Source organism: Meles meles, chromosome 12, assembly GCF_922984935.1.
Source record: "Meles meles chromosome 12, mMelMel3.1 paternal haplotype, whole genome shotgun sequence".
Classification (NCBI taxonomy): Eukaryota; Metazoa; Chordata; class Mammalia; order Carnivora; family Mustelidae; genus Meles; species Meles meles.
Window position 1 is genome coordinate 54,820,458 of NC_060077.1, and position 121,387 is coordinate 54,941,844.

At 38.4% G+C, this 121,387-nt stretch overlaps 2 protein-coding genes across 5 annotated transcripts; both read right to left on the reverse strand.

The window, feature by feature from the left end:
* Positions 1–3,960: 3,960 nt before the first annotated feature.
* DSC3 (desmocollin 3) lies at positions 3,961–47,572 on the reverse strand. The gene is made up of 16 exons (XM_046025311.1): positions 47,507–47,572; positions 39,821–39,905; positions 37,732–37,931; positions 35,425–35,544; positions 32,317–32,472; positions 30,892–31,036; positions 26,190–26,356; positions 23,433–23,567; positions 22,862–23,047; positions 17,965–18,224; positions 17,712–17,854; positions 16,535–16,759; positions 13,370–13,594; positions 10,786–10,907; positions 6,123–6,380; positions 3,961–4,158 (listed from the first exon to the last, which is right to left on the reverse strand). Exons 1-16 carry the CDS (start codon positions 47,570–47,572, stop codon positions 3,961–3,963), a joined length of 2,691 nt encoding a protein of 896 aa, XP_045881267.1.
* A 16,033-nt stretch (positions 47,573–63,605) lies between these two features.
* On the reverse strand, positions 63,606–101,831 carry DSC2 (desmocollin 2). Of its 4 annotated transcripts, none has more exons than XM_046025530.1 (17): positions 101,307–101,831; positions 93,602–93,686; positions 92,093–92,292; positions 91,032–91,142; positions 89,634–89,789; positions 85,653–85,797; positions 84,458–84,624; positions 80,803–80,937; positions 80,375–80,560; positions 76,511–76,767; positions 76,247–76,389; positions 70,652–70,879; positions 68,425–68,661; positions 67,950–68,074; positions 66,453–66,710; positions 65,748–65,793; positions 65,597–65,661 (listed from the first exon to the last, which is right to left on the reverse strand). In XM_046025530.1, exons 1-16 carry the CDS (start codon positions 101,373–101,375, stop codon positions 65,758–65,760), a joined length of 2,538 nt encoding a protein of 845 aa, XP_045881486.1. In that variant the 5' UTR covers positions 101,376–101,831; the 3' UTR covers positions 65,597–65,661; positions 65,748–65,757. The 4 variants fall into 4 exon arrangements, with proteins under 4 accessions (XP_045881484.1, XP_045881483.1, XP_045881486.1 ...); XM_046025529.1 differs by having other exon boundaries at positions 91,032–91,151; positions 101,307–101,830; XM_046025528.1 differs by lacking the exon at positions 65,748–65,793 and having other exon boundaries at positions 63,606–65,661; positions 101,307–101,827.
* Positions 101,832–121,387: the final 19,556 nt, after the last annotated feature.

Here is a 121,387-nt window from a genome sequence, read left to right on the forward strand (position 1 = left end):
AAGACACAATAACAAGTTAACAGTTTTATTACAACCTGTATCTGCAACTATTACTTTACACATCCAATTTTTGCTTATTTTAACCTGCCTTGTTTCTTTAAAAGCGAAGTAACTTCTTTTAATAGCAGACTTAAAGTTTTGTTAAAAATGCTGCAACCCAACCTCACTGCATTTTAGACAGTTCACGGCTTCCTTATAAAAATATGAAAAAACAATCTGTACATTTACATTAAAAATTCAAGAATATTTACTGGAAAAAAATGAGAGCAATTTTCACATTGAAATAGCATAATTTCCCCCTTACACATATAAGGAAAGATGAATACCAGGTTATAAATGTTTACATTAAACATCAGAAGACTTTAAAAGGAAAAGTACCCTTTGAAAGGCCTAAGTCTCAAAATCTAAATTTCAGAGAAAAATGAGAAAATGGGAAATGTGGCACCAAGTAAATAATGCAGACACACACCTAACTGAAGACCTTCTATCTCAGTGCCCAGAGGGCTTTGTAAGGGAGCAGGCATTCCCCCATGAATGCCGTGTTTGTTCCGCACAGCCAGTTCGGGCCCATACTATAAATGCCTGCCGACACACCATGCAGTCAGCTCTTCCCCGGATTCCCCAGATTCCACACTCCACATAAGGTGAGGCATGGAGAAAGGGGAGGTGATAGTTCACCCAAATCAAATGGGAGCCGCCACTGGCCTGAGAAAAGAAGGAACAGGGAGGGCCTGGCCTAGGAAAATTTAAGTGGCAAACAATATTGTCTTTACTACCACTCCTGTCCCTTTGTTGGCTTCTCTCCTTGCCCTTGAAGGCCTGGATTTTCATGTTGCTAACTGTCCAAATACCCTATTTGGGCCTGCATTCTCCCTATGTCCCTCATGTTTCCAAATGACTTCTCGGTCTTTTTCCTTACTGTATTCAAAATTTCTATCTCTTCTGTTACATGAAAAAGCCCTGTAAGAAAGCAATCGCATAAAAACTAGTTCATACTAAAAGGTGATTGACAGCCTGGAGCATTTGCCACCTAAGTGTTATCGACAATATTGGGAGAGAGGTTAAAGGGGACTGATGAGAGAACTGGATTTCTTTGAATGACACCAATGCCAGTGGAAACCAGGCAGTGAGTAGGGAAGTGGTATTTTATCATTTCCGGGCTCAAATTAGAACACAGCACATGACGATGGGCCTTAGGATGGTCATGCCCCACTCAGTCCCTTCAGTAAGATTTGTACTCCCACCCTAGCTCCCTTTATCCCCTGAAATCTGACCAACAGAATATGGTTACCCAGCTCTAAATTTTTTACATGTCAGTAGATAGGAGAGAAAAAGAAAATGGTGATAGAATCCTTTTACCAGAACTAGGTTTTAAGAAGATTTCAGTTATTAGCTCCAAGAAAAGCAGTTCATCTCTGGAACCCTGCGACCGGGAGTCAGGCAGCCCTAGCTGTAACAGCCTTTTCAGTTTGCTCCTAATTTGTGCTTGCAGAGTGAATCTGCGAAGCAAAGCTTCTGTTCCACCTAGTTTCCTCTCTCCTTTCCACTGAAACCAGAGATGTTTAATTAGCTGTCTACAGTTTTAAAGAAGTTACACAAATGTACATGAACTATTTCCTGATGTGCTCAGCTCTGCAACACAGAAGACCTAAGTATGAGAGGCTCTCTCTTTCTAAAACTCTGGACTCCCATTTTGGACATACCCAACCTTACATTATCATCTTCCCCTTTAGTTTTCATTTTATTTTATACATGGCATTGACTAATAGTTTTATATAAGTATATATTTACATTGTGTGTGTGTGTGTGTGTGTGTGTGTGTTTACACTTATAGCATTCCTATGAAAATTTTTGGAAGCTGAAATGGCATAAAGCAAAGAAGCAATTACCATTCATTTACATGGAAAATTTTTGAGTGTTTCCAGACCCCCAAATTTACTTCTTTTTGGCTTTTCTGGTACCTTAAGACATATCTTACTGAGGGATACACAAAATAAATGGAGATAAAACATAAATGCTCAAAGGCAACAATTCAGAGTTCTGTCAGCTGGATGTGGAGAAGCAGAGGACAGTTGGGGGGGTAGGCTTGGTGGGGTCCCGCTGCCCTGGTTGGGGGGGGAAGGGTTGCCTCTGTAAGGCTCACTGCAGGACAACTGGTAAATGCTATTTTCGCTTTTCGTCTTTTTTCACATAAGCAAAAATTTTCTTCAGGCATCTTTAAGTTAGCAAAAAGAGGTATTAATGTAGGTCTTTAGTGAAACACAAAATTTTGAAAAGTGGGAGATACCACTGTCTGTCTCTTCTCCCTCTCTCTATATATATATAGAAAGAGAAAGAGAAAGTCAGTTAAGCCTATATTCATACTGAACTTTGCCACTACCTGGGCTAGGTCACAAATTCTGCCTCAAAGTCAAATAAAGAGTTTCGGGGGCTTGGTGGAGGGGTAAGTCCCAATTGTTTGGGTAAGTCCCAGAAAGCTGCAAAATTTTTAATTTTGTCTTGTCTTCCAAAATTTTCTTCAATTGGTGATACTTCATATTTCTTGTCTATTTTTAAGCTAACACTTGAAATGAGTATACAATAATGTGATATTAGATTTATCATAAATTAGGTATTAATTATTTTAAGTTTAAACACCATTGCTTTGGGATATTTTGCAAGTTCTTCCAAGGGCCGTATTACATGAACAAATTTGAGACCCATTATACTTTAAGCAACATTATGGAAGATATTAAATTGCACCAAGGGGTTCTTTTGATTCTTTATAGTATTTTAAAATATTTATCTACCTTAATAAGGAAGAATTTGTGTGAAAAATGGTAGTGAATAGAAATGCACACTCATCTCATAACTATGATGGGGTCTGCTTCTTCAGATTATGGGGCATGACACAATCCACCTAAGGATAACATATTATAATTGCAAATAACTGCTATTGAGAGAAAATAAAATTCCATATGTGCTAAACCTGCAAATAAAAATATGCAAGTACAATATTAAAAACAAGAAAAGTAACTCTTTCCTCAGCATAATTTTCATTACTGCAAGTTATCAATAGTAGTCCTGAATCTCAGGGAAAAAGATGTCAAGACCTGTGATTACAATCTCAATAGATCTTTGGCAACAATAATTCTCTGTATAGTGAATATAGTTATCTCTTGAAAATAAGGAAACTCAGATATATTCCTCATAATAATCCTTTTGCAAACCATAAAGCACACATTCAAAAGCATAAAAACAACACAATATTTTAGTCTACACTTGCCCTGGTGTAGTTTAACACCATAGCTATGTATTTTTGAGAGCTTATTAGGGCAATCAAGTGGATGGAACTGCTCTTCGTGATCTAAATGCTAACTAGAAGGAAAATGAAATTCTAGTAGTCTTTGGAGCTACCAGCTCAGTGGTACTGATTTTTTGAAGAACTAAAAAATGCAATATAATTTAACACAATGTTTCATATAATCCTATTCCACTTAAATTTAAATCTGGAACAAGAACAGAATTTCTAGCCCAAATAGCTATTCTATATCAAATCAAGTACAACTTAGCTATCATTGGACCAATATTAACTCAACATATTCACTGCAGGTCCTTTATAGACCTTAATTCCAATGATACCATATAAGATTTTCTAGCTGTCTACTTATTTGGCAGTAAAGAAGACAAAATGCATTTTAACATTTCTAACTCCTTGGAAAACAGAAGCAACAAATTGCTATAAAAATATAAATTGGTAAATAGTACAATTCAAAATTTAGAAAAATTATATCTTTTTTCTAATGTATAGATACATTAAAAATATCCATATATTTCTAGCTTTATATATATTAGAAATTAAAAGTCTAATATATATCCATATATGTATTAGAAATTGAAATTGAACATTACAATATCTCTTTCCTTTTGGAAACCTCCAGGATGTCTGGCAAATACATGTCTAATTGTAACACTTTAACATTATCTCTTCGTGCACGTCTCTGCTAATGTAGTAAATTTGGCTCCCAAATTATTTAAAAAGTCAAGGCCATCTTCTTCCTGTTTTTCACTGCAGCAACCTACAGAACCAGCTGGAGATCCTCTTCCTTCGTAGTTGTATGTAAGGACATAATCTTGAGATGGCACGTGATCTTCATTCTGGTTACACAGATGCAATTTCTGTAAAATTAAAAAAAAAGGATTCTATTATTGTTTTAAACACTCTTTAACATACAAACATAAAATTTATTTTTTATTTACCTTTTAGGTTTAATTTTTAACCAGTGTGTCCTCTAATGGAGTCCTACATACAAAAAATGCACATGATTGGTCGATAGCATAACCGTACCACAAAGTCAGTATATCTTACATTTCTAGTAATCATACAAAATAAAAAATTATATATATACCAATGTCATATTTAAGCACATTTAAATTATCATTAAATGCTTAACCCTAAAGTTTATATCTAGAGATCAGTCTAGTCCCCAAAATGGTGACAGTATGTATACAGGTTAAGAATTTGATACTGGATATTCAAATAGTCCTGATTTTGACTCAAAGCTCTGGCTTTACCAACTATATCTACGACTTTGGGCAGGTTACTAAGCATCTTCAAGTCTCACTTCTAACTCTCCTTATGTCCAAAATGGGAATATACACAGTGACTGTCTCACGATAATGACGAAAAAATAATACACCAAAAATTCTCTTATTTTGCCCAGCACGTAGTAAATATCCAATAAACATGAACTAAAACCACTATGATATACAGTTATAAAGTAAGCAAGAATCACCACGTTGGCTTCAGAATCAAGTTTCCAAGAGAGCCAAAATGTGACAAAATAGAGAGATGCACCAAGCATTTTAGCGAAATTAAAAATAATCAACATCACCCACATTGCAGAAACCGGGCTTTTGGAATGGAGCGCCCGAGCATTCAGCCACATCTGAGCATCCAGCCTCACCGTCTGTTACTGGCCTGGCTGCCAGCTTGTCGGAACTCCTGTGCCTCCCCCCTCCTCCCCTGGGGTCCCATTCCCTCTCCGACCCATGGCGTCCATCTTTGACTTATGTTACCAAGTGTCTTTCTTCCGGACCATTTCAGCCTCAGACTCCATCACCCGAGGCACACATTAGTGAAACCCCTAAGAACGCCTCTTAAGGTCCACTCCTTCCCAACCTGATCTTACATGCATGCTGACTGTCTAGAAACAGAACAAAGATGAATACTTTTATTTGATGTGGAAACAAAATACGCTATGGAGATGTGATCGGCTGCAGCCGTGTCACAGACCGGTGTCTATCTGCAGTCCCATTAAAATATTAGGGCTTCTGGTCCACTGTGGGGGTTACAATAGTACCCGTACACTCTGAAACACAGACAACTTAGTCCCAGACAGAATACTGAATCCAGTGTTTCTCTACCCAGGTGGCACATGTGAATCACCTGAGGGGATTTAAAAGTAATAATAAGAATAATAAGCCAAACCAGTTATATCCAAATCCTTCCAGGTAGAGCACAGGCATTAGCATCATTTCAAAGCTCCCCAGGGGATTCTGATATGCTGCCCGGACTGAAAATCCACGATTTAATCCCTCTTTTCTTTGATTATCCTTGCTTTGCCCTGAATAAAAACACTTTATATTTGAACGGTACTTCTTACATGAAACAGAGTTCCTGTAGCTCATATTACGGAATGTTCACTCTAGAATTGTGTACAGATGTTTTGTTTTCAGAGAGACATGCGGATGGGATTGGGGAGTTTTGTGACTGTAGGGAATGAGATGTTTTTTCACATTCTTCTACATTAAATTAGTTGATGAGGCAAACGATATCTAAAAATGGTATGTAACTTTAATAGGATTATGTTTTTAAAAACTTCCAGTTCTCACAAGATTTTAGAAACTAAAAGAAATAGGACAGATGGAATAAAATCTCTTCTATGTTAAATAATGTAACAAAATCAAAGGGCATGGGGTGGGGGTTGGGGGGAGTGCCGGGAATGACCAGAGAATGAAAAAGAAAGGATACATTGAAAAATATGGAAAAGCAGCTTCTGAAAGTCTATGTTAACTGCAATTTCCTATTGTTCTACACTTGGGCATGTAAATGCAGAGGCAAAACACTCAGGGAAACTCACTTCACCGAGACGGGGCTGAGTGTAACTGTGCCACTCGGAGTAGGTATATCGGCAGTTTTCCACCTCCACGGGTCCTCCCCGGCAGGAATCCAGGGTGTGATGGTGCCCGGTCCCCCGGCACGAATCCAGGGTCTGGTGTCCGCCTTTCACCATTTCAATGGTCTCCTGCCCTCCATTTTTCACTCCTGATCCCATGGTACCACAAAAGCCTTGGCCAGAGCTGTTGACTGTCTGGGTCATAAACCCATTGCCAGAACACTGAAATAAAATTTTAAAAAGATCATTTGTATTGAGAGGAAACAGATTCGAAGTAAAGTCATAAGAAGACAACGGAGAGAGAACGTTTATTTAACCTTTCATTGATTCATCCATTCATTCATTCATTCACGGACATTTATATTTTCAAATTCTCTGCCCAGAATGCAAAGAGGACATGATCGCTCAGTGGCTCCAAGAAGCTCTTATTCCAATGAGGCAGAAAAATAGATAATTATTTAAGAATGTATACATAGGTGAATATAGATGCTATAGGAAAAAGCATTAAAATCCAAGCACAGACTTGGATTACCACAGAGTAAGTGGAACAGACTAGAAAACACGGTACTGAGGGACTCCTACTTGAAAGATGTGAAGAAGAAAGCACTATCTGCAGGAAGGTTTACACACAAAAAGGGAACGGGGTCCTTTGGGGGTCCTCAACTTTCACCCTGCTAAGAATGGCTACCACTTAGAATTCAAAGTGAGAGAGGAAGTGGGGGGGTTACAAAAGGCCAGAGAACATGAAGATCCATACACCATGCTAAAAAATTTAGACAATCAAGAAGGTGATGGGGACTCCAAGAAGGGTTTTAATAACAGGAAAGAGATGTATTTTTTTAAAACCATTCTAGGCAATAATGTAAAAGACAAATGAGAAGACAAGTTGAGTGTCATGGATATTGGAGAAGTCACTTTGATGATTCAAAGTGGTTGGACTCCATACAAAGTTTACTGATGGTCAGATGGATGAAACAGCAAAGGGAAGAGTCAGGAATTATTCCTACATGCTCTGCTTGTGCAAGTAGATAAATGGTATAATTCACTTAAGCAGGGATGAAGGACACACTCGTGGGTGAGGGGAGGGTGAACAGTTTCATTTTGGACATGGTAAGTTTGAGAAATCTATGGATGCCCAAAATGAGTATATGAATATGGGGGCTAGAGTTCAGGTGTGGGAGCTGAGCTGGAGCCATAATTTCAGACGTCACCACCACACAGGAGATAGTTGAAACCACGGGAATCAACTCTAACACGTTTTACGGGGTGGTTAAGGGAATCAGAGGACAGAACTGATATGAAACAGCTTTTGGAGAATAGAGGAATCCAAGAGGCACAACTCTGAAGCCAGGCATGAAAGGATTATGGGAAGGAGAAAATATCAAAGTGATTTAAGAACCGGTTCGAATAAAATAATTCACCTATGAGATTCACGCCAAAAAAGTGGCCATTGGTGATCTTTGTCAAAAGAATTTCCAAGAAGTGCTGAATAAACAGAAAGTAGTATCATAGAGAAATTGAGTATAAACCTCTCAAGCTCAGTTTCAAAGAAAAAGAGATAAGCAGGGAACTAGAGGAGGACAGAGTCGAGGGAGTGTTTGAAGATAAAAAAAAAACACTTGACTAAGCATCGTCTTAATGCGGGAACCTCATATGGAACTCTGGGCTGCCAGTGAGACTTTAAGTTAGAGCAGTAAACTCAAGCTTGTCAGTTCTAATTATGAACTGCGACTGTCAGGCAAGACCTCCATTAGAATCAGGCTCCATTGTGCCATCTTGTTACCAACTTGTTTTTCTTCTATTTAATATGCAGAGCCTCTAACTAAACCGGAAGATTTTCAAGTTCAGATGATTTGGAGTTTTGGATATTTCAGAATCTGAAATGTATCTATAAATGTCATATATGGTATCTCACTGCCTGGGAAAATTATACCAGAAAAGAGAACTGAGAAGCAGCCATTTGGTGGCACTGCTACCCTGTATTTTGTGCTTAGCTCGCTGCTACAGTGAAATTTCATTAAAAAACAAAACAAAAAACTCTCACTATCAAATATCCTTGATGGTATAATTTTTGCAATTATAAACATGTTTTCAGAGGTCATGCAAGCTAATACCAAGAGAACTGAAGCTTAACCAAAACCAAGACTGAGCCCACAGGGCCGTTTCACATTCTTCTATTCTCTGTTCCTTCCTGACCATCTCCACGTGCGTTGCCCAAAGCTTATTCTCACAAGGTATCGACGACTCCTTTTCCGTGTCAATGATTTGCAGATTTAATATCTCTGGTCCTGACTTTTCAACCAGCTCCTAACCCCACCTGAATGCCTCTGACTTAAACTTAGCTCCAGAATCAGAGTCATCATCACCGGTATTCATTGCACTAAAATGAGCTTACACACCCACTAAGAAATTTTGTTACATTTTGTAAAAATATACCTAAAATTAAACTGATAATTCTGAGTCCATTTGAGAAGTGTTCCTAACAGAGAACAGATAACAATACAGGTGAGTACAATACAAGTGAGTACATTACGGTGGAGGGGCCCATTGATGCTACCAGCTCTGGCACCAAATAGCCAAGAACAAATATTACGAACATCTCAATCATTCCCTTCTCAGATATAAAATAAGAACTTACTATGAGTCTAGGACTGTTAAGTGACTAAATGTATTTTCTGAATGGAGAAGTAATTACAGGGTTCCATATGTAGGCCTGTGACACAGAGGTGGGCAATTATTTTCCATGATGGCAGGAAGTGGTTAAAGAGAGAAAGTCACTAAGAAAGATGCCTTCGATCACCAAACTGTGGAAAGAACCAAGATGCTCTTCAACGGACGAATGGATAAAGAAGATACGGTCCATATATACAATGGAGTATTATGCCTCCAACAAAAAGGATGAATACCCAACTTTTGTATCAACATGGATGGGACTGGAGGAGATTATGCTGAGTGAAATAAGTCAAGCAGAGAAAGTCAATTATCATACGGTCTCATTTACTTATGGAGCTTAAGGAATAACATGGAGGACATTAGGAGAAGGAAAGGAAAAGTGAATTGGGCTAAATCAGAGAGGGAAAAGAACCAAGAGACTGTGGACTCTGAGAAACAAACTGAAGGTTTTGGAGGGGCGGAGGGTGGGGGGTTGGGTGAGCCTGGTGGTGGGTATTAAGGAGGGCAGGTATTGCATGTAGCACTGGGTGTGGTGCATAAGCAATGAATCTTGGAACACTGAAAAAATTAAATTAAATTAAATTTAAAAAAATTCTTCCTAGATGCCTTCACACTGAGATACAGAAAAGGCTTGATATAGTCATTGTCCTTGGTTATGGCCTCTGTCCCTTTGACTTCATTTTTATTTTGTTACTCAAAGGCTAACAATTATATCATTTATGCATTTGAAATATTTATTATCCCAATTTCCAATGACTATTATCAGAGTTACCCACTGCTACAACTACTGAAAGATTCTAATCCTTTATCTTCCCTGTCCCTTACATCTTCCTCTTCTCATAGTTCACCCTACTCACTCAGCATCACGCTGCTCCCTTTATGCCCTTCTGTGCAGAAAAGCCTTCATTGGCTCTTCCGGACCAAGAGACTAAATCCCAAATCCTTAATATGGCATACGACAGTCTCATGTCCTACTCCTCTCTTACACCCTCTCCCCCCAAAAGCCTAACTTAATGTCAAGCTTCTATTGTGAAACATCATTTCTTCCATTTCAAATCAATTTCTTTACTATTTGTTGAATAATCTCCAAACTTTGCCATCTCCTTTTTTGTCCTTAAGGCTGTTTTCCACCTCATTAGCTATTCCCACCATCTCTCCACTTTCTCACCCTTCTTATTCTTTAAGTTCTCGAGGAATATGTACCTCTTTCACTAAGCCTTTCCGGTTCATCTAGACATCAGGAACGCACTTACATACCACAACTATCTCTGAACAACAGTGACTATCACATTGGTGCTGATGGTATACTGGCATGTTCCTAATTATTTTTCCCATAAAAGTAGATTCAAGTTCTCATAAATACTTTGAAATCTTTTTGAGGGAAGAACATACCTTGTAAGAACTTTTTAAATACACATTCCCCAAAACAAGAAGCCCAGTACTAAGCACCTCAGCCGTCTCAAGAAATACATAAGGAAAGAGAGTGGCAATACTCTTCTGACTAATCTTTCCTCCCCCACACTTTCTAAAAATATATGTATCTCTTTGATATTTTCTTAGTTTATCTTGAAAACTTTTAATAAGGTTTTTTTTTCCTATGATAAGTGGTCAAAGAGTCAGATAAACAAGTAATATCTGGAAATGTACACTGAAGAGAGCAGCTAAAACACTGTTATTATAATAATTTCACAACATCAAAGAGCAAGTTTCATATCATAACACTAGAGAGTGGAAGAATGATAATTAAAACAACACATCTGATTTAAGAAGTTCAATAAATGCCACCTATATAAATATTTGAATATTGACAGATAAAATTCTTCTGCCTACAAAAGCTGACCAAACTAAAAATACAAATATTAACTCCTAAATTACAAAATGACTTCATGAGAATCAGTAAAAGAAATTATGGGAGACACTCAGAGATAAATAGTCATTTTAAAAAATTACTTACCACCTTATCATCTCCAGGTGCTTCTGTGTTTGATATGATCAAGTTTTGTTGTGCTAAATCTTCAGGAAAACCTCTTTTTTTTTTGGCACCAACAACTCCACATACCAAAGTTAGCAATACAGCTGCATTAAAAAAGAAAAAAAAAAAAGTTTAACCTACATAGAATAAAATACTCATCCTTTGTTTTTTATTACCTCAGGTACACGGGAGGAAAACAAGATCACTAAGCATGGTTCCTTGACTTACCTTGGCTTTCCTAAATTAATAGGCCATGATTTAGCTTAGACTTTAAAATCAGAATTAATTATATGTATATTTTGATTACAGCTCCTTTTAAGAGTTTGAATTGTTTCTATGATGTTAAAGTATATACAGTTGTGAGTTAAGTAATAAATTTTCAAAAAATTCAATGATGTTTATTTAAGATGGAGACTTTAAGGAGATTTACTGATTCCCAAAAGAATGGTTTGCCTATATGAAAACATGATAGACTTTTCTCAACAGAACAGATTTATCTCCAAGTACCTTAAATAAAACTATTCTGTATTTTGTCTGTTCAGAATTTTCATTCTACATCATACCTGCAGGAGGTTGAAATATGTGATAATAAAATTAGCTGTAATAATGACAATTCTTACTATGTTCTACAAGACCCTCTAATCAAGGGTGACCAAACTGCAGCCCCAAATCCAGTCCACTGGATTTGTTTTTGTATGGCCCATGAGCTATGGTTTCTAAATCATTTTTAAAAATTAAAAGAAGTTTATTGCATGTGAAAATTATATGAAATTCAAATGTTAGCGTCCATAAATAAAGTTCTATCGGAACCCAGTCATGCTCATCACTGAAAAATGTTCTATGGTGGCTTTCCTACTAGGAGGGTAGATTTCATTGGTTCTAAGTGAAACCACATGGCCTGCAAAATGTAAAATATATAGTATCTAGTCCTTTATAGAAAAAAGGTGCCAACACCCACCCACTCTATGTGGCCCCTTATTATCTTTCTGCTTCCATGTCCAATCCCGCTCTCCCAATGCACTCCACTCCAGCCACACGAGTGTCCCTGCCATGTCTTGACTTCTCCAGGCACCCTCTTACCTAAGGGCCTTTAAGCTGACTTTCCCCTCGACTGAAAACTTTTCCCCCAGGTACTATACTTGGCTGACTCTCACCTTTCCCAAAAATCACCAAAGATAACCTTGTATGTTGGCTAACTGAGCATAATAAAAAATAAATAAACAAATAAAATTTTTTAAAACTAGAAAAAGGACATTTTCAGACCATAAAAAAAAAGGGGGGGTCTGGGTGGTGGCTCAGTGGGTTACGCCTCTGCCTTCAGCTCAGGTCATGATCTCAGGGCCCTGGGATCGAGCCCCACATCAGGCTCTCTGCTCAGTGGGGAACCTGCTTCCTCCTCTCTCTCTCTCTCTCTCTCTGCCTGCCTCTCTGCCTACTGTGATCTCTGTCTGTCAAATAAATAAATATATAAATAAAATCTTTTTAAAAATATTTTAAAAAAAAGAAAAAAAGAAGAAGAAAAGATAACCTTGTCAGCCTCAACCAAACCACCCATCAAAAGCTGCAGTCACTTGCTGTTATCACCCACATACACTCCACGGGACAACAGTTCCTAAATATTTTGCTCAATTTTTCCTCGACAGCATTTCATTTCTTTATTAGCTATAGCTAATAATAGCACAGTGTTTGTGTTTGGTTTTGTCTGCTTTGTTCACTGATGACCCCCAAGCACCTAGACAGTTTCTACCATATTGTAGGTCTTCAGTAGATATTTATTTTGTGGAGCTGCTGAAAATACTGAACACTGTACTATTCTAAGCTCTTCACAAACATTAACTCAATTACTGCTCAGTGCTGCCCCATAAAGCAGGCGATTCCAATTATCCCCCTTTTGCAGATGAGGAAACTGAAGCACAGTAAATAACTCGCCCCAGGTCACATGGCTTGCAAATGATACAGCTGGGTTACAGACCCAGATAGTTTGGTTCCAGAGTCTTGCTCTTAACTGCTAGTCCTATCACAGAACAAAGGAACAACCGCTAATCCAGGCTGGAGGAGTAGGTGGGAAAAAGGAGGGAAAAATATGATGCCATTGGGAACGAAACAACCAGCAAGGAGGAGGTTAAAAAAAAAATCAAAACTAGCAAGATACACCCCCAAAAAGAGATACTGCCATGATCCAAGTCATTCCCATAAGGCCATGGCTAAAGGATGAGAAGAGATCACAGTGGCTTGTCATGGACTTTTATATGGCAGAAGTTTTAGATTGTTTTATTTAGCCCTAAAAGGGGTAGTCCCGGGACCAAAAATGAAAACTATGTGTTGACAGATTTGGTACAGTCTCAGGAATTTTAAACAGCTCTGTGCAAGAATGAAATCGTATCTCAAAAAGGATCTTGCTCCCTCTCCCTGGAAATATTCCATCAGAACTCAGATAATAACACAAAAGCAATTCGTAAATTGCCCACCCCTGATGGATAGTTGGACAAGATTACTTTTTAGAGGCCTTTTCTTGCACTCAGGTATTTATGACACATTTTAACTTTAAGTCAGTAAAAGGACTTACAGAATAATAATGCTATACCCAGCAGGATCGCCAGGATCGCCCATTTTCCGAGTATGACTTCTGCACTCCTTCGAGCTGCCAGGCATTGACTTGGATGAGTACAATCACATAGATTAACTCTCACAGTTTTTGTTGTAGATTGACCTTCTCTGTCTTTTACAGTAATAGGAACACTATATTCCTGAAATTCAGCATTTTTCTGATACGAAAGACGGGCAGCTGTATCTGAAAGAAAATGAAAGAATTAGTTCTTTAATGGGCATTTATTTCTCCCTTAGCATTTGTTTTGCCGCACTTGTTTCTACACCTATTATTCCTAAGGGACCACCTGCCACATGAAAATGAACTAAAATGGAGAACTACCTTCAACCTTTCTCAGCACTAGTATTACCATGTATGCCCCCTGTAACTTCTTACAAGAGAGACTGAGAGATATAATTTGACCTTGGATTGATCCAGTAGCATTTCAGCAATATTTAATATTCCCTTGTCTTTCTCTTATTTACAAACCAGTGATGGTAGATGGGCCCCTGACAGACACCTCAATCATTTTTCTATGGTACCAGTTTATGGTACTCATAAAGAATTAACAGCAATGGTTATGCACAAAGTATGTCTTAAGTTGACATTCTCTTGTTCATTTTTCTGGTAACTGTCCATTATCTTTACACATAAGGTAACTTTTCAAAATACAATAAACACTGTTAAAATGCCTTCACTCCAGGGGTGGCTCAGTGGGTTATGCCTCTGTCTTCAGCTCAGATCATGATCTCAGGGTCCTGGGATCAAGCCCTGCATCAGGTTCTTTGCTCAGCAGGGAACCTGCTTCCCCTGCCTCTCTGCCTGCCTCTCTGCCTACTTGTGATCTCTTTCTGTGTCAAATAAATAAACAAACTCTTTAAAAAAAAAAAAATGCCTTCCCTCTAGAAGTGGTCTCAATACCAGAAAGCTAATTAATGTCACCCAGGCCAGAAATAAACTCTGCATAAAAACTGATGGATCTGTATCATAACAATACATTTTTATCAACTATGCTACTTCCCCAATAGCCTTAATAGCTATTTTAAGGACTTCATTATCAACTGACCAAAAGCTCTACACACTTTCAACTGCCAATTACAACCTTTTGCAGGTTTTTCAGTAAGTGAAATGACACAGGTGCACAACGCCCATTCCGGAAGCCATCTGTAACTTCTAAGCCTTTCTTAAATGCACTGTTACAGCTGATAAGAACTGCAAAAACTTCTGGCTGCGACTTAAATGTAAAGCTCCCCAGAGGAATGTGAATTACTACCAAGGTTTGGGTAGAACCCTCCCAGATCATGGTGTGGCTAAAATAAAATCCTTCAAATTCCCCTCCTCCCTCAAGACTGCAAGCTCAGCTGTAGTCACATCTCGTTTATTCATACAGTGCAGCAGCCTGTGACGTCCTTGCCACTCCACTCTGTCCTCTTCATACCGTCCTGCCACCAATGCCAACTTGTTAAGACATAAATCTGGGCACAGCATCCCTTCCTGGCAAACATCCCAGTGCACACCCGCTGTCACCGACTGTACAAAAGTCAGGCCCCCCACGACCAGATTCGGTCATCCTCCCACCCAGTCTCTTGGCATTCTTGCTAAAACCTAAAGACTAACAACACTGGTTTTCTTATTCCCCCAGGATTTTCCTTCTTTGTGCATATGTATTAACCTGTTATCAATTAGACAAACACTCCTTAAGCTGTTGGTATCTACTAAGCACTGGGTTACGTGCTGGAAATACACAGATGAATCCTAAACATCCCGAGAGACTCCTGTGTTGGAGTAGAAAGGTAAACAGATGATAATACAACACAAAAGGTGCTACCATAAAGGTAGAAAAGGTCATGATGCTACTTCTGCTTCAAGAAAGACTTCATAGCTCTGAGCATCTGAGCCGGAGTCATGTCTGTCTTGTAAATCTCTGCACATATTGCAGGGTCGGAACAGTGCATGGTGGATGGGAGGTGCTCCCCAGGTGTCATGAGTTACTACTGAACTATGACATGGGAAGGGGTAGTCTAGGCAGAAGGGACAGCATACACCAAAAGTCCACCTGCATGAAAGAGCATGACACAGTAACAAAACAGCAGTGAAGGGTGGCTGAAATATAGAATACTACCCCCCCCCCCCAGAAACCACCATCATGGGAGGCTGTTCTGAGGGCTCCAACGTCATGCCTCTGTCCATATCCTACCATGTTTCCTTCCAGAATACTATAGAGTGCTTGCCTCCTACACCCAGTATCCTCATTTTTAGAGTTCACTTACACTAAAATTTATTTTTTTAAAGGTTTTATTTATTTATTTATTTGACAGACAGAGATCACAAGTAGGCAGAGAGGCAGGCAGAGAGAGAGAGGAGGAAGCAGGCTCCTCGCTGAGCAGAGAGCCCAATGTGGGGCTCGATCCCAGGACTCTGAGATCATGACCTGAGCCGAAGGCAGAAGCTTTAACCCACTGAGCCACCCAGGTGCCCCCCAAAAATTTAAACTGCCCGTCTCTGTTCCACCTCACCTCACTGCTGTCACTTTAAAAATATACCAGGGCTATCTGTGTGGCTCAGTTGGCTAAGCATCTCACTTGATTTTGGCTTGGGTCATGATCTCAGGTTCATGAGATTGAGGTCTGCCTGATTCTCTCTCTCCCTCTATCCTTCCCCCACCCACCCTCTCTCAAAAAACAAACAAACAAAAAAACACAAAAACAAAAAAAACCCCACCAAAAAAAACTTTCTTAACTATAAGCTGCAATATTTTAATAAAGCTCTTTTATCTGTTGTAAACATAAATTTTGCCTTCATAAAAATTATTTCTTTCATTTTATATGCAAATATAACACAGACCCCCTATAATATTTGTAAATTTAGTCTCCTCAAATATATTAATGAGAATATTGCAGTAAACAAGGAAATCCACTTATTTTCGAGCATAAAAATCATTATTTTTTATTAAGTATTTTTGGGGCGCCTATGTGGCTCAGCCAGTTAAGTGTCTGACACTTGGTTTTGGCTCAGGTCATGATCTCATGGGTCTGCTTGAAGATTCTGTCCCTCTGCCCTCCACCCACTTGCTCACATGCCCACACACACTTCTCCTCCCTCTCTCTCAAAAAAATAATTAAAGATAAACAAGTAAATAAATACCATTAACTCTGGTGAGGGTCCATATTCTGTTCATTTCTGGAGAAGTGTTCGCCAAGCTGAAATAAAATGGAGCACCATGGATGGGTTCATCGAGATCGACAGCCGAAATGTCGGTGTACTTCATCTTTGGTTTGCAAACTGTTACGTAACTCTGAAGTATTTCTGGTGGATTATCATTCATATCTTCAATGTTAACCACGAGTGTTCCGGTACATGATCTACCATCTGGGAAGAAAGAGAAAAGGTTCGGTGTCGCTTTTTGCCTTCTCTTACAGTTTCCTAATAAAACGAATTAACGACATTCTATATATGATATATGTTTTCTTAAATAAGCTGATGATTACAGAAAATGGGAAATAAGAATGTAGAAGGATAAATGAAACTACAGATCATCTAAAATGAGAACCGCCATGGATAATGTCAGCCAATAACCCTTATGCCAGGATTATTACCAAACACTAAAAATTAATGTGTGAATTGCAAACTCTGTGTTTCGGGGCAGGTTCCTTCTGGTACAGATGTGAATGAACATTAAAAGGTTACAGAAAGTTATTCTAATCCTGATACACATTTAAGCTTTTTAAATATCTGCTGTTTGGGTTCCCTAACCCAGGATTCTGATTCAGTGTGTCTAAGTCATGTCTACAAAATGATTTTTTATGGGTCCAAAGTTAATTATTATTCTAACTGAATTAGAGTATTACTCTAATTATGAGCTATTCTAATATTCTAATATAAAGCTGGGGTTAAGAACCTCTGGGTTGTTTTAAGGAACAGAATTCAAGGAGAGGATCACTTTGACCTAATAATCAGTTGCGTTTCTCAAAGATTCTATTTAAAGTGGCATAAAGAGATACAGAAGAGTCTAGTGAGGTCATTTCACCTGAGCCTAGACTTGAGTGTCGTCCTTGCCCTCCAACATGGATCTATAAGCATGTGAGATCCCACCATGCTGAAGATATAAAGATAAGTAAGACCTGGCTTACCTTACAAGGTTCACCCTTGTTAGATAATTAAGAGAAATAAGAATAGCCTTCAAAGTAATTTCTAACAATTCCAAATATTTATCAAAAAAAGTCTGCAAAATAAGAACTCCAGTTTATTCTCCAGTTCCTTTCTAAAATACTACATTAAAACTTTAAAAAAAAAACAAACCACTTTTTTTTTTTTTTCTTACCTTGGTCTATTGCCAGAACGGTAATGTTATACACGTCATTTCTCGGAGTCATGGCCTCCCGGTCCAGGATTTTGGAGGTCATGATTGACCCTGAAATCTCATCAATGGTGATCCATCCTTTAGGATCATGCAATTTTTTGTACCTATTAATATAAAATAAAAAGTCTTCAGCAATATAAAATATATTAAAGTAAGTTACTATCTTAATTATTACAAATACATTATTCCTATGTGGCTACAGACTTCTTTGTACCTTAAGTGGTTGCCACTGTTAGTTTCAGGGTCATATGCCTTATAGCCATTGACCTTTGACCCCACTGCTGAGTTCTCTTTAATCCGGACATACTGGGCTGCAGGGCTGCATTCAGGCCCCTCATCCTGATCCCTCACGTGAACTGTGACCAAGGCTCGGTTCATGGTTGCCATTCTGAGTGCAACATCTCGAGTAAATGGAGCTTCATTGTTTACTCCAATTTCCAGGATCACTTGGTGGTTTTCTTCATAATTCAGTGGCTTTTTAAAAAAGCACAGGGATATCAGCATCAGTGTAAAATACATACAGTATTTCAAATAACAAGTGACCTTCTGTAAATACGAACAGTGCTGCATAAATTCTATTCAATCCCATTCAATCAACATTGACTTTTACCCTCTGCTAAAGAGAGAGGTGATTCTTCACAAAACCTTTAGCAAGAGTGGTCTGAAAGTTTCTGCGTGCGGTCTTATGGAGTTACGGAAAAATAATTGCTGAAATACTTTTATAGTTTATTCTTATGAAGGAAAATTATTCTGAAACTGAAGATAATGGGAAAACAAACCAAACCAAACCAAACCAAAACAAAAAAGTGTTTTTATGGCCCTGCTTTAGAGCACTAAAGGACCAGTATAAGGGGCATCTAACTCCAGGAGAATGCGATTTTGTTTGACTTACTGTTTCCTATTGCCTAAGTCCCTTTCCTTAACCACCACACTATAATCCCTCTGCTATACGATACTGCTTAACTGGTTCACCAGCCTCTAAAAATATTTAATGAATCCATTGATTAAAATTGAATTTTAGACAGCAAATCAAGCAAAACCCATAAAAACACTATTTCACATTGTTTTGCAAACGTAAAGCATTTTTTTTTTCTTTGATTCTCTTTCTACTTATTAAAACCATCATTGGCTAACCATTGAAAGATTAAAACGGAGGAGTCAAATTTTTATTTTAAAACTTTCCCCATAGCTAGCTATTATCAAGCTGAGATACTAATATTATAAGTCCACTAGGCAGTCAAGGAAATTTCTAAATCTTAGAATCCACGAAATGTATGTGAAACTCTTTTTTTATTTTTTATGAACATTCCAGGAAATGGAGAGTCAAGAGGGAAAAAGAATTAATATCTGTTTATCTATTACTAATGAACACTATCTCACAAATTACATGTGTCAGTATGATCACGCAGAGAATGAGAGCATATGCTGGCAATGAGACTTGGATGGAAATTCACAAAACGGCTGCTGCTCTGAGGAGATGTAGTTATTCCAGCCAGGGCCCCTTGCTAAAGCCTGAGCTGAAGGCAGATACTTAACCTACTGAGCCACCCAGATGCCCCCAGTGTTTGATTTTAAAATAGAAGATGCCTCATCAAAGTTAGAAAGTACTTAAAGATACAACTTGAGTACACAACACAGATCTTTAGCACAGAAAAGAATAAGACACCTTTAGAGACCACTGTGGCCACCAAAGTAACTGTGTGAGGAATTCAAGTTTTCTAAGGGTTTGCATAAAAGACAGAAGGGAAATATACCATGGAAAACGCAAATTTTATTGACCAAAATGTTAAGAGACTATTATGAATAGCTCAAAGAAAGAGAGAAGGTAAAATTATCAAGGATCTAATAATGACAGAGGAAGGAGATAATTTAAAAAAAGTAAACTCACAAAAGTAGAAATTAATTAAAGTTCAAAAAAAAGACCCCTTGTGTGACTAAAACCATTGTTTTATCAAGCCAAGTAACCCTAGTATGGAAAAGGAGAGAGACAAGGGGAACATGACCCAGGGGTCCTCAGCGGAAAGAGCAACACAGTGGTTCTAAGGAAGATTCTGTGTCAAGAACGTCTGAATTTACATCCTGGCTCCATCATCTCTGTAGGAAAGGGGGCAAGTCACTTCTTGTTACTCAGCCTCCTCATCCAGAAATGGGAAGAATGACAGGTACAACCACAGGGCCATTTCAAAGGTTAAAAATAAATCTTTTGAATCTAGTATTTTTGTTTTGTTTACAATTTCAGAATTTGGGAAAAGAAGCGAAATCAGTTATTTTTGTAAGCCAAGCCTAATATTGCCATAAAAACTTAACAGAAATTGTGCAAAAGAAAACTGTATCTTTCTTTAATGGTGAAAAAAGGATAATAATAATATCTTGTCTTAAAAGGGATATGACAACCAGCTATAACCTACATAAGTGCTTAGCCTCATTCCCTGTGACAGACATGAAAGGTGACCAGTACTTGATAACTGCTTTTAAACATCTAAAAGCATTTCCTAGATATAAGAACTAGGATGTAATTGTAGAATATAAATGTGACTACCTTAAAGATAATGGGAATAAATGCATAAATATTTCATGGGGGGGTTTCCTTATTCTTCATATATGAAATTAACTTAAACTGCATCAGAGACAAAAAAATAAAGTATGACCACCTAATTGCTCTCCCTCCTGGGTAATCTTGAGGTGGTACCCAAAAGTTGTCACCAGAAATAAAACAGATGTTTATTAGTCACACAGAGTGAGAAATATTCTAGGATACAGGCTATAATTTCTGAAAATATTTGGAAACATTTTTCTTAATGTCTCTGTGATCAACCCTCCTTGGGGGAAAAAATCCACTCTGAATATGAAAAAAAAATGGAATGTGTTAACATATTATGGTTTTTTTTTAGAATGCATTCTTTTGAGAAAGTGTACTAAAATTCATTTTGTATTGGTTAAAAAAAAACTCACAATAAAAATTTAATTCTAGTGTTACTTAAATTTTGCTTTCTGAAGCAAGATAAAATCCCTGAGAGTTAAAAAAATAACAAAAACAGGGCACCTGGGTGGCTCAGTGGGTTAAGCCTCTGCCTTTGGCTCAGGCTGTGATCTCAGGATCCTGAAACAGAGCCCCACATCGGACTCTCTGCTCAGCAGGGAGCCTGCCTACCCGCCCCCCCCCGCCCCGCCTCTCTGTCTACTTGTGATGTCTCTCTGTCAAATAAATAAAGTCTTTAAAACAAAAAATAACAAAAACGGGTCTTTAGTAATGGACTTAAATGAGATGGACTTGAACGAGAGAGAACAGAAGAGCAGCCTTCTAATCAAGCAGCAGATTTGGAGAACTCTAAAAGGTCTTTGCCTTGAGCTACTGCAGTTGGGATAATCTATCCATCTCAGATCTCAAACTATTTCTTTGACTTATTTCTAGAAAGAAGTTAAGATGGGAGTGAGGGGTGCATAGACGAGGTGTCCAGGAGAAATCTTTTACAGAACATCTGTTGCCAATCATCAATTTTGAGGCAAATGCCTGTACTGTGCAGGCATGTATAACTTTGGAAATTGATGCATGGAAGCTCTTTTTACAAGAATGATACACCGTAGACCCTTAGCCTACCTGACTTCAGCTGCAGCTGTGGTGGACATGCCCCCGTGTATGCTGATAGATTTACATCTCAAGCACACAAAGATTCAGCTCTTTCAATGTTTGCTCCAAATCCAGGGTGCTCTCCCTCTACGAGACACAGGGAAGCTCAGAAGTGCAGGAGAGCAGAGGTTCCCTGGAGGCAACCTTCAACCCGTGAGGGACATGGATATCAACAACAGGAGTTGATGGATAAATGCCCCAGGTACCACATTTTCAGGAGATAATTCTGAAGTACATTCTCATGGTTCATCGCAGGACTGAACACCCGAGGTGACTAAGTCAATAACGTAGACTTGATTGGCTTTTCATTCTTTCCTGTCTTTCTTTCCCATTTTTACTCTGGCTTCCTGGGATCCACTTTCTAAATATTTCCCCTCCATTGGGTTCCCTGTCTTGGGTTCTGCCTTCTGGAGAGTCCAAAGGAAGACTGGATGGAGGTGGACCAATAAAGAGGGAAAAAGACTCAGTACCATCTGCTTACTTTCTTTCCTACTACTATCAGTTGTAAAGTTTCATGTTTCTTAAGTAGTTGGTTTCAGTTTTCAACTTGAGCAGATCACATTAGAGAAAACTGAAATAGAGGTTTGATGTTGAGAGTAATTTGGAAGAAATATATTTGACTATTCACATCTGGGTAGAACTTGCTGAGGCTTATTCCATAATCTCTGGAAATTTTTACAAAGGAAATAATTATAAATAGATATTTATGTATCCAAGTCTCCACCATTACTGTTGTTGGCAGGAAAGCATCCTTTAATTAATGGATGACTCCTTTACCTGCCTATAGGGCAATTTTCTTTTTTGTTTTGGGTTAAGAATTTAAAACCAAGGGTCCTTCCCAAATCGGGCCTTTTCTGCCCTCATAACCTGGAGCCTAGAATAAAACAATGCAACCAAAACTACAATATATAAAATAAAGAGTAAACTCCTTCAGTGCTGTCTGATACAACATGATCTTTCACCTTCGGTACCACCTATAAAGGATCGGATACAACCAGGCATATGCCAGAGTGAGAGAGAATTAAAAGAATACGGGTTTCTAAATTGTATCATGCAAAGAATAAAGGAATCAGGAGCATTTACCATAGAGAAGGTAAGTTTCAAAAGAACATAGCAATCTTTTCAAAAGAATTCTATTTCTTCTGAGAGAGGGAACCCAGACCATTAGAGACAGAACCAGGGGATATAAGGAGAATAATTTGGGCACAGTAGAAGTTAGGACTTCTGAGAACCAAAGTTTTCCAAATATGGAATCAGCTGCCAATGGAGATTCTTAGAATCGAGAATGTTCAAGCATAAGCTTGGTGCCTAATGACTGGCAATAAAATTATAGAAGAAAGACAGCACTAGATGGGAACAGCTGGGCTAAACAGACTAAGCTCTATTCCACCTTCTGGAGTCTTTGATCTGAAACTCTTTAGTTGATTAAACCATTAGTTGAATGAATTAGATTGAAGTTGTCAATTATTCATTATTACTGTACCTTTACAACATACAAAACACCTTCATTAGTTTCTTTGTCTGTGCTGATTTTGAAATGTCCATTTTCATTGCCCTTCAAAATGGTAAAATTGGCTCTCCAATTGGCAGTGTTAATTAAGTCCTTATCTTCTATTGGTATTCGTAAGATCTCCACATTGTAAGCATTTTCCTCTACTGATGCTTCGTACTGAAACAGAAGAAAACTTACTTTATAAAAAGAACTCTACAAAGGAAGTAAAATACTTTTTCCACTCCAAAAATACTGGTTCTTGCAGTTTTTATCTAGTTTATTTAAAGCCATGAATTACAAGGACTGTTGTTTCATTAAGGATTATCCTCGAAATGAAAGAACTACATGATAAATGAAGATGAATGTTACCTGCTTTTATTAGAAAGAGGTAATATAAATACTGCTACAAATAAATAAAAGAGAATTATATGTCAGCTGTTTCAACTTTTATCTTATTCATAAAAAATAAACATACATCAAAGTACGATATGTATTTTGTTAATTCATATTAAATAACAAATGACAGTTGACAAGTGGAGGCATAGGCTGATTATATACTTACGGTATTTTGTTTGAAAGTCGGTGCATTGTCATTTGAATCTTTCACTGTGATCATACAAGTTGATGTACTCATCAGTCCAAAAAACTGACCATCCATGTCTTGTACTTTCATTATCAGTGAGTACTTTTCTACAGTCTGAAAACAAAGCAAACATTTAATTAGTTTTGAAAACATGTGCTTTGACTTACAGATGAAACCTCAATTGTACACTCTTCTACCTGTGCCTATCCATGCTTTTATTGGATTCCGTATTTGCACACACTTTAAGAAACTGGAAGACAGGGAGAAGCTGACAAGGTAAAGATGGGTTAAGTTACAAAAAGCCATACTAAGAATTTAGATTTATACTTTAAGTAGAAGATAACTAGGAAAAGTTTTGTGGATTCTAAGTAGAAGATAACTAGGAAAAGTTTTGTGGGAATCCTAGGGGGAGCACAAAATAAGATCATCTGAGTTTTAGAAAAAAGTTTCTTCAAGATTTAGCATCATGTGTGGTAAACTGAGGTGAAAACCAAAGAAATTATCTACAACGGGTGATCCAAATCTGAAGCAGTGGTCTTGAAGACAGAGAGAAAGCATGACAGGCAAGTTCCTTGGGAATTAGCATTTAGTAGGATGTAATGGTAGATGCCATATAAAACATAAGAGAAGAGAGAAAGTTGTGTATGATGTTCAGCCATCCTACTGAGACAGGCAGAGGGCATGTATCATCGACTGTCACGTAGCAGATGCTGGAGAGCCCATTCTTCACTGAAGTGAAACTAGCAAAGTTAGCAAGGAGGGCCAAAAGGAATGAGCTGTGTTTGGCATATACTGGATTTTATGTACCTACGGGAAATCTCAGGAGAAAGGTTCAGAAGGCACGGGGTTGTATGGCCCCATACTTAAGGGAGAGCTCACAGACAGAAATACCAATCGGGGGGTCAATAATATGTAGATGGTCATTGAAATTATAGCAGGAATCCGACTATCTAGGAGAGGGTAAGGGATGAGAAGAGCTGAGGATAGTAGGGACAGCAGCAGCATTTCAAGAATAGGGTAAGTAAGAACACTAAGCTATACATACTAAAATGGAAAGATCAGAGAAACCGGAAAAAGAACCAGGAAAGAGAAGAGTTTTATTAGGTGCCAACAATAGACAGGGGCTCCAGGCAACTGGTGGACTTAGCCTTTAGGAGGTCACCATGGCCTTCAGTGAAGAGAGTTTTTGCAAATGGTGTGGTGATGATGAAATGAACTCACACAATTACTTCTGTTGCCTTTCCCCTCTCTCTTACTATCCAGTAGCCAGTCCTTTTTTCTGTTTTATTTTCACTTTTTGACTTTACTTAATTTTCAATTTCCTGCTATCTCTTCCTCCGGTGTTCATTTTGCTTATCTCCCTTCCACATTGGAAACCGACATTCTCACCCTGAAATGCTTCTCCTTTAGGCCCCAATGTCTGATACCCTGCTTTTTCTTCCTCTAAATCTACTGGGTTTTTTGTTTGTTTTTATCTCCCTTGTTCATTTCTTTATTTTCTGTGTTGTTCTCACAACACACTTTGCGGTTGTTCCCCGAAAAATCCAGTTGGCCTTTTTTTGATCAGGAAAACAGACCTGGATTTAACCACAGATCTGTACCTTACAAGCTGTGTACCCTCAAATTATTTAATTTTTCTAAGCCTCATTTCTCCACCTGCAAAAAATGAGGAAAGATGCTTGTCTTCGCTTGATTACTACATAGACTACCCATCCCACATACACAAAAACACATTCATATTGACCATTCAAACTTGTCCATTTGTTATCACTACCCTCTGCTTTCTCACATATAATGTCCGGACCACAAACAAAAATAAAAATAATAACCAAGAGAACCTTTATTCTATTTTTTATTCCTTTTCATGGGTTCTCATCATCCCCTCCCTCTTTCTTTGGCATCAAATTCCACTGATTTCTTCTGTACATTATCTCTCCACTTCATACTGATCTCTCTATTTGTGTTAATCTGGTTACAGTGGGAACCACCCAGGTGTGGTAATCAAGCTCGTTAGCGTACATGAAATCAATTAATCTGCCTCAGTCAATAATTCAGGGCTTTGAGTTAAACCTAGGCTGACAATATAGACAGAGCAACAATAACAAAAATCAGAAGATTCAGAGCAGTAATTTAATTCAGGAGAATCACTCTGACTGTCACATTTGTCCTCTATAGATTGGATGGAACACCTATCTAGTCAGGCAAGGAAATTACAGACCATACAGAATTATGCATCAAGAATTTGAACTTAAAGTGCTCCCTACCTGACAACATGCTAGTACTATTATCCAAACAGTGTGACAGCTTTCTTAATAATCCATCCACTTAATATCAACTAATTCATTCCTCTAAAAAGCACTCTTAACAATAACTGGACAGGGTCAGTCTATGACCTTAACTCACGCAACAAGCAAAATTAATTGTCCTACATGAGAACTGAAGCCTTTACTGAGCTGGAACCAACTAGCCACATACAGGAATAGAGTAATAGTCAACAATAGCAACTTTCATAAGAAATATATTTTGTTCCTACTCCTACTAAGCACCAATTGATCTGCAGTAATCCTATGGCTTCTCTTACCTAAGAAAATAGAATATTAAAAAAAAAAGAACAGGTAACAAGACCAGGAATTCTTATGTCTAGAAACACCTAAGACCACGGAAGAGCGAACTGCAGTAAATGGGGTAGGAATCTCAGCCCCCAGGAAAATGATGTTCCACGGAGTGGAAAGCTACCTCTCGGTCCAGGTAATGAGAGGTTATGGTGATGACACCTGTGCTGGGATGCACAGCAAAGATCCCAGGGGACCTCGGGCTCTGCTCCAAAATGCTATACTTTAGGCGTGTATGCATCGTGTCCGGTTCATCTCTGTCTGTGGCACAAACCACTCCCACTGTAGTACCTACAGGTTAAAAAAGAAAAAAAAAAAGAGTCTTTAATTTCAAGAACTACAAAACATATTTAGGAGTATTTATATTTTTCAAATTTTAACAATGATAGTGGCAACCTAATTTTAAGTGCATTTCTTATCTGAGCTATTCGATCTTTAGAGAGCACCAATGAACATGACTTCAAATTTATTCTGTAAAACACTATGATACTGGGAATCAAGGTGTACTTTTACTCTGTTCACTGTTAAAAATGTTTGATAGTAAATTACTAAAAACTTATTTAAATGGCAATCAAAAATATTTTCAACATGGGGCACCTGGGTGGCTCAGTCGTTGGGCGTCTGCCTTCTGCTTAGGTCATGATCCCAGGGTCCTGGGATCGAGCCCTGCATCGGGCTCCCTGCTCAGTGGGGAGCTTGCTTCTCCCTCCCCCACTGCCCTCTGCCCCTGTTCCTCCTCCCTCTCTCTCAAATAAATAAAATCTTTTAAAAAAAGAAGAATTTCAACACATATTTCCACACACCAATAACAAATCTAGCTGGAGAGAGAAACCATGCCAAGACTGACTTGGCATATAATTGCATAAATGGCCAAGCTGACCTTTCGCAGTCCAATCTCCATTCTCTGATGTTTTTTACTAATCGCTGACGTGTCTCGTTTTCTCTCACCCGTTAAGCATCAACACCTCATTGCCCTCAGCCCCACTTAATCCTCAGGAAGGGATTTCATACTATTCACCCTTCAGGAGGAATTTAAGTCAACAGTTTCTTCAGTTGGAACTATTAATACTTGTCATCTGTATGGAATTTAAGAATATTGTTCTGGTAAAGGATTAGAGCCATCAAAGCACAAAGAGGTGGTTTGTATAGTGTTAAGGACAGTGCTCCAGTACCCATGAAAATATAATACATAGATCCACTTTGCCTATAGCCCTGTATGTAAGACTGACCTGGGGAAAAATACACAGACAGATACAGTGTCACATATATACATACTCACACACATATGCAGAATTGTTGAAATAAAAACCAATTAATGTAAGAAAATATTAGTTTTAAGTAATTTTTCACTGCATGTCCTTAAAATTTGTATATGTGTGTGTATAAATAAATGTATATATACACATACATATAAAAATAGTAGAGATTATCCAATTACCTATTTATAAATAATGACAAGATTTTTGCAGCAGATCCATACAAAGACATGAAGTAATCATCTTATCATAAGAAAACAAATGCTGTTTATCCATGTTTGCATAGAAAAAGAGTTTCTAATCTTTGTAAGGCAGAATATTTTCTTCTTGCATTTTTACTGACAGGACACAAACACTATTTTAATTCTCTGGATAAGAACAGCGTTACTTATCACAGAAAAATCTTCGTAAAATATTGACTTCAAAGGTCCTTTTCATGAGAGCTATACTTAAATATTAGTTGAGCACCCTTCGTCCAAACCTCTGTGTGAGAGTTAAGACCAAGTCAAGGAACACTTAATAGTTCAGAGTATCACAGCCCAAACTGGCTCAAATCTTCTCGTGTGAGATGCTTCAAGTGCCTTAGATTAATCAGGGCATCAAAAACTTTGTCCTTGATTCTTGTCTGTCACTATCATAGAGAACAGAATCCTCAAGAAAGACCTGGCAACCAATAATCTCTCTTTGGAAAAAAAAAAAGAAAATAGTACCAGAGTCATTGTCACTGTGAAGCTAAAAATATTATAGGTCATCTAATGTAATTAACTCCTTTTACAGCTCAGAGAACTCAAAGGGACTTCCACCATTTCCCACAGCGAATTAATAACAGACCCCAAATCAAAAGCTAGGTTTCTTAAACTCCAAACCAACAATTTTTTTAATTGTACCATATGAGTAATAAAGAGGTTAACATCTATGACATCAAATTATCAAAGTAAAATATAAACAGGAATAGCAGATATAAAAATCTAGTGGGGCGCCTGGGTGGCTCAGGGGGTTAAAGCCTCTGCCTTCGGCTCAGGTCATGATCTCAGGGTCCTGGGATCGAGCCCCATATCGGGCTCTCTACTCAGCGGGAAGCCTGCTTCTCTCTCTCTCTCTCTCTCTGCCTGCCTCTCTACCTACTTATGATCTCTGTCAAATAAATAAAAATAAAAAATCTTAAAAAAATAAAATTTTAAAAAAATCTAATGAAGATCTAAGTAACTATCTGAAACTTAATAGGCAAGTTAGCAAAGTCATCCTTTATGAATGAGTCCACATTCTTTCAACTTCATTGTGAATCTCAGGAGACATCATAATGCCACATTTGAAGGGCCAACTAACCTGAACACTTTGGTTTTCCATGTGTCTGAATAACTGTTTAAAACATGTGATGTAACTGTCTCTAAAGTTATCTCCATATTCTTTCTAAATTGGAAGTAGTAAAGTAGTAGTTTTAAGAAAGGAGATAATATAAATAAGAACTTTAAAAAAATTGTTTTCAGTAGGTGTCATTTAATACCTTCCTAAATAAAACCTAATAAAAATATTGATATTAACTTCAATTTTATTGTGATTTTATTCTGTATGTCTTCTCTTGGAGGTGAGAATAATGATAAACCCACAAAATGATAAAGTGAAATAAACTATATAAACTAAATATGATTCAAAGCTTAAAAAACTGTTATCTGTTTTTATAGTTAATTGGTATCGTATTGACAACACGAGATTCCTGTACTATCCTGTAGGTTACACTCCGTTTGGATATGATAGGATTAAATGTTTTCTGGGAAATAGATACTGGTTCAGTATCATCTCAAGACAATCTGGTCTTCGGTATAAAAAAACCCAATGTCTCAAAAAATGTAGACAAACATATTTAACAAAATACATTTTACTTTTAGAAGTTCCCTTATGAGAGAGAAACAAAGGCAAAAATGAAGTATTGGGACTTCATCAAGATAAAAAGCTTTTGTACAACAAAGGAAACAGTCAATAAAACCAAAAGACAAACGACAGAATGGGAGAAGATATTTGCAAATGTCTTATCAGATAAAAGGCTAGTATCCAAAATCTATAAAGAACTTATCAAACTCACAAACCAAAGAACAAATAATCCAATCAAGAAATGGGCAGAAGGCATGAACAGACATTTCTGCAAAGAAGACATCCAACTGGCCAACAGACTCATGAAAAAGTGCTTAACATTACTCAGCATCAGAGAAATACGAATCAAAACCACAATGAAGATACCACCTCACACTGGTTAGAATGGCTAACACTTACAAGTCAAGAAATGACATGTTGGCGAGGAAGCAGAGAAAGGGAAACCCTCTTACACTACTGGTAAGAATGCAAGCTGGTTAGCCACTCTGGAGAACATCATGGAGGTTCCTCAAAAAAAGTTGAAAATTAGGGGCTACTGGGTCGTTCAGTCGGTTAAGTATCTGTCCTCGGCTCTCAAGTCATGATCCCAGGGTCCTGGAATCAAGTCCCACACTGGGCTCCCTGCTCACTGGGGAGTCTCCTCCCCCCTCACCCCACTCATGCTCTCTCTCTCAAATAAATAAATAAAATCTTTTTTAAAAAGGTTGAAAATAGAGCTGCCCTCTAATCCAGCAATGACACTACTGCCATTTATTTATCCCAAAGATACAAATGTAGTGATCCAAAGGGGCACCTGCACTGCAATGTTTATAGCAGCAAAGTCCACAATCGCCAAACTATGGAAAGAGTCCAGATGGCCATCAATAGATGAATGGGTAAAGAAGATGTGAGATATATATATATATATACACACATACATATGCATACACTACTCGGCCACCAAAAAAATGGAATCTTGCCATTTTCAATGACGTGGATGGGACTAGAGGGTATTTTCCTAAGCAAAATGAGTCAACCCGAGAAAGAAAAAGAAAATTATCATATGATCTCACTAATATGTGGAACTTAAGAAAAGAAACAGAAGATCATAGTGCAAAAAAGAAAGAATAAAACAAGATGAAATCAGAGATAGAGAGAGAGAGAGAAACCATAAGAGACTCTTAATCTTAGGAAACAAACTGAGGGTTGCTGGAGGGGAGGAGTTGAGGAAATGGGGAAACTGGGTGATGGACAATCAGGAGGGCACGTGATATAATGAGCACCAGGTATTACATAAGACTGATGAATCACTGACCTCTACCTCTGAAACTAATAATACATTGTATGTTAATTTTAAATTAAAAACATAAGTAAAAAAATAAAACTTCCTTTACCATAAAGTATGAAAGAAATAGGCCTTTATGGGTCTAAGGAAGGATAGATTTAACTAAATGGAAGTCCTGAACTTCTTTACCTGAAAAAAGTAGCTTTAACAGAATTGAAAACCAACAACACACTGGGAAAATATTGGCAATGTGACAATAGGTTAGTATCCTTAATATGTAAAAAGCATTTTTTTAAACTAGATTTAAAAAACAGTTAAGAGCAAGATAAACACCAAGGAAAGAGCAAAGGAAATGAACATAGATTTCCCAGGAGAAAAAATATAAATGGCAAAAGAAAGCACATACAGAAACGTTCAATTGAAAAAAATTATCTTACCAACTCTGCTACTTTCTGGAACTTCAAAGTTATAAACAGCTTCTGTGAAAATAGGGTGGTTGTCATTTTCATCCTCCACTCTGATGGGCAGGGGAAGAGGTAAGTCTGCTGAATACCCATCTGCAGTCGAGGCATAGGCAATCAACTGGAAAACAGGAAAAAGCAAAACCAATAGTCCCTTAATGCTAGATTCTAGCAAGAGAGAACACTATCCTTTATCTGCTACCTTCTTCGCAAATCTTTTCAGTAAGTAATGACTTAAAAAATTCTATTCAATTCTTCTTTATCAAAGCATCAAATGGAAGAACACTTTTAAGTGCTGTAAGAGGAATTCAGTATTTGGTAAAAAAGGCACTTCAAATAAAACTTGAAAGTACAGTCAAGTCAGAGACAACTCTGTCCATTAGACTCAGAGTATTGTTCTTATTCTGTCCATAATCAGAATGTTACATTGGGAGAACAATGAAACTCACGCAATGGGAATGATCCCTATTATATCACCTAAAGAAAGCCATGATTCTCAATCTTGCAACTAACAAGACCTTTTATTGTTTTGCCTAATAGATCACATACTTGTAAGAGATTTTTTAACAAAACACATTTACCAGTTTCTGCATTGCCAATTAATCAAAGGACAATATAATGTCAAATAGAATGTATTTCTTTTTTTTTTTTAATTTAAATTCAACCAGCCAACATAGAGTATTGCTACTCAGAGCGCGATTACAACACCAAGTTGAAAATTTTCTAACCAAAAGCAATGTCATGTGGTAAACATCAGTTACGTCTGCTTACCAGCATCCCTTCCTTCTCTAGGAAAGAATCCCTCTTTCTCATGGAGAAACATCCCCTCCTTCACCACAGTGAGGACCACATGACCCCACAGAATTGAGCATATTACACTGAAAATTGTCTGAGTTATTCCCCATTGACTGTAAGCTCACTCATAACAGAAATCTGGCTTATTGACTTTGATTGGGTTTGGTCTCCCACTTTTGCTTTCTTATCTAGTTCTCAGACATGATCAGAGAATCACATATGTAGAAGGAAAAATGGAAAAAAAAAGTTTTAAATAAATAAATAAAACAGAACAGAAGAGGGATGAAGACCCTTCCGATTAATGGTGGCCATGTCCTGGAGAGAGGAAAATGTATGACTAGAGAGAGAAAGTATTTCATAAACAAAACCAACTCTTGGAAATGTACTGGAATTTATATCCAAATACAACTAAACCTCTTTGCTTCACTTTAGGCTTTCCGTTGCCCTCAGCTGATAATAAAGAGCAGAGCAAATATTCCAAAATATTCCAAACCTATTTTCTTTGACTCTAAGGAAAGAATGCAAGACGACAGGAAAGAGTACATGGAGTATCAGAAGAAACACAGTTTAGTCATTTAAAATCACGTATATCAACAAAACTCCTACATCAAAAATATCATATTCTTCACGATCCACAGGCCGGGTACAATACAGATTTCCAGTGTCTTTTTCTATGAAAAACAAATTTAAAGGCTCTTGGTCAACTCCACGCCCACTTAATGAGTAGAAGATGGTATAGTTCTGTGCTGCATCGGACTGAACCTAAGAGGAAAAAAACATATTTGTAAAAATTTTAAATCGAAATCTGTTAAAATGTTATTTTTTAAACGTAGCTTATGCATTTCTATCATTTTTATTTTAAAGAGACTTTAATAAAATCGTAATCATATTTATCACTTCATCAGCACACAAAACAGTAAGGAGCATTCGGCAAAAGATTTTTTTTAACCTCAGATCTAATGAGAATAATGCCCAACATAAAAAGTAACCAAAGAAAATGTAATTAAAAACAATAAAAAATAATTCCCCATTGAGAGATTTGGCAAATGGAAAAGAACAATAATGCCCATTGTTAGCAGGATCCAGACCATCTGATACTCATATACTGGTGAAAGGAACGTTAATTTGAATGTTTCTTAGGGAGGAGAACTGGCAAAAATTAAAAGAATGACATATGAGAATAAACAGGGACCACTCTTCCTGGCAGAGGAAATACAAAGTAAAAAGGGACCGGGTTAGCGCTGCGCCCAGAGTGTTCAAGGAGCAGTAAAGAGGCCACTGTGCTTGGAGCAGAGAAAGGTAGTGGGCAAGAAGTAGGACATGAGCCACATCATGTAAGTGATTCCAACAGTGTTGACTTTTCCTTGGAGTCAGGTGGGAAGCTATCGGAAAATTTAGACAAGAGTAATATATGTAATTTACACTTTAAAAAGGTAATACTTGGTGTTTTGTTAGGACTAAACATGGTGGCTAGGTAAGCAACAAAGCAGGAAGACCATTTAGTTACTACAAGAATTCATGATAGCAGCAGAGATGGTGAGAAATGCATAGATTCTGGGTCTAATTTGCAGGTATGGCTGATAGGATTTGCCTACGGGTTGGATGTGTTGTGTGAAGATGACACTATGTCAGAGGGTGCTGATATCCCCTAATATCTATTCTGCCCATGTTCCTTTGTGTTGGAATTTATAGCTGAGTGCAAGACTGCCCAAAAGAAATATATTTCTCGGGCCATCTTACAATTAGGTATGGCCACATGAAAAGATCGGGTCAATGGGATATGAGCAGAAAAAACATATGCGAACCCTAGACTGTACTCTAGAAAGTGAAGGGATGTGTTCCCCCATCTGGACGCAATAAGGAGCCATCGTGAACCTGCAGGGTTCAAGGCCAAGCTGAAAAAGAAAGAAGTCTAGGTCCTTGGTGATTTTTCAGACTAGAATCTCTTTACCAGATCACACTTTCACATAAAATAAATAAATCTCTGTCATGCTTATGCCACTTAGTGGCGTAAGTTCCTGAATTAGTGACTGTCCCATCGTGGAGAAAACAGCATGTGCCCTGGTTGTGGATTCAGCAAGGTAGCTTGGGGATTCATTCCTGAAAGTTCAATCTAAATTTCATTTCTTCAGTCCCCCCAACAACTCTGTCAACTGCTTATATGCTATAATAAATCCCTATCTGTTAACTGCTGAGAGAGAAGTATGTTCTCTACAACTAAAACCCAAGGGACTCTTAATACCCCAACAACTGAAAGAAAGGAGGTGCCATTAACTGAGATGGGGGGTGTTTTTAGGACAATACCCTAACTTTTTTCCCCTGCCTATGTTAAGTGTGAAATGCCCATTAAGCTTCCAAGTGGAAATATCAATTAGGAAGTCTGTCCCAGAAATATAAGGCCTTAAGTCTCCAATAGAGAGTAGTACTTAAAGCTATAAGACTGGATGAGATGAGCAAGAGAGTGAATACAAATAAACAAGAGACAAGGTTCACAGGCTGAGCCTAGAGCTCTCCAAAGTTTTGAAAGGGTGGGCATAGGAATGAGGAAGAACCAGCAGAACTCACTAAGAAAAGAATGGCCAGTGAACAAGTGGGAAGCTAGGTGAGTGGTGTCCTAGAAGCCCAGTGAAGAGAGTATTTGGAGGAAGAGGAAAGGGTAAGTAAGCTATGTCAAAGGGACACAGGTCAAGGAAAGGAGGACCAAGAGGTAGCGACTGGCTTAGCGATGCAGAGGTTAGTATTAGCTGTGATAGTATAACTGGTAATCAGAAACCTTTTCTTAATATGCCTCCTGAGTGTTTCAAGCACAAAATTTGAAAATAAGAAACAAGATCTACCATGGAAGTACGGAAGACCCTCGAAGCGAGGAGACAGGTCACACCGTCGGAATGAAATATCAAGCACAGTAATAGGAAAAGGCAATCACTGGGCCAGAGCCCGACTGCATCAACTTCTTTCACTGTGTATTTCCCATCTAGATCTTTATGAAAAGTAAAGCTGACCTGGTTTTTTGATGAGAAAGTTAAATTCCCTAATAGGATACACATAGTCCATTATGGTTTGACCTCTACCTGCTTCTTCTCCCTTATCTCCCTGCTCCAGCCCCATCATAACCAGGAGGACTGAGCTACCCTTGGAGCCACTAAGAAGCTCACCTTCACCTCTGTAACTCCCTCTTCTTCCAAAACTACTTACCTGTACAACGCTTTCATCCTTTAGGTCCTAGGTCCTAGGTCCTAAAGGATGTTTCCCTAAGTTTTTTCTTGATTTGCACATTTCAAACCAGAACTTGGTACTGATCAGATGAATTCTTAGATCTCCCAAACCATCTCCGCCACAGCACTCATCACCCAGTACCATAACTGTGTGCCCACCTCTGCCTTCCTTACTAGGCTCATAACCTACATGAGAACCAGGGTCTGCTAAATTTATTTCTAGGGTCATACTTAGAGCAGTGCCTACGTGGGACATAGCAGGTGCTCAATATCCAGTGGCTTTTGTACAAATAAGCTCATAAATATCATTTAATGGCTGTAGTCTTTTTCATATTATTAGTTTTTTAGTGATTTTTCTCACTTTACTTACTTTGATTATACTTCATGGATATTTTCAATCAAATCTGTTTCTTTTTAAATCTCTCAAGAGTTTTGAAACCTGAACAAAACGGACTCTGGGGATTAAAACACTCCCAATCAGAAAGAATGTAAAACCTACCTGTTGAAGAAACAAAGGGAACGGGCCCAGGGAATTCTCTTGCATTGAGCAGGGAATCGGGGCCCATCTCCTCTTGGAACGCCTGAGAACAGTTTCTTTAGCATCTCTTTTCCTCAGTACCTGAATTCAGAGAAAGAAAATTAAATAAATAAAAGTATCACAGCCGACTTTGTTGCAAAGGAGTGGACAGTCCATCAACCTCACTCCGCCCAAGAGGCTCAGTTCACGACTCTCCCAGCTGAAGCTAAATGCCAGGTAATAAGGTCTTTTTGGATTAGATGGGGAAGAAAGAACACATCCACAGTTTGACGTTTTCATAAACTGAAGAATTTCATTTTCTATACCTTTCTAACGCTGACCATACTTTCAGGTTAGGAAAATCATCACTGCACTCAGTTTTTCTTCTTTTTTCCCCACATAGAGAAAGCCAATGTGTCCTCTTTATACTACTGAAGACCGCGTGTTCTTTTCTGCTAAAACCTCACATGCTCATAAACCAGAACAAGAAAACCAGAGCAAGAAAAGGCACGTTCTCCGTTGCCCTAACACCCTCATCTGCCCTCTCCAATATGGTAGCTCTAACTATATGTGACTATTTAAATTTAAATTGATTGTGATTAAATAAAATAAAAAATGCCATCCTTCAGTCACACTAGCCACATGCCAAGTGCTCATTAGCCACTAATATTTGGATGCTATATCAGACCGTGCAGATTATAGAACATTTCCACCATCACAAAAATTCCACTGAACTTTTGAGTGATTTCCATCTCAATGTATGGTGGTGCAAGGAAGCTATTTTATTCCTAATAATTTATTAAGAAATAATTCTCTGTCCAGGAATGAGGTGCTAAGGCAGGAGGTACAGAGGGCTTTCCCCTTCCCAGTGTCCTTTGGGCAGGATGTGGATGCAGCTGTGGGGGCAGCGCTGGTCATGCTGCAGAGAAATCTTAACCAGAGGGAGTCTTAGTGCATTTTTTGGCCAAAAGACTGTTGCGGATTTTATCTAACTAACATTCCTGACATGACCTTGGGGTCATCCTTGAACTGGACAGTTTTGTGGGCAGCTTTTAAGCAAAGCTCATTTTCGGGGAACCATCTTGACCAAGTACCTATCTTCATACTCTAATAATGCAGGCAGGACTCATCAGCTGGATCTCAAATCAGCACTTCCCAAGAGACTCAGTCGGGAATTGGTTGCAAATGTACATGTGGAAAAAAGAGGGAAAAAGAAAGAAAAGGAACAGTAGCCCAGCATCATGGTCAGCAGACTCTTCTGTGATTCACATGTAGACAAAGAGAAAATAAATGTGGACTTCAGACACCAAAAAAAAAAAAAAAAAAAGAAATAATTTTATTGAACATGTATGAATGTGCTAAATAGTCATTTAAATTAACTTTCTCATTAATTCACTTAACACTGATTCGTTGTAACCCAGTCTAAACCTTTAATCATTTTTGTGACGACCTTCACAATGGCATTTCTCACGATGTAGAATCTAGAACTGCAGCGAATGACAGCCGGTACAACGCCACGTATCCCTTTATTCATACTTACACACACACCGCAGGATTCCCATCCTATTTTAACATCGGAATCACTGCGACACTTGAAATCAGCCTCTTATTCACTGGCAACCACTGTTTTCACATTAATTTAACATACACCTATCGACTCTGGGTTAGGTTATTATCAAGGCTATAAGCACAAAAGGGATCAATTCGTGCCCTCAAGCAACTACAGATAAGTTGTTTGCACAAATAAAAAAAATTCCAAATGCTTATAAAAGAGGGGTAGCCAAACTGACAGGGACACACAAAAGCAGTTAGTTGGACTTTAGAGGTGGAAGAAGCCTTCCTGGAGGGGGTGCCATTTAGGTTTAACAAAGCAAAACCCAAAGCCAATGGTTAGCCACTGTTGGTGGGGGAGAAGAGGAAGAGATGGAGGGAGGGAGGGAGGGAGAGCAAACTGAAAGGGAAGGAAGAGGAGAAGATAAAAACTAAATTTATCTTTTTGTCCTCTGCAATTTTTAAATTTTTTTTAATTTCTTTTTTAAGACTTTATGTATTTATTTGACAAAGAGAGAACACAAGCTGGGGAAGAGGAAGAGGGAGAAGCAGGCTCCCTGCTGAGCAAAGAGCCTTATGAGAGGCTTAATCCCAGGACCCTGGGATCATGACCTGAGCCTCAGAAGGCACACACTTGACTGACTGAGCCACCTGGGTGGCCCCCCTCTTTGCAATTTTTAATGAAAGATTTAAATGAAAAGAAAAGCATGCCTGAACATATCAATGCATTTTAAATACCTTCTTCTGATGTTCCAGGAGCACCTTAATCTCTTTCTGTGTCTGTGTCTTGGTGTCAGAAAGCCATATGGTGAATGATCTTTTCTCATCAGACAACACCACAGTGCTGGCTGTGTATAATGACCCGTCATCTAGAACTCTGAAATCAGGGTCACTGGACAGGATAAGGTCCGCAGACCTGAGGCACTCTTTCAGATTAACTACAAGCAAAAGTTTCCAAGTTGCAAAGTAGAAACACATGCAAAAAGAAAAGAGAAGTGTTAAAACAATGTATATATCTTCTTCAAAATCAAGAAGTAAAATCAAATAAACCAATCACTTTGCATTTACCAAATATTTTAGATTCATTATAAAAAATGTATAAAATGATTCATGTATAAAAAATGATAACTGTCTTTCAGTTAAAAAATAATTCTTGATTGTATACATGTATCAAGTAAGGTATTTTTAGACCTCTACATATTTCTAGAGGGTTATGAAAATGACCTTCCTATTGATGAGATGTGTGTGCTGCAATCATGACAAAGCCAGTATCCACGCCCCCACACACAGCTGAATAAACAAACAGGAAGGTTTTTCCCTGAACACTATAGTGTGAGTCTTTTAAGATTCAGCCAGAAGTTATACACCTGAGCCCAAAGAGCAACAGGGGGTATGAATCTGGCAAACAGTCAAGTAAGGAATGTCTCTCTTTGAAATCTTCCCACTGGCACTCCTGTTACCCACCTCCCACCTCCCACCAGCTCCCCTATGCCACAGTTTTCTCTGTGTTCCTAGTCTCAGCTTTCCAGGGTTCCTCATTGAAACTCTGCATGTGGGTCTTCTCTCCCTGGGAGTTTTCCTCCTGGGAGTAAGAAGTAATGAGATATCAATATCAACAGAACTGTTTTGAAACTTATATCAAAAGTATCAAATTCATCTCATTCTTCAACTGTCAGTTTCAACAACAACTGAACTGATATATTAATGTGCCCTTAAGTAATAACCTCTCGAAGGATTACTGCTACCCATATAAAGTCTTGTCACTTTAATCCAATCCGTCACAGATGGAAACACTGAATTAAAAAAGAAATGAACATCTTTAAGGAACAATGACATATTTCTCTCATCTTCACATTTTTAGCATAATGATAACTTCTTATCTATGCCCCAAAGGAACACACCCTCTCTTTTACATCCTCTTTTTTCCTCCTTCCCATAGGAATTAAAGTGATGTTTGTTTAATACAAATTAAATGAGGCACTTAACCACATATGAGACACTTCACTGAAAAAGTAAATTTGGCATGTCTGGGACAAGTTATATCTCTCTCAACAAAACAAAACACGATGCTTTCCTCTTATACTCCCTAGACCACATGAAAAGACCACCTGGGTAGAACTTCCCCGCTGCTGGGAAAGTTTATAAAGTCTCCTAGTTTCTCCATGTAAAAATGGCTCATTACGTTTGGATGGAATGGCTCATCTTGTGATGTTTCTCAATCCAGCTCTAGCACTGATTAAAAAAAAAAAAACCTGTTCTCATTTTCTCAGCCACTTATCTATACTTCTCTAATGCTTAGAATACTAGGGTAATGAAAGCGTTACATTCCACTTGTAACTTTTTTAAAAAAATATTTTATTTATTTAGAGAGAGAGAGAGAGAAAGAGCACGCACTGGAGAGTGGAGGGAGGGGTAGAGGGAGAGGGAAAGAGGGAATCCCAAGCAGACTCCATGCCCAGCCCAGAGACCAATGTGGGGCTGGATCTCAGGATTCTGAGATCATGACCTGAGCTGAAATCAAGAGTCAGACACGTAGCTGACTGAGCCACCCAGGTGTCCCCTACGTGTAACCCTTTATGTAATCCTTAAACTGTTAAAAAACGTGAATGACTACAAAAATGGGGATTTAGAACATCTGCATGGGAATTAACCACAGAATTCAATGGAGTTATAAAGAATAGAATATATATTTAAAACTATCTTGAATTATATCTATGTATAAATAGACTAAGGCTAATTCCAAAAGGCAATATTTGAATAATATGCTCTTTTCAGCATAAATCAACTAAATTTCTGTTTTAAAAACACTTGTTTTGAAATTTCTCACCTCTGCCCACTATTTTGTCTGCCTCTAGTTTGGAAGGTATATTAAATGTCACCTTTTCGCAGCCTTCACAAGCAAAACTGAAGACCTAGAAGTAAAAAAAAGTCACATTAATAAAGTATAAAGAAAAAGTTTCAGATAAGAAAAATAAATCCTAGAGATCTACTGTATAGTGCTTATAGTGAACAATACCTCCAACGGGGACCTCAAACTCATGACCCCAAGATCAAAAGTTTCATGCTCGTCCAGCTGAGCCAGCCAGTTGCCCACTGCTTCATTTTTTTAAGTTAAAATTTCACATATGGCTATGTTCTACTCCATTTCCATTTCTCTTCTTGAAGGAAGAGTTTTCTCTCTGTTGGCATTCAAAATTCCTCTGTAGGTTTTTGGACTTTTATTATATATGTATGCACCTATAAATTAGGAGCTGATCCTGTGTGCAGTTAAGTGTCTTTATGTATCCTTTTGCAACTTGCACTTTTCACTCAAGAATATATTTAAGATTTTTCTATAACTATGCCACAGTTTATTTTTGCTCATTCCCCTATGATAGACAGACCTTATTCTTGTTTTCCATTTTCTCTATTACAAATGACACTGTAATAAACAGCTTTTCAGTTGCAGAATATTAGGACAGAAATATATTACTTCAATTCCCAAGTTGCTGTCCAAAGTACAAACATCTATTTATATTAATGTCCCCAGAATATTAGATCCCTCTGTTTCTCATATCCTCTACTACAACTGATTATATTTGTCTTTTCTAATTTTTGCCAATTCTATAATTGTCACTTTAATGTGCATTTCCTTAATTTCTAGTGAGACTGAGTACCGTTTCCTGTGTTAATTTTCCATTTACCTTCCGTAAATCATCCATTCATTTCATTTAATCATTTCGTGTATTGTCTTTTTTTAAAATATACTTTACTTGTAAATTTATGTAGATTGTTTTTTTACTCTTTTAGAAGTATCCTTCTAGTAAACAGTGCTTCAGTTTTAAAGTAGTCAAATTTATTAAGCATTTCCTTTAGTTTTCTTTTTTTTAAGATTTTATCTATTTATTTATTTGAGAGAGCACAAGGGAGGTAGAAGGAGAGAATCTTGAACCACCCCCACTGAGTGTGGAGCCCAATTCAGGGCTTCATCTCACAGCCCACGAGATCATGATCTGAGCCAAAACCAAGAGTTGGACGGACACTCAACCAACTGAGCCACCCAGGCTCCCCTCCTTTAGTTTTTTTAAGTAGTCAATTTCATTAAACATTTCTTCTAGCTTATACTTTGGTTTATTAATATCTCCCCCTCTACCCTGTCATAAACGTATTATCTGGTATTTTCTTATAAAAGTTTTAAAGTTACTTTCAACGTTCTAATCTTTTACTCATCAGGAATGTATTTTGTGTGTGAGTCACTGCAGATATCTAATCTTACCCTTTCCTATATGGATAGACAACTATAGAGAACCAACACTGAGCAACTCTTCCCTTAACTCAAAATGATGAAGCTGCATACAACCTCTGTATGGACCCCAATTACAGAATCTATTTCTGGGCCCTCTGCATTATTACATCAGTATATGTGTTTATCTCTGCATCAAAACTATATAGTTTTAATTAATATAGCTTTATTACAGATTGTAGTATTTGTTATGGTGACCCCAATCCCTATTATCTTCCCTTAAATTATGTTTGCTTTGTAAGCTTCCTACTCTCAAAAATTATTATGATCAGCTGACCAATTCCATGAAAAATCTTTCCACATTTTTTATCTGGGAAACTTGTTTACTTTTACTAGTTCCAGTAGTTTGCGAAGATAGTTTAGGATCTCACATGTAGCTAATCCTATAGCTAGCAAAATGGCAGTCAGATTTCTTTCTTCAAATCCTTAACCTCTTTCATTATTGCTATTACATATTTTATCTCATGTATGTGCTTGTTAAGACCTCCAGTAGAATGCTGAATAGGACAAAGTAGTTATAATGACCACAATGGATTTGTTTCTAACTTTAAAGATAATACTTTTACCACTTCACCATTCATTAAGAGTTAGTTTTTTCCTCCCTCCTGCTTTCTGTCCCTCTCTCCCTTCCTTCCCTTTCTTCTCTTCTTTTCCATTCTTTCTTTCTTCCTGTCTTTCTTCATTCATTGATTTTTTAGGGTCAGTGTGTTAAAAAAAAAAAAGTTCATTCCTTTACATTCCTAGTCTACTAAGAATATTTTATAACAATAAATGTAATTTCCCACTTATTTTGAAACATATAGTTTTTCTCTCTAAATACATTACTATGTTAAAATACAATAATGGTTTTCTAGGGCACCCAGTAGCACAGTCAGTTAAGTGACCCACTCTTCATTTCTGCTCATGTCATGATCTCAGGGTTGTGCCATCAAGCTGTATTGGGCTCTGTGCTGGGTGTGAAGACTGCTTAGGATTCTCTCTGCCCGCCTTTGCCTTCTCCCCCACCCCAGCCCCAACTCATGCATGCACATGTACCCATGCTCGCGCGCACGTGCTCTCTCTCTCTCTAAAAACAAACAAACAAACAAAACAATAATAGATTTGGTAATAGAAAACCATCTTTCCATTCCTGAGATAAATATTACATGGACATGATAACTTTTAAATATATTATTGGCTTGGTTTGCTGCTATTTATTTTGGTACTTCAAATATATGTCCATAAGTGAAATCAGGTTACTACAACTCTTCAATATCATACAATCCTTATAAAATGAGTTAAAGACTATTCCACTCTTTTGGTTCTTTGAAACAATTTATATACAGGAGAGATTATATGTTCCATATAATCATGAAAGAATTTACCTATCACAGTCCTGGGCTTGATGGGTATGAAGGTATCTGTGGGTCGAGACATTTAACTTTTAACTCAATATTTTAATGGTTTTAAGTCTATTTAGGTTTTGTATACCTCCTTAAGCCAGTTGGTAATTTGTATTTTGTAGGAAATTGCTCATTCTGTTTTCAAATTAATTGAAGTAATACATTATTTATTTATCTAAAAGATCTGTCTTCTCTATGACTATGTCTCCTTTTAGTCCTAATATTGCTTTATCTGTGACTTCTCTATTTCTTACTTGCTCAACCATAGCAGGGTTTATGTATACTTTCAAAGAATAGCTTTGATTTTGTTGATCATCTCTATTGGTTTTTCTTTTAACATCCTTTGTAAGACATAAATACAAAAGGTCAAGTGTGTGTGTGTATATATATAGTACATATGTTTTAAAATACAGTAAAATGAACACTAGGGAGCTCACCTTCAAAGTTAAAGAAATAGAATGTTACTATTTTCAAAGTTCCTATATACCTCTTCTCAGGTGTATTTTCTTTGTTCCCACAACCCCTAAAAATAATGGATAATTTTTGTGTTAACCATTTACTTCTTTACCTCTGCTTAATTTTATCTCACGTATATGTGTCCTTAAAGAAGATACAGGTTTATTTTGCCAATTTTTGGCTTTTACATATATGCAGTCGTATGCTAATTGTCTGCTACTTGATTTCTTCACTGAAATGATGCTTGTGAAATTTATCCATGCTGAGCTTACAGTAGTAGCTCATTAGTAGTAGTAGCTCAGTAGTAGTATAGCACATGGAGACGCTATCTCCATGTGCTATATAGTACACTATTAGAAAGAATGTATAATTAATTCATTAATATAATTTTTGAAAAGGATCATATTCATATATAGATTTTCAGTTATGTCATGTTTCTTGACACTATAACTTGATACTCTATTTGTGGAGATTGGCTATATTATTGAAAATAAAATAAAAATGTAAAGCCACCATCTGATTAGTAACGACAAATTAATGACCTTTAAAGTTATTTTAAAAATAACTTTTGGGGGCGCCTGGGTGGCTCAGTGGTTTAAGCCTCTGCCTTTGGCTCAGGTCATGATCTCAGGGTCCTGGGATCGAGGCCCGCATAGGGCTCTCTGCTCAGTGGGGAGCCTGTTTCTCCCTCTCTCTCTGCTTGCCTCTCTGCCTATTTGTGACCTCTCTCTCTGTCAAATAAATAAATAAAATATTTAAAAAAATAACTTTTGTATAGAAGAATGCCCAATAAAAAAAGAAACATCCAAAAATAATTTTAAGATTAATGAATTATGGATTGACTATTTGAAGTATAAAAGATGGTCTTTTTTTTTTTTAAAGACTGTCTTTTAATGGAAAATACTCCAGGTCAGCTTTAAATATCTGATTTATAAAGCCTGGAGCTACAGAACTTTCAATGAAAATGTAACAAATTGAGTTTTAAAAAATGATGACATAAAGTATTGTCCATGTGGTCTGAGAAAAATTAATTGCCCTGTTTCATTTTATAGTATTATTCAAATTTTATTAATTGTGTGATAGAAAGCTTATCATACAAATAATTAAATCCTGATAAGAAAACCCAATGCCAAAAAGAGAGTGAAAATGAGAAGGGTTATCTGAAATTGTTTTACTTTTCTCCTGTGTACAGTTTTACTGTGAATACACCAGTAAGCTTTCTAAAATGAAACTCTTTTCAACAAGAGAGAAAAGAAGCTAAACAATGGAAATTCATGCAAAGTCTGAAAAATAAACAGGATCAACTTAGCTGAGCATAATAGTTTTGAAATTTTAAAACAGTCATTTTTCCTATAGACACTTGCCTTCCGCAAAATGAAAATATTACCTTTCAGATTCTTACCAGCTCATAGGTAAATCAAAATATTGACCTCTCTGTACTCTCACTCCGTAGATCATGCAAATAAATTTCTTTCTAACTAAACTCCTTGTCAGACAGGAATTCTAGTTAAATGGAAAGCATGATTAACCGCAGGTGACCACAGATTCCATACATGGAATGCTAACTACCAAGGGGATTACAACAGGACACAAAAATGTGCATAGGCTCACATATATTCAGTGATTCAGAAGGTGTTTCAGGATCTAGCTGTATCTCAAAATGAACATCAACAATCTCCTTTTAAAAAGCTAGCTGATAATGCAGCCATCAAATAGATATCAAAATTCTGACTTTCTCAGGATAGTGGTTTTAAAATAAACTAGTTACTTCTTTTGTTTGCCTTAGCCTTTTTGTCACTAATGCAAAAATTAATAGAAATTATTGTACTCTTATTTTTAAAAGATTCATATGTCAAATGTCATCAAGAACAACAACAACATAAAGTCTGCTAAAGGAGTCACATTATTCTTGTTAATTAATGCAATAAAATCTGAAAAGATAGAATGCGCATTTGTCAGCGTAGGTGCAGGTAGGATTCTGATACTCCAAAGGAAAACAGTATGTTAAGCTAGAAAGGAAAACACAATTTAAATTCCTTCTGAAGGTCTTTTTAGCAAAATTGAAGATTCACTGTTCTCAAGAACATATTATTTAAAATATACTGGATGACAATTCCCAAAGTGGATTGGGTATGCTGAACAATATTAAACATATCTTTGAAAGGTACTGTTCTTTGTAATGTGGTAGGACAGCTGAGCAAATGACCTAATGCAAATTCGTTCTCAATTTTATTTGCATTCAGAGGAGAAATGTTTTAAGAGACACTCAGTACTTTCAACAACAGTGGGATGGTCTGATGTGTTTACTTTCTAGTTCCCACCCGGCTTCTCAGCTCTTTTCTTTTTGTGTGTGTGTCGTACGGCGGGGGGTGGTCATTGGGAATTAATTTTGTGACAGTAGTTTAGAGTGTACTGGGAATCGAGAGCTCTGAAAGGGGGAAGCAGATGCAGGAGAAAGGTGCAAATGGGAAGATGCCTCTGCTTATGGGACAGCTGAGTGGGAAGGCTAACCTGTTAAAACTACCAGTTTTGTGTTAAAGACTTGCTTTGAAGAGCTCTCACTTCAAACAAGGAATTGTTTTTGAGAGATCCATTAAAGTATCTATAAAATGAAAACTGTCTCTAAAGTGTTACACCATTAATACTATACTGAGTCCTGTGAGTCAAAGGGAAATACAGTGGATGGTCAACAGAGGTCTTCCTTCACCCATCAGGGCAGAAACTGAAGGTACTTGTGCACTGGGGGTTTTGGATTAAAGAAATTATACTATGTACACTCTCCAGTATTCGAGTCTCCAGATAATCCCATTCAGTCTAAATTTAAGGGAATTCTTTTTTTAAAATAATCCTAAACGAGTATGTCTAATACTAGAGCTGACGCTATCTCCATTTGGACCGACACGCACTTTCTTGCCTTGCCACGCCCCAACACCTGCACCGCCATTCCTGTCACCATGACAGTTGCTTGAATTCCACACCCTCCCCTCCAGGGAATACAGGAAAGATCTCGCTAGCACAGTACCTCTGCAGTTTCTTCTCCCCATTCTCCAGTCCCTTTCCCAGAGAAAACACAAAACACTCAATTCATGCTTTTAAACATAAAAACTGGAAATTCTTCCAAATTTATCACGAAAGAGCACACTTTAAGGGCAGTTCCCATTTGTAAAGTCATTTCATCAGCTCCTTTTGTTGGAACAGCTGCCTTGCAAATCAACGCCCTCATTTGTACAAGTCATTGTCCATAAACATTTCTTAGATCATAAGTACCAACCCAATATTTGTAACTCTCTGATTCAAAGAGAAGACAAGGCTTTTTGATCCATCCACTCGCCCTGCTTCAGGGCAGAGGAATCCTTGTAGACAGAGCTGACCTACTCCCCAGTTAGGCGGGTCCTCCCCGTGCGGGACCCCACGACCATCCCCGAATGCGGGGAAGTGGGTCTGCTGCTCCTCTCCACGGCCCTTCCCGAGCGCAACCCTAGTCTAGTCTGAAGCGTAATCGAGCCTTTGGAGTTCCGGATTTTTCGCTGTATGTCTCCCATATTCTCGGAGAATTATCCCTAATTTCCTCTCCAGGTGAATCTCGTTCGGAGTTGCGGGTTTCCAGGGCACAGAAGACCCGAAGCTGGGCTCCGGGCTTGCGCAGTCCTTCCCGGAGAGACACAAAGTACCACTCAAACCCACGCCTATTCCACCCCTCCACCCACCCCGACTCTAACCTCTCCGCTCCACCCCAACAGCCCCTCTCCCACCGCCCAATCCGGATCCAGCCTTCTCACGCCCTCTTGCCTCAGGCACGCTTCGCCCCCGGCAAGGAGAATCGTGGGTGAGCTCTGAATAGCCTTTAGCAGAAGCAACATTCTGGAAGCTGGTGTTTAGAGTTAATTCCACGCGGGGACCGAGAGGCACCATTCCAGACCCTCCGTTCGCTAACGTCCCCATCCCAGGCGACCCTGGGGTGGTGCAGCCTCTTGAACTTCATCTCACGTCTTTTACTCACTCAGAGATCCTGAAATACCTGACCCAGCACTGTTCGTCCCTCTCCACCCAGACGTGCCCCGATCGTCATCCCTAGCCCGGGGAACTAGGGGAAGAGGGCGAGCCCTAGGCGCCCGCGAAGACCAGGAGAGCGCAGCCACGCCGGAGCGCCACTCGTAATTCAAACAGTCGGACGTAAAGTCCCAAACACAAAACCCAGCCCGAGTCGTCCCTCCAAGGCTCGTTTCCTGCTCTCAACCGTCCGGGCCCAAATTTGGCTCGTCCTGCCAGGCAGGACTGAGCGGAGCCGCGGCCGTCTGCTCTCTGTCCGCTTCGCCCCGGTTCCACTTTCCCCGCGGGACCAGGGTGGGTGCAGCCCTGCAGCGGCCCGGCTCCCGCCCGGGCTCCCACTCACCGCGAGGCTCAGCAGCAGCCTGCCGAGGGCTCCGCGCGGGGGGATCCGAGGCTGCGCGGTGGCCATCGCGGCGCAGGGCGGGAAGGGGGAACCCAGGCGCCGGGCAGGAGGCGGGAGGTGAGAGCCCACGGAGGTTCGGCGGCGCGCGGTGCGGGCGTGCCTCGCTGCCACTCCTCTTTAAGTCTCCTAGGCCTCCGTCAGGCTAGCCTGCCCGGGAGCGCGTTCTCTCCAGAGACGGGATTGGACCCAGGAGACGCCGGGCCGCCCCTCCTGGTTATTTCTCAAGTTTTATCACGCGGGAAGCTGGGGAGCTGCCCTAGCCTGCCCCTCCGCTCGCCAGGGGCCAACGCCGAGTGCTCGCTGGCGAGAAAGCGGTCCCAGCCCCACCCTCGGCCCGCTTTCCCACGCCCCTCGTCTGCCCCGCGGCGGTCCCGCCCCGCCCTGGTCCGCCCTGCCCGGGCCTCCCGGATTGTCCCGGGGCGGACCCCTTACCCGCGCGCCTTCCCGGTGCAGGAACCAACTCCGCCGGCAGGTATCCCTGTCCCAACACGGGAGCTCCGGAGTGCCAGGAACACCTTTGTGATTGGATCAGGGGATCCTCCCTTTAGCTTCTGATCAAATGCTGGGCAGCATCTCTTGATTAATACAACATGTATATATTCTTTCCAAATTTGACTAACATTGTAAGATAAAGGACGGGGGAAGAATTATCCCAAGTGGCATGAATAAGTATTTGGTATACCAGAAATTAAAACCAAGTAGAAGAAATTCTGGTATCTGGCCATTTTAAGTACCTAAAATATGAATGATTACATTTAGAGCTTTCTTTACTGTCAAATTGGTGACCTTATATGTGAAATGTTGATTTAGTAATTACACGGCAATTGTACTAAGGTGCCATTTTTCAGTTTGCCCTAAAAGGAAAAATCTATCACACAAAACCCCTTACTCTAAAAGGAGGCTTGCAATCCAATATGACTCAACAAACTTGTATCAAGGCTGTTTTGCGGGGCATTGAGTGAGGGGCTAGAGGAAAGAGAAGGTACAAAACCTAGTTCCTGCCCCAAGTAACACAAAGTCTAGAAGGGAATAAAGGCAAGCATTACGGTCCAACATGGTAAATGTTTTAATAGAGAAGTCACTTACACAACATGTAAGCACATTCTTTCATTTCTCTCTAGATGAAATTTTGTGTCCTCAAATCCCCCACTTGGAAGATTGAGAAGGAACTCCTTGGATGTGTTGCTGCTCCTCAAAGTTCACGTATAAGTTCCAAGGTCAGATTCCTCAGATACTCCAGATTAATCAGGAAAGGTGCCAGGGCCTTCATTCATCCTGCCCTGGTCAACCCAGTAGGCTGCTTGACTGAAGTCTGGGGCTTGCTTGAATTTTGGTTTTTGGACTTAAAATTTTGGACAGGAATCTCAGCATCCAGTCCCATCTCTGAGGCATTCAAGGCACCCATCAGAAATCCTGTCTTAGGGGTGCCTGGGTGGCTCAGAGGGTTAAGCCTCTGCCTTCAGCTCAGGTCATGATCCCAGGGTCCTGGGATCAAGCCCCACATGGGGCTCTCTGCTCAGCAGGGAACCTGCTTCTCCCTCTCTTTCTGCCTGCCTCTCTGCCTACTTGTGATCTCTCTCTCTGTCAAATAAATAAATAAAATCTTTAAAAAAAGAAAGAAAGAAAAGAAAATCCTGTCTTACCTCTAGAGACCTCTGTATGAAAGAGCTTTCCCAGTCTCAGAGAACGGTCTCCAAACTTCTCTCCACTCCAACCATTTTCACCCAACCCAAGACCTCAGGGAAAGTCTCTCAAGGATACTTCTGGCCCCAGCCTGCCTTTAGAAACACAAATGAATCATGGCTTTCATGTAACATAGATGACACCATGGATTGAACAGTGTGCTTTCAAAATTTGCTTGTTGGAGACCTAACCTCCATATGGCTGTATTTGGAGACAGGACCTATAAGGAAGTAATTAGCATTAACAAGGTTATGACAGTAGGCTCCTGATCTGATGGAATTAGTGTCCTTATGAGAAGAGCTCCCCTCCTCTAGCTCTGTCTCTCTCTATTGCTCCCTGTCTCTCTGTTCCATGTGTGGATGCAGTGAGAAGGCGGCTGTCTACAAACCAGAAAGAGAGTTCTTACCAGAAATCAAATGGACCAACAAATTACTTTTGGACCCTTAGCCTCTAGAACTAAGAACTAATGCTTGAGATAAGAACCAACGGAGAAAAGGAGAGGGCAGAGCCTGTTTCAGACAAAAAGGCAAGCACAGTGCTGAAGCATTAGAAAGCCTAGTAACAGTTCCCTCCATGGGGAAACAGATAGGGAATTTTTCAGAACCTCTGACATTCAGAAGTTCTATGCCTGGGAATTAGGTTAGAAAGGTAGGCTTATAACAAACTACGCTGAGGAGTTGAATTTTATCCCGGAACAGACGAAGAACCTTCCACTCAATCTGTTGAAATGGTTACTAACTACAGTTACACAATCATCACTGTTGGTGAGTTAATGAACTCATTAACTTCATTTGCAACCTGTTTATGTGCTCATACAGCTTTCCCTTCATACTTAGGGAAATAAAAATCTTTGAAATGTTTTTCTCTATTCTAAGTGGCCCTACTTTTCAATGATTTCAATTTCATCTGCATGAGTCCGACCTGTTCATTACTGTCATCCAAATGCCTAAAACCATAAAATAGCTATATCTGGTTGTTTGAGCTGTGCTGTGTGACTGAGGAGATTGCTAAGCCTACTGACTCTGGAACAGTTACTCTGAGCTTCCATTTTTAGATTCTATAAAATAAAAGTTATAGGAGCCTATTCCAGAAATCCTGTAAGAAAGCATATTGGGGATATATTCCATTTATATTGCAAATTTTCAGTGCAATAAGAATACTGAATAACTGGGTATAATAGTTTTAGTCACTGAGTTGTTATGTCCTCTTTTGCTACAGCATGTGCTTGTCCATCATAAGTAGATTAGACTAAGTTCGAATGAAAAATGCATTTTTATAGTTTAGAAGAATCATCATAGGCAGTTAAAATTATAAATGTGACTTAAGGATAAATGAAAATTGCTTTAATTTTTCCTATGTAAATTATAATATGAAATGAGTTTGTTGAAAATCTATTTAAAATATGAGCCTCAGTTTGAATATAGTGAGAACTGAATCCTTCTATAAAGTTGACTTTAAATCATCATGAGACATTGTAAAGCATAAAGACTTATTCTGGAATGTCTTTATTTTAATACCCCATTTCCCAAACTGCCGAAGCAGTTGGAAGTCACTCCTACTACGTAATGTACAAGAATGGAAAAGAAACATATTATATTCCCTTGTTATTTCTTAGTTTGAAGGATAAGAGCAGCAATAATAAAGGATCAAAATGGGAAGTGATTTTAAGTTGAAGTACAAAACTTCAGCAATCCAAGTAAGTTCTAAAATTTTCAGAAGAAAGCAAACCTAAGATTACTAACAAGAGTTGACTGTACTTAGGAGGAACCTCTGGCCACAGAAAGGGTAATGACCTTAAGAGGCAGGAGCTAACCCCAGACCCACTGAGAAACCTGCTTTGCACAACTCAATGCCAACAGGTGCTGATCTCACACACTTACTTGCCTCTGTGGCTTATGTGGGCGGTGACATGGCAAGTGTGGGTCTCCCCAAACACGCCTATAAAATACAACCAGGGCAACTGAATGATGTTTGGAGTACACCTGCTAGTAAGGAAAGAGAAATTTGTGAAAAGAACCTTAAACTAAAACAAAGTAAAAGATTCATCTTGAATAATCCTTCTTGAGACATAAAATCAATTCTGCCATGATATAGTAGCTCAGAATCATCTTGAGAATACCACTTAGAATAAATGGTCACGGTAATACGCAGTAATCGGGCAAATTATTTGTTGGATCAGCAGTGAGGAATACTGTACATGTGTGTACTCAAATGCCAGGAGACCTTGCAGACTTTATTTTTGGAAATTAGCTCTCCTTAATCTACCCACTTGCTCTTTCAGAGAGACTCCTTCCTCATACTTGGGAACCAAGCAGCAAGTTTCCTCCAGGAGTAACCATCTCTGCTCCTGCCACTCAGGTTCCAGGAGAAGATGCTGCTTTTCCTGCATCACCTTTCCAAAGTGTGACTAGAGGCCCTCAACTAATTTCCCAGAACACCATTGAGAGCAGCCTTGACTTTTTGGTCCTTTGAAAAGACTGCTGGAGACTTGGGGATAAATAGATAATTGAAGTCAAGAAAAACCTATAATATTGAAGAAGAGGAGGAGGAGGAAGAAGGAGGAGGAAGAATAGAAGGAGGAGGGGGAGGAGGATACAAGGAAGAAGAAGAAGAAGGAGGAGGAGGAGGAGGAGGAGAAGAAGAAGAAGGAAGAGGGGGAAGGGGGAGCAGAAAGGGAAAAAAGGAGGAGGAGGATAAGGGGGGAGAGAAGGAAGAAGAGGAGGAGAAGGAGAAGAAGGGGAAGAGGAAGAGAAGGAGGATGGGAGAAGGGGGAGGAGGAGGAGGAGGAGGAGGAAGAGAAGAAGAAGAAAGGGGAGGAGAAGAAGGAGAAGGGGAGGTGAAGAAAGAGAAGGGGGGAGGAGGAGGAGGAGGAGAAGAAGGAAAAGGGAGAGGAGAAGGAGGAGGAGGAGGAGAAGAAAAAGGAGGAAGAGGAGGGAGGAAAAGAAGAAGGAGGAGAAGGGAGAGGAAGAGGAGGAGGATGGGGAGGAGAAGGAAGAGAAGGAGAAGAAGGAGAAGGGGGAGGAGAAAAAGGAGGAGATGGAGAAGGAGGAGGAGATGGAGAATGAGAAGCAGGAGGAGAGGGAGGAGGAGGAGGAGGAGAAAAAGAATGAGGAGGAGAAGGGTGAGGGGAAGGGGAGGAGAAGAAGGAGGAGGAGGTAGAAGGAAGAGGAAGGAGAGGAGGAGGAGGGGGAGGGAGAGGAGGAGGATAAAGAGGAGAAGGAAGAGAAGGAGAAGGAGAAGAGGGAGAAGGAGGAGAAGAAGGAGGAGGAGGAGAAGGGGAGGAGGAGAAAAGAGGAAGAAGAGAGAGGAGGAGTAGGGGAGGAGAAGAAGAAGAGGGGGAGGGGGAGGAGGGGGAAGAGGAGGAGGAGAAGAAAGAGGAGGGGAGAAGGAAGAAGAGAGGAAGAGGAAGGGGGGAAGGAGAAGGAGATGAAGAAAGGGGAGGGGGAGAAGAGGAGGAGGGGAAAGAGGAGGAGGAGGAGGGGAAGAAGGAGAAGAAGGCAGAGGAGGAGGACAAGGAGAAGAGGAGAAGGGGGAGGGAAGCAGAGAGGAGGAGAAGGAGGAGGAGAAGAAGAACCTATAACACTGCATTGCTGCCCAGGAGAAGAGCCATCCGAGAATCCCTGTCTGCCTCCCTCCTCTCCTGTCTTCCCACAGCAGGTACACCTCCCATCTCTATCTCCACCCCCATGGAAATGTTCCAGGAAGCTAAGAGAACCTCATGTCTAGACCAAAATGACCCTGACCTCCCAAGGCAGAGAAGTGTCCGCTTTCCCCTTTCTATGTGAGGTCTGTAAGGTCCTAAGTTGACACTCAAGGATTAATTTCTACCAAGAGTAATTGAAAGAGGTCTATACATTCCCTTCAGGAGAAAACTCACTCCCATCCACAGAGGTGTGGCTTTTTACTCTAACCTTGGCAACAGTCGTACAAAATTCAGACATGTACATTTCTCAAATTCAGAATTATCCAATATAAATAACACCCTGACAATCGTCCAGCTAGTTAGAATGTGCCAGGCTCAGAAAAGCTTCTTTTAGTTTGTCTTTATTAATTAATGAATCAAGAATTATTTTAACAGTTTTATTCTTCGTCCACTAAAATCTTCAGACACCCTTACAAATAGGCCTTTTTAAGGCAGTAAGTGGTCTTCCAGTGACTCCTCACAGTACCAGAAGGAACCATGATTTCCACACAAAAAACAAAACACCATTGTATGGGTGATAACTTCCACCAGGAACTGGCCAACAGCAGTATAACAAAGCCCTGACTCAGGGTGAAATTTTAGTCCCTCTCATTGTGGAATCATCCTGTAATTCTTCACTTCAGTCTTCTTCAGAGTGGAAATCTCCACCCAGTGGGTGAGGTTGTAGTTTCTTCTGAACATTCTCATGTCCCCAGGAGCTCATTGTGTGCATCTGTCTGTTCAAAGGGCATTGCTCAAGCAGGAAGGTTTACAGGTGTGAGTGGGCTGACTTCCAGATCCCATGTGTCATTTATCTCCACATCATCCTCTGATTCACTGCCCCATGAGCCTTCTTTTCTCCCACACGTTTAGGAGGACGGTCCCTTGACATCAGCCTGGGAAAGCAGTGTATCCCCCCGCTGAAATGCCTACCAGCTAGGTCAGGAAGCAGCCTCTCCCACCGGCTCCCTGTGGGCAGTAAATTATTTAATTTAACTATTTAATTCAACTATTATTCATTTATGTTATTAATTCATTGTATTATCAATTATCTAGTCATTATTTTTACTTAAGATTTATTATTTTTATTTTTACTTTACATTTTTTTACATTTACATTTACATTATTTTTACTTAAGATTTATAATTCTTGATTTGTCTTTTCTTTTCAGTCTGCCGAGTTTCCCAAGCCTTTCTGTCATTAGATGAGGTTTTCCACCAATGAGCTATTTAGTGTTTACTAAATTATTTAACTGATGCCACCATAATAATTTGTTCTTTTCTTGCACAGTTTTCAAGCGTCATATTTGTGTTTGTCTTTCAATGTTATAAGCTACTCACATTCCGAACTGGTAACTTACACGTACCTATGTAAGTTTATGCCAGATTCTTACTCCTCTAAACAACCCTAAGGCAAGAGTCCTACCCAAACCTTTACAAAAGCAAAAACGCAAAAAATGAAGGGCTAGTAATATTCCTAGTAGTCATATGGGCATGTACCAAGAAACGTATTTCGTTGTCATCTTCTACTTTGTTTTTTTTAATTATTTATTTATTTAAGTAAGTAAGCTCAGCTTACTTAGTTGGGCCTCAAACTCCCAACTCCGAGATCAAGAATAAAATGATCTTCCTGCTGAGCCAACTAGAACTCCCTCCTCTCATTTTTAACTAACTTCACAGAGTTCTCAACATGTTCAATAAAACTGGTTATTTTCCCCAGATTCCAAATTCTGCTCAGATGGTGGTCAGAGGAAGGTCTAATCTTAACTGTAATACTTTACTTTTAAAATGAGAATCTTTGACCTAAATCTCCTTGCCAGGCCCCCAAAGTAATAAATATTTTTTATAAATGTCAGAATAAATGATTCTAAACTCAAAGGCATCCATAAGAACGTCTTTATTTCCTCTTCAAGAGAACAGTAAGCAGCAATCAGATATTATCTGGAACAGCTTCTCAACCATCTAATGATGAATTATCTGATCTCAACTGCTGTATTGTTCCACAGGTCTAGGCAGAGATCAAAGACCACTGTCTGCCACACTCCTCTCATCCAGGATGGGTGGACAAGAAGAAGCTGGGATGGAACAAGCCCTATGGATGTGGCATTGACATCCTTTCTCTTTTATGCTGACCTGCCTTTCTATCATATTTCCAAGATAATTGAGAGCAGTGTTGCCCAATCTCAACTTTTCCTTTCTCACTTGGTACCCTAAGAGTCATGTTTTCTCTCACTGGAGATACTGGGAATTGATAAGCACACACGAGTTTTTATGACCTAATGGAAGACAAAGGACATCTTATTGTCTATCACGTTCTCTTGTTATAACATATAATGGTTCCCTGAGAATAAGGTGGTCTGAGCTTTGCTCTTCCAGGCTTTCCCATGACAGTTTTCCAAATTCATCTATTCACAGAAGGACATACTGTATGATGGCAGTTGGCCAGGAATATGCTGTCTTTTTCCCCCAAGTCTGTCCAAAGGCCTCTAGTTCACTTCTCCCCTTAATTTCCTCTTTTAATTTTGGAACAAATGGGGGCAATGTTCTTCAGTTCACAAAAATCTTTGTACTTTGCCACTGTTGAGACAAAAAAGACTGTTTTGGCAACAACATAATATTAGCAAAATGAAGAAAACCACTTCAACAATAATAAGAATTCAAGGGGTGCCTGGCTGGCTCAATCAGAAGAGCATATGACTCTTGATCTCAGGTCATGAGGTTGAACATCATTTTGGACATAGAGATTATTTAAAAAATAAAGAAAAGTAAACAAACCAAAAATACATGTCAGCCTGACCTGGGTACTCTAACCCCAATTTGTTTAGAGATTATAAGTAAAGTTTTAAATTGTTTGTTAATGTATTTGAAATCATTGTCCTATGTTATTTCATAATCTCTGGCCTCTCCATCTTATAAAAATATTAAAAATTTTTAAAAGATTTTTGTTATTGATTTGCTCCAACCATGTGATTGATCTATACCACTTGAGAATGTCCTAATTTACCTCCCCCAGCTGGTCCAGATGCTCCTGGACCCTTTTATTTTTCTCTATTGAGGTGTAATTTACATAGAATAAAATTCATAGACCTCAAATGGACATTTCAGTAACTTTTGACATATATATGTATATATACTGGTGTTGACCATCATTCAAATCAAGATATAGAACATTTCTTTCACCCAAGTCAATACCCATCCCTACAGGGAGGCAACCACTGTTCTACTTTCAATCACAGAGTAGTTTTGACTTCCTTGTAATTTCACACAAACGGGATCACACACTGTATTGCCATCACACATTGTTATCTATCACTGCACCTCTTTTTATCTGTTGGATGTCACTTCTGCATTATTCCTCAATTTAGTGGTTTAAAACAAGAACGGGTTATCTCACTGTTTCTATAGAACATAGGTGTGGCTTAGCCGTCTCTGGCTCAGGAGCTCTTATAAAGACTGTATAGTAAGGTGTTTAGCTGAGGCTGCATCTATCTCAAGGGTCCACAGGATCTGTGTCTTAGTTCACTTCTGCAACTTTTGACAGGCTTTCCTTGATGACAGCCAGAGACATCAGTTCCTTGCCACATGGTCTTCTCTAGGGCAGCCCACAACATGGGAACTTGACTTCCCTCAAAACCAGCAAGAAGGTATAAGGTGCCCAAAGTGGATGCCACGATTGTTTTGTAATCCAGTATCAGAAGTGACATTCTGGCACCCCTGCCTCATTTTGTTGGCTAGAAGTCACCAGGGATACTCTTAAGTGAACCAAAGGTGATTACAGGAAGGCGTGAGTACGGGCAGCAGGTATCTTTGCTTTTGTGTTTGGCATCTTTCATTTATCCTACTAGTAATTAGAATAATGACTTGTTTTACTTAAAATATAAAAACTTTCGCAGACTGGTCATAGAATTTTAGTGTTTTCTTCTCTCTTTGCTGGTTTACATTATCAGAATAAAAGAGAGTTGATGAACATTTTGGTTTTTAAATTCAAGTTTATATCCCACCCACTTTTGAAAAAGAAATTTAATCAAGTTAAATTATATAAAGTGGATTTTTAAAAATCTTTATTTAAAAATGCTTTATATAAAAAATTATATAAAGCAGATTTTTAAAAATCAGATATCAGTAAGGCAACAGAAGTGGGTCAGTTACTACCATTGAGTCCTGGATTTTGCTTATAACTTCCTGGATATTCAAGGTATCATACTTCTAGTTTTGGAGTTACATAGCTCTCATTGTGCAATAAAAGAAAATATGAAAATTCATCTCTAGTGTTAAATATCATCTTAGCAATGTACTAGCATGTTAAGAGAACCATTAGGTAAACAAAATGAATCTCATTTTCAAATATGCTGTTTCAAAAACTTCAGAGCGTTATTTAGATGTGATATTCCAACATTGAACATCCTCGGATGTAAATGGCATTTAAATGTAACTCTGTCCTATTTCATATGGGATGACATTTGAGTGTGGGCCATCCTTTTCTACAGTATCATCCATCAGCACAGAGAACCCTGGATTGCATCAGGAGATCTGCTGGGAGGCCATTCAGTTCCTCCTTTTTAAGCAGTCCACTCTACAAGTCTTAGACTTCCTTTAAAGGAAACATGGTAAAATGACTAAATAACAAATGATAGGATATTGTCATTTTAAATTTCCTATTCAAACGCTAAGACTCAAGAGAAGAACTTTGTCTACATTACAAGAGACTAGAAATTGCCAAAAATATTACAAAAATATTACTGGCCACTTTATTCCTGAAGAATTCAGTTTCAGGTGAAGACAAATGAAACAAAGGATCAAAAGTCCCAGATTTAAGACAGAGATCTGTGCCTTAAGCCACTTACCAGATTCATGTGGGTATGGAGCTAAAACAAACTAATCCAAGCCCCCTTGCCCTGCACCTGGCATATAACTGCACATACCACAGACATTTGAAATACAATCTCTTTAACTTGGAAAAAGTTTGACAAAGTTTTACTGATGCTAGATTACCATTTCACTCATATTCAATTAAAACAGAATCAATAGAAAATTATAACTGAAAGTGATTCTCTGTTGAATCTAGTAGAACTCCTGATTTTACTGAGGAAAATAGATACCCAAAGAAGGAGTTACGTGACTTACCTGAAAATAAGAAGGTTGAGATAAAACCCCAGAATTTTAGACTCCTATTCCTTTCTCTTAGATAAATTTTATAGAGATAAATGAATGAGTTAATCAAAATCAAAATGGTTGAAAGTAATAGTGCTGCTTTTTTTTTTTTTTTTCTTTCCTGCTTAAACCTAAAATGTTTTGGCAGGGTTTAAATTATTATTGTTCTTGGAAGAAATGGTATGTTCAACTATAACTGTCAAAAAAAAAAAAAAAAAACTGGATCTGCAAGTTAAACCCTGTTCTGATTTCTAGGAAACCATTCAAATTCTTCTTTTTCCTATAGCTTATTTTCTGAAGCCTCATGTGCAAAGAATCATATAGAGCTTTGGAAATATTTTATTATGTAGAAGGTTTTTTAAAATGATCTTTATATGATTTCTATATGTGTTATGCAAAAAAAGGGATTTAACTGATGTTTATTAAAAAACTTTGTAAAAGAAAACATTAAAACATAATTATAATAATGTAAGATGATGAATTTTTTTTTCTTTTTGGCTTCAATTCAGTCATTCGCTATGAGTATAAGATAGATGTTCATTGTAGGCTTGACATAGTAAGGCTTAAATTTACAGTTTTTTACACAGGTCAGCAAATCTTAATCCTAAAGCTTATGAGCTTTTTTTTTTTCCTCTAAATTTCATTCCAATAATTTCCCCTGATTTTATAAATAATAATATTCATTGTAAAATGGAAATACAGAAACATATAATGAAGAAACATTCCCATCACCCCGAAATTATTGTTCAATATTTTAGTATATTACATACATTCTGATATTTAAATGAATTTGGGATTATACTGACCTATAGAATTATTCTACTTTTTTGTTAACACTATATTTTATGCCCTTCTTATTCAATTAGTCTTCAAAATAAAATGATTTCATGACATTCCCTTGTCATCATTATCATAAAAATATCAGTAGTTACCATTTTTTGATAAATTTCAGGAGTGAAACACTAAGGTAGAACTTTATATCGATTTCCTCATTTATTCCTATTTTGTCTCCATTTTGCATGTAGGGAATCTGAGGCTTCTGTGACTTTCTAAGTTTATCTAGTTAGTGAGAACAAAACTACAACTTGGATTCATGTCTTCCTGACTATAAGTCAGTATCTATGATCATTTTATACATTACATTACCCTCAATTGTTGTGCACTGTATCACAGTAACACATTATAAATCATTTATTTTCCTGTTACAGAATATTTTATTTAGTTCCAATTATCCACATATTTAATGCCACTGAGACAAACATCCTTGCATGTATATGGAATCTTTGTACCATTATCTTACTTCTTTAGGGTAAATTCCTTTTATTGGATTTGACTGGTAATTTTGCAGTGAAGCTAGTATGTTGACAACCACCCCCTGTCCTCCACCTCCGGCTTTCTGAACATCTCATTCCCTATAAGTTCCCCTCATGTTTTTGGTTCCTAGAAGTTTTCCAACTGGCCCTCTCTCCATGGAAACACTCATTGAACTGAAAACTCTTGACTCTTCCTGCATATCCTTTTCCTGTTTCATAGGCCATGATGGTCACCCTGTGAACATTACCTGTCACCCTACCTGAGATGGCTTCCACACAGCAGCATAGTGTGGCCAAATAGCTGTCACTTCGTTTACAGAGTCATCAGATGCTCTTGCTCTTGGCCTCTCTGTTCTTATTCATCTCTGGAGGTTTGACAATCCCGATTTATATTTGGAATATACGCCATATAATTTGGATGCATCTTATTGGCTAGCCACATTTATATAGCAAAATCAGTTCATTTTTATTGATTATTTACTAACTGTCCTGGTCCCACAATCATATCTTAAGATTATACCTCTGGTTCACCTCCACGTGGTGAGTAGGAACGATGGAGTAGAGTACATTCTGAAATGGTTCATTTACTGAAAGTGTAGAATTTTACTAATTGTGTGTTTCAACTCTGGTAGAATTCTAGCATTTAATGCATCTCATATGAAGAAGAAAGCTGAAAATACCTAAGTGTCGTAAACCTCCAAGCCATCACATAGACCCAGTCAGTAAGTTCCTATCAATAGTTCTCAACCTTTAGAGGATGTACAAGTGAACTGGGAAGCTTATTGAAAAGTGAAGGCTGCCATCCTTCCTTCCTGTCGTCCTTATGATTCTGATTCCACCGGGGAGTTTACTTGGACAAACACGACAAGTGATTGGATGCAGATGGTCTGCAAACCACACTCTAAAAAATAGTGCAAATATTTCAGCAAACTTCTTCTTTAATTTTTGTCAACTGCAAAAGAAACAATATTCTGCTCTGTCCTCTCTCCTGCATTCTAATATAACAACAAAAGGAGGCAGCCAGTAGAAACTCTACAGTTCTGAACTCTTAGCAATGTCCAGATTTCCTGCTTGGGCATGAGGGTATTGTCACAAAGGAGATAAAGAGTGGTACAAAATAGCCCCTGACTTTTCCTTTGCACCGTCACTACCAACAGAGGGCCACCAGTGAGACTCTTCTCCTTAGTCTCATATGTACCTAGAATTTAAAACATATCCAACGGGTTTGAAAGTAAAGAGTATGTCCCAAAGCCATGACACAGCAATACTCCTCTGTAAAATAACATGCGTGTCTTTTTTAATAAAATAAGCTCACAGTGTTCTGCTTACTATACTAGCTATATGCCAAGCACTAGTTTTCATTTCCTGTCTTGTCAACACTATTTCTTTTGTTTTACACGAGGACTCTATGCTGTGTGTTTAATTTAAAAATGCAGCTGGAGGATGCATTTATCTGCTCTATTTTTAAAAAAGCGAAGCAGAAGTGACTTACGCTGTTCTGTAGCTATTGGGGTAGTAAGGGACAGCGGAAGGTGAGGACAGAGGACCCACCTAGGAAGGAAAAGTAGGATCTCACTTTCTAAGATTTCAGTTCTCAGACTAAAACCCAGACCCGGGTCAGAGGAAATAAAAGGCGGCATATGGACGTTTCCCAAAAGCCAAAAACCCAGAAGCATAATTGACTGGTTATTTACTAAGCTTTGCCCACCATTCACTGGGTGGGTCTGTTCCTTAATAGAGCAGGACAGGTGTCTCTGTCTTCTGTATTATCTTCAGGCCACATTACCAGCTCACAGTGTGGTAGAGTCACAGTCTCACAGGCTCAAAGCTACAAGAGTCTTTTTCTTTCCACTCTCAACTTCCTCCTGGCTGTGTTCTTGAGCACCATGGTGTCCTGTTACAGAGTGCTGTCCCACTCTAAGTCAGAGGAAGCTCTGAGATCTGCACTTTTCTTGCTTCTGGTTTCTCAAGATACTTGTTGAGTCAAGGCTTGACTCTCAAATTTATAAATAATTAACTTGGATTTGGCAAATTTTACAATCCTGTGCTCCAGACACATAAATGTCATATGGCTAGAGGGAGATGGTTTTTGAATTACATCTTTTTAAGAAGTTGTATTTTTGTAAGAAAGAAATGGATAATGAGTAAGATACTGCACAAGGAGGCACAAGATAAGAGAATGTGTGTGTGTGTTGGGGGAGGGAGTGGTTTACAGAACTGGTATTAGAATGTGATATGCATTTCAAATTTACCTCTAAAATCGCAGGCCGTTAGGCAGGAGAATGCCATGATCTTATTTGTTGTTTGACAGCAGGGAGAAGGATGGAAGAGGGAAGAGATTGGAGGCACAACCACTGTTGGAGCTGAGTGATTCCAAGGAGTTGAGCTGGGATACTGGTGGGAGGAACATATGAACAGGAATGGAGGACAATAGGTAGGGTCCTCATACTCACGGACACTTGGCTTGGGAGTAGTGGAAACACAACTTCACTCACTAGAATAATACAGTTCTTTTGCATCATCTGGATTTTTTTTTTTAAACTGTATTGAGTATTTACCACATGCCAGGTATCATGTGATGCATTTTAGAGGCATGGCATCATTCCATGCATTGGACCATTCCAACGTTGGCTCAAAACTATATCATATCTTGTCTTGCAGTAGAGTGTGTGGGTTGGGAGAATAGCTAATTCATCGTGTACCTTCTCATACCAGCACAGTCTTTATTAGGCAGGCCTTACATGGCTATACTGGGAAGGCATTAGATGACTGTATGCAATGAACTAACAGTACTTCCTTCATTGAAGTAGCTCCATCCATTTCTTAGGGAAATCTCTCAAGGAGGCAAAATCTGGTGACTAGAAATTGTATCTGTTTTTCATTTAAGTCTCAAGATTTATCACACTGATTTGTGGTTTATGGATTAGATGTAGCTTCCTGAATACCAAGAAGGAGAGACCTGGAAACAATTATGAGTCATCAAGTTCCCAAAAGGCCATCACAGATAAAAGGCAGTTGGGCTTTTGGGAAAGACGAATGGGAACATCATGGCAAGATGTCAGCTGTAAGGTACAATGAGACTTGAGATCAAAGCTATGATTATCCCAACTAAGGCATTCCCTTCTCTTATGATAATAATAGCAGCTAATGTATATTGAGTGTCCCTTCTGTGCCAATTCTTTTAACTCTTTTAACTCTGACAACAAAACTATGAAATGGACTCTTAAAATCCCCACAAATAAAGGTCATATAGTGGAGGAAACTAGACTCAAAGTTTAAGTGACTTCTCAAATCCCACAGTTAGTAAGGGTGGAGTTGGGATTTGCATCAAGGCACTCTCTGAAGTCTTTGTACTTTCAGGGTTACCCTGAAGAAGGCCAAATGTCTTAAATTCCCCAGGCAAGCAATTGCTTGTCTCTGAGAAAAGTCATCTTTCCAGCTAGGAGAGAAGCCTAGGAAGGGCATGGCAGGAAGAATCTTAAGCATATATAACTTTCATAGTGCTTTAGAATTAGTGCCCATTTTTCGTAGATGTTCTGCTTTCCACCCGATTGGAACTAAATAGTTTCACAGTATTTCAGATTAGGCAATTCTTTGTAGATACTTCAGAAATCTTTGCAATATTTGTTCTGAACCATTGGATATGTAAGACTCAGTCATCAGGTAATCATTATGAAGAGACATATTCTCAACTGACAGACATTCTAAAGTAAAGCAAAAAAATCAGCTTTCAATTATTCTATTTTCTTAATTGATCTTTGTTAGTATGAATTGGGTTGTACATGTGACGTATTTTAAATCATTTAGTGGGGCACCTGCGTGACTCAATCGGTTAAGCATTTGCCTTCAGCTCAGGTCATGATCCTAGTGTCCTGGGATGGAGCCCCGCATCGCGCTCCCTGCTCAGCAGGGGCCTGCTTCTCCCTCTCCCACTCCCCCTGCTTGTGTTCCCTCTCCCCCTGGGTCTCTCTCTTTCAAATAAATAAATAAAATCTTTAAAAAAAAATAAAATAAAAAATTAAATCATTTAGTATTATAGGAGTGCCTTTTAGGTGGACAACTCTATATGAATTTCATGCTTAAAAACCATTTTTTATTCAAATGTCTTATAGCCACCCTAGGAAAGGAGTTATACTATTATCCCCCATTTTATGATGAAATTAAAAAAAAACAAAACACGGACACAGAGAAACCATGCAACTTAAACAATATCCCATAGCATGACAACCTTTAGAATAGCAAAATTATGTACATGTGGTGACGACAATGGACCAATGACCTCTCCACATCAAACTAAAATTCTGAAAAATATAGAACACAATTCTAAAGAATAGACTCACCGCTCAAAGTAAGACAAATAAAATCTTGTAAGGTCATATCGGGCACATGATTAACAAACTTACACTAATATTTTGAAACTACTTGATTTACTTTCTCATAACTAGCAATACACAACATTGTAGACAGGATTTATTTAAAATAACTTTGAGAAACAGTATTTTTGACTGAACAATAATGAAACTATTAAAATGATAAAATTGAATATGGAATAATTACCCAGTGTTAATCTTTAAAAGTAACTGTTATAATCCAGACTTGTGAATTTCAGATATGCTCATTATTAACAAATGTTACTCTCAAAAATACATTTAAAATGTTCATGTAGTTAGTACACATAGAAAATTCATTGAAATCAGCCATGAAAACTGGCCTGGAATTTGGTAGGCTGTTCAGTTTAATTTTGTCTTATTGTTTCAAAATATACATAGTTTGGCCCACTCTACGTTTGTTAAAAACTCTAATTTTAAAATATGAAAACAACAACAACAACAACAACCACAACAACAACTTCTTAAACACATAGATACGACTAGCCATTTCATCTAAAAAGTTATAAAATACTTATTCCTGGAGAGCTTTCACGATCCCTGTACCTCAAAGCTTATTTCAAAAACCGTCATTATTTCGCATTTAAAAACTATATCCTTGCATTGAAGATAGGAACTGTAAACACGCTATTATATACTAACTATCCACGTTCTAATTTTAACATGCAACAGAATGTTGCATCTGATAAAAGCATGACTTACTTGTAGTTTCAATGACAAAGTTAAAGTTCCTTTGTTGAGGAAATAACGAAGCAAAGACCAAGATACTTGAAACAGTAACGATTTCAAGAAAAACAAAGACTAGTACACTTACATAAAACACAAACAGAATCACTCACTTTAGAAGAAAAGTGGTTTTTTAAAATATTTAGATTCTCCAACCCAAGTAGAAATTTAAAAAATAAAGAAAAAAGAAAGAGAGAGAGTGAGAGGGAGAGAGAGAGAGAGAAAAACAGAGAGACCAAGGACCAAAACCCTGCAAAGTAAAAATACATCCTTAAAGCAGTTTTTAAACTTAAACTTTGCTGTCCAGGTAGATTAACCAAGAAACGTAGATTCAGCACAGGATATTATATAGAGTAAAACAGAAACTAAACTCTACCAAAATGGAGTTGTATTACCAGTCAATGCCTGGTTGGGATGCTCCCTTTGCATTAGAAAGAAAGGTAATGTTCTAAGAATAAAACATTATCAAGGATGCAATATACACACTTTACAATGTTCAGGAGAATAGCAGTTCTCAAGCACCATACAAACAACTAATTAAGTAAGTAAGTGAAGTTAATGTTAAAGTGAGTTCTCTACAATTTTCTATTAGGTTATCCTTTAAGTAGTGTATGACACACATTTGAACTCATTACATTCGATTGCACAATAAACTGGCTATTGTCATTATACCCAAATGTAAACAATAACACAGACTTCTTTAATTTTTCTATCTGTAGGTCTCCTTGGGTTCGAAGACAACTAATTAATAACTATGCAAAACTTGGGAGATTTGTATATGTATTTACAGCTTTTTTCTGTAAATATGCATATGTTTAAAGAGATACCATTGAAATAAAGAGGGGAAAACCTGAAACAGCATATCCAATTTTTTAAAAAACATGGGCTGTAATGAAAATAGTGCGGATGGGAGGGAGATAAAGCCACTGGCTTTTGCAGACTTATCAGAACAGGCTCATCTCTTTATGCATGCTTCTGCTAGTGCCCTAAACTTGGGTTCCAAATGATCCAAAAATTCAAGCCCATCTTCTTCTTGTCGTTCACTGCAACAACCTATAGAACCAGCCACCGATCCTTTGCCTTCGTAGTTATACGTAAGGACATAGTCTTGAGCATGTCTGTGCTTGTCATCCTGATTACACAGTTGCACCTTCTGCCAGGGGAGAAACACAATATATTTTATTATTATTATTTTAAACACCAAAACTTACTAACATAAAAATAATGACTTTGATTTACCTTTCATTGTTTAATTTTTAATCAGAGTGTGTCCTCTAATGGATTCCTACATATAAAAAATGCACATGATTGGTCTATATCATAAATCATCTATAAATTCACTCTACAGCATGTCTCTAAAAACTCACATATGTGGCAGCAAGTATACGAGGGTTCAGGTTAGGTGATCATTAGTTTCCCTTTCAAAATCATGTCAAAAGTGAGATGTACCCATTAAACTGAACCCAAATTTAGGTGGGCTCAGATATTTCCGGATAGGCTTAGTGACCATAAGGGTATAATTGCCTCGTACCACGCTTCTGTTTTCTAACATAACGATTTGTCACATGGGAAATATTAACACAAAATCATGGAAAAAAATTTAAATATTATACAGATAAGTTGTATATTTTAAAAATAAAAACACATAAACTGGGATAACAATTCTTTTCTGTTGTTCTTAAACCAAATAAATAGGACATTTCATATCTAATAACTAAGTATTATCTAACATTATTTCTGTAAGAATGAAAAACGAAATAAACTGAGAGGAAAAGTAAATTTCCACTTAATACTGAGCATTACTAAATCAAAATTAGGAAAAACAACTTTACAATTAATAGATTAATAATTAACTGAAAACAAGGGTCAGGCCACTGAATTGAAATAATTTAGAAAGCTGAAAGGAAATTAAAATAAATTTGTAGGACACTCAGGGAAACTCACTTCACCAAGACGAGGCTGAGTGTAATTGTGCCACTCGGAGTAGGTATATCGGCAGTTGTCCACCTCCACATGTCCTCCCCGGCAGGAATCCAGGGTGTGATGGTGCCCGGTCCCCCGGCACGAATCCAGGGTCTGGTGTCCGCCTTTCACCATTTCAATAGTCTCCTGCCCTCCATTTTTCACTCCTGATCCCATGGTACCACAAATTCCATGAGTGGAACTGCCCGCAGTATGCGTTGTGAAGCCATTGGTGGAACACTGAAAGGCAAACAATTTGCATACAGAAGCGAAAAGCAACAACAACATGCAGATAAGGCCCTATGTTTTTGTGTTAGAAGGTAAGCTCCCTGAGGGCAAGAACTAAATCTGTCTTGGCAATCCTGAGTACAGCGTCCAATGCATCTACAAATTGCAGATGTCAACCGGTCTACACCTTGAGACAAATCAGAAAGCTAAATGTATATTCCTTCTTTAAAAACTTCTTAGAATACTGCACAAGCTAATTTCTTAAATCCTTCCAAAATCGCAAAGCTCAAAATCAGGACTCTGGTTATCAACATCTCATGTGAATTTACCCTGCTTGGTTTAAATTCACTCCCTTTACCTAGAAAGACTAGACTAGACTAGAACAAGAAACAGAAACCGTGATCAGTATTTTTATTCAGTGTCTAATGTCATCCCCCTCAACTAAAACAAAAATACAGAAAAAGGAGTTGCCATAAAAATCTAAGTTGCAATAATAAATTCTGTGATCTCAATAAAGAAAAATAAATCAGCAGGGAAAATAAGAACAACAAAGCTCTGGGCACTAACTTTCTACGCTGCGTTTTTGTGGGAAACTCTAAGTTTTTTGTTTTTTTTTTTTTCCAATACCTTCCTAGATGTCAATGACTTTTGTTTTCTAAATCTTTCCTGTTCTTATCATCATTATGCTTTCCGTAGAAAATTTACAAGTCCCTCATCTACGTACTAGGCTAGAAATCAAAGTTGGAGCTCTGTAGTCACTTGCTAGCATTGTCATTTCATATATTTGACCTCAGGCTTCTTTCTAACCCATATTAGAACCAGAAAGACTCCATTAAAGTTCTTCCCACACTGATCAAAGCTCATAGTCATTTTATTGCTGTTGCCAGAAAAAAATATTAAAATAATTATGCTGATGATCTGTGAATAATTAAATGAAATATTTTTACAACACAAACAGCAGTTTCAATATATAAAAAAGACTGGACCTAAAGTTGAAGTCATGAAACATTTTAAGTAGAAATAATAATGAGATGCTAAAGGATTTTAACTCTTAAGTAACACTATATGCCCACACTGAAAGGCCACGTATCATCAATAGAATCAACATCATTTATCTAGTCCATAGGATGGATGAAATTTCATATATTGTCAATTACCCGATTTCAAAAGAACTTTTCTCAGAAAAGATAATTATAGTTGGTTAGGCCAATTTGTCCTTTGTACTTATTTTAAAAAGAACAAACTACTTACTATTTTGTCATCTCCTGGAGCTTCTGTGTTGGACACAATAAGGTTCTGCTGGGCTAAATCATCAGGAAATACTTTGGGCTGCTTAGCTGCCCCAGTACCCCCACAGACTAAGGTAAACAGGATACCTGGAGGAGGAGAGAAGTTACTTCAGTTGATTATAAAACAATATGGAGTTATGACTTTAGGATGACTCACACAAAGACAGCCTTCCAGAAAATATAAATATGGTGGCTTGTGGAGAAAGTCTGCTCTAAGCTGGTATGCCACAAAGACGTGCTCACTGCCATGTTTCTGCACTGAATTTTATGTCTGTGCTGCAATAACACGAGAACAGTGCTTTCAGTAAATGAATTCAGTATGTTGTGTTAAGTAGAACTATATACAAATGAACAGCTACAGGTAGCAGTGCTGATTCTAAGAATGTGTCTTTAAAGTTATCGCAAAGGCTGTTATTCAAGCTGGTGAAGGGACTTACAAAAGAGCAAGGCTATGCCCAACAATATGGCAAGGATGGCCCACTTTCCAAGTCTCACTTCTCCGTGGCCGATCCTCGGGTCTGTGCGAAGCGTGCAGTCATTTTCAGTAACACAGTCACATAACTTAACAGTTAGTGGAGTAATGAGTGACACGCCATGTCTATCTGTGACTCTGACAGGTACTTGATATGTTCCAAACGGAAGGTCCTCCTGAAAGAAAAGACGAGCTGCCGTATCTGAAAGAAAATAAAACGGAGTGATAGAGAATGTCACTAATTTCTTCCAGTGTTAGGGTATTGGCCATATTTCCTGACAAATAGGTCTTCCTGATGGGAAGGCACAAAGGCTACAGGACTGAGAGTGTAAATGGACTGATGAGTTCTCATCTACAGCAACGGTAAACATACTGCATATCCAAGTTTCTCTCTGCTGCCTCTTACATAAATGTCCTTTGGCTTGTCTAATAACATATTTTTCTGTCCATAAACAAACCCTTCTTATCACAAGTAATAGGTGTTAAAGCACTCATATCTTCGAAAATTTTTAATATCACCATTCAGTGCAGTTTTCTTATATACATGGTTTATCAGAGAGCAATACTCTGAAATTCTGGATGTTTCCCTTTATTCTGTTCTTATATATTGTGCCAAACAGATATAAAGTTGTGACTCACTGTCAGAGACTGATTCTGACAGCTTAGAACATGGCTGACCTTGAACACACTGGTATGTGTGAGTTGTCTTGATGCTGTAGTGTCTCACAATCCTATACGACACGGGGACCAACTGTATACTTTATAGTTCTGATGTATTTTTTTAGGGTAGAAAATATCCAGGTCAATATCCAATTCAGTCTTGGGTATAGATCCAAAGATATATTACTATTCTGAATGTTAATGCCACATGCCCATTCTTAAGAAGAAACCTTTTCCATTTAACTGTCCCATTTATTATTAGGGTGTTTGAAGCTCTAAATATAAATTTGGGTGTTTGGGTAAAGGAATCAGTGGATAAGTCCATTTTAGAAGAAAGCATGGTTAACTTGGTAAGTCTATGTGTTAAAAATAAGAAGACTAACAAAATCAAAATTTACGATGTATAATGTGCTATGGTCTGATGCTTTCATTATCTTTTTACTCCCCCCAAATAGTCCCATTTTACATATAAGTAAATTAAGGCCCAAGGAGAATAAATAGCATGGTCATATTTACATCACTAATAATCAGTGGAGCCGGCATTTAACCCAGTCTATTTGATTTCAAAGACTCTTTGGAATATGTTCCTAATTTGGTGTTTCCCAGGCTTTGGCGTTATTTCACAGATGAGCAGAACTTAAAAGCAACAAAGCTTTGACCGACATAAGCCTGCCAATGTTTTACTGTACAAAGCAGGAATATTAAACAGAATTACTGGGGTGCCTGGGTGGCTCAGTCCGTTAAGCAGCTGCCTTCAGCTCAGGTCATGATCCCAGGGTCCTGGGATTGAGCCCCGCATTGGGCTCCCCGCTCAGCGGGAGGGCTGCTTCTCCCTCTCGGACTCCCCAGCTTGTGTTCCCTCTCTCATTGGCTGTCTATCTGTCAAGTAAATACATAAATAAACATCTTAAAAAAAATTACTACTTCCTTTCACACGATCTAAAAAGAAATGATGTTATGACATCAAATCAGTAGAATGGAGAAAATCTAAAAGTAAGGTTAGTTCTTCCCAAGAAAGAACAGTTGATAACCTTACACACACACACACACACACACACACACACACACACACAGGAATATTATTAAAAAGACTGAACATGCTGTCAGTTCACAGAGCAGGATTCAGGACACAGGGCCTTAACTTGTCACCATAGCTTCTACACATCCTTGTTTTCCTTTTCCCTTCCTGTTCCGCTTCCCTTGGCTTACAACTTTGTGTTCTAATTTGTCATACAAGAAAATGGAGGAATATTCCTTGGAAGCATGGGGTTGAAATTCACATTCAAGGACATTTTAAAGGCAAAGCTCCTCAGGTTATAGCAGATCTCGAGTCGTGAAAGCTAAAGTGCTGGGCGACCAAGACTTCAGGGCCCCCGTGGGTAGTTCAGTCAGGAGACGCGGAACCCTCTGAGGAGTTAAGAGCTGAGAGAGGGCCTCTTCATTTTTGTCATTCCTGTCACCATAGATCTTCTCATGGCTAAAGTCAGAAGTACAGACTAAGAACTAAGCTGGTATTAATGGCATTCACATACCGTTAATTTTTCTCAATCTCCACTTTCTTTCTATGTCTGAGTCACCATCACTGTCCAAACTGAAGTCAAAGGGCGGGCCATTCGCAGGCTCATCGGGATCGACAGCAACAATATCCGCAGATGCCAAGACGGGTTTACAGATTACTACTGTCTGTTTTGGTATAACAGGGCCATTATCGTTCACATCTTCAAGTATAATTCCCAGTGTTCCAGTACAGGTTCTCCCATCTAGAAAATTGGATGTAAAAATAGAATTTTTTAATGTTCTGAGTTTTTAACTAGGAAAGTTGTACATCAAAAAAATAGTTTTGGTGTTTTTTTTTTTAAGATTTTATTTACTTATTGACAGAGATCAAAAGTAGGCAAAGAGATAGGTGGGGGCGGGGGGGAAGCAGGTTCCCTGCCGAGCAGAGAGCCCGATGCAGGGCTTGATCCCAGAACCCTGGGATCATGACCTGAGCCAAAGGCAGAGCCTTTAACCCACTGAGCCACCCAGGCACCCCTTGACTGATTTTTTTTTTAAAGGAGAAAATATGACCAAGGGCGCTTCTGGTATAGTTAGAAGCACAGGGAAATTTGAGAAGGTGGGAAAGCACAGTATGTATATCCATGTTCTAGACAGAATGAGGCGGGGAGGCAGAGTGGCTGGAACTGACACCGCAGAGAAGGCCCCCCGAAAGCCAACCTCAGAAGCCCGGGATTTCATATGCATATAGAAAGTGCATAACGTTTTGGAGCAGGGGAATCAAAAGGGAGAAGATATGCATTTGGAAGATGAGAACAAAATGGTACATAGAAACGTTTGAAGGGTGAAAAGACTCCAGAAGTAGAAAATCACTTGTAAACCAAACTAATCCCCATGGCTGTAGCCTAAGGAATACATCCGTTTCTATGTCTAATAAAAATTTACTGAATAACTACTTTGTACAGGGCACCTTACTGGAAAATCTTGCAGATTCAAAGACGAAGGAGATGTGGGTCCAGGCCACAAATCAGTAACACAGTTGTGAAGTCTGAAGCTGAACACAAATCAGGACATCTGTCTCTAGATCACTTCTTTCTGCTTAATCAGGAGGCCTTGGGACATCAGCGATGACAAGAGGATAAACCAACCTATGCCACCTGCTGTCTGGGGCTGTGTCTTACTTGAAGCTGCCAACCTGGAAAAGCTGGAAGACCAGGCACAGCCCTGGGGTCATAACCTGGACCAAGGCGACAGGCCCTGTGATACCTGCAGTGTCATCAAGGACAAGGAGACCTGGTTCTGAAATGTGGGCCCCAGAAAAGGACAGGGGCGCCTGCGTGGCTCAGTGGGCTAAAGCCTCTGCCTTCAGCTCAGGTCATGATCCCAGGGTCTTGGGATCCAGCCCCGCATCAGGCTCTCTGCTCAGCAGGGAGCCTGCTTCCCTCTTCCCCTGCCTGCCTCTCTGCCTACTTGTGATCTCTGTCAAGTAAATAAACAAAATCTTTAAAAAAAAAAAAAAAGCAAAGGACAAAGTGGCAGCAACTATAAGACTGCTATGGGGTAAAGTGGAGAGGAAGAAACCAAAAAGAGAAAGCAAACTGAACACCTCGATATATAATATAATATAATATAATATAATATAATATAATATAAGCTTGCAAATCGAAATTCCAGAATGAGCAAGAGCGATGCTAAAAGGAAAACCAAAAAAACCACCCAACTGAAGATTAATTCACTCTATGCAAGACATCTTTGAAACATGTATATTTAGTATCTTCAAAGACATTTAAAAAAAAGGGGGGGTAACTGTTTCAAGAGCAATGAAATTATAGCTTAAATTCCAGTAGAACTAAAACAACAACATTCCTTTAATAGGGATTCTAGAAGAAGAGAATAAATGGAATGGCAGGGAAGCACTATTTAAAGAGATAATTGCTGAGAATATCCCAGAATTAAAGAGAAGCATGGATCTTTTTTTAAAATATATTCTGATGGCAGTGTTACATAAATAAAAATAAACTCACGCCATAAACACTATATTAAAACTATAAAATGCAACCCAGGGAGCCAAAAAAGTTGCCTAGATATATTACCTATGAATAGACAATGAGATTGACAGCAGATAAATTTACCTCAGCAACATGAGATGCTGGAAGATAATGGAGTATGACCCCTCACAGTGCTGAGGGAAAGAAGGACCTACCTCAAAACCTTACATCAAGTCAAATGATCAAATCAAGCAGGAGAATGACATTGAAATATTTTTCAGAATAAAATGAGTATGGTTTGTCCCCTAGACAACAACTTTGGAAGAACTAGTAAAGAATGTGCACCAGCAAGAAGAAAAGGGAACCAGGAGAGAAGGAATGAGATACAGGAAATAATGCAACAATCTCTCATTTTGGACAACTTAAAAAAAGAGAAGGGAAAGGGAGACAAAGGAAGCAGGGAGATCTGTATTTTATCTACCTGTCATACGTTTCAAAGGGCAGAATAATTTCACCTCTCAAAATCTCTGTTCTCTCTCTATGTGCTGTGTTCTAGCTCTCTCTGAAAACTGGGACTGTGGAATGTCTTGAACATTTCTTGCCATTGGATCCGCACAGAGTTGAAAGCACGTGGCTTCCTGACTGAGTCTGGTTGACTGCATTGTCTTTAAAAATTGACCTCTACAACATCTCCTCCTCCACTACTGTGCTAAATGTCTGAACTTCACTTCCATTAAACATTTAGAGTTGTACAATACACTCCATTTTTGAGGCATTGTGATTCGTATCAGTGTATAATATTTAAACTGAAGATCTTAGACATCTAATTCACAGTGTTTCACAGCTCTGTTTTTCACGTTGACTGAATAAATAATGCTCTAATTCATTGGAATGTAGGCATGCAATGCTCACCTTCTAATATTAACACGGTTCTATATGATTAAGTACTAATTCCAAATATGAAGTCATGGAAAGTGAACTACCCTTGGATTCGTGAGTTTTGTGCATGGCACCCTCCTGTTCAATGTTTCAAAAGTTTTGAAAGCACACTCCTCCCCAAAGCTGGAATAATCCAACAAAGATAAAAACCTAAGGGGCACCAAGGTGCCTCAGTGGGTTAAGCCACTGCCTTCAGCTCAGGTCATTTTCCCAGGGTTCCTGGGATCGAGCCCCGCATCGAACTCCCTGCTTGGTGGAGAGCCTGCTTCTCCCTCTCTCTCTGCCAGCTGCTCTGCCTACTTGTGCTCTCTCTCTATCTCTCTAATAAATAAATAACATCTTTTTTTAAAAAAATCTAAAACTGAGCTATATAGAGGACATCCCTGAGTGACACTACCAAGAGAGTTTAATCTAAGAAGACACTAAGAAGAGAGAAATTGAACCCAAAGTTGAAGAAATAGCTGTGTTCAGGAGAGCAGAAGGTGGTACCAGAAAGCACATGGACCAGAGAGGAAAGCGTGAAAAAATGTATACAGAGATGCCTTGCAAGAGGGTTTCAGAAAGAGGAAGCAAGTGCCATAGAGAAGCAGGAGGATGGGACGAGACAACGGACCTAACATCTGTGCTCACGAGATACCACCTTTCATCAGGAAGCAGCTGGTAGGGTCCAAAGGAAATTAGTCAGCACAGATTTTAGAAAAAGATAAAAACAGAAAAAGCAAACAAACAAAAAACCCCTTTGTATGATCTGAGTTCATAAAATAAATGGTAACATTCAGTCCCTACCCTCCAACAGAAATGAATGGGAAGGGGCCCATGATGCATTTATTCTATTCCACAAGGATGATTAGCTTATCTAAGCGCCATACAAATATTTGATCTCTCAGTTATTTTATCTCCTCTGCAACAGAGGAGAATGTAGAATAAACTTGTATTCCAAATCTCTTAATTCCAGACAATAAATGTATCTGATCTATCAACAAACCATTTGCCAAGCCCTGTTAAAAATGTAAACAGAACAGATTTGATTTTCATGTTATTCTTCTTTTTCACTTGCCTTTGACCAACAAGGATGTCCTGACAAAGGGACAAGGAACCTGAGGCCTTAAAGGACAGTCTTTAATTAATCAAAGTTAAATTAATAATAACTACAACCTTACTGATTCAATCAATGGATAGGAACCATTTCTCATTCATTTAGATAGAACTGAAATACCTAAAACATCTTCCAAAATTGCTTCTAAACTCTAATGTTGTAAGCTATAGTGTAATAACATATGTTTGCTATAGTTAGCACGCTTAGTTTATGGAGGCACTGAAGTCAAATGAATGCCATCACTAAATAGATCTCATACATAACCATTATGGTCATATTCCTCTCCATTTTGTAGGACTCACAGACCATTTTACCTTTCACATGGTTTTATGGATTCACAGTGTTTGTCTTTCTAATTTTATAATATACTATTAATCATGACTATGATTATTCAAAATAATGTCCTTAATCAGAATTTAATCCCTAAGTATGATGAAAGTTTCCTGTAAAAAAACAGAGCAGTTTTCTAGGAATGCATTAGCAGGCAATGAGCATGTTCTCCGTTGCAATGAATTCTCCTGCCAAAGTGAATATTTTAAAAGACATGACTGGATAAATTGAAGCTAATTTTATTAGAGTAACTTCCTCAATTTTCAATGATTGTTTACTTTTAAAAAATTATGGTTTCCAGTATTGCTATTACTAAATTATTTTATAATTACATAAAACTGAGGGTGTTATTAGAAAGCAAACATGAGTTAATAAATTACAGCAAATCTTTCAACTGCTCTATATCTTCTGGGGCGAAATACATTTTGAGAAAATATGCAGCTATGTCCACAACAGCCAGACTGTGGAAGGAGATGAGATGCCCTTCAACAGACAAATGAATAAAGAAGCTATGGTCCATATATATAATGGAATATTATGCAGCCACTAGAAAAGATGAATACCCAACTTTTGCATCAACATGGATGGGATTGGAGGAGATCATGCTGAGTGAAATAAGTCAAGCAGAGAAAGTCCATTATCATATGGTTTCACTTACTTGTGGAGCATAGGAATAACATGGAGGACATTAGGGGAAGGGAAGGAAAAGTGACTTGGAGGAAATCGAAGGGGGAGATGAACCAAGAGACTGTGGACTCTGAGAAACAAACTGGAGATTTTAGAGGGGAGGGAGGTGGGGGGATGGGTGAGCCCGGTGGTGGGTATTAAGGAGGGCATGGATTGCATGGAGCACTGCGTGTGGTGCATAATAGTGAATCTTGGAACGCTGCATCAAAAACTAATGTATTTTATGGTAACTAACATAACACAAATATATATATATATATATATAGTCTATAAAGGGACTATATATATATATATATATATGGGTGCCTGAGTGGCTCAGTGTGTTAAGCCTCTGCCTTCGGCTCAAGTCATGGTCTCAGGGTCCTGGGATCGAGCCCCACATCAGGCTCTCTGCTCAGCAGGGAGCCTGCTTCTCCCTCTCTCTCCGCCTGCCTCTCTGCTACTTGTGATCTCTCTCTGTCAAATAAATAAAATCTGAAAAAAAAAAAAAAATATATATATATATATATGTATATATGCAGCTGATTGCAAATCGATGTTTTGGTTTAAAAACTGAGGATGTAAGTAGGGGAAAGGTAAGTAGTTCTTACCTTTGTCTGATGCAAGAATTGTGATATTATATATGCCACCTCTGACACTTTCCGCCTCTCTGTCCAGGGTTCTGAAAACTGTGATCGATCCTTCGTTTTCATTAATTGTGACCCACCCTTTTGGATCAGTTAATTTCTTATACCTGTTAGTAAAGATGAATTAAAGTAGCAAATCATATCATAGGCCAAATTATAATTCTGGCATCAAAACAAGTTATGAATCTTAAAAACATGGCAAATTTGGAGTTAATTAAAACAGCATACCTTATGCCACTACTACTTCTTGTTTCGGGATCATATGCTTTATACCCATGGCTCTTTGTTCCCACTGGCACATTTTCTTTAATTTGAACGGTTTGCACCAAAGGGCTACACTCAGGGCCCTCGTCCTGATTTTTTACATTAACAGTAACTGTCGCGGTGCTCATGACTGATCGTGAACTAGCCTCTTTAGAATACGGAGCTTCATTAACTACCCCAATCTGTAGATTCACCTGTTGTCTTTCTTCATAATTCAGTGGCTGCAAAACACAAGTGTGTTGAAAATCAGATCAAGACTTACTGGTAAGATCTGACCATGCTAACTGACATACATAACTAATGTTGAGAATAGTAAGGAAAATATTTTTTTTTTTTTTTGACTGACATTCAAAATGGATGGAGAGATAAAGAGTTTCCAAGACCGACAAGGCTTAAAAGACTATGCAACCACCAAGCCGACACTGCAGGAAATATTAAGGGGGGTTCTAGAAAAAATCCTAAGAATATCATTGAACAGAAATATAGAGACAATCTCCAGAAAGAAAGACTTCAAAGGTAACATAATGTCAATAAAAACATATCTATCAATAATCACTCTCAATGTGAATGGAATAAATGCACCCATAAAACGATATAGGGTTGCAGATTGGATAAAACGACAGGACCCATCCATATGTTGTCTACAGGAGACTCATTTTGAACCTAAAGATACACCCAGACTGAAAGTGAAGGGATGGAGAAGCATCTTTCATGCCAATGGGCCTCAAAAGAAGGCCGGGGTAGTGATTCTCATATCAGATAAATTAGATTTTAAACTAAAGACTGTAGTCAGAGATACAGAAGGACACCACATAATTCTTAAAGGGACTATCCACCAAGACGATCTAACAATTGTAAATATCTACGCCCCCAATATGGGAGCAGCCAATTACGTAAGAAAACTATTAACCAAGATAAAGAGTCATATTGATATGAATACACTATTAGAAGGAGATCTTAACACGGGTCTCTCAGTAATAGACAGATCATCCAAGCAGAAAATCAATAAAGAGACAAGAGCATTGAATGACACATTGGACCAGATGGACCTCATAGATATATACAGAACATTCCACCCTAAAACAACAGAATACTCATTCTTCTCAAGTGCACATGGGACCTTCTCCAGCATAGACCACATACTGGGTCACAAATCAGGACTCAACTGATACCAAAAGACTGACATTATTCCCTGCATATTCTCAGATCACAATGCTTTGAAACTGGAGCTCAATCACAAGGAAAAGTTTGGAAGGAACTCAAACACCTGGAAGCTAAAGACCACCTTGCTTAAGAATGCTTGGATCAACCAGGAGATCAAAGAAGAACTTAAAAAATTCATGGAAACCAATGAGAATGAAGACACTTCAGTCCAAAACCTATGGGATACAGCAAAGGCGGTCCTAAGGGGGAAATACATAGCCATCCAAGCCTCCCTCAAAAAAATTGAAAAATCCAGAATACACCAGCTGTCTCTACACCTTAAAGAACTGGAGAATCAACAACAAATCAAACAAACTCCACACATAAGAAGGGAAATAATCAAGATTAGAGCAGAGATCAATGAGGTAGAAACCAGAGATACAGTAGAACGTATCAATGAAACTAGAAGCTGGTTTTTTGAAAGAATCAATAAGATCGATAAACCACTGGCCACACTAATCCAAAAGAAAAGAGAGAAAGCCCAAATTAATAAAATTATGAATGAAAAGGGAGAGATCACAACTAACACCAAGAAAGTAGAAACAATCATCAGAAATTATTACCAACAGTTATATGCCAATAAGCTAAGCAACCTAGATGAAATGGATGCATTCCTGGAAAACTATAAACTCCCAAAACTGAACCAGGAAGAAATTGACAACCTGAATAGACCGATATCCAGCAACGAGATTGAAGCAGTGATCAAAAACCTCCCCAAAAACAAGAGCCCAGGACCTGACGGATTCCCTGGGGAATTCTACCAAACTTTCAAAGAAATAACACTTATTCTCCTGAAGCTGTTTCAAAAAATTGAAGCAGAAGGAAAACTTCCAGACTCTTTTTATGAAGCCAGCATTACCCTGTCCCCAAACCAGGCAAAGACCCTACCAAAAAGGAGAATTTCAGACCAATATCATTGATGAATATGGATGCTAAGATTCTCAACAAGATCCTAGCAAACAGGATCCAACAGTACATTAAAAAGATTATCCACCATGACCAGGTGGGATTCATCCCTGGGTAAGGAAAATATTAAATATATACCCAGAAACCAGGTGGTGTTTGAAGGAGGGGAATCCAACCGATTCAGTATTTGGGTGGAACCCGAAAAACAAAACAAAAACTGCTCCTCAACTGTGAGTAATATCACAGGTCCTGATAATGAATTCAAGAAGCATTTAATTAGGGACGCCTGGGTGGCTCAGTGGGTTCAGCTCGGGTCATGATCCCAGGGTCCTGGGATCGAGCCCTGCATCGGGCTATCTGCTCGGCAGGGAGCTCGCTTCTCCCTCTCTCTCTCTCTGCCTGCCTCTCTGAATACTTGTGATTTTTCTCTGTCAAATAGACAAAATCTTAAAAAAAAAAAAAAAAAGAAGCATTTAATTAAAGTGTTTCAATGTTAACACTTGAGAGATTACTTAAGGAACTCCATACCCTAACCAATGGTTATTTACTACTTCATTCATTTTGGGACAGTCTATCCTATTCTTCAAATGAAGGAAATTATTTATACTTTGTTTGGGGTAGAAAATGTGTGTCAAATTTATAAAATGTTTTTCAGAGAGGACAGAGAAGAAAATAGAAAGCTCATGGACATTACACTTTCCTTTTTTTAGCTCTTCCATCCCAGTTACTTTTACCAAACTTAATGGAAGGTTTTTATTTTTTCTTGCCTGATATGTAGCTATAATGAGAATAGGTAGAGTCATTTCCTCCAAGACAGAGATTTTATCAGGTCTTGGACTTCACAGAGATCAAATTGCTTCTTAGAATACTAAGGATCAGGGCAGGGGTTGGATGAGGAAAGAGATATGATCTAAAAGACCTTTTTTTTTTTTGCAGTTTGAAACAGAGAAATTAACCCACAAACTGCGGTTAATTTTCATCACTGTAAGAAAAAGGATTTGTCATTTTTGATTCACGCTTTTTGTGAATATGTACAAAAGAGAAAGTACATGGACCCAAGATAGAATCATTTTCTAGTTAATGATGCAGCAGAAATAAGACTATGACTGTGTCCAAAGCAGGTGGCTTTATGGGCTAACTGGCTCCTGAATTAGCAGGGAGGACTTCTGAGATGTTGAAGAATAGTATTAGAAGGATGTTTCGTAAATGTTTACATCTCTGAATGGTTGAGGATTCCCATTCTCAACCGAGAAGGAAGCTAAGGTTGTAATGTATGCTAGATATAAATGAACAGATCTACAAATGCTGTCCCTATCAGTTTCACCAGGAATAACTCACCATTTGGGAAATTCAGTAAGTGGAGGCTCCCTGAACCAGCTACAGAAAGAATGGGCTACGAAAGTTTGGCACTGTGCCATAGACATCAAAGCTGTGCCAGATTAATTGTTAAGAGGTGTTGGTTACAAAGTAAATACTATTAACACACACACACACACACGCACACACATAATATTATTTTAAATACCAGGACTTTATAAAAGGTGCTCCAATTTGAATATACTCATCTCATTATAGAGATGGAGAACACAGCATTTATATTTACCTATGTATCTATTTTATCCCTACAGTTACCAGAATTCTCTTCTTTTCATTAAGCTCTAGTATGCTAATCTATGACATTATAAGCTGCAAATAACTAACTTACTAATTTATTCTTACCTTAACCACACACAGGACTCCTTCATTGGTTTTGGGGTCTGTTACTATTTTAAAATTCCCATTTTCATTGCCCTTTAAAATGGTATAATTCGCTCTCCAATTAGCAGTATTCATTAAGTCCTTATCCTCCACAGTAACACGTAAGATTTCCACATCAACTGTATTTTCTTCCACCGACGTCACATACTAAAATAATAAAAACAACAAAAAAGTGTTAATTAGTAACTGTCACAAATAGAGCACTGTGGGAAATAAACTCAGTTCTAATTTCCAAGGACATACATGATTTTAAGCCCTAAGTCCAAATTACTGTCACGGGTTTGGGGATACTGCATTTGAAATCATGGGGCAGGCACAGATGGAGTTATGCATGTTTAGCAATTAACACCGGGTCATACATTTTTCTTTTACTACTATCACGTACTTACAGAAGTACGGGTAAAAGTTGGCAAGTTGTCATTTGCATCTCCAATATTTATGATACAAGTTGAAGTTGTCTGCAAACCGAAATATTGACCATCCATGTCCTGTACTTTTATTTTCAACTGGTATTTATCAATTAGCTGAAAAGAAAGAATTTAAGCACTGAGAGAAAGCAACATTGTAAATGAAATCTTACTTTACACTCCGTAATTTTTCTTGCATTAAAAATTTAAGAAATACGTTATTAAATTTCATAGTTTTCATGTACTGGCAAAAGAATAATTTCCTCACGCCAGTAATTTTCTATTAATTTATGAAAATAGAGTAGTTTTGGGCGCCTGGGTGGCTCAGTGGGTTAAGCCGCTGCCTTCGGCTCAGGTCGTGATCTCAGGGTCCTGGGATCGAGTCCCGCATCGGGCTCTCTGCTCAGCGGGGAGCCTGCTTCCCTCTCTCTCTCTGCCTGCCTCTCTGCCTACTTGTGATCTCTCTGTCAAATAAATAAATAAAATCTTTAAAAAAAAAAAAAGAAAATAGAGTAGTTTCTCAAATTTAAAGTGCTACTCTATGTAGAATATAGAAAATTGGCTTTAGTTTACTCACCAGGAAGGGAAGATGTAACCATAGCACATTTTAAATTGCCAAGCAGTTAATCAAAAACATTATCTCCTATCCAAAGTACATTTTTAGGTTGAAAAATATACAGCTGTGACTCTTATACCAGTCTTGAATAATAAAGTAAAATAGCCTTCCATTAAAAGGCAAATTTTAAATATTTACATTTATAAAAAGATCTGGAACTATATTTTTTTTTCCTCTATGGAAAATATAATCTGGTTCTTAGGACTTTACATTCATCGGGGATGGCAGAAGGCTCAATGCCAGTTTTTAAAAAAATGTGTTTCTCCTCATAATGATTTCATTTATCCTAAGTATTGGGGCATGAAAGGATTAAAAGCAATTCTAATAATAATGCATTCTGGACAAATTTTAGGAGCCTTGGGTTCTTTTCCTAGCTCTGAAAATAACAAATGTAATCTCTCTGGCAGTTGGAAAAGTCTTTTTAGCTAGGTTTTCTCTTCTATAAAATTGATACTAATACCTTTCCTATATAACTCACCTCTTTTCATAAGACAAAATAATATGTAAAAAACCATCCTACCCTTCTACCAAGAATGTTTACCCTTCTCTTAATTCCGTCACTTAAACTTTCTTGTCCATTATGTCTTACCAAAAATGAAACTAAAATTTCTCTATCTGTCTTTTACACATGATTTTCCTGATGTACTCTTCTCTCATAATCAATCACATATGTAGAGTTAAAAATACTGGCCATATTTAAAAACTCATACGTGTACTTTCAAGGAGAGAATACATGTTTTGTTGGCAGTGAATTAAGATTTATTCAAAATAATCAACTGGTTGATAAAACAAGAAAGAAATGAAGTTTGGGACCTAAATATTAACTGGTGATATCTTCAGATGGAAGAAAAATTGTGATGTTTAAAGAGCTTAAGGGGTTGAAAGGAACAGATGAAAGCTGATATCCTGGCATCAGTAAGCATATGCAGAACATTCTTTGGTAAAAACACTCCAAGACTCCTTCATTAGTCCAATGTTCTCAACTGACTTATTAGAAGGAGCTACTTAAGACTTAATAAGAGGATTTGGTCTATAACCTGCTTTTCCTGAGCACATTAATTCCATGAAGAATCTGTGTAATTTCTGGAGCTATAACAGCAATTTATTCATTCATTTATTCTGCAAATGATACTGTATTCCTCACTGGCAAATACAGTAAAAACAAATGAATTTATAATAAAATACAATTTTAATAAAATAAAATAAAACTTCACTTAGAAATGTCCGTGTAGGGGCTCCTGGGTGCTCAGTTGGTTAAGCAACTGCCTTCGGCTAGATCATGATCCTGGATTCCCAGGATCAAGTCCCGCATTGGACTCCCTGCTCAGCGGGGAGTCTGCTTCTCCCTCTGACCTCTCCCTCTCATGCTCTCTCTCTCTCTCTCAAATAAATAACATCTTTAAAAAAAAAGAAATGTCCTTGTAGATGCAGTAAAAATGATTAATTTTACTAAATTTTATTAAATTTCAACCCATAGTCTAGTGAATATGGGAGGTATGCATAAAGCAATTTTGCTACATCACATAATATGATGTCCTTCTCAAGGGAAGTACTTGTGTGATTATTTATGAACTGAACTAGCTATTGTTTTGGGGGGTTTAATTGCACAAAATACCATTTTTACATGAAAGGCATCTATCATTATTCAGACTAGTTTATTTGGAAGACATTATATCTTAATAAAGTGAATATGTCACTTCGAGGAAAACAACTATTTGTTGTTAAATATTAGAGTTTCCAAAAAAATGAGACTTCTGGAAAACTTTTATCAACCACTGTGATATCAATGGAGGTGAGAAGGTGACATTTTTCCTATATTGCTTAATGAAATTTGTCAATCTATGGAAGATGTACATAATTAAGTGAAAAACCCTTTTCCAATTGGTCAACGCAGGATGATAAGAAATTATACATGCATAAATTGTCCAGAGTACAAGACAGACCAATGGATTTTAATATAACAAAGTATGAAAGCTCCTTTATAAGGCTTTAGAGTGCACATTGCAAAAAACACATTTATGAAACTAACATTTATGAAATAAAACTTGTCAAGTTTTGGTGTAGTATCAAAAGAGTACCCACAATGATCTAAAATCACTATTAAAATATTCCTCTCTTTTCTAACTTCCTATAATGTTGGATTTTCTTTATATACTTTAGCTCAAACTACATATTATAACAAACTGAATGCAGAAGGAGGTATTGGAATCCTCCAGTCTTATATTAAGCCAGGTATTAAAGAGGCTTGGAAAAATGCATTATAATGTCATTCTCAGTAAATTATTTACTGTTTTAGAAAATTTAAGTGTTTTTTATAAAAATGTTATTTATGATAACAGGTAATACACTTACGATTTTTAAATGAGTGAATAAATAAATATTTTAAATTTTGTCAGCTTTAAATACTAATGAAATAAATATCAATAAATATAACCCATATAAACAAAAGATCTGTGGAATCTTGAATAATACTTAAGAGTGTAAAAGGTCCTGAGACCAGAAAATTTGAGGAAAAGTTTCACACTTCACACTTGACACTTCCTGTTTTTATTCTGTAAAAATGTTAGTATTAGGAAACTTGACTTTGTAAAACGTACACTTCAAGGGAGAACAAATTAGCGGTTCAAAATTAGCACACTGCAAGATTAATTACCTCCATCAGCATACTTAATAACTTTCCTAAAATGAGATTCATGGGGCGCCTGGGTGGCTCAGTAGGTTAAGCCTCTGCCTGCGGCTCAGTTCATGATCCCAGGGTCCTGGGATTGAGACCTGCATCAGACTCTCTGCTCAGCAGGGAGCCTGCTTCCCCCCTCTCTCTCTGCCTGCCTCTCTGCCTACTTGTGATATCTCTCTGTGACAAATAAATAAATAAAATATTTAAAAAATAATAAAAATAAAATAAAATGAGATTCACAACATGCTTTCACATACACATCTACAGGTGCTATACAACATATATACAGATATGATTCAATGGCAATGTGATAATCAGGCTTTGTCTGTTGATATTTAGGTCACCTCTCTGTCTAGCTGAGATGAGGATGTGGTGATCACGCCTGTAGTTGGATGCATGGAAAAGAGCGTGGGGTATGCTGGCAACTGCTCGATGATGGAGTACTTGAGACGCGTGTGCATCGTGTCAGGTTCATCTTTGTCCGTCGCACATACCTGTCCCACAGTAGAACCTACATATTGAGAAATCCTCTTAATTTCCAAAACTTTTACATTATCAACATCCCCTTTATTTCATTCCTTTCCATCTACCTCAAAAGCTTTTGGACCATTTAATTATATGGCAGAATAATAGTTTTTATACATTTGCAGACTTCCATTGCCTTTGTATTTCTAAAGAATTCTAACTACTCTTTAACCTTTTTCTATTTGTAAGTCTGCCCTTAAATTGATCAAATTGTCAAAAAATGTGTCCAAAACTCTTGGTTTAGTTAGATCTTTCGGGAAGACTCAAAAACTGCATTCTGACTTCCAGCTGATGGGGTCCATTGATATAAGATTGAGAAAACCTTTGTATTACTCTCAATGACCTTTATGATAATGCTGAGAGTACTGTCAATCATTTAATCAGTATGGAATATCAGTACATATCTTTAAGACTAAGACTTCAACTGCTCAAAACTTTTTCTTTTTAGTGTGTTCTCGTAAAAGTATTTATTTTATTTCACATAGGAAGTAACTGAGTAATTTCTCCAGTTTTCAGGCACTAGGCTTGGCTTTCCAAGTGTATGATGCATCATTTAATCTTCACAACAATCTCATATATCAAAAACCCATTTTACAGATAAGGAAACTAAGGTTTGTCAAGACTAAGAAACTTGCCAAGGGTTATAGCACACAGCTAGTGAAAGGCAGAGCAAAATTCCACCCACAGCAACCCTGAATGGCAAGTCCCTTGTTCTTGTCAGCAGAATATGCTGCCTCCCAATGGCCACAGTGAAATTCAATTTATGAATTAAAATGTTAAGCTGCCGGGGCGCCTGAGTGGTTCAGTGGGTTAGGGCCTCTGCCTTCGGCTCGGGTCATGATCCCGGGGTCCTGGGATCGAGCCCCGCATCGGGCTCTCTGCTCAGCAGAGAGCCTGCTTCCTCCTCTCTCTCTGCCTGCCTCTCTGCCTAGTTGTGATTTCTCTGTGTCAAATAAATAAAATATTAAAAAAAAAAATGTTAAGCTGCCATACATTGTTAAGGTAGGTACGCACCAACTCTGCAATTTTCAGAAATTGTAAAAACGTAAGTTGTTTCTGTAAAAATTGGATAGTTATCATTTTCATCCTCAATTCTGATTACCAAGGGCAGGGGAAGCTCTGGAGTATATCCATCTGGAGTTGTGGCGAAGGCAATTAGCTGTGAAGAGTCAAATAAGAAAAAAAACAAAATTAAAATATGGTTCCAACTTCCTTTGACTTTAATTTGGAAACTGTTCAGCACTGCAGTGTGAGTTGCACCATTTGTTATTGTTTGAGGATGTGGACATAACCTTAATGTCACAGGAGGTGGATAATCTCATGGTGTACTACAGGATTTTACATTTATCTAATATAATAACATAGATAATTTTGGTTTCTTTCTATTATATCTAATATAATACCATAGATAATTTTAGAGTTGTCCTGTTGTGGATGCGTGTAACAGCTTTTACTATTATTTTCCCAGGACAGACTTGAAGATTATTTTGTGGGTTGTTTTGTTTTGTTTTGTTAAGTTTTTTATTTTAATCCCAGTTGTTAACATAGTGTTATATCAGTCTCCGGTGTACTGTAGTGATTCAACACTTCCATACAACACCCGGTGCTCATCACAAGTGCACTCCTTAGTCCCCAGCCCATATTTCCCCCATCCCCTTCTCCAATTCCTCTGGTAACCATCAGTTTGTACCCTATAATTAAGAGTCTATTTCTTGGTTTCCCTCTTTGTTTATTTTTCCCTTTGCTCATCTGTTTTGTTTCTTTTTTTTTAATATAAATTTATTTATTTTTTTCAGCGTAACAGTATTCATTGTTTTTGCACAACACCCAGTGCTCCATGCAATACGTGCCCTCCCTATTACCCACCACCTGGTTCCCCCAACCTCCCACCCCCGCCCCTTCAGAACCCTCAGGTTGTTTTTCAGAGTCCGTAGTCTCTTATGGTTCGCTTCCCCTTCCAGTTTTTTTTTTTATAAACATATAATGTATTTTTATCCCCAGGGGTACAGATCTGTGAATCGCCAGGTTTACATACTTCACAGCACTCACGATAGCACATACCCTCCCCAATGTCCATAGCCCCCTCCCCCTCTCCCAATCCCACCTCCCCCCAGCAACCCCCAGTTTGTTTTGTGAGATTAAGAGTCATTTATGGTTTGTCTCCCTCCCAATCCCATCATCTGTTTTGTTTCTTAAATTCTACATATGAGTGAAATTATATGGTATCTGTCTTTCTCTGACTAACTTATTTCACTTAGCATAATACTCTCTAGCTCCATCCATGTTATTGCAATGGCAAGATTTCATTATTTTTATGGCTGAGTAATATACCACTGTGCATAGATACCATTCTTCTTTATCCACTCATCTATCAGTGGACACTTGGGGTGCTTCCATAATTTGACTATTACAAATAATGCTCCTATAAACACAGGGGTCCTTGCCTCCCTTGGAATGAGTGCTTTTGTATTTTTGGGGTAAATGCTAGTGTGATCACTAGACTGTGGGATAGTTCTATTTTAACATTGTGAGGAATCCCCATACTATTTTCCACACTGTCTGCACCAGTTTGCATTCCCATCAACAATGCAAGAGTTCAGGGTAAGAGTGATTCGGTCAGTTAAGCATCTGACTTCAGCTCAGGTCATGATCTTGGGGTCGTGAGATGTGAACTCAGGGTGACATTGAGCCCCACCCATGTTGAGCTCCCACTCAGCAGGTAATCCACTTCTCTCTCTCCCTCCCACCCCATGCTCTCTGTCTCTCTCAAATAATTATATAAAATAAAATCTTCCATAGAAAAACAATGCAAGAGGCTTCGTTTTCTTCACATCCTCAACAATATTTATTGTTTCTTGTATTTTGATTCTAGATATTCTGACAGGTGTAAGGTAATATCTCATTGTAGTTTTGATTTGCATTTCCCTGATAATGAGCAAAATTATCTTTTCATATTTCTGTTGGCCATCCGTATGTCTTCTTTGGAGAAATGTCTGTTTATGTCTTTTGCCCATTTTTAAGTGGATTATTTGGTTTTGGGGTATTGAGATTTATAAGTTCTTTATGTATTTCGGATACTAACCCTTTATTGGATGAGTCATTTGCAAATATCTTCTCCCATTCAGTAGGTTGTCTTTTAATTTTATGGCTTTCTTCACTGTGTAGAAGCTATTTATTTTGATGTAGTCCCAATAGTTTATTTTTGCTTTTATTGCCCTTGCCTCAGGAGACATTTAGAAAAAAAGTTACTATGGCCGGAACCAGAGAAATTATTACCTGTGCTCTCTTCTAGGCTTTTTATGGTTTCAGGTCTTATACTTAATCCATTTCAAGTTTATGTTTGTGTATGGTATAAGAAAGTATTCCAGTTTCATTCTTCTCATTCTTTTGCATGTAGCTGACAAGTTTTTCCAACACCATTTGTTGAAGAGACTGTCTTTTTCCTGATGTATATTCTTTTCTCCTTTGGTGAAGATTAATTGACCATATAATTCTGGGTTTATTTCTGGGTTTTCTATCCTAGTCCATTAATATAGGTCTCTATTTTTATGCTAGTACTATACTGTTTTGATTAGTACAACTTTGTTTATCTTTTTAAAAAAGATTTTGTTTATTTATTTATTTGAGAGAGAGGGGGAGGGAGCCCTAGCAGGGGGAGGAGCAGAGGAAGAAGCAGAAGCAGACTCCCTGCTAAGCAGGGAGCTGGATGCAGATGTGAGGCTCATCCCAGGCCCTTGAGATCATGACCTGAGCCCAAGCTAGATGCTTAACTGACTGAGCCACCCAGGTGCCTTTTGTTTATTTTTGAAAAAAATTATTATTTTTAAGTAATCTCTACACCCAATATCAGCTTGAACTCATAACCTTGAGATCGAGTCACATTTTTCAGCAAATGAGCCAGCCAAGCACCCTAATTAGTACAGCTTTGTAATGTAACTTCGTCTGGAATTTTGTTTTTCTTTTTCAAGACTGCTTTGGCTATTTAGGGTCTCTGGTGGTTCCATACAAATTTTGGATTGTTTGTTATAGTTCTGTGAAAAATGCTGCTGGTATTTTGATCAGGATTGCTTTAAATCTATACATGGTTTCACATAATATGGGCATTTTAACAGTATTTGTTCTTCCAACCCATGAGCCTAGAATATCTTTCCGTTTCCCTACTATTTTGTTTTGTTTGGAAGTTTCCAGAGCATGGATTTTAAATACCACTCTCTGAATTTCAATAACTTTGGATTCTTAGGACTCCAAACTCTCCAGGTACAGTTAACTAGAATATTATCTTGTATTCTCCTAATTAGGATTTCATACATATTGGTTGTTAAAGTTAGATAATCCTCTTCATGAGAAATTTTTACTTTTAAAAAAAAAGGAAAGTCAGAGAACAAATGCAGGATGTGAACTGTGTGTGGAATGCAATATATTTCTTTTAATTTTATAATATGAATTTCAATTCCAATTTTTCTCATAACCGCTCTCAGAGAAAGCAAAACATCACAGGTACTTAGAAGGCATTCTTAGAGAAATTCCAAACCTAAATATTCAATCCTAGGGACACCTGGGTGGTTCAACCAGTTAGTATCAGACTCTTGGTTTTAGCTCAGGCCATGATCTCAATCAGGGTCCTGAGACGGAGCCTTCTATGGGGCTCTGTGCTCAGCACAGAATCTGCTTGAGATTCTTTCCCTCTCCTTCTCTCTCCCCCTGCCTCTCTCCCCACTCAGGTGTGCTCTCTCTGATATATAAAGTAAATAAATAAAATAAAGAAAGAAATAAAATCATTTTTTAAAAAAGCAAAACTATCATACTAAGACCAATCTAAGAATCTAATGCTCTTTATTCTATAAAACTCTTTTTACTCCAGGTCTGTGCTATCAGATGTAGCCAGAGCAGAGACAACAAGCTCAGAGAACAGAAAAAGATAAATGAATTGAGAATGGGAGATGAAACAGCCAAACTTAACAATGACTAATACGATACATAAACTTCAGACTTTACCTCAAAAGATTCATACTCCTCACGATCTACAGGACGAGTACAATACAGGTTTCCAGTATCTCTCTCCACATAAAATAAATTCATAGGTTCTCTGTCCACCCCAGGTCCTCTTATGGAATAGAATATCGTGTAGTTTTGTGCAGTGTCAGATTGAATCTAGAAAGTAGATATTATATACAGAAGAGACAAATGTTTTAGTATAACTTTCATCTGTATATATTTATGCAATCATATTGCCATTTTCATTGTAATAAGCAATTGCCCCTTTAATTTACTATCATGGATGAATAAAAAACAGCAATAGAACAAGGAAGCCTAATAATTGAGAAATTTCAAGAGCAAGGCATGAGGAAAACAACGTAGCAGTGTCTTAGTTTTCCAGAATAACTGAGAAATACTTTAAAGGCTAAATGTTACCTATGTGGACCAAACATTTAAGACTTTAACTGTCTGAGAAAACAAAGTATTCTGAGCATGAAAAACTATGCTTTTGTCAATTTTTTAAGCTTGAATTTTTATTATACATAACATCTGAGTTGCTAGGTTTAAAGTTACTGTCTACAGGGCAAAAACCATGGGAAATGCTTTCTTTAATTAGTTTCTGTTATTTGTCAGCATCTTTTTTATTACTGAAGCTGAGCTGAAAGGGGGAGTGGAAATGAGTGAGAATACAAATGACATAATATCCTGGCAAGTGTGATATTCTGGTACGTGAAATTTTTTCCCAGGTTGTTTTAATCCTTTTAGTAATATCTTGACTATATGTGAGGACGACACACAATTATTTCCAAATAATGTCTTCCCAACTTCAATATGCTCTACTCTCAGCTGTATTAAATTTGTCGGTGGGATATAAAGAAGAGTTCTCTCTCAAATTTCAAGAACTGAGAGAAAAGAAACCCAAGTCAAGGACTGAATGGTCATGGCAATGGCTAGTGGAAGAAGAAAAGATTTGCTGAGGTTGCTACTAAAAGTTAAAAAGAGAGAAAGGATCCAGTATGATTTTAGTAGTGGACTTGGGGATAAACAATAGAAAGGAAGTTTGTGTCTTTTGTCCTTCATGGCAAGTTCATCTATTAGAGAAGATGTTTGGGGTTTCTAGGCTGTGGCCAAGTAACACGAGTGCTAATATGAAAATTCATTAAGGAACCATGTGTTTGAGAGTGCTAGGTGGGTTTTACAATTTCATATATGGATTTTGCATTACTAAAACTGCAAAAAAGTATATGCTGGCATAAAGATATGTATTTATACCCATTTATTGAAACATACAATACACATACTCACTCATGTATTCAGACAGAACTGATTTTAAAATAACTGCATATTCATTGTCCAAATTTAAAAAAGAAAAATGGAAACAATTAAAGTCCACAGTGAAAGGACAGTAAACTGTACCTGTTGAAGAAAAAGTGGGAAAGGACCCAAGGAATTCTCCTGCATTGAACAAGGAATAGGAGCCCATCTTCTCTTGGCACGTCTTAGAACTTTTTCTTTAGAATGCCTCTTCTTTAATACCTCAATTTAGAACACAGGAAAAAAAATAATAAAGTCAATGATTACTTTATTAACAAACATTGAAATTCTGACCCATCTCTCATGAGGATTAACTGGAAAGGTGTAAGACCATGGTGGAAAACCAAACTAAATGTCAACACTGCAAAAAGATAACAAAGAAATAGCAGTCCTAACTATGATCACATCAATCCTCTTGAGAAAATAACTTGGTATGAACATGGAAGAAAGAGAGATGGAATTGGAAGCCTAGAAGCAAAATTAAAAAAACAAAAACAAAATCAACGTTCCTGTTGCCTTATTGCCATGCAAAACCATGGGAGGCAAGAGATGCAAGGAAAAGAAATAAAGTGAGTGACCCTCTAAATCTAGAATATGCACCTTCCACTCACCAGCAGCTAAGAAGAGCCACGGACCAACAGAGAGATCTGTGTCAGAATGAGGAGAGAAAAATGGTGATAATTCTCAAGCTACTGCAGCGAATAATGGCCGATGATTGAATAGAAATCATCTGGATCTTTGGTGTCAGAGTCCCATAAGCAGGCATGAGGTCTGAACCTCAACCTAAAATAGTCATCTACTTCTTAAGACTAGAAATTATGCTGTCTAAGATACACATAGACCTCCAGAAACAGAGTTTCAAAATTTTAGAAATCTATTCTACAGGAAAGATTAAGAAATCCTTCTTTGTGTCCAATCTCAAGTTCCCATGCTGTAGCTTCCCAAGTTCTCTTGTCCTGTCCCATATGAAAAGTAATGACAACGTAGAATAACCGATGAGGTAAGACCTTTTTCCACAATTTGAACACTGTTAGGTTGCATGATGGTTTCTATTCTTCATCAAACTAAACTACCCCACATCCTCTCTGATTTCACATCTTCCCTGGTAATGTTACACCTGCAGAAAACAACTCACTATACTTCATTTTTATAGTTTGGTGTACCTTTGTTTGATGCTGTAAAAGAACACGCAGTTTCCTTTCTTCATGGTTCTCAGTGTTGTAAAGTACTATGGTAAAACTTCTCTCCTCGGATGACAAAAGAACAGCATTTGTTGCATAGATGGAACCGTCTTCTAAAATTTGGAAATCAGGATCACTTGAATGAATTAGATTTGCAGATTGAAAGCAGTCCTTCAGGTTAACTGTAGGAAATACACACAGCAATCATTTGTAAAATAAAACAAAACAATATATAGTGCTAACAGCGATCTATGCATTTGTTGGGGTGGGGAGCCAAAAACTTAAAATTACACTGACATTTGTAAATGTCGCATTTTTTGAAAGTATATATGAAACTACATGGTTAATTAAATTGTGCATAAACACATACGTCACTTCTAATACCTACTTTACATACTTTTAAAAAAGAGACATTTGTCCTAAAATAAAAGCATGTGACTTCCAGTGTTTGAATAGGTAAACCAATACCAAAAGAATTTTTTTTTTAAAGATTTTATTTATTTATTTGACAGACAGAGATCACAAGTAGGCAGAGAGGCAGGCAGAGAAAGAGGAGGAAGCAGGCTCCCTGCCAAACAGAGAGCCCGACATGGGGCTCGATCCCAGGACCCTGGGATCATGACCTGAGCTGAAGGCAGAGGCTTTAACCCACCGAGCCACCCAGATACCCCAGAAGTTTTTCTTTATTAACTGAAATTACCTGTAGAGCAACTTAAAGAAAACTTAAGTTAAACAGAATCTAGGACATTAATCAGCAGTTATTAAATTAAAATATTTCCTAACCCTTTGCATCTATTGTTAGAGTCATTATATTCTGTGTTCTCATTGGTCTGCTCTTTCCTTACACATTGAGTTATATGAGAAAAATTAATTGATATGGAGTGTCTGAGTGGCTCAGGTGGTTTAGTGTGCTTTGATTTCAGCTCAGGTCATGATCTCAGGGTTGTGGGATTGAGCCTGGCATCAGGCTCCATGCTGAGCGGAGCCTACCTAAGATTCTCTCTCTCCCTCTCCCTCTGCCCCTTTGACCTACTCTCTCTCCCTCTTTCTCTCTCTCTCTCTCAAAAACAAAAACAAAAACAAAACAGTAATAGTTGATAAGAAGCATTTGTGGAAATATATATCAGTAAAATGCCAAAATGTTTTATGATTACAATCCAAAAACAGTTACCTTTAAACTCAAGAAATGGATTCAATACTACTTCTCAATTTTATAGAAGTATGTAATAATATATATCTCAACCTCATGTAGCAGAAATATTAATAATTATTTATTAGTCTAATTAAATCTTCTTATCTACTTCATATAATCATGTTTTTCAGTAAAGGACAATATTCCTTTTATTGGAATGACATTGTATGTATTACAAATGACAACGTATTATATAAGTTTTAACTATTAATTCCAATACAGTTATCCTTTTTAAAATGACACTAATTTTACAAGGTCATACCAAGTAAGATTTATTACACATTTTAGCAACTTCTTACCTCTACCAACAAATTTCTCAGCATCTAGTTGGGAGGGAACATGTAGTATGACTTTTTTGCAGGCATCACAGGCAAATGTTAACATCTAAAACATCAAACCAGTAATTACACATTAAAAAAAGATCCTTTTAATGTAGACATAGTTTATATAAATTAGAAATTGGTATAATTATAAATTAGTTTATACAACTAGCAAAATCAAATTTAAAAACATATACTGCAGTAGAAATCAAAACAAAATTGTCTGATGAGGAAGAATAAAACAATAGACCAAGAGTCATGGCTCCCTCCTTCACAAAGCATGTAAACTCCAAGAATTCCTTACCCTCTTAGCTTTTGTTCCTATTCTATAAAAAGGAGTTAATAGTAAATTAACTAATGTAATGAGACTCTGGAGGACTGAATGATAACCAATGTGAGAGCACTAAAAACTTAGGCAGCACAGGTATGTGACTAGGAAAAACAAAGACAAATTTACAGAGTCAGCAGGGAGTTTCAATTAATAGTCAAATGTCTATGAACCATGATACCAAATCAATAATATCTTAAACAAAAACCCAATGCTTTAAAGAGAAGCATTCACTCATTTCATGGAGTGACTTGGAGATTATCTATGACCCACACAAACAAGCACATAACTTTGAAATATGAATTTATGTTGAAGGCGCATCTTCTCGTAGGTGACCAGTAAGGTCATTTTACAAAATATTTCACTTAAAATTTTTGAAATGAGTTAGTGATTTATGATAACCAATATATTTCAATATAATACATATTTAATATATATATAATATATATTTGAACACAGTGAAATTTAATTCTGTTCTGTCTAAAAGTGTATAATGCACACTTCTGAAAGATTCACAGTTCTATAGCTTTGCAAAGGCTTTTGACCAAAAGCAAGATAGCCGACTAGCACTGACACTATATTTACAAAGTCTATAAACACAAATTTATAAAAATCAAAAATTTGGATTAAAATTTTATTCCTAATACACATTTTTTATCTCTACTACACATTCCAATATACATTTAATTATGCAATTTAAGTTATATAGGGAGGATCAGACAAGGCAGTGATTACATGTCATTTGGAAATTAGGGATGGACACAGTGAAGAGACTATTGGATTGGATATTAAAAGATGAGAAGAACGTTCGCTGGTTGTATCATCTTAGAACAGGAGTAAAATGAGATGTGTGATGAGTCCAACTCAGGGTGGTTGAAAGCATGCATCTACTTCTTCATCCAACCAACATTTACTGGATGCATTCTAGGTACAAGGCAGTGCTCAACAGTGAACAAAACAAAGTCCTTGACCTCATAGGGATTACTTTATAACGAGAGACAAAAAAATAAATGCACAAAGATCATATAAAGCCAGGAGATACATGTTATAAGAAAAATAAAGCAGGGAGAAAAGGTGACAAAGGGAAGACCAGAAGCCCGAATGAAATGAGGAAGCAAACAAGATCACTAACTGGGAAGTGTTCAAGGTGGAAGAAAAACCAGAACAAAGACCCTGAAAGAGGATTTTACCTGGTGTATTAGAGGAACAAAAAGGGAGTCATGGTAGGAAAGCACAGTGAGGTGAAGTGATACCAGGTGGTATTAAAGGGATAGTCATGGGCATATCACATATGGTCTAAAAGGCCATAATAGGAGTGCAGATTTTATTCTGAGTACAAAGAGAAGCAACCATAGGTTTAAAAGCTGTGGAGCAGCATAATGTGGTGAGCGTTTACACAGACTCGTTCTGGTGGCCACGTGAGAACAGACTACAGAAAAGCAAGAGCAGAAGCAAGAAGACCAGTTGGGAGGTTCCAGCAGAAATGTGAGAGAGGGAGGATGGTGACTTGGACTAAGATGAAAACAGCAGAGAAGTGAAAAATGGCTGGATTAATTCAATACTTTAGAGAACAGCATCCTGGACATCCATTCATTCATGAATTTAACTAATATTTACTGAATATCTACTGTGTACCAGACACAGAGCAGTAACAATGATCCTCATGAGACATTCAATTCAAGGATAAGACATAGTCGTAATTTCAATAAAGTAGGATAAATGCTCTGCTAGAGAGATCTAGGGTGATAGGATAGCAGGGGGAGATAGCCTCGTGGTGTGAGAGCTAGGTGAGGTCACTTGAAGAGTGGCTGTCGGGTAGCCACGTCAAGAGGGGCAGAGCTTCTCTGTTCCAAATACAGAAACGGCATATGTGAAGCCCAGAGATGATACAGATCTGAGAACAACATCCTAAAAGCCTGATGCTCACAGCACAAGAGGGACAAAGTTTAAATGGATTCAGGGGTGCCTGGCTGGCTCAGTTGGTAGAGCATGTAACTCTTGAACTCGCGTGAGTTCGAGCCCCACTTTGGGTGTAGCGATCACTTAAAAATAAAATCTTAAAAAAGAAATAAAAGAAAATGGATTCAGAGAGGCAGGTGTGGGGTAAATTCTGAATAGTGTTAACAAAGTATGTGGATCTTTTTTTTTCCCTGAAGATAGTAAGAAACCAAAGATTTGCTTTAAGCGGATAAATGACATAAGCAGCTTCCTATCAGAGTAAGGGGGGCCTGAGCAGTGTGGAGAGTGGATCAGGAGAATGATTCTCACTTCCAATAATAGCAGCTAGGTCATTCAGGGGAGGAAAATGCCAAAACAAAAAATGGTGGATATTTTTTTTTTTTGTTAACCCTCCTAAATCATCTAGCAAAGAATTGCTAGGCAGAAATTGAGGATCAAACTCAAACAGAGAGTAGTGATCAGATGCAACTTCTGATCTAAGAAGACTGGACTCTGGTTGTTTGGCCTCATTAAAAGAGAAGAAAATCCAAGCACAGACCTGCCTGAGATCTAAGAGAAGAGCTGCCCACATTAGTCTGGGACCCCTCAAATGGAAAACCTTTGCTGTAGAGGGAGCCTGAGACAAACCAGTCCTTGGATGGATCTGTCACCTTATTTGCTTGGTCTGGGAACCTCAAGCCACTGATTAGTTTCAAGAAGGCCTGGCATGTGTAATCACCACCACAGATGCTGAAAGACATTTGACCAAATTCAGTAACAACCCTTAGATTAAAAAAAAAAAAAAAAAAGCCCCCAGGAGTTAATAAGTACTTCTTTAATGTGATTTTTATATTCTATTTTGTTATAATCACAACATCTATGGGAAAGCATTAGCAGCAGCCCCACTAAACTAAGAAATAACATGGACTTTCCAAGGTCATCATTTATAGTTAACTTTACATTAATATATATTAGGCAAGAGAGAAATATTAGATGACATATGGATTGGAAAGGAAGAAGTAAAATAAGAATCTCTATTTGCATCTGATAGGACTAATTGAAAACTCAAAGAAATCAACAAATAAATAACTATAAAACAATAAGGAGCAGGAACAACTATTAGAATACAGAAATCATTAGTCTTTATACACGTAAATACAAGTTAAATAATATAATATAATATAATATAATAATAATATAATGAAAGAGAAGGAAAGAGAAGGAATCATTTTCAAGAGCAATAAAAAGTTAAAATGCCATGGAGTAAAAACCAAGAAACATGTAAAGCCTACCTAAGAAAAATCTGAAAACATTTCTGAAGGACAGGAAGGTAGACTCAGACAAAAACAAAGATGTATCATTATTTTGGATAGAAAAAGAAAATCAACATAAATATATTGCTTTCCACTAAGTTAAATTATAAATTTCATGATGTCAATAAAAATCTTAACGGTATTTTTTCTGCAACTACACAAGCTGATTTAAAAGATCATAAGGCAAAATAAAAACCTAAGAATATATTGGAAAATTATGAAAAAGAAAAGCTATAAAAGGATATTAGACCTAGCAGGTATTTAAAAACTCTACGAAGTCTCATAATTAAAACTGCAGTATTATATATGAATAGACAGAAAGATATTAGATGCATAAAGACTGGAAAGGAAGTAAAACAGTTTCTGTTTGCACTTGTTGTAACTGTATACAGTCCATAAATGTAATTTTGTTACACTCACCAACAATTTATAGGAGTTCCTATTTCACCACATTCTTGCCCATGCTGTTGTCAAACTTTTGGATGTTTGCCAAATGAGGAACATGTTATTGAAGTTTAACTATATCTTTTCTTATTACGAGTGAGGCTGAAATATTTTTATGGGCCATTTTTATTACTTTACGGGACTTTTTCATATTAATGTTCATGTTGGACTATTTGATTTATAAGAGCTTTTTATATACTTGTAGATTAGCCTTTTTAAAATATGATCCGCAATTTTTTTTCCAATTTCAATTTACTTATAATATTTTTGTTTGGTTTGGGTTTTTTGCCATGGGCAAGTGTGTGTGTGCCTTAATATAATTGGTTTATATTGTTTATAATATTTATAATATATTTATATTAATGTTTATAATTTGACATAATTGGTTTTCTCAATATTAATAAATGGCTTTTGAAATCTAAGCCACGTGAACCACAGATAGCCCTTCTTGACTCCAAACTCAAATAGGAATGTTTTCTTTTAAAGATTTTATTTATTTATTTATTTGACAGAGAGATCACAAGTAGACAGCAAGCAGGCAGAGAGAGAGAGAGAGAGAAAGAGGGAAGCAGGCTCCCTGCTGAGCAGAGAGCCCAATGTGAGATTCGATCCCAGGACCCCGAGATCATGACCTGAGCCGAAGGCAGCGGCTTAACCCACTGAGCCACCCAGGCGCCCCCATGTTTTCTTTTATTAAGTATATGGTATATGTTACATAAACCTTCCATCTGTTTAGATTTCTCTGTGTTCTGCAGGAGTTATTGCTTCAACCTTATCTTTTGCTAAATGACTGCCTAGATCAAGTAGTCTCATACTATATACATATTATAACAGTATAAAATAGCATGCTATATAATACAGTATATTATACATCGTATAATACTATACTATAATACTATAGTATATTAATATAACTAGTATAGTATATTAGTATACTATGTATAATATATTATATATTACATATATAATATTCTCTATATATCCTCAATGATGTGATGTGCCATCCATTATAAAATAGCCTTCCATCTAGTCATGTACAATCTTTATGGAAGGGTAAAGGAGCTAGTAATATCCACCAAAGTAGAGTCATTTATACTTGTATCTGGCAATCCTATTTCTGGTAATCTACTCTATTCATTCATACATCTGCCCATACATGAAATCCCATATATATACAAGTTTATTCACTATGACATTCCCTGTAATAGCAAAAATTAATAGCAGAGGTGATGGATAGAAGCAAAGATATCCATAAGATATTTCTGAATGTAGATTTAATGGGACTTAATGATACTCCCTTAATGAGGGGAGCAGTGAGGACGGAAAAGCAAGCAGCTTCCAGGCATCCTACCTGAGCAATAAGGTGTATGGTAGTGTCATTCACTGAATTACAGGATATTGTGAGAAGAAAAGCAACATTGTTTGAGAAGATAATAACTGCTGTGTCCCACATCATACTAGGCAGATATAAAGACGTATTGTTCAATGAAGACATCCCAACTAACAAAATAAATTTCATTTAAGGAGGCACCTAGAATGATATTTCATGGACAGGCCCTAGAATAAGGATTCTGATTCTGAGTAGTCAGGGACAGGATGGTAAAAGGAAAAAAGGGGAGTGAATTTCAATAAAGTCACAAGCTACATGGTGGAACTGTACAAGGCATGGTTTATATTCAGCAGCAGAGATCCCTTATGACCTTAGAGAGTGAGCAGCCTTGTTAGGTGTTTAGGTAGAAACCAGAGTTCAGGTGGTTAAGACCCATGTGAGGTAAGGCTGTATTAGGAAGCACAGAGAAGCTGATTTGTGGAATGGTGAAGGATTAATTGGGTGCATGGAGAGGAGGAAATGTAAAGGGTGTTCCCCCAGTGACTAGGAATTATTCACTCTTACTTAATAATACCTTCTACTCAAATGCTCTTTGCACATCCATCACACTTGAGGCTCATAAGCATAAAAGCCACCTTAGGCTGGCAGGACTTTGCCCTGGTATCCGTACAGACACCAGAACAACTAGAAGGACTCACACCACGCCTTCCAGCCAAGAATGTAGCAGGATGTGGGGTGTAGCCAGCGCCAGTGCCTTTTTTCTATCTATCCCACTTCTGGCCAATCCAGCTCTGAAACTAAGACAAGTCACCTTTAGTTTATTCACTTTATCGTCTTTCTTCTAGATAGGATGTGAGAGCACACAGAGAAAGTTTTGTGTGTAAGCACAGGCAAAGCAGTTCTATTTGTTGCCCATACTTATTACTGTCCCTGCTTAATTACCCCTTTTCCTTCAAAGAATAATGACCAGTGGTTTAAGAAGCGGCAACTTTATTAGGGATCTAACCAAAGTCATTTCTTTGTCATCAACTACATATGTTGTGACCGTTATTTATGCCATTCTTGGTTTTCTCAACTGTAAAATATTAATTGCTGTGCACCTGGCCCTTTCTGTGATACTGATGTGCCCTGGGAATTTAAGTCCATAGAATTCCTAGAGAAAGACATTGGAATGACGGTACTATAATTTCATGACGTAAAAATTTAAGGAATTGCCTGTAAGCTAAGAGCGGTTGAGTAGTGAAATTATCAGAATATTTCACCCCCCAACCCCCCACCTCTCCGTTCCAGCCTTCCCAGAAGGAATCTTCCTGCTGTCTGTTGTCCAGGTTTGTTCCCTTGTCCTTCAGAGAACTTGAGCTCCAACTCCTGGGGCTCAAGGAGAAAGGACACTACCAGGTTGAGAACTTTCTGGCACCTGGTCTATTTAATTTTTCTCTTCCTGGGGGAGTTAGGAAGTCCATTTCGGGAAACCTCTGATCCCAAACTTTCCCAGGATCTGTCCATTGGCATTGAATTCCTGACCTTCTGCCTTTTCCCGCCCCGCCCCCGGCCGTGGGGAACTGTCCCTCCCCAAGTAAGGCCACGCCTTCTCACTCCCAGGTTTGGGGAGTGCACAGTTTGTTACTGTGTTCTTTCTCAGTTTTAGACTGAGAGGGTCTAGGAGAAGAATCCAGATGCCTCTGTGCACAAGAGATTCGGAAGAACATTTCCCTTAAAATTAAGAGGGTGGCAACCGCACACGCAGACAAACAATGGGAACCGTACAAAGGGTCACCTAGGGCCCGCCCATCTACCGTTTCCGGGCGCGAGTGTCGAGACCACTCCTCTACGCGCACTCACCCACTGACCGAGAGCAACCCCCTGAAAGGCGCGTAGTCCTCTCGCCTTTGACCCAAGGGCGAGCACTTTCCGCACGGTCCGCGCAGGGCTCCCTTCGCGGTGGCCGGAAGCCGGCACCGAGGCAGAAGTGGATCGCACCTTCCCCGGGAATGGCGAGGCTCGGAGGAGCGGCGCTCCCCGCTCGTCCCCAGAGGCCACGGTTTTGGCTGGGCGTTCGCAGCTGGCGTCTGCGTCTCTGTCTGCCTGCTCTGATTACATCTACCGATGACACCCTTCTCCTCCCTTTCGAGAGCGCGGCGCCCAGGTCGCGAACCTCTTCCTGGCAACCTTCCCCCATTCCTCCAACTCCATTCGTTCAACCGGCCGGCGACCCATTACCCTCCGCTTTGCCTGCCAGCCCCCAAGCCACCCCTGCCCCCAGAGTTTCCTCTGGCTCCCCCATCGGGCGCAGCCCCCCTCCCGGGAGCCGGCAGCCGGGCGGCCACTCACCGTGAGGGTCAGCAGCAGTTGCCAGCACAGGGCTCCGCTCCCGGAGCGTGCGGGGCGGACGGACGCCATGGGAGCACTCGGGGACAGGTCACGGGAAAGGCGCCCGGAGGTCGGGGTGGGAAGGCTCGGCGGGGCCAAAGGCCGCGGCGCCGGAGTGCAGGCTGGGCCGGCCGCGCAGGACGAGTGCGAGGCACAGAAGGCGGAGAGCGGGGAGAGGCGCTTTTCCTCTGGCTTTCTCCGGAGCGCTGGCCTCGCACCCAAGGGGCTTTTCCTCCGGCCGAGGGTGGGGCTCCAGGCGCGTCTGAAAGCCACCGATCGGCCCCTCCTTCGTATTTTCTCAAGTCTTCATTTCTTTTAGAGCGCAACAGGTGGGAACTCCCTCTCGCCGCCACCCTTTTACCTGCGCTAGGTGTTTCTCAGCCCCGGACGCCACCTATATGCCCCATCTCGTCACCCCCCCCACCCCACCTCCACCCCGGTGTCCGCCTGGAAGATTAGCAGCTGGCCCTGCCCAGCAGAAGCCCTGACTGTACAAAGACTCACTCCCGGGGCGCGGCGGGCGGCGGAAAGGGGGCGCGGGCCTGGGCGCGCTTTTGCGCCCCGGCTCCGCCCCGCGCGCTGCCCTCTCCGCCCGCCGCTCGGAGGTCAGAGACAGCTAGAGCGGGACGGGTCGCCAGAGCGGGACGGGTCGCCAGAGCTGTCCCAACTGCGTGAGGCCTACATGCTGGAAAGGAACTCCAGGAACTCTTTGCTGAGGCCACGGTTTTGGCTGGGCGTTACTGCAGACCTCCAAGTGCAGTTCCGACAGGGTTTTCATCTGGCACCCTTTCTTGGGGGGGGGGGGGGGTGGCGGGGGTCTTGTTTTTGTTTTTAGAAATGCCATGGCCAATACAGCAGTGATGCAAGAAAATTACGATAATTAAAGACATTAATTAACTAATTAATTAATTAATTAAGGGGTTCCAGGCTACAAAAACAACAACAAAAAAACAAAACCCAAGGGTAAGTTAAAACAGAAAACGCATCTATTCAAATCCTAAGCGTTAACTAAATGTGGGCTGCCGCCCTTCTCCAAGACCCTCCATTGTCCCAAAGTAAAGCCCTCCACTGACCTTCGTACACCTGTCTCCTAAATTGAAGTCCTGGACATTTACTAGAGATTTCTCTCTTCCTTTCCTACCACCAAAGAAAAGAAAAAGAATGCGACACAGTTTATGTTTGGTTTGCAATGTACTTGAACTAGTTGAATTTCCTCAGGCCTTAACCTGGAAGGTTAAAATATGAAAGCAGTTTGCTTGAGCTCTCCAGAGAACAATGACAGGGTGTTCTGACTCATCCTCCAGCACCTCTTTTCCACTGCTGGCTTAAACCTGGGAAGTCTGACCACAAAGGAGAAATTTTTCTGTTCCATTTTGTTTGGTTTGCCTCCTCTGGGATGTTTGGAGAAACCTGTTTCAAAAGCCAACCATGTCACTCACACCATTTCAGTTCTTAAAAACAGGTACCGTCCTATACCATTATACACGGAGCCAAAATTATTATAATATTGACCATAGAGTTAAACTCAAAGGTCAAACACTACATGGCTTGCATTCTACATATTAGTCCCATGCTGTGTTTTATTAATGACCCATAATGAGCTGTTCTGTTATTTCCATAGCCAGAAAATTTATCATTGAACATTTGCTCATAAAATAAGCCTGGGTCATCAGCATGAGACTATAGCTGACATGCTTCTGTTTCCATGTTTTTTAACCCTCATGTTTTTCCAGCAATGATTTCATAAACACACCTCATCCTGTATTAATGACATCGTCATCTCTAGCATGAAGCTCTCCAGAGGACAGAGAAACAAACTAGTTTCAGGTTCTAGGAATGTACTCAGGCTATCATCATAGCCCTTGACAATAGGACATTTCCAAACTCTTACCTACCCTTCAACCCTTATTGCCTTAAGGGTAGCTTACGTTTTTCCTCATTCCAGAAATGGGTGGAAGAGCAATCTGAAAAGAATTCATCTTAGATATTATTTTCATCTTTCACACTAAGTATCTAATTGAAGCTATTAAAATGGTGATGGGGGTATTGTGACTCTTTTTCTTTTAAAAAAGAAATGAAATATAAGGGACTTCCTCTAAAACAAGTGGCTTAATTTATTTAATATATTTAGATTATACTAAATGGTCACTGAAATGGATTCCCCTTTTATACATTTTTGAAATATCAGGTATAAATTTGAAAAGACAATGAAATGGGTGTAGAAGAATTTTTTTTGTAACACTGTCTTTGGGAGGGGGTGGCACCTGGGTGGCTGAGTGGGTTAAGGCCTCTGCTTTTGGCTCAGGTTGTGGTTTCAGGGTCCTGGGATCAAGCCTCGAATTGGGCTCTCCGCTCTGCGGGGAGACTGCTTCCCTCTCTCTCTGCCTGCCTCTCTGCCTACTTGTGATCTCTGTCTGTCAAATGAATAAATAAATAAATAATCTTTAAAAAAATACTTTATTTTTTTAAAAAAATGTCTTTTGGGGGATGCCTGGGTAGTTCAGCTGGTTAAGCCTCTGCATTTAGCTCATGATCTCGGGGTCCTGGGATGGAGTCCCGCACCAGGCTCCCTGCTCAGAGGGAAGTGTGCTTCTCCCTCTGCCCTACCCCTCACTTAAAGGAAGTCCCACTTAAGTAATGTAATTAAAGGAATACTGGATGCTGTCTATGGTAACTTCTACTTCGAAAATTAAACTACTTCGACTTCGTGGGGCTGATTTTTGGAAAAGGTTAGCTGGAAATGGATGTTTATTTCCACAATGAAAATCAAAATCAGAGTTGTCCTTAAAGAGACGAACAAACAGCCATCCCAGGTCCAGGAGGGCATAACTACTACGGCGACTAGTTTCACAGTTTTCGAATTTCAAAAACCAGAAAGCAAGCATGTTAATGGTGACCAAAAAATCCCAGCTATTCACTGAATTGTACATAGAGACAACTTTTCCCGAACTGTATGATTTCTGCCAGCCCTTCCTCCACTGGAGCCTGGGAAGGAGGGTCAATGTGCACAGGTGACCCTCAGGGCAAATCTATCTTGGGATGGGGCAAGGACACAGAATGGAACCCAAAGGCAAAGGAAACACTTAGGATGTCCTAAGTGCTCCCTAAGTGCTAATTAGTTTGGGTATCCCTTCTGTGCTACCATATCCTTATAACCCACCCCACCCCACCCAATCTCATCTCTGCCACAGCTCCCTGGTTCCGGCTCTCCCAGTACCCACCTCAGACCCTGGTCTAGGGCTGAACCCCAGGGCTAAGTCTCTCAACCCCCTTCCCTTCAACATAAACCGCAGACTTGGTCTGACCCAAATGGATCAAGTACGCAACTCCACGGTGAGACGCCACAGTCTGTGCTAGTGGTGCCCTTTCTAAAAATTTAGACCTTTTTTCCTTAAAAAGAATCCTTTTATGTAATGGGAGACAAGTTTTTTTAAATGCTATTGTCTGATAAATAAAATTTTTATTTTTTTAATGCTGTCCGTATTTCTTTGATGTTCTCTTTTTCAAAATCGGGCTCAGTAAAGCATAGTGTAATAATCAGACTCAATTTCCATAACGTTTCAAAGCATATTTTTGAACTAAATAAGGGATAGAATGTGACATAAATTGCAAATTAATTCTTATTGTGGTACTTTTGACTTAATAAGCCCTTAATAGAAATAAGCCAATGAAAGAATTTTGAGGCAATTGCGTTGAACATGACCAGAGACCATCTATGACACCCGTTCCACCTTTAATAGATGCCATTGATATATGGACCTCACGAGTGCTATGAACAAATATACAAAAATGTAAAACAACAAAATGTTCATTTGTTTGCTTCACTAATTAACTCATTTGACAAGTATTTACTGAGAACCTACTATGTCTCAGGCATTGTTCTCGGCATTAGGAAAGCTGTGGTCAACAAGACAGGGAAGCATATAGGGAAAAATAAAATAACTGGGTAGGACAAGAAGGACACTCCATTGAGATATACACATCCTGCTGACTCCTTTGTAAAAGAAAAGAGATTAACCTCAAGTTAAGTACAAAATGATGTATAAACAGTATTCTGTAAGGATGAAAAAAATCACTGATATAAACATCCTGTGTTAAATCTCTTCATGGATTCTGAAATGTTACCCACTTCTTAAAAGGACCAAGGGACAAGAAATACACTGTTCTGTAAGATTGCCTAGCCTAGAGCATACTTGCTCTTGGCTTCTCTGACAGCAATGTGTCCTGTTTTCTTCTTCTCTTGCTGGCTGTGCCCATGTGTTCTCTGTGGCTAGCTCCTTCTGCTCTGACTTCTAAATACTAAAACACAAAGACATCTGAATTTTTTTCAGACCTTTGCACTCAGGTCCTTTCTACCATAGGTGCTTTGTACATGCTCTTTCCACAACCTGGAACTTTCTTCCATCTCTCCAGCCTGGTAACCTCCTGTTCACCCTACATATACTACCTTTGATTTTCTCCTCTACCAGGTCAAATCTGCCTATGAGGTCAAGCCTTCCTCATTAAACTTGTTCAGAGTACTAGTCACAATTACAGCGTTAAATTTTTTGGATAATTATTTGACTAATGTTTGTTTCTCATCGAAGAGTGTAGGGTTTCATGACTTCAGCAACTTGCTTTTTCGGGCTCAGCCTTGCATCTCCAGCTCTATCCATCATGAATCCCTGCCCATAGACACCGAATAAGTATTTGTTGTATGAGCGAGTAAATGAGTGAATAAATGAGTAATGCTGGAGCATTCTTTTGATCAGTAATTCTTTGTTTTCTTTTCTCTATTTTTAATAGGTATTGACCTGTTAAAGTGAGGTCTTGGATCTAATTTAGCAGGATGAGAGTTTCTCATCGGACCTCATGCACGATGGACGTGTATTAGCATATTTGTTAAAATATGAGAATTTCTAGGGTCTTTTTTGGACACAAAACCAAAGAAATATGCTAATGAATTTTAACTTAGAACTCAGAAAGAGACCAATGCATAAGTGAGAACTTAATATCTGATAAAATATCTGATAAAAACACACACCACTGAGAAGAAGAGAAATTATTTAGTGGTGGCATTAGGAAAACTGAATCATTATTGGAGAAAAATAAAACTAAACACCACATACAAAGCAGCCTCCAGATGGTTTAAAGTTTCCTGTGGTGACAAAGACATAAAGTCCACAGAAGATGATATAGGAGAATATGTGACCCAGAGGTAGAGAAAGATATTTGAATATCTTTGATATGAATGATACCCCAAAAGCATATATCAAATAGGAATAATAATAAAATAAGATATATTTGATTACATTAAAGTCAGGCTCTCTATTCAACAAAGGACACCATGAATAAAGGTAAGACGCAGATGATAGATTGGGAAAGCCATTAGTTATGACTAACCAAGACAAGGGAATAGTATCTAGAACACGCACAGAACTCCCACACATCAGTGGGAACATGACAGAAACCTCAATAGAAAGAAAAATGGGCAGAGCCTGAGCAGGCATTTTACAATAGAGGAATCTCAAAGCCTACAAAGTGTATTTTAAAAAATTACAGAACTGCATGTTAAAACCATAAAACATCCTTTTACACCAGTTGAACTGACAAAATCAGAGGCTGATTCTCCCTGGTTAAAGTTACTCCCCAGTTAAATTGAACTCTCAGCTTCCCAGCTACTGCACACTCACAGCTGAATGTAACTGAAGATGAACTCATACCCAAGTTCAGGAGTTTCACTTTAAGGTCACGATCTCTGACTTAAGTTGTAGTTAACACTGCCCACAGCCTTACCCTGTCTGCCTAGTCCACCCAGCCACCCCCTATTCTCCTTTGCAATTTTTTTTCAAAACCTCCTTTTCTGGGCCACCTGGATGGCCCCGTCGGTTAAGTGTCTGCTTTCCTGTGGCTCAGGTCAGGATTCCAGAGTCCTGGGATCCAGCCCCATGTCCTCATGTCAGGATCCCGGCACAGCAGGGAATCCGCTTCCTCTTCTCCCTCCTTCTCCCTCTGCCCCTTCCCCTGCTTGTGTTCTCTCCTTCTCTCTCAAATAAATAAATGAAATCTTTTTTAAAAATTGAAAAAATACAACCTGAAGAGAATAAAAACCTCCTTTTCTCAGCTCAAATCTCTTGTATATCACCCTCAATTCTCACTTCCCATTCTGACTTAGGTTTCCATTTCACAGAGAAAAAAGAAATAGTCAAGAACTTTCACAAGCTTCCCCACACTTACCACCTGCCTGCATCTGTACCATCCAAGTGGCCTTTTCTTCTGTGCTATGGATGAACTACCTTGGTGTGCAGCTAAGGTCAACTTCTCCCTTTGTGCATTCATTCCCATCTCCTCCCACCTACTCAAGGGCACTGTGCTACTAGTTCTGCTCCTTGTCTCTTACAGCATCAATTTAATCCATCACTATCCTTGTTAGTACCATATCAACTAAACCTAAAAAAAATAAAAACAAAAACAAAAACAGCAAGAACAACAAAAACACCAGGAAATTCTGCCCAAGTCCTATCTCTCTGTCCAGCTATCATACCTCATTTCTCTGTTCTCATTTACAGAAAAAAAAATTCTAGGAAAAAAAGTTTTATATTTACTGTCTTTGATTTCTTTCCTCAATATCTCTTGAGCTCTTTCTAATCAGATTTTCTCACCTACTGCTTCACCAAAAGTGTCTTTACAAAGGTTGGGGGCACTTTCATAACACTGTAATAGTCATTTTTCTCTTTCTCATTATTGTCTTAATTGCAGAGAGTTTGCTCACTGTCCTTGAAACATCATCTTCACTTGGGTTCTCTTTTTCCTTCTGCACTCACTGATTGATTCCCCTTCCCCTCCATGACCTCTAATTAGTGGAGTGCCCATGCCTCGGTGATTGGACCTTTCTTCTGGTTCTATCCCTGCTCACTCCCTTGTTGATCTTACCCAGGCTTCTGACTTTAAACACCATGCTGATGGTTGGCAAACAGAAAGCTCTATCCCCCATCTTTCCCTTAAACTCCAGGCTTTAGCCATCCATGTGACATTGTAGCCTAAATGTCCAGAAGGCCCTGCAAAGTTCATCTTTTCAGTTGCGAGTTCCTGATCTTCCCCATTGACAATGCCCACGGTCTCATCCTTTTCAATGAATGATAATTACATCTTTCCCAATTGTTTCCATCAAAGCATCTTGTGGACTTCCTCTTTTTCTCTTATACTCGGAATCCATTCAGTCAATAAATCTTATGAACTCTACCTTTAAAATATACTCGGCATCAACTCCCCCTTCCCCCCATGTCCATTTTTTTTTTTTTTTTTAGATTTTATTTATTTGACAGAGAGAGACACAGGGAAAGAGGGAACGCAAGCCTAGGGAGTGGGAGAGGGAGGAGCAGGCTTCCTGCCAAGCAGGGAACCTGATGCCGGGCTCCATTACAGAACCCTGGGATCATGACCTGAGCCAAAGGCAGACACTTAAAGACTGAGCCACCCAGGTGCCCCCCGACCTTGTCAATTCTTGTCCAGGCCACTGTTGTCTCCTACCTGGGTTATCTGAAAAACCTCCTAACTGGTCTTTCTGATTCCAATATGCCTCACTTTGGTCTCTTCTCAATCCAGCAGCCAGACTGTCCCTGGTAATAAATAGGTCAGGTCATGATAGTTCTCTATCCAGACTCCTCTAGAAGAATTCCAAAGTTTAAAGACTAGAAACAAAAATCCCTCTGAGGCTCCTTATCTCATTTAGATCCAATGCAGAGTTTGTCCAGTGGTCCAGGGTCCAGGCTGTCACATTCCACCGTGTGTCTCTTGGACTCCAGCTCTTACTCCCCAGTCACGTGCTATGCTGCCAGCCTTTGGGGGTGGGGGACTCAGCTCTTCCTTGCACTTGCTGGGCATACTCCTCCTCAGGCTTTCACTTCTCCACGGAACGCTCCTCCCTCAGACGGTTACACTGTGACTCTCTCACCCCCTTCAGCTTTGGACCCTTGTGCCCCTTCTCTTGGGGGCCTTCCCTGTCCAGCCTAATTGAAACATCAAACCCCTGATGACTTCCTGTGGATTTTAACTAAGAACTTGGTGGGTTCACTGTGGCTCTTTCCCCCTGCAGGTCTTTGTCTCCTGCACTAGGAGACGGTGGAAATGGTTTTTGGTCTATCCGAGGGTTTTGCTTTTGCTGGCTTCCCACCCCATGAAGGTTTAGAACCCAGCAAACGTCTCAAAGGGAAAGCTGGAGGTCAGTGCAGTCCCTCCAGTGTCCTTGTCACGCTATGCCTGAGCAGTTGCCAGAAGCTCCCCATTTCTCTCTCCCCATTTCTCTCTCCCCGTGCAGTGGCCTTCTGCTATGGCCAGGCCTGAGTTCCTAGCAGCAGCTGGTGTCAGTAGCTTCAAATGTTCCCTGGGGGAAGTTATGTTATGTTATGTTATGTTATGTTATGTTATGTTATGTTATGTTATGAAGTTATGCTACAGGGGATATACTCCCCTTTCTCTGGTGTTCTTGCCCCTGGAATATCAGCTTCTCTAGCTCTTGTTGATTCTGCAACTTTCTGATATCTCAAAATAGATAAATTTTTGTATTTTATCCAGGTCTCTTGTTGGTCTTGGTGAGAACTCCCATAAACCACTCCATCCTACCATCTGTCTCTCGTATTTTACTTATTTTGCTTTCTTGGTCTATCTCTGCCTATTAGAACGTTATTTTCATGAGGTCTTATATTCCACTCCACTTTCAGTGTTTACAGCCGTGCCTGTCACAATGTGGGCCCTTGCTAAATATTTGCTGAAAAATATATATGTATACCCATTTATATATATATATATATACATATATATGTTATATATATGATTATATATATGACTATACATAATCAAACTACCTGTAATCCATAGACTAATTATTAACAAATTATGATGTTGCTTTGAGATAAGCATAGCTAATCCACTGGCTATAAGCAAGCCTGAAATTTACACTAGGCCATCTGAGAAGTCACCCCATAGAGAGGCTGTGATCCTTCAAAACTACTGAAAAGGAGGCATGAGAAATTTATGTAATTTCTAGTTGCAGAAAACATATGAAAAACGTTAATAAACAGTGGTCATAAACATGAGACTCAAAAAAAAAAAAAGTCCCAGGATTCTTAATTATAAAAATTGATTTGCAACAAAGATTTATTCCATACAGACAATTCTCTGAAGCTTGTTCCAGAGAAAGTAATAGTAGGGATTCATGTATTTAACTATGGTTGGATTTTTCATCTGATCAGTTTTGGGGAAGCCAGATAGTCAATATTGGATAGATAGAGAGTTGGATAGATAGATAGATAAATAGGGCTATAGATATGGATCCTGATGAAGATCAAAGTGTGATTATCAGGGGCTGAGAGGTAGGGAAGAGATGAAGATGTCAGTTCAAAGGTACAAGCCAGGGGCACCTGGGTGGCTCAGTGGGTTAAGCCTCTGCCTTCTGCTCAGATCATGATTCCAGGGTCCTGGGATCAAGCCCTGCTTCAGGCTCTCTGCTCAGCAGGGAGCCTGCTTCCCTCTCTCTCTGCCTGCCTCTTTGCCTACTTGTGATCTCTGTCTGTCAAATAAATAAATTTAAAAATCTTAAAAAAAAAGGTACAAACCATCAGTTATGAAATGAATAAGCTTTGAAGATCTCATGTACAGCCTGGTGACTATAGGTAAGAACACTGTACTTTGTACTTGCGATTTGCTACGCCGGTAGACCCCAAAGTATTCTTACCATACACACAAACCGAACAAGGTAACCATAAAAATTGATGGATTTGCTAATTAACCTGATTCTGATAATCATGTCATAAAGTATATGTATAGTAAATCATCACATCGTATGCGTTGCATATATAAATTTTATTTGTCAGTTATACCTCAATAAAACTGAAGAGTGAAACCAAACACAAATGTTGCCATTGTCTCACATTTGCCTGCCAGGAACTGTGCGGGTGCTCCTAGACACCCTCTGCTAGGCCCAGTCTCGGCCCAAGGAGCCTTCCAGGAAACAGGGTCAAACACCAACCTGTGCAAGTAATTCCAGTCTCTTCTAGCCTTCCCAGCAGGTGTTCTTAATACTCTACAGCCATTTTTATAATCTTTTCTTCTTTCCGGATGTCGCATGTTCACTTTGTTGCTGCTTTCTGAAAATTTGAATTTAACTTTTTCTTTCTATTTCCCAACAACTATCACCACATAAATTAGACTACCTCCTCATTCTCTGAACTCTTCCTTTTTCTCATCTCTTCTTTTTTTCTAACAAATTTATTGAGATACAACTCACATCCTTCCTTCTCACATTCATCTTACTTCTCTCAATAGTAATCCTCACTAGCATATTGCTGGTTTGCTTGATTTTCACAACAAATCCTAGAGTCTAGAGTAGAGGGGAGGAAAGAGGTGTAAGGGGAAATACCTAGCCTGTCCTTGCTGAGCAGAAGAAAGAGAAGATGCTTTGAATATTCATACAGGAAAAAAACGATTTATACCACCAGTTAGTTAGATAGAAAGCAATTTAAGACATGGTCCCTGCCCTAAGTGAACTTCTGGTATTTAAGGATGGATGACTTAGATGTTAAGTAATAGAATGGGAAGTGGGACGGAGAGCATCAATCATGTTCTTTCCAACTTTGAGAAAGGACTTAACTCCCTGGAACTCCCACATATACTTAAAGTTTAAAATGTCTCAAACCAAAGCCATTGTCCTTCCATAACAAAACTGCTTTGCGGGGCACCTGGGTGGCTCAGTGGGTTAAAGCCTCTGCCTTCGGCTCAGGTCATGATCCCGGGGTCCTGGGATCCTGGGATCTAGCCCCACATGGGGCTCTCTGCTCCGCGGGGAGCCTGCTTCCTCCTCTCTCTCTGCCTGCCTCTCTGCCTAGTTGTGATTTCTCTCTGTCAAATAAATAAAATATTAAAAAAAAAAAAAACGTGCTTTGCTTTTCTCTTCCTTGTAGTTAAGTGTATCGTTATCCTCTCACTTACTCAAGAAAGAAACCAGGGAGTCATCTTAGACATTATCTCTTTCTCACACTCACATCCATCCGTCTCCAGGTTAATTGCTGTATCTGATTGCTTATCTCTCATCTGGACCATCTTCATGGGTCTTTCAACTCAACAGCCTTCTGATCCATCCTCTGTCACAGTGGTTTTTAAATTGTGTTTTTTTGGAACTTTAGTTATTCTCGTTCTTTGCTTGTTTTGTTTTGCTTTTGTTTTGTTTGTTTTTGGCCTTTTTGGTTTGGGAAAGCTTATTTCCACTTCAACTAGAATGCCTCCTTTTCCTTGCTCATAGAGCTTTCCCTAACTTCCCCATGTGAGGAAAAGCACTTCCAAGTCTTTTGTGTGCATACAGGCTTTAACATGTGCCTCTGTTATTTATTACCTGACCCAAGTGTTGTAATTACATCATTTATAAATCTGTCTCCTCTGGGAGTGCATTAATTTTTTATTCTTAAATGCCCAGATAATTGCAGAATTCTGGGTTTGATATATGTTTGGACACAGATAGATGATATTGTTGGTAACAAAGATAAGGACCACAGCAAAGTGCTCATTTGAGAAGGCATTAAATAATTCGCTTTTGAAGACACCGAGTTTGTTATTTCTGTGAGCCTCGAAGCTAGAAATAAGTAATAAAGAATATGTATGTGGAATTCAAGAGACATCCAATCTGGAAATGCAAACCTGATTGTTATCAATATGCACATAACTAGGGCAACTCCAAATGGAAACAATTCAACTACTTAACCCATAAATTCCAGTGTGGAGAGGATTACTCTGATGTAAGAAAGTCTGTGTTTTGTCACCCTCCTTCACATAGAAATTTACCAGCTGAGGATTGAAATTTACATTGTAGAAGGTCATGAATAAGTAACCTAGAGTCACAGGACCCATAATTTTCTTTTAAGACAAAGAAGTCCTAAATATTTTTTTCCCATTGTATTATAGCTATGGAGGGCCCTTAGAAAAGGAATGTTCATTTGGTCAGACTTGGATTTAAATCCTGGCTCTCTGGAAACCTAGCAGTCTGAGCTTGTTTGAGTCAGCTAACCATTCTCCACCTAAGTTTTCTCATTAGTAAATAGTAATAATAATGCCTAAATTGGAATTATGTTGTTAATATTTTTAATGAGATAATATTCGGTAAAAGAGAGTTCTGGAATGCTTGCACATAGTAGGCACTCAATAAATATCTTTAAAAAACATTTATTGAGTTCCCTTTATGTGCTGTGCACTGTTCTGGTGGAGCTTACACTCAAAAGCAGGGAGAAGAGAGAAAACAATAAACAATGAACACAGGGACGAAGTCAGTTATAATGTATGCCAAAAGGTAACATAATTCTTTCTATGTTGAAACTCATGTAGTGCAAGTAGCTACAAACCGTAATGCCTACAGGGGTCAGGAAAGAAATCAAAATAAAGCCCGTTGTTGAAAAAAGCAGCCCTTTAAAATTATTCTGAAATTGTTTGGAAAAAGTAAAAGTACAGAAAACTTGTTTCTTTTCTCTTCCTAAGTTTACCTTCAGAAAATAGTAGTACAGTGGCTTCAACAGCACACATGCTGAAATTGGAACGACACAGAGATTAGCATGATAACTGAAGCCTTCCCATCTGAGACATGAACAGGGCAAGTTCAACAGTGTGCTGGCTTTAGCAGATCCGTAGCCTTTGGGAATATAGACTCAGTGTAACCAGAACTGCCAATTTTTCAAAAGAAATCACAAGTTCACATTTTGGGTAAAATGTCTTAATCTGAATATAGCAATATATTCACAATTTTTTTTTTTTCCAAAACATTTGTTAGCTACACCTTGGCCTACAGATGTAATTTACGAGAGATTCTATTTCTCCATAATTTTTCCTGACCATATGTACTTAAAAAAATTATTTAATTTGGAGAAAGAAATATAGAAGTAAACAGATGTTTAATTTTTCATTGCTTTAAATCTAGTCATAAGAATATTTTCATTTGTTCAAATAAAATTTAACTGTCTTTTCTTCTGTGAATGACCTGCTTATATTCTTTGCCCATTTTACTTAGTAATTTATTATTTTCATATCAATTTACGAGATTCATTAGTATATTACTAACAGTAAATATATTGTCTCTCACACATGCTTATTTTTGTTCCTGATTTTCTTATTTGTTTTTTGACTTAGTTTTAGATATCTATTTCTCTGAAGAAATCTTTAGACTCAATGGATTCCAATCTATAATGCTTCCCCTTCATGGTAATTCTTAAAAAAAATGTTTTAAAAAACAGTAAAAAAATTTTAATTTAATAAATTTATTTGTTTTATTATTTATTATTTTATTATATTATTTATTATTATTTTATTATAAATTCATTAATTTTTTAAAGCATCCATACACATCTAAGATTTTGAGTTTGTTTTACATTAGTGAAAAATAAACTTTTACATTGTCTAAGCCACTTTATTTCTGTTACTGAATGCTCTAAGGCAAGTCCTAGCCAATTCACTGAGATAATTTTTAAAATGCATTTTTCTATAGTCACTAATGTAAAACAGCAGAATTCCAAATGTATCTATTAGCTTATGGACTCACCATTTGTCATATACCAAAACCATAACATTGTCTTGTCACATGCTGAATTCTCTGTAACCCACCGTTACTCATTTTCAAGTCTATTTGAGTTGGCATAAGAACAGTTTCAGATTATGATGGAAATTCATTGGATAAATAGGAATATAAATAAATAAATAAAATAATAATAATATAATAAATAAATAAATAGGAAAATAAATTTTATTTACCTATATGTTAATTAATTGAAAAATGAGACTAAGCCTCAGGATGTTAGAATGGAACAAAATATTGAATCTTTTCAGACTTAAGGGAACATATCAACTTGTCACACAGTTCAGAAGAGCAGCGGATGAGGTGGTAGAAGTAGTATGCAACATTTAAAAATGTGTGTGGGGCGCCTGGGTGGGTCAGTGGGTTAAGCATCTGCCTTAGCTCGGGTCATGATCTAAGGGTCCTGGGATTAAGCCCCATGTTGGACTCCTTGTTCAATGGGGAGTCTGCTTCTTCCTCTGCCCCTTCCCCCTGCTCATGCTCTCTCTCTTGCTTACTAGCTCTTCTCTCTCTCTCAAATAAATAAAAAAAATCTTTTTAAAAACCCAAAATAAAAATGTGTGTCTTGGGGTACATGGGTGGCTTAGTTTGTTAAGTGCCCAACTTTTATTTCAGCTCAGGTCATGATCTCCTGGTAGAGAGACCGAGTCCTGCTCAGGCTCTTCATTCAGCTTGGAGTCTGCTTGAGATTCTCTCTCCCCGTCTTCCTCTGTACCCCCACCCCACTTGTGAGCATTCTCTCTCTCCAAAAAATAAAAAGAAAAGAAAAAAAGAAGGAAAGAAAACACGGGAATGTCTTCAAGTCTATCCATTTTTAAAATCTTAGCCAAAAGAAAACAAGTTCCCAAGTTTACTGAATCATGACTTAGGTATATCAATTCTTTCCATTCAGTCTCTGTTCTCTCCCTATATCAGATAAGATCCAGATACATTTAATGGAAAACCTAAAATTTCATTGCTTAAACACACATGGATTTATCACTCACATGAACAAGTCTAGAGGTAGGAAATCCAGAGCAGGTTTGGAGGTGGCTCCACAAAGTTACCAGGGATCCAGCCTCCATCTTTAGGCTCCTCCATTCTCAACAAATGGCTGATGGCTACCAATCTGAAGCTCGCAACAGGATTGCTTGAGCACAAGGCATCACATCCTGTGTTCTAGGCATCGTGAAATACAATTGGAGGAAGCAGGGGTACTTGGAAAGCTTAGTCAGTAGAGCATGTAACTCTTGACCTTGGGGTTGTGAGTTCAAGCCCAACATTTGGTGTACAGCTTACTCAAAAAAGAAAAAAGAAAATCTTCTAGCTGAATCAGGTCCTTTAAGACACCTTTAAGACACCTACTCAAGGGGCGCCTGGGTGGCTCAGTGGGTTAAGCCTCTGCCTTTGGCTCAGGTCATGGTCTCAGGGTCCTAGGATCAAACCCTGTATCAGGCTTTCTGCTCGGCGGGGAGCCTGCTTCCCCTTCTCTCCCTGTCTGCCTCTCTGCCTACTTGTGATCTCATTCTCTCTCTCTGTCAAATAAATAAATAAAATCTTAAAAGAAAAAAAAAAAAGACACCTACTCAGAAATCTTATACACAACATTTCACTTCTCACTGGCCAGAATTTAGGGCATGTCACACTTGGATCAAGGGAGGGTGGGAAATAGTGGTCTCTCAGTGAGGCACATAGCCAGCCTGACTGAAATCAGAGCTCCATCTCTAATGAAGAACTAACTTTGGAGATAGTAGGTAGACAAGCAGTCTCTGCCATATTTAACAAATATATTCTATTTTTCTATGGTACCATATGTATTGAATATTAATAATGTACTATGTTAAAATCAAAACAACTCTGAAAATTTGTCTTAATTGTCTTCTGCCCAGTCTGAAACAGAAAGAAATAATCAGGACAGACTTTGTTGATTTATATAACACTACTGGTTCTGACAGGTTCTCAGCCACACCTATAATAGTCAAAGTCAGCTTTCACCCAGAAAAATAAAACGTTAGAAATGTATGTGGGGATAAATTGGCTCAGTCAGAAAAGAATACAGCAAGACACCTATATGCCAAAACGAAATCAGGAAACTATGAGTGTATTTTGCTTAAACTATCAGGATTATTCAGGTTGATTTTTAAACATGATTTGGTAAATGTATTGGATAGGCTTGATCAAAAAAAATTACTCTCAAAATGTGATTTCTTAAATTATGGGTTAGCAGAATAAATTTACTAATCAAAGCGACAATGAACATGTCATCTATCTAAATTTGGTTATGTTATGTGTCGTTGTATATTCTCCAGTGCAAGGCACTCTGAGGTATAAAGCTCACAGAGCTGGTGATCCAGGTACAGAAGAACACAAAGTGGGAGAGTCTGCTTTGTGGAGGGCAAGGGGCACCCTGGCTTGAGTTTAGCTACAAGGTGAACTGGGACAATTTCCCTACCAGCTCTCAGCCACAGACTCGCTGCCTGAGGCTACTTGTGTCACCTACTCTAGTTGCCTTGTTGTATTCTTCATGTATTAGTTTTTGCAGGTTCCTCTCAAGGGATCAACTACACAGGCTAATCTGGAAGTTTCCTGTGCTTGAAGATCTCCTGGGGATCATGCTGAAATGCAGATTCTGATCCAATAGGTCCGGGGGTGGGGCCTGAATCCAATTTCCTCACAAGCTTTCGGGTAGTATGAAGGACTCAGAGGGGCAAAAAGCTAGTACTGGTATTTAGTAATAAATCAGCAATGCCTGGGCCTCACCCTCCCAGTTTCCTATCTAATGGATGTGGGGCACGAACCCCAAAATTAACATTTCTAATTAAATCCTTTGTGATGTTGATACAGCTGGTCCAGGAATCACATTTCAAGAACCACTGGTAATAGACTTTCAGCATAGATCTCAGACAGGTGAGAAATACGGAGGGCAGAGAGAGTAACATACCTATGTTGTAGAATACCTATGACGGATGAAGTGTCTTGTGAATTTGGATTTCAAATTTTAAGTAGATAAACTGTATGAATGTTGTCCATCCTTAATTCCTCAATTTTTTGTATATTTAGGAGAGGCAAGGGAATTCATTTCCACTTTGGATTATAAAGTTCCTTTTAGCTTTTCTTGAACTATACCTGGCAGAAAACAATGCTATGTGACTTTTTAGCATGAATTCTAGGTAAAACCTCAGCCATCTCAAAGGAAGCCTTGAAGTCTCTATTTGACATTAATAAATCCATATTGCGGCATTTAAAGGTCCCTAAACATGAACAGATAAGAACACTCCAAAATTCCAGGTATTAATTATCACACACTGACAAGTAAATTTTAAAAATGTTGTCTCAGGGTCCTGGAATCGAGCCCTGCATGGGGCTCCGCACTCCTAGCGAAGTCTGCTTGAGGATTCTCTCTCTCTTTCCCTCTGTCCCTCCCCTGCTCATGTGTGTTCTTGCTCTCTAGAACACACTTTCAAATAAATAACTTAATCTTAAAAAAAAAAATTGTTGGGTCAAACACAGAGGATGTCCACATTCGTTTCTAATTTTTTTCTTTCCTCTACAGTTTGGAAATAAACAACTTCTAACTATAGATTGGCTTTATGAAAGGGCATTTTATTCTTATCAACCAAAAAACTTACTTTAAGTTGTGTTGGGGAAAAAAAACAACAGGCCCAAAATGTTGTCATTTGCCCCCAGGACAGCTGTCCTCAACTTAATTGCAGTTTCAAACTCTGCCAGAAGTGAAGTGTGATCTTTCAAAAGTCAATCTGAAATTTCCTGGTCAGCATTAGTGAAATAATCTGTATGATACCCCTGACCCAAAACAATCCTTTCTTTTCTTTTGCTGATGACTTTCTCCCCTCACCCTCTTCCTTCTGCCTATAAAAACCTTCCATTTTGCACAACTCCTCAGAGAGCCTGTAAGTTTACTAAAGGGGTTGCTGATATATTTCTGAGTCCCTGAGTAAAGTCAATTACATCTTCAAATCTACTCAGTTAAATTTTTGTTCTTCGACACTGAAGAACTATTAATTTATTGAATTAAAATAATTCAATCAATGTTTTCAAAATGCGTGTTATGAATGTACTTAACATATTTGTTTCTGATGCTTCTTACATAGTCTATTCCTGTATTTGAAAGTGGTTATTTTATTGTTAGTGATAAGGATTTGAGATGAAGTGTGATTTTTATCATTTTCTTTTATGCAACATTATCCTTTCAAAGAGTTTTTTAAAAAATTTGCTCACTTAATTTTCCTGAACCCTACAAAATACACAAGGGCCTATCCATTCTTCGGAACACCTTCTCCAGCTCTCTCTTTCACCTGTGTAAGCAGAAAGACAGATGCAGTGCTCCTTCAGATTTATTAGGAAAGCAGATAAGAGACCAGAGACATGCAGAAATATACATAGTTTGTTTTGTTTCATTACCTTAATCTAATTGAGAATTTCCAACTGGTACAGGGTTTTTAAAGCTAAGACACCACAAAATGGAGTTCGCTTTTCTTTTCTATGATAATAAAAATATTCAACTCTAAAACATCCATTGTGAATAATTTCCAAGTAACAGCATATTCCATTTTTTTAAAAGATTTTATTTATTTATTTGACAGAGATAGAGAGTACAAGCAGGCAGAGTAGCAAACAGAAGGAAAGGGAGAAGCAGGCTCCCCACCGAGTAGGGAGTCTGGCACAGGGTTCAATCCCAGGACCCTGGGATCATGACCTGAGTTGAAGGCAGCCGCACAACCGACTGAGCCACCAAGGTTCCCCCCATTTTCTAAAAGTAAACATAACTATAGATATCAAATTTTATAAAATATTTTTCATAACTCAGGAGAATAGAAAGCTCAGTAAACTTAGAGAGGTATTTAACAAAGCTAATTTATAATAATTATATCAAATTTCATCTATCTTGGTATTCCTGTAGAATTTTTTAACTTGGAATACTTTTGAGATCTGAATCAAGATAAAAATGTAATTGTATATTTTCCCTAACTATAGATTTAATTACAGAAGAACAATTCATAATGATTTCCTATTGATAACTGATGATTAACTTATATGAAATAATCCATAAAGATAATAAAATGTTTTATTAACCAACTCAATTGGTAAACAGGCCAGTGGAGTTTTATAAATTTTATCAGTCATACAAATAACATTTAGTTTTGTGTGTGTTTTTTTTTTTTAAAGATTTTATTTATTTATTTGACAGAGAGAGAGATCACAAGTAGGCAGAGAGGCAGGCAGAGAGAGAGGAGGAAGCAGGCTCACTGCCGAGCAGAGAGCCTGATGCAGGGCTCGATCCCAGGACCCTGAGATCATGACCCGAGCCGAAGGCAGCGGCTTAATCCACTGAGCCACCCAGGCGCCCCTAACATTTAGTTTTGAGTGTAAATGGAGAACATGGGTTTCCTAAAAAAAGACAAATCATACTTCCTTTGTGAGATAAACTTTAATAATATTTGAAAATATTTAAACTAGCCAAAACTGCTTAATACAAATTCATTTTCCATACTTTCTAACAATTCTGAAAATACTTTAGGGTGTCTTATTTTGCTAACTTTTGGCCTTTAATTATACTTTATGTTATAAAGTATATAAAGTTTCTCTTTCCTATTTAAGTAAATATAAGAAATAAAAACATAAACAAACACATATAAATTAATGTTTGGCTAATAGTTTTTAATTGCTCAGAAAATGTTCTGCACCTACATTCAACAATATAACATGGTGTGATTTATTTCTAAATTTTTAATGTTATACTTAAAAATATCTGAACTGGTGCCATTGTCAGAGTAATGTATACCTCAGACAACATAAATTGCATTACCTTCCAAAATTATTTTACCCTCAGTTGCTATAAAAATCATACATTATGGACATCCTATAAAATAAAATATTTATTTATTAGAACTACTTTTATATTCTGCTCTAATACCCAATTTCTCATCAAGAAACAGCTTTAATCAGAAGCTGTAATTGAGAATAAGAAAAATAATTACAGAATTTTAAAAAAATGAAATACTCTTTTCAATAGTTAACTAGTTAATAGATTAAAGAAAATGAAACAGTTTTTTGGTCTGAATGAGAAATTTCCATGGAATATATACTGCTATTGTCTGCAAATTTAGAGAGTTTGGCACAAAAGACTATTAAAATGTTATTTAAATATATAGCTGCTTTCTAAATTAATACACTATAATATCCTATTAAAATGTTACACATTCAAAATAATTTATTAACTCATGTGTTCATTCATTTATCCATCATTCAACAAATGTTTGGTTGAGTGTTGCTTTCATAGATTTCCCTCTTTTAACATTTACATGCTAGAAATTCAGTATTTCTGATTTTCCATTTTCTTAAAGTAATTACCAAGGTAGGCAGAGTGTTAAATTCCAATATGGATCCTCATTCCATTTTTACCATATTTAAAAGGCTAAGCACCATGTGTCAGGCTTGCAAGTCTAATGCCTGCCAG

Coding starts and splice junctions, on each gene's coding strand:
- DSC3 (XM_046025311.1), bottom strand. CDS start 47,572: ATGGCCACCGCGCAGCCTCGGATCCCCCCGCGCGGAGCCCTCGGCAGG. Junction 31,037..32,316: donor AAGAATATGATATTTTTGAT/GTAGGAGTTTTG, acceptor CCTGTTTTCCAG/TTGATTGCCTATGCCTCGAC. Junction 23,568..26,189: donor CTCATTACCTGGACCGAGAG/GTAGCTTTCCAC, acceptor CTTTGTTTTCAG/ACTGTAGAAAAGTACTCACT.
- DSC2 (XM_046025527.1), bottom strand. CDS start 101,375: ATGGCGTCCGTCCGCCCCGCACGCTCCGGGAGCGGAGCCCTGTGCTGG. Junction 93,687..101,306: donor AACTGCTGCTGACCCTCACG/GTGAGTGGCCGC, acceptor TTGATGTTTTAG/ATGTTAACATTTGCCTGTGA. Junction 92,293..93,601: donor TGAGAAATTTGTTGGTAGAG/GTAAGAAGTTGC, acceptor TATTTCCTACAG/TTAACCTGAAGGACTGCTTT.